Source organism: Cibotium barometz, chromosome 23, assembly GCF_041138505.1.
Source record: "Cibotium barometz isolate CiBa-2024 chromosome 23, ASM4113850v1, whole genome shotgun sequence".
NCBI classification, from domain to species: domain Eukaryota; kingdom Viridiplantae; phylum Streptophyta; class Polypodiopsida; order Cyatheales; family Cibotiaceae; genus Cibotium; species Cibotium barometz.
The window spans coordinates 17633603-17777781 of record NC_141068.1 but is presented as its reverse complement, the minus strand read 5'-3'; the positions used below and the strand labels follow the sequence as shown (position 1 = coordinate 17777781).

General features: G+C 40.1%; 2 protein-coding genes, 1 long non-coding RNA gene, 2 other non-coding genes and 2 pseudogenes across 7 annotated transcripts; 2 read left to right on the top strand and 5 right to left on the bottom strand.

Moving 5' to 3' along the window:
• Window positions 1-7250: 7250 nt before the first annotated feature.
• Window positions 7251-8391, top strand: LOC147625692 (germin-like protein 1-1 pseudogene; annotated as a pseudogene).
• Window positions 8392-22019: 13628 nt separating this feature from the next.
• On the bottom strand, window positions 22020-22463 carry LOC147625691 (ferredoxin-thioredoxin reductase, variable chain-like). The gene has a single exon (XM_086817719.1). It carries the CDS (start codon window positions 22461-22463, stop codon window positions 22020-22022), a length of 444 nt encoding a protein of 147 aa, XP_086673845.1.
• Window positions 22464-41170: 18707 nt separating this feature from the next.
• Window positions 41171-41273, bottom strand: LOC147625690 (small nucleolar RNA snR60/Z15/Z230/Z193/J17). The gene has a single exon (XR_015268832.1). It is a non-coding gene; the product is annotated as a small nucleolar RNA snR60/Z15/Z230/Z193/J17 (small nucleolar RNA).
• Window positions 41274-46239: 4966 nt separating this feature from the next.
• On the bottom strand, window positions 46240-47038 carry LOC147625688 (uncharacterized). The gene is made up of 2 exons (XR_015268713.1): window positions 46802-47038; window positions 46240-46590 (listed from the first exon to the last, which is right to left on the bottom strand). It is a non-coding gene; the product is annotated as an uncharacterized LOC147625688 (long non-coding RNA).
• LOC147625689 (small nucleolar RNA snR60/Z15/Z230/Z193/J17) lies at window positions 46457-46558 on the bottom strand. The gene has a single exon (XR_015268831.1). It is a non-coding gene; the product is annotated as a small nucleolar RNA snR60/Z15/Z230/Z193/J17 (small nucleolar RNA).
• Window positions 47039-81233: 34195 nt separating the features above from the next.
• Window positions 81234-87116, bottom strand: LOC147625687 (serine/arginine-rich SC35-like splicing factor SCL30A). 3 transcript variants are annotated; one of them, XM_086817198.1, is made up of 10 exons: window positions 86985-87113; window positions 84901-85041; window positions 84636-84713; window positions 83573-83737; window positions 83387-83430; window positions 83241-83304; window positions 82994-83052; window positions 82777-82909; window positions 82380-82652; window positions 81234-81588 (listed from the first exon to the last, which is right to left on the bottom strand). In XM_086817198.1, exons 2-10 carry the CDS (start codon window positions 85038-85040, stop codon window positions 81546-81548), a joined length of 999 nt encoding a protein of 332 aa, XP_086673324.1. In that variant the 5' UTR covers window position 85041; window positions 86985-87113; the 3' UTR covers window positions 81234-81545. The 3 variants fall into 3 exon arrangements, with proteins under 3 accessions (XP_086673324.1, XP_086673323.1, XP_086673325.1); XM_086817197.1 differs by having other exon boundaries at window positions 82777-83052; window positions 86985-87116; XM_086817199.1 differs by having other exon boundaries at window positions 82777-83052; window positions 83573-84265; window positions 86985-87092.
• A 48945-nt stretch (window positions 87117-136061) lies between these two features.
• Window positions 136062-136867, top strand: LOC147625686 (large ribosomal subunit protein eL8y pseudogene; annotated as a pseudogene).
• The last annotated feature ends 7312 nt before the right edge of the window (window positions 136868-144179 follow it).

Here is a 144179-nt window from a genome sequence, read left to right as displayed (position 1 = left end):
ATTATCCACTAATCAAATTAATTAATGACTAACTGTCACACTAGTTATGATTAATTACTTAATCAAACCTACCCACATAAGGGGTGTTCCCACACGGAAGAGAAAATATGAGAGAAAATTTCGATTTGCGAGATAGGAATTATGCCACTCACACGGGAGAGAACCCAATGCATCAATATGCTGCCCCCTACTGAATTTCAGTAGAAAACTAGCAGAAAATTGATAGAATGCCCGTAGCACCAAAAATACCTTTTTACCATAAAATGCTCTTTAAAATTCCTAAATAATTAGGGAAAAAATTTTAAAAATTGTAGAAATTTAGGGAATCCTTTTTGCCAAAAAATACCCACAATAGCATGTGTGATATTTTGGTTAAAAATCCATAAAATACTTATTTTAACTATAAAAATAGAGAAAAATAGCATTTTCACTCACGAAATTTTTCCGCAATGTCGATACGTCCATCCAAGTCAAGAAGCACTACATTGCACTGTGTTTCGACTGCCATTTTGATGTTCCCAATGCATAGACCACCAAAACAAACCAAAAAATATCATTTTTTTGCTTAGTAAATTTTAAATTTTACTTTAAAAATACTAAAAATTTAGAATAATGAGAGAAAAATAAGAGGATAAAAACATCAAAAATTAACTAGAGACTGCTCTGATACCATTGTGAAAACCCTAAAGATCTCTCTAGCTAATAACCATGCGTAACCATGCATGAACCGGGCATATACTCATCCACCCGCCGACCACCCCCAAGCCCAAGGATGCACACATAAATACAATGAATTACCACATACCTTACCTTAGTGTCCCATACCACCAAGAGATATGACTCCACTCTAGCAACACATAGCTCTAGCATGAAATGGCAAGAGAGTAGACACAATGCTCTACACAAGAGAGTATCCCTTGAGAGTGCCCCATGCCCCTATTTTATAGGAGAGCCCTCAAGTGACTCTTAACTCTCCATTTCCATGTGTGACCCTTGGTTGCTTGACCTTAACCTCAACCCAAGGTTATAGGAGAGCCCTCAAGTGACTCTTAACTCTCCATTTCCATGTGTGACCCTTGGTTGCTTGACCTTAACCTCAACCCAAGGTTAGACCTAACCCTTGCCCCACTAGAGCATGTTCCCATGCTCCCATGTTCACATGCCTAAGGTGGGTTAGCCTCCTAGTATATGCACATATAATGTGCATATAACAGCCTGGATAGATTTACCCTTGGGTAGAAACATGCAAAGAAAACATACCTTGTTGTCTCCCACAGCTAGCCATAATCTTTTGCCATGGGAAACATGGGTCTCTCTGGGGGGCAAACCATCTCTTAAAACTGCCCATGCCAAAATTCAATTGCCGGGTGGACTACATACAAAGCCTGGGGTCCTTTACACAAACTGTACATATTGTATCTAACCCATTGTATCTAACCCATTGGCTTGTAATTTTTATGTGATTCCCTCAGGTGAAACAAAAGAAGCAGTCATCCTTAGCGAAAGTTGGGTCCAGAACGCTACCAATATAATTAACTCTGCTGACAACACAACTACCCTCTAGCCTCCCCAGGGCAAGGTAATAATGATCCTCTGGGACGGGGAGTGCAACGACTCTAATCCTCTGTCCCTACCACAACTGCTTCCACAAAGGGTACACCCTCACCCCCCACAATAACTGGTAAGTCTTCCACTACCCCTCAACTACCACTAGAACTCAACCCACCAAGAATATGGATTGGAATCCCGACATGAATGGTCTACAACGGTGGCAAGCCCACATATATCCTATGGTCTGCACCAATCTCATATTCTTCCAGGCGTGGAAAGCTCTGGGAAAACCCACACTCACAAAAGAAGACACTTACATTCAAATTTCACATGAAATGTGTTTAATGATTGTTGGGTATTTCATTTCTAAAATATCTATTGGAAATAATCAGTTGGAGTGCAGATTTCATGTCATAGATGTAGGTGCAGGATTATCATTGGAAAAGAGTGGATTGATGCCACACTCACTACCAAATCAATTGGCGTGAAGAAACGGCCACTGTCCTCGTGTCCCCAAAAGGAAATCATCCACACACCCTCACCCTCGACTGCCCTTCCCCTACACGCCCCATCCTCATCATCGACAATCTCTTCTATTCCCATAGACCATGACTCACCAAAACCGGTCGATCGGCCACTGTCGACACCATCCACCAATGACAATCAAGCCTCGTCACATCGACATTGCCCCTCAACTCTACATTCTCAACCACCCACGCTGCAAGCAACCCAACCTCATATCTTTATCAATGACAATCAATGGTGGGTGCCCAAGAATCATTTAGCCGCCCAGGGATTCTACAATGGCTACACAGAACTATGGATCCCCAGACAGTGGCCATCTCTAAAACCCAAGCGCAAAAAGCCAACTAAGCCAACAAACACTAAGCCTAAGACAAAGCCTCAACGTTGGCTAGTCCCCAACCACCTGTTATGAGCATAAGGCTACTATGAAGGAAACACTCGCCTCTGGCTACCCAAGCATGTTACTTGTGCTCATCCACCACAACAACTCCCCACCAAGAAGCCGCGACAAAAGGTCCTACAACCATGGGTTCGGCAACCCCAAGCACAATGAAGCCAACAACATTGGGTGCCTACCAATGTGCTCAAAGCACAAGGCTTCCATTTAGGCAACACACACTTGTGGCTCCCCAAGCCATAATCAAGAGCTTCTCCTTTGCGTCGACAACCACCTCATAGCTCAAAGCCTCATTGACAAAAAAGCTGAAAGCCTCGCCAACCATGGACCTTCATCACTTTTCGGCACCGTTGGGTGCCCAAATGTCTCTTAGAATCTCAAGGCTTCCATGATGGCAATTCCATCATTTGGATCCCAAGGCCCCTTAGCAGTTTGCCCAAACCACACCCACCACACCAGTACACCTGTCCAATCGACAAAGATGGTTTGGTGACCAACGGGCAGCAGGCAAGTCCCCTCCTCCTCAACAAAATCCTCTAGAAACCCATGGGCACTCCAAATCTCAATTCTCCCAACCCTTTCAACCCATGGAGCCTCATCCACGAAGCTCCACCCCGCCCCTCGACTTAATCACCAAACCAAGGGTCAGTGGTGCTACACATGGCTGAGCTTATCCAACCACTCAAAGTTAAACTCAAAGGTAAGCTCACAACTCTAGCCATATGGGCCACTCAGTACAAAACCCTCTTTAGGGGTGCTGACCAATAAACACATGTCAAACAAAAAAACACAAAAAAAGAGTCTCTAGGTGATTAGGACCACAGGCATGCCTTTTTCCCTCGCCCATGCACAACACCTGCAAATCTCACAGGGCTCTATCCTATGCACACACACCGCATAAAGCTTCATCATCGTGGAAAGCCATCCAAGTACATCTTTGGATGGGGGGACCATGGTGGACGCAAGCTTGGTCCATGGTATCTCGCTAGGATCTTCTTAATCACCCCTGCTTCCCAGAATAATTGTGCTTCATGTCTAATCAATCCTACCCAAAACTTCTTCTTCGGCTCAACACCTATGGATCCTCAACATCAACTAGCACTCCTATCCACACAGAATCCCAGAGCTCCAATGACAAAAGTAGACAATGCATGAAAAGAAAAAGAGAGAACATCGTAACCTGATGACTCAACATCTACGAGAGCCAAGATACCTATCACGATGTCTTGACAAAGATGCTAGAGCTTCATAAACATCGCCATCGACATACAGCATCTCGGAGCGCAAGCAATCTCCATGTATGTTGCCTCCTTATCCCTCCGGAATTCCCTCCTCGCCAAATTAACCCCATTGTTTTACTAACTCCTCTTTAATCATACCACCTACCATTGGGATACTGGTCATTACTGTTCTAGTCTACTCATTCAAGTACTCTGACTCCTCTAATGAGGATGTCTCGCCCCGCAAAGGCGATTAAAAAAAACATCCTCTAATGAGGATGTCTTGCCCCGCAAAGGCGATTTAAAAAAAACATCCTCTAATGAGGCGAGACATCCTCTAATGAGGATGTCTCGCCCCGCAAAGGCGATTTTAAAAAAAACACCAAACACAGAATAAAGAGTACTATTGGGCACATACAAAAAAGCAAACTCATAAGAGCCCATCAGACTAGCTGGATACTTAATCACCATTACTTCGCTAACTTCTTTCCATCTTATTAACTCCCCCACCCCCTCTCATTTCCAGAGAGACAGAAGAACCAACCAAGTGCGATACTTCCCCGTGTGCCTCGACAATCCCTCATCGATCACGAGGACACGATTGAATTTAGGAAGGGAAGTATGTTAACCACATATTGGTTACACATTCCTATGACAACTATGTCTGCACACTTATGTAATGGCACCCGTGCTATATTGTAAATCACGTCATTTGATGAGGGAAACACCCTAAAGATGCTCCCAAGTATTGAGCTTCAAAGGACGGACAAGAGGATCTTGGTCAGTTGGCCAAACCATAGAAAAAAGCCTTATAACTATGTTTTGGGTACCCTGAGTCACTTACTCTCGGGCGGCGGCCTAGTGGGAAAAGGCTTGGAACTATAAAAGCCAATTTCTCTTGTTTGTAACCCATTCTCCCATTTGTGCAATAGAAGTGAAGTGTTCTCTCTCTCCCTCTCTCTTGCAACTCTAATCTAACATGTGTGGTGTGCTTAGAGCTAGGGTTTGGGAGTGATTTGTGCTAATCACTAGTTCCCGCTTGCTTCCCCTCTCTCTCTCTCTCTCTCTCTCTCTCTCTCTCTCTCTCTCTCTCTCTCTCTCTCTCTCGGGATTAGGGTAACCAACGCGATCCTCTTCCATGGAGATCCCACACGATCTTCGCGAGAGAGCTTGCATCACCCATTGGATTAAAACAACCGCCTCGGTGTGACGACGAGTGCGGGAGGACGGCGATGACGAGCGGCTATTATGATGGATCTCTTGAGCCATGCTCGAGCAGCTCAGTGGATAGGCAACTTCCCACGACATGGTTAGGGTAGGCTTTCCTTAACACTGACAAAAAATGCAAATATCCCAATAACCTGCAATACTATTAATGTCCACTAAATATAACCAAGATGCCTGCCACTAGATCAATGTGATGAAGAGACCTATAAAGTGAATCAAGAATGTTAGAGAGCGCAAAGTGTAGACTATAGATATGTTAATAGTAGGGATGCAAAAGTCGATGTTGATGAAGCTATTGATTGATGAGCTTGAAGACATGATGCAGATGATGATGGAGAAGCGGTGATGATGGCCTTGTAACACTTATAGCATGTAACGAAGTGTATTAGTGGTGCACATGCACATGGGGTTAGGGTCCATTTACACATGTGGGGCATATGGGGCCCTAGGGATATAAATAGGAGAGTACTATCATGTATTGGGACCTTTTGATCTTTTTACTCACTTTATGACATTTGGTCATCTTTTACATGTGCAAGGTGACACTCCCTCATGTATGAGTGTGCTTGGTGAGCTACACCCATGTGTGGACTCCATGTGATGAGTCTAATCCATGTGTGGACTCCATGTCAATGAGTCTAATCCATCATTAATCTTCCTTAATCTCCCTCCCCTCTTGCACAGCACATGCACATAATGTCTACACATCAAATTTATACTAATGTGCACTGCAAAAAACCTAAAATCGAATAAAGACAAATTGAACTCACACTTTATCCGGCTGTCTACGAAAATCTTACAACAAATGAACGGGCCTCGAAACATACCCAAAACGGCCCTAAAAGTTACAAAAACTATGTCAACGAAGTTAACAAAACACACTATAAAATATACCTTCTCCACCTAAGAGGATAGCTTCTAAATGATACAAAACGAATCCCCACACAAGAGAAAAAAATGGTCTAGTTGCCATGGATTGTGCACTGCTTTTGCAATTGTGCTAGGGTGATGCTCCACTTGTGGTGTTGATGGGATAATGTTGAGTAGCCTTACCATTTTTTTGGGCAAAGGTTCTTGTGTAGCTCCCAATTCACTTTTGTTTTCATATTGTGCTCTTTTTCGAGTGTGTTTTCTTATGTAACTTGTTGGCAAGAGATTGACAAGGATTAGCTAGTTCTTTTTTTTTCAGAGTAGGTGTTAGTTGCTGCTTATTTCTCTTTCTCTCTATTTGAGCAAGCAGGTTCTTGAGTAACTCTACCATTTTTGGGTATAGGTTCTTATGTGACTATTTGCTTGGGAGGTTTGTGTGGTTCAATCACTACCATTTTTCGGTGGTGTTTTTTTATGGGATGCCCAATTTAAGAAGGTTCTTATGTCACCGTCTCATTCCAATATAGAAAAGAGTAAATTAAAGAAGAACTTCATATGTTTCAAGATACCACATCATGTACATAATTTTTTTTCTTTCACCCTTGCTCAATGTTTATTGTCATTACAAAATCACTTTGTTTGGTGATTATTAATAGTGGATAAGGGTCTTATGTGGATCTTGGGCCTTGATTGTTGATTATTAAGTGGATAAGGGACCACCCCTCTTCATTTGAGGGTGTGAAGGGGTAGCTAGTTCAAAAGCTGACAAACTCTCAGCTTTTACCTGCTAAGTACTCATCTAGCTAGCATAGAGAGTTTTGAAACCCCCCTCTACACTCTCTATTTTCCCTCTGACCTACAATAGCAGGTTGAGGCCCCCCTGTACATTTGGAGGGGGGCTCAACCTATTATTGTAGGTTAGACGGAAAATAGAGAGTGTAAAGCCCCGGGGTTTCAAAACCCTCCACACTAGCTAGACGAGTACATTTGGAGGGGGGCTCAACCTATTATTGTAGGTTAGAGGGAAAATAGAGAGTGTAAAGCCCCGGGGTTTCAAAACCCTCCACACTAGCTAGATGAGTACTCAGCACGTAAAAGCTGACAGTTTGTCAGCTTTTCAATCGACTGCCTCTCTAATGTAAGGGCCCTTATGGAGAGCCTAGGCCTTGATTAATGAGAAAGACATCTTGTCCATTGTCTTAAGTGAAGTAAGAAATAGCCGTTGAAAGGTGAAACCTTTAGCATAAAGAGGGTCAAAGACTAAAGGGGGGCAACCAGCAGTGTGTGCTTGTGTGCAAAAGTTACTCTTGAGATGTGGCATTCAAGAAGAGAATCGAATCAATGGTGGTGCATGTGGAGGCCAGAGCGGTTTCTAGGGTAAAGACTAAAAAGTAAGTGTTGTCGTTCACACAAGGGGAGCATGGGGGGCTTTTGGGCGGGCGCGACTTTTGATGTACTGACTTCTGCGCGCGCACTGGCTCGAGTGCGCTTGAGCTTCATTATGTGCGTCCCAGACCGCTATGTAGAGAGACAGAGAGAGAAGCTCAGTAGCACGAGAGAGAGAGAGAGAGAGAGCGCCATATAGTGGAAACCAAGAGAGTTGAGAGGGAATGGGAGATGGTGGCAAGGCTTTGATGATCCGTGCATTGGCGGCCATGGTTGTGCTGGCTGCAGTCGCTTCCATGGGGGTGCTCAGCTGGGACGCAGACCCTTTGCAGGACCTGTGCGTCGGGGACGTGGCGTCCGCCCTGCACCCAAACGGGCTGCTATGTAAACCCTCCGCTCTGTTGCAGGCGGACGACTTCGTTTATCGGGGGCTGCGCCAGCCGGGCAACAGCAGCGCCGGCAGCACGGGCATAGCTCGGAAGGTGGCGTCCGCCCGGGAGTTTCCGGGCCTCAACACGCAGGGCATGTCCATCGTAAGGGTGGATTTTGAACCGGGAGGTGTGAACCCGCCGCACCTGCACCCGCGCGCCACCGAGATTGCTCTGGTGGGCGAGGGGATCTTCTACTCCGGTTTTGTGACGAGCGACGGGCAGCTGTACGCGCAGACGCTGCAGGCAGGAGATGTGATGGTGTTCCCGCGGGGGCTTGTCCACTTCCAGCTGCACGTCGGCAAGGGCCATGGCGTCCTCTTTGGCTCGCTCAACAGCCAGAACCCTGGTACCGTCCTCCTCCCCACCACCCTCTTCGGCTCCTACATCCCCGACGACATCCTCCGCAAGGCCTTCCAGCTCAGTGAAGCGGAGGTCCTCTCCCTCAAGGCCAAGCTCCGGAGCCCCAAACCCCGCTTGCCCCCCGCCCACCATTAGTTTCACATTACATACGAGCACCTTATGATGGATCAAGAATCTTACATATCTTTCACATTACCTCATCCACCTTATGTGATGGATTAAAAGTCTTACATATCCTTTACAAGTATCATGCATCTATCCTTCCTTGGCATACACCAATCTCTGGTTTCTTTTTCCACTCGCCTCTTTACATGGAGTGAGTGCTTCTCCACACGTCCACATCCCCTCCTTTCTGAAGCGCCTAATCAGCTATGGACCTGTCTGTCGTTTCACAATCTCTAATGCTCATTATGGCAGTGTCTTGCACCTCCGTTTTTGTATGCCTTAGTCCATGATTTGTATTGGTTTGCCTCTTTCTTTATCTTGTTATCATACATGTGATCACTTGTGATAAATACAACTACAATAGTAAATGTAACTCAAATTGCATATTCTCTTTCTCAATTAGGTGTATCCAATAAGGTGAAGTGAATTGCTTTTGAAATGTGCTTTAAACAATAAAGCCACATGTAAATTATTTTGATCCAAGTGACATGTTTGTGGATGGTAAGCGAGCAAATTCTTGTTGTATTTTAAATGAGATGACCAATGGGGTAATAAAGACAATTAAGGTAACCCTAGTATGCTCTTGACACCTACAAATGACCATTGAAATGTGAAACTCGCTCTCTCTCTCTCTCTCTCTCTCTCTCTCTCACACACACACACACACACACACACACACACACCCTCATGGAGAAAGGAAAGAAGAGAGAGAGTCACTTTTGCAAGCACCCTATCCTCACCAAAGAAAGCCCCCACTAGGATAAACGAGTGTATTACCTTCAATAGGTGGTGGTTAAATTGCTTTTCCAACTCAAACGCCATCTCCTTGTACCGAACACACACACACACACACACACATTAGCTACAATAGAGACACAAGCATAAGTAATCATGTCTAAAAATGGAGTAGGTGGAGAGCAATCTACAAATAGTCAATACCATGAAGTGGTAAGTTCCAATCTCTTACAAATAGTCAATACCATGATTTGTACGAGAGTAATATCCTACAAATACCATGAAGTGGGGTAAGCAATTTGTATTCTAGTTGAAATTGAAAGGGTTTTTTTAATTTTAAAAAATGAAAAGGATATGGTATCCTTAAAAGTCAAAGTAAGAGGGTCGTGAGTTGGGTGCTTCAAGCCACATGGTGACATTTAGCAAGATCTTCACTAGCTATCACATAAGACTTCAATGCTATTAATGCTATGAACTTTTAAGGGTCATGTGTTATCATCTTCAATATAAAAGCACATTGAAGTGTGACCCCTTATCATGTGTGATCATCTTGAATATAAAAGCACATTGAAGTGTGACCCCTTATCAAGGAATATAAGAAGGTCAAGCCTTTGAACCTTGCATCCCAAGATGACATATGTAAGCATACTATAAACTTCTCGGTTTTCTTTTCTTTTTCAATTTAAATTTGTAACCAAACATATTATAGACCTCCATGGTTTGTGTTTTTTTTTCATTTATAGCTTGACAAAGTAGGTTTGTGACCAAGAATGAGGTGGCCCGAGTTCAAATCCCTCCAGGCTTCCTTGTGGCCTTGAGGCAAATTCAATCGTAATTGTATAATTCATTCAAGAGGAAGACCAAACCACTTTCGGGTGGGCACTTAAGTTGCTACTACAATAGGATCTACTCACGAGAGGGGGAGGGGACAAAGGAAAAAAAAACAAGAAACTCCCCGTCGATAGCATCCATATTGATTGTGGTCGTAATTGTACCGCCTTCTAGTGGGAGAGACCAAGCCACCTTCAAGTGGGCACTTAAGTCGCTACTACAGAAGGATCTACTCGAGGAAACAAAAAAACAAAGAGGAAAAAAAAAGAAGAAAACCTTATCCTATTTAAGAGTGGGTTCACATGTAACATAGTTAACATGCTCCTTTGGGGGTGCTTTGGTGTCACCAAAAGGGCCCTTGATCATTTGATAAAATGAGTGGTATTGAACATATCAATAAACTCCACAAAGGGAACACTCCGTATAGGCTCCTCGATGGCATCTCTATTGATAAATTATGGTCGTAATTGTATCGCCTTTGGGTGGGCACCCAAGTTGCTGCTATAGAAGGATCTACTCAAGGAGAAAAAAAACAAGAAACTCCACAACATGTGTACAAATTGTGATCCTAATTGTACCACCTCCTTCTTCAAGCAAAAAACCAAGCTGCCTTTGGGTGGACACTTAAGTTGCTACTATAGAAGAATCTACTAGAGGGGGGGAGAGGGGAAGCAAACCTTATCCTGTATAAGAGTGGGCTCCATGTAACATAATTAGCATGCTCTTTGGGCATTTTGGTGTTACCAAGAAGGCCCTTGATCATTCGATAAAAAGAGTAACCTTGAACATATCAATAAACTCCAAGAAGAGAACACCACACTCAATGAGCTACATCATGAAGCGAAAGATTGCATCACAACCCTTGAAAGCAAACCAAGCTAGGAGAGACCCCATACAAAGAAGAAATTGATGCAAAGGTGAAAGGAGAGATGAAGCAAGACTTAAAACTTACATGAGATGGTTAGTGCCATCAAGATGGTGGTCAAAGAAGATTTAAGACCCCATACAAAGAAGAAATTGATGCAAACGTGAAAGGAGAGATGAAGCAAGACTTATGACTTACATGAGATAGTTAGAACATTAAAATGTTGATACAGAAGGATCTAATTAAGGAGAAAAAAAACAAGAAACTCCACAAGGACATGTGTACGAATTGTGATCCTAATTGTACCACCTCCTTCTTCATGTGCAAAAAAACCAAGCTGTCTTTGGGTGGACACTTAAGTTACTATAGAAGAATCTCATAGAGGGGGGGGGGGGGGGGGGAAGAAAACCTTGTCCTGTATAAGAGTGGGCTCCATGTAACATAATTAGCATGCTCTTTGGGCATTTTGGTGTTCCTACGAAGTCCCTTGATCATTCGATAAAAAGAGTGACCTTGAACATATCTATAAACTCCAAGAAGAGAACACCACACTCAACGAGCTACTTCATGAAGTGGAAGATTGCATCACAACCCTTGAAAGCAAACCAAGCTAGGAGAGACCCCATACAAAGAAGAAATTGATGCAAAGGTCAAAGGAGAGATGAAGCAAGACTTAAGACTTACATGAGATAGTTAGCGCCATCAAGATGGTGGTCAAAGAAGATTTAAGACCCATACAAAGAAGAAACTGATGCAAAGGTGAAAGGAGAGATGAAGCAAGACTTAAGACTTACATGAGATAGTTAGCAACATCAAGATGTTGTTACAGAAGGATCTACTCAAGGAGAGAAAAAAACAAGAAACTCCATAATGACATGTGTACGAATTGAGATCCTAATTGTACCACCTCCTTCTTCAGGAAAAAAAACCAAGCCGCCTTTGGGTGGACACTTAAGTTGCTACTTTAGAAAAATCTACTAAAAGGGGGGGAGGGGAAGAAACCTTATCATGTATAAGAGTGGGTTCCATGTAACATAATGAACATGCTGTTTGGGCATTTTGTGTCACCAAGAAGGCCCTTGATCATTCAATAAAAAGAGTGACCGTGAACATATCAATAAACTCCAAGAAGAGAACACCACACTCAACAAGCTACTTCATGAAGTGGAAGATTGCATCACAACCCTTGAAAGCAAACCAAGCTGGGAGAGACCCCATACAAAGAAGAAATTGATGCAAAAGTGAAAGGAGAGATGAAGCAAGACTTAAGACTTACATGAGATAGTTCGCAACATCAAGACGACGGTCAAAGAAGATTTGAGAGAACATTAAATTAAAAGTCATAGCTAAAGTTGAGGAGATACTAAATTGATGTAGTCAAAGGCCCTTCAAATTTGGATGGGTGGCTTACCCAAAGATTGTACATGGATTAACATAAGGAGGGATACTTATATGTTCCTATGCAAATGACCAATTGGGGCTTTAAAATAGTCAAACAAATCTAGAGGCAGAGAGATATAGATTACAAGGGAATTAACCCCAATGTAACTCAAGGAGAAGAATCCTTGAAAATAGCGAAGTCAAAGCAGCTTTGAAAGAAAGCAAGTGGATTACTATCATAGAAGGGAAGAGCTCTAATTGAAAGTCTGAAGGAGAACCAAAACCAAAATATACACAAAAACCACAACTCAACAAATATGATGTTTAGCATCGTAGATCTACTAGTTTATTAGTTTTTCTTTTCTTTTCCTAGACTACAAATCTAGCTCAAGACTGAGATGGTCTTCATGATATATATCCTGTCTCATAGGTTATTTGTCCTTTTACAATATTTTATATAATTTTTTTGCCTCTCTCTCTCTCTCTCTCTCTCTCTCTCTCTCTCCCCCCATGGAGTTTGATATTCAACATGTCATGTGGTCGAATCTCACTTCCCATCGGATAGAACAATTCAATCTCTTGGGATTGTTCCTACAATGTAAAAAGCTTCTCTCTCTCTCTCTCTCTCTCTCTCTCTCTCTCTCTCTCTCTCTCTCTCTCTCTCTCTCTCTCTCTCTCTCTCTCTCTCTCTCTCTCTCTCTCTCTCCCTAAAAAAGCTTAGCTTTGTAACTAGTTTGGCAACACAAAGAAAACCACAGACAACTTGCTTGAATGAGATGACCACATATATGCTAGAGAAGATCACATGATCGAGCCACAACTTTGAAAAACAAATCAAATTTGGCACTTAAGACCTAGGAAATTATCACTAAAGTACGAGAAGAGATGAAGGATGATCTACACAAGATAATTAGTTCAATCAAGATGGTGGTCAAGGAAGATTTGAAAGAACACATAAAATCAGAAGTCATAGTAGAAGTTAAAGAAAAAGAACTAAGGTAGTCAAAGGCCCTTCAGATTCGTGTGGGCAATTTACCTGAAGGATGCCATATAGATGGAGACATAGATGTAGAGAATGAGGTCTTTTTAGATTAGCAAGATGAAGCCATGCCAATGATAAAGTGGAATCACATCAATTGAGTTTCACAATAAGGATGTCATGTAGGCAATCATTCAATACTCACTTGCCATACTAAATATAAAGTGGAATCATATCTATTGAGTTTCACAATAAGGATATCATTTAGGCAATCATTCATTACTCACTTGTTATACTAAACATAAGAAGATTGAGATTCTCAAACAGTCAAAAGCACTTAAAGACACCATGGATTACTGAATAACCCCAATGTAACTCATCAAGAAAAAGCATGCAAAACTAGCCAAAGTTTGAGCAGCTCCTCGCAAAGAAGGAAAGGGGGTCGTCTACCAGTCTACCGCGAGGGTAGAGCCATCATTGAAGATTTTCCCAAGCACAAACCAAATCCAAACCTTAAAACTAGACTCAACTTTGAGTTGAGGTGAATCTGCTTGATGCCTAGCATCATATCTTTATTACATGCTGCCCAAATAATTGTTTTAAGACCTTCATGGTCTTTTTATCTTGTGTATTTAGCCTCATAGACCATTTTGGCCATCCATAGATGTTAGTATTCTCTCTCTCTCCTCTCTCTCTCTCTCTCTCTCTCCTCTCTCCTCTCTCTCTCTCTCTCTCTCTCTCTCTCTCTCTCTCTCTCTCTCTCTCTCTCTCTCTCTCTCTCTCTCTCTCGCTCTCGCTCTCGCTCTCTTTCTCTCTCCATGGGCGCCTACCAACGTAGCGCCACATATCTATGCACACACATTTTTTGTGGATTCTTGTCAAATATAATTATTTTTATCTAAAACAAATGTATAATGATTTTATTCCTCAAGAACAAAGTTAAAACTATTTCTTATAATAATCTTGTTTATAAAACCATGGCATTTACATGTGATAATGATTTTGAAATTTAAGAAAAACTTAATTATATTCTTGGTATTTCAATAAGAAACATTCCAAGTAAAAAAACCGAGTCCAAACCTTCTAATGGATATGTTCTCAACTACAAGGGAAAACATATTGTGTGTTCTCACTACAAGGAAAACATATTATATAGATTCTTCAAACTATATCAGTGCAACCAAGTTTTAGAATTTATGGGTGATGTTTGATACTAGGCACATTGCATCTCTTCTTTAGTATGGATTTGAAAGTGACACATTAAGATGCCACATTTATTCCGACTAGAAAAAGTAAAAGGTGCATTGAGACACATAGTGCAACCAAAGTTTTAGAATTAATGGGTGTCGTTTGGTACTAGGCACATTGCATCTCTTCTTTAGTATGAATGTGAAAGTGTCACATTAAGATGCCACATTTATTCCAACTAGAAAAAGTAAAAGTCGCATTGAGACACACATATAGTGCCCTTATTTTTTTGAAGAACATTAGAAGAAAACCCCCAATTCACCCATTATTTAGTTATTAAAGAAGAAGAAGAAGAAGAAGTACATAGTTCATCATAACATAAAACTTTATCATAAAAAAGAACCAAAGGCAAGTATAGAAATAGGCAATTTGGTTTTCATACACTAGAAGATTCATACACTAGAAGATTCATGTACCTAGAAAAATCACGTTGTCCATTAAACAAAGGAGACATGAGATTACGCCTATATATCTAATTTATAATATCTTATCCCTCCTAAACTTATCCTCTCCAACAGGCTTTACCACATTTATTTTCACATTTGCTAATGGAGAATAATATATGGTATACAAAATATACATGTCTTTTGAAGTCTTCAAATGAGATAGAGTCTACCTATCACATGTAGACATCATAATGGTAGTTGAAAGATCTTGTTTCTATGGTTATAAGAAAGATTATTCTATCTTTAAATCCTAAATGGACAAAGTGTTGGATGTATAGGATGCATAGGAGGTTGAAATCATAGTAACTATCTTAATAAATTTGTTGGTACCAATTCACCAATAAAATCTATGTACTTTCACACTTTGTTGGTAACAATTCACCAATATAATATATGTACTTTCACATTTCTTTGGTACCAATTCACCAATAAAGTGTATGTACTTCACAGTTTGGTTTCTCTGTAATGATAAAGAGTAGGAATTTTTTTTTGTAACAATCCATGAATAAAATCTTTGTACTTTCTCACTTGGCTTGCTCTATAATAATTTATTCCAAGAGCTTTGATGTGAACAAGAACCTAGAGCCTAGAGGTACATAGCTGATAGCTTTACTTCACAATCTTAGAGATCTTATAGATGAGGATTCTCCCATGTTAATGTGGCATACCCTAATGAATATATGAAAGATAAAGTAAGTAGGGTAGAAGGACCACGGTGTGCAAACCAATCATGATGCAAATGATTATGTGGAAGCCTCTAAGCTACTTTAAGGAGGTGGTTGTTTTACAAGAGACACAATCTTTTCCTTGGTTTGAAACCGCATGTCCCCAAAGAATGCCTAAGGATGCTCCAAAGATATATTTCTTAGTTTCAAGGGTGATCTTCTTATAGTCCCTACATTTTTCAAAGAACTTTTATGGACCTTCTAAGTGTTATAAAAGGTGGTCATCATCACACTTTGGAAGGTTTTTTCGCCATTGCAAAGACCAAACAGCATTTAGTATGCATAAGTACCCTAACCAATGGTAAATGTAGTCTTGGTCATATTCTATTCACATATGGGCCAAACACATCCACTAAGTAATACATTTCATGACCTAATAAGTACCCCAACAAATGGTAAATGTAGGCTTGGTCCTATTTTCTTCTTTTATGGGGAATCGGTTGTACCTGCCAAACCCATCCAAGAAGTAATACATCTCATGGTCTAATATTGTGTCCAATATTTTATTATTGAAAGTCATTGAAAAGTGGTTCTTCTATGTCTTGGAGAATAATCTTCAACTATTTTTCATTCTTATTTTGGCACTACCAAAATCCTTTATTGAAAGGGATTGGAAAGTGGTTCTTCTACGTCTTGGAGTTTAATATTCAACTATTTACATAGATCCTTAACTTTTCATTCTTATTTTGGCACTACCAAAATCTTTTATTATTGACTTCTAGATAAATGAATCTTGCATCTAGGATCTTGACAAGTTATGTTTTCACCTTTGTCTTATTACTTTAGTATTGAATTATGGATTATAATTTAATGTGCTATTAAAAAATAGATGAGTATATTCCTTGTAACTCCTTCTAAGACCAAGAAAATACATCTAGATCCTTCTCTACAAGCTCTTTGAACCTTTGGAGTTTTGTTTTAGTGCGTGATGCCCACTTTTAGCGTTTGTGGGGTTTTTTCTTTAGCCTTCAAAGTTGAATCCTTGTGGCCTTCCACTCCTTGGATGAAGGTTATTTATACTCTTTAGGAGAAGGAAATTCTTCTTCATTAATTAAGCCTTAAGTTTAACATGCTTCCCTTTGTATTTTTGTCTCATTTGACTTAGATTGAAGCATAGGCTTCTCCTTAGATCATTCATCTTGTGAAATTAGGACTTGTTCAATAAGAGTAAGATAGGAATCACAATTTATGGAAAATTTTGAAGGAAATTGACATTGATAATCCACTCTTCAATCTCTTGATCCACTTCTACATTATTGTTGCTACTAGTTGGTTGAAGATATTCTCCCAAGAAAGTAAAGTTCATTTTTATATCTAGGATATTGGAATTAACTAAGATATTCTCTTTGATGTCAAAACTTGTCCCTTGGAAGGATTTGCTAGGATCTTTATTTTCCCTCTAGAAAGTTTCATGCATAACTTCTAGTTTAAGATTAGATAAGTCTTCCACAATAGTGAAAACTCTTCCTTCATAAGTACTATATAGCTTCATAAATAATCTTAAAACTTATTTCCCATGGTGATTTTTTGCCAGTATAGATTAGTATAGAAATAATCGATAGAATGTACCAGAAGACATAGGCCTCACTACTAGGTCTGGAAACCAATAGTCCTTTCTTAATATGGTGGTCTACACACTTGGAAGACTTCAATGAACCCCTTTCTCCATTAATATGGTTAGTCCTTTCTTAATATGGTGGTCTTCACACTTGGAAGGCTCCAATGAACTTCACTCTCCATTTTTCATCCAGTTGGATTGTCCAATTAGTGGATTGAAGGTCTTGATGACCCAAGTCCTTCATTGTTTCACCTATTATGATGTTTATGGTTGGAGCTCCATTGACCAAGGCATCTTTCAATTCACACTCCAACGTAAGGATTATTAAGATTTGTAACAAAATCAACTACATTCACTCTCTTAGTGGCTTTGCTATATTTCGTATGAAAGATAACTCTTTGCTAGTAGAGAATGATTTAGAACTTCTTTCTACAACGTGGGCATAATATTGGATTGCTTGAAAGTAATGTTTGGTTGAAAGGTATCAAGTTCCTTCACAAGATTATATTCCTTAATTGGTTCTATGGATGTTATGGGGATATTCCAACCTTTATTATCTTTGAATGTTGTAAGGGTGGAACACTTATCAGGCTTCCTAGCTATGGAGGTGATTGTTTTAAGATTCTATTTATTCTTTTTTTTTTTAAAGTTTAGCTCTAGTTTGGTTGGTTCTTGTTTAGATATTCTCCTTAGCCTTCCATTAGACTAGTTACTTTGATAATTGCTTTGTAACTATTAGAAAGACGGGATAATATAAATAGTTTGGGATCTAGAAGTGTCCTTATTGGTGGTAGCTATTGTTGCTACCTCTTACTCAAGCAAGTTCATGGTTATTTCATGATTATAATTGTGTGAGTCCTTTAAAGATGATATAGGGCTAGGGTGGTTCTCGGTGGTGTGACCTTGTCCTTTTATCTTCCATGTGAGGGCTTGTGTCCTTGCTATGATGAAAATAATTTGGGGACAAATTCTTGTGAGGGACAAATGTCATGTGTTATGACAACTTGGATTCCAATACATTAAATTTCTAGACTTCATCTTTTTTCCTTCTTGTGTGCATCTTCTTCAAGAAGAATATTTTGAAATATGTTTTTTGGGAAGAAACAAGAGAAAAAGGATCCTAAACTTGTTATGCATTCAATGGCTAAGTGGCTAGCACTTTCCACAACAAGTGTTTGACCTATCTTCATGTTGAACATAAAAGCACAAGGTAACCTCAACACTTTCTTTAAGGGTATTATCATTTTTTTCATTTTATGAATTGAAGCTTAGAGATTATCCTTTACGCTTGACTTGTTTAGGGACTTGACGTTGTTATTGGTTCTACAAAGCTTGGTTCCATTGGGTTAAGGGGATCAAAACTAGCCTTATAACTAAGCCACAAAGGTGGATTAAGCCTGGTTTCTAAATTTTAAAGAAGCAAAAGGGCAAACCAACTTGAAATTCCATGAAACTATTTAAAGCTTACAGAATCAGGAGCTGAAAACTAGATACAATGAACAAGTGAGTTAAACACTCATAACTTAAGTTGTATATAAGTCAAAATCTCTACACTTTTTACTTGCCCATTTTAACTTTGGGAGCACTCTTGCCCTCTTTCTTTCTTGTGGATACTTCTCATTAACCTCCTTGTGGTATGTCTTTATTGGTTTTCCTGGTTACATGGTTCTTGTATGTGCTTGTGGGTGCTCTAGCTCTCTTGTGAGCTCTTGGTATTTCTTTATTGGTATTGCTTGTTCCATGGTACTTGTGAGTGCTCTATATCTCTCATATGAGCTCTTGTCATGTCAATTTTTGAAAATGCTTGTGGATTTTCTTGAGTTTGAGACTTTTGTGACTACGGGAAACTTGCACAAGGTTCTCTTGAGTGAAGGAGCAACTTCGGGACGAATACTTGAGTATTGGAGTAAAGCTCAGGGATGAATACTTGGGTAGTGGAGTAAAGATTGGGGATGAATTTACTAGAGTAGTGGAGTAAAGCTTGAGCATGTGAAGGGGTGAAGACATGAAGAGAAGAGAACCTTGTGCGGGAAACTCGCACAAGGTTCTCTTGAGTGAAGGAGCAAGCTTGGGGACGAATACTTGAGTATTGGAGTAAAGCTCAGGGATGAATATAGTGGAGTAAAGATTGGGGATGAATTTACTAGAGTAGTGGAGTAAAGCTTGAGCATGTTAAGGGGTGAAGACATGAAGAGAAGAGATAGAAAGGCTTATGTTGATAGCAAGAGGAAGTGTGGGAATGACGATTGGGATTGTAGAAAGGGATGTGAGACCCCAATGGTAGAGAGATCTCCATTGTATCTGTCTTTCTGTAGCTTGCGGTAGAGAAAGCACGAGAAACTCTCGAGAGTGAAGCAAAGAGGAGAATGAAAGAGGCTAGGTTTGCTCTCCACACAAACTTGGATCATACACATGCACACATCACTTAACATTGGGTGTAGCTTTCTATAGCTTGCAGTAGAGAAAGCATTGCAAGAAAGTCTCGAGAGTGAAGCAGAGAGGAGAATGAAAGAGGCTAGGTTTGCTCTCCACACAAACTTGGATCATACACATGCACACATCACTTAACATTGAGTGACATGTCGTGACACATGCATACCTCAATGTTGACGAGACCACATCATTACTCAACATTGAGTACCACATAATCACTTAATGTTGAGTGCCATATTATGTCATCATCATGTATGCACACCTCAATGTTGAGTGACACATCATCATGCATGTACACCTCAATGTTGAGTGCCACATTACCACTCAAATTTAAGTGACATCATCACACGCCCACTTCTCGCTAGAGTGCCACATCATCACACTCCATGTTGCGTGACAACTCCACACACACACACACACACACACACACACACACACACACCCCACCCAAATTACAACCAAAGAGTAAACATGTATATGGAACTCAATGCCTTCACCCAAAATTGTGAGCACACTTGTGCCTAATGAATCCAAGGATGAACTAGCCATTTGTAAGAGAAAACCATTGTGAAAGACCATCTCTTGCCTCCATCTAGGCATTGAGGCTCTCTCTTTACCCCTTTGGCAAGGAGCATTCTGGTGTGACAACGGAGCAAGGACAATGCAAAAAACTAACTAGCACACTCATAATAGAAATTTGCATTTGCGGGCTCGAAGGCAAGACCCAACAACACATGCTTCGGCAAGCCTAAGGTAAGCTTGACTTGAACATATGAAAACTCTTCTTGCCATTCATCAAACTAAATTCACAAATTAAAAGGCACCCTCCACCTCGTGTTGCTAAAATTCTAGCTACTCATATCCTTCAATTGGGCCCTTCACCTGTGTGATAGCTCTTGCAAATTGTTAAAATGACTTGCCATTACCAGCACATTGGAAAACTTATCAGCATTAAAAGCATCAGGTTGAAGTGATCACATCGAACAGACCTCTATCCATAGCCAAAACCTAGCCAGACCTCAATGACCCACACCAAAGGCCATGACAGCACATCTTAACTCACAGTACAAAATCTGGCTTTAAATCCATTAATGGGCTTGGGCAAGGAACCAATCTTCAAAGTGTGTACATCTAGTTCTGCATGGTTATTCCTGCACCAGTGACAAATTTCAGTGCTTACAGCATTTCTGCCCTTTTGAAAGACAGTTTTCCATCATCATCCCAGCCAGTCTCTTGCATGTAGAAGCATGAAACCCTTGAGCACATGGGATGTGATGTTCTAATGTGCCTGCGTATTACCAAACAGCAAGAATTTAGGTAGAAAGATAACTGACTGTAGGGAAGGCTCCTCCACTGCTGAGAATGGTGTTCTAATGAGCAAACTAGGAAGACATGGTGTGACTTAGCACATCATGAACACTAACAAGGGCTGGTAGCGGTACCTCTAGGTTGGTTGCTGTGAGTAATTCTGTTTGCAGAAGGTTGGGTGGAGATGGCTTATGCAGAACACTTTAAAAAAACCTACTTGCCACCATCCCCAATTTGGAGGTCTCTAAGCAATTAATTCTCATGACATTGCTGCAACACGTTGCAAGCGATATGGCCATCCAGATCTGCCCATGTAATGCCATAAGATTGCCAGTACCTGGCCCGTCCTCACACACAAGTGCACACAGAAGGTTGGGTGGAGATAGCTTATGCAGAAAAACTATTAAAAAAACTACTTGCCACCATCCCCAGTTTGGAGGTCTCCAAACAATTAATTCTCATACCATTGCTGCAGCACATTTCAAGCTATATGGCCATCCAGATCTGGCCATGCCATGCCATAAAATTGCCAGTATCTGGCCCCTCCTTCACACAAGCACACAATGCTGGGCCTCCACACTTAACCTAAGAGCCCACAAAAAGAGCATAGAAATTTGCAGACAGCCAACGATTGTGAGCGTTCTCTACAACCCTGGATATTCTAACTTAAGCAAATAATAAAAACTTATTTATCTCATCAATATTGGCATTCATAACTAACATCAAGAAAGAGAGTAGTCATTACAGAGAAGGGCTGCAGAACATACTTTCACTACAAAGTTCATAGCTACTTCTAAACAAAACACGTTTGTGCATAGTTCTCCCAAACGACAAAAACACCAAACATGATAATAGCATAATGAAATTCTGCACAGATGTGATAAATCCATTGCTTGCTTGTAGCCAAAAAAAAGGTTCCATTACAGTGTTCTTTATTTTCATACATCATCCATAGAGCTAAATGTGGAGGGCTCTAACACAAAAACATTTAAGTCCAAAAGAGAGACAACCTAGGTTAGCAGTTTACAATCATACAATTCCTCATATTCTGAATTTCCGGGTACTTTTGATAAATACAAACCCGAAATCTTCACTGATTCATAAACATACATGCAGACTTTCCAATGACCTAACCTCGTGATAACCTCATCACCGCCATTGCCATGCAGACTCTATCGATCATGGGCAAGGCTGCAGACCACCTAATCACCATACGGCCATGGACTCAACCCACATAGCCGCCACCGAGGCAATGGCTCCAGACTACATAAAATCATCATGGTCAAAACCACCACGGCCGCTACATACAACCTAAAAACCATTGTAGCCACGACCTCTTCAGATAACCACATCACGACCACGGCCATGGCGTAAGACCTTCAGATAACCTCGAATTCACCCTCCTTCAAATGAGCAAAGAATTTCACCTGCTTGCCCTCTATGTCTAGAACGAACTGAACCTTGTAAGGAAGGTTAGCAGAGATAGGCTTACCCTTCCAGCTCTTGAGCACATCCTTAATCTCCCCTTCGCAACCTGCGAGGTCAAATTCTGGCTTCTTCGGCACATGGAAAACCCTAAGCGGCTCGGAGACTCTGATTCTGGATCCAACGGCTGGGGTGCGATCTTTCTGGCCCTCGGTGGAAGGGATGCCGTCGAGCTCGACTGCGATCTCGCAGACAAATGCATAGTTGGGGCGGGCGGGGGGACCCTTTCGAAGAGAGAGGGGGGGTGGCCGCAGCCGACATGAAGGGCAGAAGCGGGATACTAGAGGGGAGGCAGCGGCAATGGTGGTGTGCCAGGGTAACGAGATAGCAGAGGGCATGGTGGGTAGATTGATGGAGCGGTCCTATGCAAAGAGTGGGGAGATTAGCTGAAATGCTGAAGAGTAGTCCTTGTGGATAGATGAGGCAGATGATGAGGTCCAGAAGACTTCCCTCCCTTTTAGTGGATTTTATATAAAAACTCCATTAAAACAAAAACCAGAAAATCCCTTCCAAGAAAAGTCAAATAACATAGAACATATCTTTTCTCAATAGATCATAAACCTTATCTTTGAAAATTTACATAACTAATATACTCCAAATCTTGATTTTTTTTAGAAAAATGAGAAAATATTTCTTATTAATAAAAGATAGAATTCTCATCATCCATTGCATGTAATTTGCAATTTACCTGTCGCGACAACAAGCTCATGTGTACACCAAAAGTGGCACACTTCCTTGCAAACAACCAATGGACCTATGAGAACATCCAGGGGGCACAACAATACTCAAATGCACATTAACTACTCCATGTTAGGTCATGGGAAAGTTGAGTTGTAGAGAAAAGGGGAGGGAGCAGAACGTTAATGGCACCTTATGCCATTATGCTCTATGTGCAATTAACACCTTTAAAGCTTGAACTTACTACCCATTAGGTGGGGTCCTATTAGCATTGGAAAAGAGACTGCCTAACAGAGCCCTTCAATGGGACTATGCGAACAAAAAATATGTAAATACCATTTAAGTTGTTTACACACTCACCTTGATTCCTCACGTAGTTAAAGAATTTAATATCAAGTGGAAGTTTACTCAGCATGAAACATCAATAAATCTTAATGATCTTATCGATAAATCAATATGAATTCTAAAAAAAATGTTAATGTAAACACAAACTTTTGCTCGATCGATTGAACTTTGCCAATCCCTAGGTTGGAGTGAACACGATAAAGAAGCTCTTAACATTGGTGTCGTAGTGTGAGGGGTGTTGGAGAATGCATAGGCAGAAGCATAAGTTGAACGAGAGAGAGAGAGTAGAGAGAGCTTGTGGACAAGATCACCTTTTATAATAGCAACCAGCTTTACAATGGCAATAGCCCCAGCAAGAGATGTTGAACAATGTGCAAGGAAATGGATGAGAAAGTGAATAATGGAGAAGCTCCTTATATGGTGAGGATGTGAACATGGCCGATTGCTCTGAAACAGGCCGCTCACAACTCATAAAACAAGGAGAAAATACATAAATGCCCAATAAATAGGCACAGTCCAAATACACTGAGATGCACTAATTCTAACACCCCCTCTGCAGCTCAGAATGTGCAAGAGTCTGAACAAGATAAGTTGATGAAGATGCAACCATGGATCCTTGAGCACCACGAATACTGGAATCACCTCGGAGAGAGCACCTGCCAGCTTGTTTCCTTGAAAAAAAATGCCACCACGAACAGCAAGGAACTTTTCTTGGCTACAAACTCCCATACAAGTGTGCAATGAACTCCAAGATAGATGATAAGCTACTGGACAAACCATGCCCATAATCCCCCAACAGTGGATGGAAAACACATCACGTCCCAAAAGCCTTGAATAATGAACTCGGAACAGATCCAGTTCATAATCTCTATTACATCAAAGATAACCATGTCCTGCCAGATGTCTAATGCTTGGAACTTCGAATCACGGTTCCCATGCACCTAAGTGGAGCTGCCATTAACCCCCTCTCTCCCGTCCACAAGCCTCCTCTGGCTGGAAGCACATGGAGGGAATTGCATGTATACTAGAGAAGTACACCATCTGGGTCCGCCTGAGCCAGAAGCGCCGTGGGAGCTCTAGATGTGTTACTAGAGGAATTTGTATCAATGTCGTTTTCCATGTCTTTTCCCTTTTTCTGAGATGAAGACTTGCCCTTGGTCTTGTCCTTCTTCTTGGACAAACAATCCCTGTTTTCAGATACATAAGTCTCACAAGATTTAACTTGTTTTTCATCTCTTAGAAATAAGTAGTCTAATGAGATACTAAAGGTATTTGGTATGGCTGAGTGTAAATTGATTAGCAAAGTTATATGTAAAAGATGTTTCTCCATTGGTGGATAAGTCACTATATTTCATTATATAGAAGTTTCATGGGGAGTTTAATCTTCTTACAAAGCATTGGTTTTGTAGTTAATGTGTTAACTTCTCTACTAATTTTTGATATATATCCTATTGTTCAAGGTATTTACTTGATAATTTTGATATCTATCCTCTTGTTTAAGGTAATTTCACTTGGAAATATGTTCTTAGGTATTTTTTTAAAAGAACGCTCTTGATGTTCATGATTTCAATGGATTTTCTTCTTGTTGGCTTTATCAATCTTTAGTTATTTTGTCAAGTTGAGTAGATGATGGAGAGTCAAATATACTTGTAAACTCCAATATTTAGTCTTGTTTGTTTGAAGTCACATACTTTTTTTTTCTTGGTCGCATTTTTCCTAATTTTTTATGAAGTCAAAAAAGACTTAAATTAGCCAAAACAAGCTTAAAATCACACAATTAAAGGAAAAAATAAGAAAATATCATTTCAAAAATAATAGAATAAAACACGATGTAAATTTGGGTAATTTTAATTTAGACTTATTTAGAAAAGCAAAAACTTCAAGGATCAATTAAAGTTTTTTTAAGACAAAATATTACAAAAAGAGGATTACTACACAAAAAAAGACGTCATGGAACTAGATCCGGATACATATAGTAATATTGCTAAGGGTGGAACATTGATTTCCACACCCCCTCTCTAATTCCCATGTGTAGGTGGTGTGAACTATTTCTCTAGCCCAATGTTGAGTGAACAAAGATGTTATTCCAAAAGACCTCACAAGAGTCATATTTTCATAAGTCACTATTTTTCAAGCAGTAGACTATTTCAACCTTGCCATCAATGATTAACTCACACACAAAGTGTTACTAAATCTCAATGTATTTTTTGCACACATAGAAAATGAGATTTTATTCACTACAACGTTTTTGTAGTCACTCTATGTAGTTATGAGTGTGACAATATAGCTCTGTTTTGGCTACTCCTATTTCACATCTTTGAAAATTTTATGCAGTTAGATTGCTACAACTGAAAGCATTTGTAATTTGTCTCATTATAGATGAAAGAGTCAGAAGAGCAAAAAAATAATTCTTATTTATAAGATAACTCCACATCCAAGAGAAAAATAGTAACCTCTTATTAATGTCTTACTAATATAATGTCCTACTACCTAGTTTAAGTTTTAATGTCTTACTCAAAGTATAGGTAATGCCATACTCTCATTTGTATCTCTCATTAATGTCCTACTAATACAATGTCATTTCAATGTCTTGCTCAAGGTATAGGTGATGCCATACTCTCATTTATATCTTTGATTTTTTTCAATAGTCACATGTCAATAGTCACATCTCCATATGGTTCTCAACAAGAAGATTACAATAAAGTAATACCTTAAACAAGAGAATTGATATCAAAAACACCATGAAAATACCTTGAATAAGAGAATTAATATTAAAAATATTAATTAAATACCTTGAAAAAAAAAGATTGATATAAAAAATATCAAGTAAATACCTTAAACTAGAGGATTAATATAAAAATTATCAAGTAAATACCTTGAACTAGAGGATTGATACCAAAAATATTAAGTAAATACCTTGAATAAGAGAATTGATATCAAAAATATCAAGTAAATATCTTAAACAAGATGATTGATATTGAAAATATCAAGTAAACTAAGAGAATTAATACCAAAATATTAACTAAATATTAGATCACACAGAATGAAGTGATGTACTCACACGCACACAATGCTCAAAGACAAGAACACAAGGATATAGAGTGTAAGATAGATTAGCAAGGTCAAAGGAAAGAGATGAAGCTCTTTACAAGGACAAAAAGAAAGTACAAATGAGAAAGCAACCCTAAGATGAAGATGAAGATGAGATTAATTATATATTAGCTAACCCTAAGATGCACATTCACACCTGGATGGCCATGAAAAAAAAAACCCTAAGCTAAAACTGAGATTGCTTATATACTAGCCAGCCTTAAGGTACCCATTCACACCTAGATGGCCATGGAAAAAAACCCAATGGGATAAAAAATCCCATCACATAAGCACATGAAAAAAAAAAACCCTAAGCTAAAACTGAGATTGCTTATATACTAGCCAGCCTTAAGGTACCCATTCACACCTAGATGGCCATGGAAAAAAACCCAATGGGATAAAAAATCCCATGACATAAGCACATGTCCTCATAATGTAGTACTACCATATATCTAATAAACCCTCCTATAGTACAAATGTGAGGTTTACAAAGATTGCATATCAATGATGAAATAGAAGAGACCCAAAGCTTTTCGAAAGGCCTTAAAGTCTTTCGTGATAAAGCTTTAGTGAAAAGACCTGCCACATGGTTATGTGTACTGTAATAGATCAAATTAATCTCTCTTGCATGGAGCCTCTCTCAGATATAGTGGTAATGCACTTTAATGTGCTTGGTCTTAGCATGAAAGACAAGATTCTTTGTCATTACACTCTCACGAGACCTTATGTACTTCTTGAAGAAATAATTAAAAACTCACAAATACATCAAAGATTAAAGCATAGACTTGAATCAAATTGGTATGATAGAGCATAGCATAGCATAAAACCAAAGAAATAGAGCAACATCACCATCCACACATTATTGGATGCAATCTTCCCCTCCATGCGTGTAGCTCCACTTCCATGACATGAGTATTTTGAGAATTGTATTCAATAAATAGTCCAAAGAGCTATTAATAGTTATGTGTACAAAATTAAGCTTACTTTTTCAATTTACAAAAATAGCTCAAACACTAGAGCTTGTTCACACACACTGTGTAAATAATCAAAACTCTTCTAACTTATATACTAGAGATATAGTAACACCATGCACAAGCGTATATAAATAATATGTACAATCATTTAACACATGACCAATAAAATAATATGTACAATCATTTAACATGTGACCAATAAAATAATACAAAATAATAATATTCCAAGAGATGATATAGACAAGATCCTCTATGTGTGACATGTATAGTGCTAATCACCTATCTCACAAATGTAAACACATTGGTTGTTTTAATTAATTACCCTTCTCTATAGTTAATCTCAATATGAAACGTTGATAGACATAAACACAACATACAGTTATCACTTGTTTCACTACGATGAGAGTATCATTATATGCATCATCTAGTATGGCATGTATTACCACTTGTTATACTTTCATTAGCATGGCATACCACTTGTTACACTTCAATTAACATGGCATATCAATTCCATAAACCACTTGTTACGCTTCAATCGTGTGCAATTGTCTTGAATAGTCCACTTGTTTCACTTTGACCACAATACAATTGTCAAGCACGGCACTCCCTGTTACACCTCAACAACATACACCCGTCAGGCATTATCTCAAGTTATACCAATAACACTAGGTAACTAGTATTTAATGCGAGGTCACCCTTGATACCAATTCACTAAGATGGCACACTAGTGTCCAAGCGTCCCCGTACAACTAAAGGGTATACATTTTGTAATAGCTCTGACTATCAATGAGAATAGGAGTTAGGGTGTCTAAGGAACACACAGATCCTCCATCAATCTTCTCAACTATATACATTCAACTATCACAATGAATTCTACTCTGTATCCATCTTCACAGGATGATTTTCCACTGTTGATTACTTCTCTACAATAGTTAGTTTTTGACAATTCTTGATATATTTTTAGGTTTTTTATGCTTTTCATCATTTCCAATGAAGCTAGTGATTGTATACTTGAGTGAGAAGAGCTATGTTACATATACACACATGGACTAGGATTCAAGGCTTATCGGCATACTCAATGGTTAAGGATGGAGAATCGTTTATCCATCCACGACAAAAGCCTGGATGCCACCGTAGTATGCTTGATCAATCAATGTCTTTTCAGTTCTTAGCTTACAAGTTGGTCTTGTAGTCTGGCACACATAAGTGTTATGAGATCATAGTGATCTTGTTTTAGATCTAGGGTCGTTTCTCGACGGTGCCACAAAATTATGTGTATAATTCTCTTTAGGATTTGGCACCATAGGTGGCTCTTCTACGATGGGAACAAGAATGGGTAGGGCCACTGCACATGGCTAAGTTGTTGAAACTCAAAGTCCACAAAGTCTTTACACTTTTTTGAAGGTGGTGTCTACACAAGAGTCGAGATGGAAGCCACTACTCTCCATTCCTACTTAAGCTTTGGAGTTGGCATCTTTGGGTCTCTACACACACTTAGATTTGAGATTTGAGGGTGGGTTATCTAGGATTCTGAGACCCAATTTTATGTGATTTTGTCACCCAAATGTGAGATTTTTTTGGTAGAATCCTTGTGCTTGTAGCAACTTGGTTGAAACCCAATGAACCGTTGATTTGTGGGTGGCATTAAGTACTAAGGCTGTCACGTTCCCTAGATCTTTTTAGCTTCCAAGGTCTATGAACGACCAAGTTTTTGGAACCCAAACAAATGAATTCCCTTTGTAGAAGCCCTAGGCTTCTAGTAGCTTGACAAGGATCCAACGGGGCTTGGGATTTTGGTAAAACTCTGCTAGGTCCTTACATACATGTCATACTCTATACCCATTCATTTTTGGTGATCTAGTTGTCGAGGTTAAGGTTTAGGGAGTGGTATTTATCATCATCGACGATGTTTAGGATCATAATAATGGTGTGAGGAGACGATCGCGATGCAGTGAGGCAAGACTGTTGTTTAGTGTTAAAGGTTACCAACAAGTACTGGTTTATAAGTGAAGGATGAAGCTTAGGATGTCGATAGGCTTGGGGTGTCCTCCTCCACGAAGGATACAACAACCATTCCAAAGGGCAGCTCAAGCATTACGGTCCTTCCTCTCCAATTGACGATGCAATATGTGGTTATGATCCATCCCCACCTGAGTATAATGCTCTCTTTCAATGTACCTTAGGAGGTTACATAAGCCAAGTGGAATTTATTAAGCCTCCTGATAATCCTTTGTGATTATACTTACACAAACACCGCCATCAAAGATTGCGGAGATCGTGGTGCCTTTATAATTGACAAGTAACATGACATTCATTTCATCAGTTTCAAGTAGTGTCCCAGCTTGTTCATGGACACTTTTGGTTGTCCTTTTATTTTGGGTATGAAAGGAGAGCGCTCACTATGACACAACTCATTCTCCTCTACAAGTGATGGGATTTCCTAGGCCTCCCAGCAATCCTTAGTGATTATGTTGACACCATCACCACTATCCAAGATTGCCAAAACCGTCATGCCTTTATAAATGACAACTAACACAGCATTCATTTCATCACTTTCAAAGTAGTGTCTCCCAACTTGTTCATGGACACTTTTGGTTATCCTTTTATCTTAGGTATAAAAGAAAAGCGCTCACTATGGCACAACTCATTCTCCTCCTCTTCAAGTTTCAGCTCAGTTGTGTGAACTCTTAAACTCCCATTCATCAAGTCACATAGGTCTCTCAAGTTGATAATGTCCTCGTAAAAGAGAACTTATCAAGACTCAAGATTTCCGAGGATAAGAAGATAGTGAAGCCTACTATGCCCCTCTTATACGATATTCATGCTTACTTAACTCATACTCATTCGAAGGTGAACTAGGACCTGGCAATGTGTAGGGAATGTGCACTGATCCTCCCTTTAGAGACATATCTCTGATGGGATCAAAATGAAGTCATCATCTACTATCACATCAAAGAAAATATTACGATGACTCTGATGACCCATGCACGGCAAACTTTCATCTCCCATTAAGTCCTTCACTGCATCTAGCAATGCAAAATCTTGTCAGATTGGTCTCAAAGATGGAGGCTCCAAAATTGGCTCTTTTTGCAACCTCTTTAGAAGGTTACAATTTTAATGAAGACCAATAACAAGCACGGAGATTCCCTCTTTAGAAGGTTACAATTTCAATGAAGACCAATATCTAAGATTCACTCTAGGATGGGATCATGGATCTCCTCAAGTAGAGTCAATGGTTCATATTCAACCACTTGCTTAAGTACTGGCTCTAGTTCATCCTACACCTTCCTTACAAAAGCTCTTGGGCTTGTTTTATTCACACTTTTTCCAACACAAAGTTGGGATACTCCTTGAGTTTCTTTGGACAGTTTTCATAGTCAATGGGTTTCTTCTCTTTGGAAAGAAATGGTTTAAATGAGAGATTACTCGTCGTCTCTGTGAGGGAGACAACTTAAGATCTAACATCTGAACCATATTCAATGGTCACAACATTATTTCCCTTGACAACTAATCATGTGTTGCACATTTATGTGGTCTTAGTGGTCTTCTTTTGAACCTCTGGCTTTGGTTCATTAGCCTTTTTAGGAACTACTCTAGTGTTTGGGGCTTGCACCTTTGGCTCTGCGACTCCTAGCTTCGAGGTCGAAGCTTGAGCTTTTTACTTCTTCATATTGACTAATAAAGTCAATATGAAGCTTGCACCTCTAGCTCTGGGACTCCTAGCTTCGAGGTCGAAGCTTGAGCTTTCTACTTCTTCATATTGGCTCTAGGACTCCTAGCTTCGAGGTCGAAGCTTGAGCTTTCTACTTCTTCATATTGACAATAAAGTCAATTGTAACACATCAAACCACACTTCCTTAAATCCACGAGAAATGACAAGCACTCAACAAAGTGCTCCCTAGATAAGAAATATAGACTTGTTTGGATTCTCCTTAAGCGAGCAACTTTGAAAGGAAATAAGCCAACGAAATACAGACATGAGTGGAGAGACAATTAAAATCCTCGAAACAAGAGGTACCACACAAATCTTCATGCTCTGGATTCACTTATCAGCTTTATTAACATCGATTTTAATTTTATGAAGAAGGCATTTAACCACCTTATCTTGGGCACAGCTCTAAAGAAGGACCAAAAGCATGACTTGTTGTTTGCTCCCATGAGAAGCGATCAAACCATGTTAGAACCATGTCAAACGTCACAATGTTTCAAAGATTTGGTATCGATCTTGAGTTGGGTTTAACAATGATCAAGAAGCAATCCAATAAATATAATTATGACAAACATGACATGTCTCTTTTATTGTACCACCATAAAAAATTATTCTACAATACATAATAGCAAGCGCACACAGTGTAAGCAAGAGTCTCACTCTTCACATGAGTCCATTATAGAAGTGGATTTACCATAGAACCAAGTTCTAGATTTTCTCTATTTAGATGAGAAACAAGGAACCTGGAGGAGGAGAAGGATAAAGAGACAATGTCTAAGACTACTTCATCACAATAAGATCCACGACACGAGCATTCACAAAACGTTTCATCAATCGTCTACAGACTCTCAAGACCAAGTTAGAGGATAAGTGCCATTGAAAACCGAGCAACCCACCTCCGTATGTTACACCGGCACATACATATGCATAGGACATGCTAAGGATAGCGTTTGAAATGAAAAGGAGAGTTGTAACAAACAAAGCACCTAGAGGCTCAAAGTTGGACAAAACCAAGCCAATTTACATCTCAAGGATAATGACCAAATTTGGTAGAACTGTAGATCCCATTCAGTACACCAAGAGAAGTTCGACCAAATTTGTGAGACCATGGGTTGGATTGATGATCCCACTAAGATATGCTCAATCAGACTTTGCCTTGAAGACAAAGGAAGCCGATAGTTAAGGTCACTAAACCCACTAGAAAAGGCTAGCTGTGAGATCTTGAGACACTTTCATAATGAGATTCTCACCCAATCTAGTCACATGAAGACCAATTATATAGATCTATAACCTTCAATAAAAGGAGGGAGAAACCATTATTTTTCTCAGTTCCTCTACTGCTACTAGACTCACATGTCCAAGTTTACATCAAGAGTCATACCTCTACATTCACACCTCCAAGCTCACGTCTCTTGGCTTACGTGTCTACACTCATGTCTATAAGCTCACATGTCTAGGCTTATGTATATTTAGAGTCATGTCTTTAGACTCAAGTGTGTTGATTCTTCATGTGTGCAAGCTCATACCTTTTCTAGATGAACTCGACTTACACGTACTTCTCTTATATAAAATAAGCCTACCTAAGATACAAAAATCAAATAAGTTAACTTATCACAAAGTTGATATACAATTATTGGTGGATAATAAATGTACTTAAGTTCTCAATGATTATAAAAGACAAGAATTTTCTTTGAAATTTGTAGCTAGTACAAATTGTATGAAGAAAATCTTCCAAGGACATGAGTATGACAAGAAATCTTCCAAGGACATGAGTAAACATGTCCATATACGAGTCTTGATAACAATACCAATTGGTTGTCCATAAGAGTCTTGATCACAATAACAATTGGTCCATACTATTTTAGGTATGCCTATCTCTAGACTCATGTCTCCAAGCTCACAATCACGCGTCCAAACTCACATCTCTAATGTCTTGTCAAGAAACTCACGCGTTGAAGCTCATTTCCTTTTGTATGGGATTATGAGATGATTAAAACTTCATTTTAGAAATTTTTTTTGACGTGATGAGATGAGATCAAGAATCTTAATTTATATTTATTATTATAATATAACTAATTAAATGTTTTTTAATTATATTTTAGTGGTCTACATGATTTTTCTTTAGAAATTTAAAAATACATTAACTAATTTTAATTTTAAAAATTATGAAATACATTAACAAAAATTAACAATCCCACTCTAATTCAACCCAATGGTACTAAAAATGATCATATTTTCAAAGTGGATTTCACTTCTAATAATGATAATTGCTAAGCTAATCCTTGCATCAAAGCAATGACATCTAAACCTCTTGGGCTCTAAGGAGAAGCTAATCAAAGAGAGATACCTACAATTAGACCTATTTAAGCATGCATATATCTAGTAAGTAAGAGTTCAAAAGCTTGCAAACAAGCAAAGAGAGAGAAGAGCTCACAAAAAAACCATTGTAAGGGAATAATGGTATTATCAAAAATGACTCATACAAATGACTAGTTCTCACACTTAGCCTCTATCACTAGTTTGAACCAACTATGTACACTATGTCTATAGATTTTCGTTATTTGGCATTAAGCATAGTATAAGGTCCCATTTCACCTTGTCTTACAAGAGATAGATACCTATTCATGAAGGCAAGATGTCCAAGCACCTTACAATAGGTTGGACAAGCAAAACAGTATTAACCTAAAGCATGGTTTACATCAAAACCAACAAAAAAAAAAGTGTATACTCTTCAAGCAAGTTTCAAGATCATCTTTATGCTAACAATAATAATGGCAACAAACCTTTCGTAGAGCTGCACAACTAGATAAATCAGTAGCCCCTTTCACATGGAGATGGTGATGTGTAGAGGAAAGGAAGATAAGCCCAGATATAGAGGGACACAAATACAGATCTAACTAGAAAAGGAAGCCTTAATCTCCTTGATAAGAACTACAAGGATCAATAGTTCGAAAAAGAAGGGATAAGAAGAGAAGAAAAGACCAATTGAGACTACCTAGGGTGGGTAAATGACTTGGAGTTGGAGCCAAATAGAGATGAAGGCTACTCTGAGAACCTATAGGAAACCACGAGGTTTTAAAGTAACTATAGACCTAGGTAAGGATTCTCTTAGTAGCTTTTGTTGGATTCTATTAGGCTCTCATCTCTCCAAGTACAAACAACTCTAACTTAGGGGTTTTAGAGCTAACGACTTCAGGCCACAAGAATACCATGCAAATGAGTTCCAATCAAAAGTAGCTAAATCAAAAAGACATGGCCTAAACTTCAGTTAGGCAGATGAAAGGCCATACAAAACTTGACAAAAGTGGTAGTACCTCCTACCTGTGGGAGCTGGATATAGATTCATTAGCATGGTAAACGTGCCTACAAGCACGTAATGCTCTAATTAAAAATCTGTTGAACCACAAATTAACCATTGGGCAAACCTTTCCGCTACATCCTTTTCATTGTTATCGTTCTCTTCATGCATTATTTCATCATCCTGATGTACACATACCAATTTGAGCTAAGGAGAAGACTTGATCACTTGTCATTACACTGGTGTTGTTATAAAATCATAATTCACATAGTAAAAAAGATATTCAAAATCGCTCAACATTAAAAACATTGCAGACACATTTATAAGCAATGTACTAGATACGAGAGGGAGTTCATAGTTGCATAGCCCAAAACCTCTCTCTCTCTCTCTCTCTCTCTCTCTCTCTCTCTCTCTCTCTCTCTCTCTCTCTCTCTCTCTCTCTCTCTCTCTCTCTCTCTCAATGGAGATTATCCCAAAGATCCCTTGAACTCTCACCTAAGGGACAAATCAAGGCCCTAGAATAGAGTAGGAGCATAGAAAGAAGTGAAACAACATTTTTTTTAAGTAATCAGAGTCATGCTTGTGACTCATATGAATTACGCACAAATTTGCATCATCACTTGCCATTGTAGCATGCTTGATTGATCAATGTCTTTTCAGTTCCCAGCTTGCAAGTTGGTGTCACAGTCTGGCACACATAAGTGTTGTGGGATCATAGTGATCTTGTTTTAGTTCTAGGGTCGTTGCTCGACGGCACCACAAAAGTGTGTGAACATTTCTCTTTAGGGTTTGGCACCATAGGATGCCTCTTGAAACTTGAAGTTCACAAACTCTTTCCACTTTTTTGAAGGTGGTGTCTGCACAAGAGTCGAGATGGAAGCCACTACTCCATTCCTGCTTAAGCTTTGGAGTTAGCATCTTTGGGTCTCTACACCCACTTAGATTTGATATTTGAGGGTGGCTTATCTAGGATTCTAAGACATAATTTTCTGTGATTGACACCAAAATGTGAGAATTTTTTTGTAGAATCCTTGTGCTTGTAGTAGCTTGGTTGAAATCCAATGAACTGTTTATTTGTGAGGTGGTATTAAGTACTAAGGCTATCACGTTTTCTAGATCTTTTTGGCTTCTAAGGTCTACGGACGACAAGGTTTTTGAGACCCAAACAAATGAATTCCCTTTGTAGAAGCCCTAGGCTTCTAGTAGATTGAAAGGGATCCAATGGGACTTGGGGTTTTGGTAAAACTCTATTGCTAGATCCTTGCATGGGTGTCATACTCTATACCCATTCGTTTCTTGTGACCTGTGTTACGGTTAAGGTTTAGGGAATGGCATGTATCTTCATCGACAAGGTTTAGGATCATAATAATGGTTTGAGGAGACGATCGCAATGCGGTGAGGCGAGATGATTATTTAGTGTTATAAGGTTACTAAGTACTGGTTTATAAGTGAAGGATGAAGCTTGGGATGTTGATAGGTGTGGGGTGGTCCTCCTCCACCAAGGATACAACAACCATTCCAAAGGGCAACTCGAGCATTGTGGTCCTTCCTCCCCAATTGATGATGCAATCTGTGGCTGTGATCCATTCCCACCTGAGTATAATGCTCTCTTTTAACGTACCTAAGGGGGTTACAAAAGCCAAGTGGGATTTCTTAAGCCTCCCAATAATCCTTGCTGATTATACTTACACCAACACCACAATCAAAGATTGTGGAGATTGTCGTGCCTTAATAATTAACAAGTAACATGACATTCATTTCATCGGTTCAAGTAGTGTCCCAGCCTGTTCATGGACACTTTTGGTTTTCCTTTTTTCTTGGATATGGAAGCAGAGCACTCACTATGATACAACTCATTCTCCTCTACAAGTGGTCAAATTTCCTAAGCCTCCTAGCAATCCTTGGGTGATTATATTGACACCATGACCACTATCCAAGATTACCAAAACCATCATGCCTTTATAAACGACAACTAACACAAGGTTCATTTCGTCACTTTTAAAGTAGTGCCCCAACTTGTTCATGGACACTTTTGGTTATCCTTTTGTCTTGGGTATAGAAGAAAAGCACTTACTATGACACAGCTCATTCTCCTCCTCTTCAAGTTTCGGCTCAGTTGTGTGAACTCTGAAACTCACATTCATCAAGTCACACAAGTCTCTCCAAAGCTGAGAATGTCCTCGTAAAGAGAGAACTTATCAAGACTCAAGACTTTCGAGGATAAGAAGATAGTGAAGCCTACTATGCCCCTCATGCGATATTCATGCTTACTTAACTCATACTCATTCGAAGGTGGACTAGGACTTGGCAATGTGTAGGGAATGTGCATTGATCCTCCCCTAAGAGACATATCTCTGATGGGATCAAAATGAAGTCATCATCTATCACATCAAAGAAAATATTATGGTGACTCTGTTGACACATGCACGGTAAACTTTCACCTCCCATTGAGTCATCCTTCACTACATCTAGTAATGCAAAATATTGTCTAATTAGTCTCAAAGGTGGAGGCGCCAAAACTAGCTCTTTTTGCAACCTCTTTAGAAGATTACAATTTCAATGAAGACCACTAGTAAGCACGGAGATTCCCTCATTAGTTCTATGATTGGCTCTGGGATGGGATCAAGAATCTCCTCAAGTAGAGTTAGTGGTTTGTATTCGACCACTTGCTTAAGTACTAGCTCTAGTTCAACCTACACCTTCCTTACAGGCCTTAGTTAAGTATTGATTGTAGTTCAACCTACACCTCCCTTACAAGCACTTGGACTTGTTTTATTCACCCTTTTTCCAACACAAAGTTGGGATACTCCCTGAGTTTCTTTGGACGGTTTTCATAGTCAATGGGTTTCTTCTCTTTGGAAAGAAACGATTTAAATGAGAGATCACTCGTCGTCTCGCTGATGGAGGCAACTTAAGAGCTGATGGAGGCAACTCGTCGTCTCGCTGATGGAGGCAACTTAAGAGCTAACATCTGAACCATATTCAATGGTCGCAACATCATTGCCCTTGACATTGATCATGTGTCGCACGTTTACGTGACTCTTAGTGGTCTTCTTTGGAACCTCTGCTTTTGGTTCATTAGCCTTTTTAGGGACAACTCTAATGTTTAGGACCTGGGACTCCTAGGTTGCTTGAGCTTTCGTTGACTAATTAGAAATGACAATAAAGTCAATTGTGACACATCAAACCACACTCCCTTAAATCCACGATAAATTACAAGCACTCAACAAAGTGCTCCCTAGATAAGAAATTTAGACTTGTTTGGATTCTCCTTAAGCGAATAACTTTGGAAGGAAATGAGCCAACAAAATACAGACATGAGTGAAGAAACAATAAAACTCCTCGAAACAAGAGGTACCACGGATCTTCATGCTCTAAATTCACATATCGACTTTATTGACATCACTTTTAATTTTATGAAGAAGACATTTAATCGCCTTATCTTTGGGCACAGCTCTAAAGAAGGAACAAAAGCATGCCTTGATGTTTGCTCCCACAAGAAGCGATCAAACCATGTTAGAACCCTTTCAAACGTCACAATGTTTCAAAGATTTAGCATTGATATCGAGTTGGGTTTATCCCAAGCTAACCATGATTGAGAAGCAATCCAATAATTATAGTTATGACAAACGTGACATGTCTCTTTTGTTCTACCACCATAAAAAAATTGTTCCACAATACATAATAGTAAGCACACACAGTGTAAACAAAAGTCACGCTCTTCACATGAATCCATTATAGAAGTGACTTTACCACAAAACCAAGTTCTAGATTTTCTTTGTTTAGATGAGGAACAAGGAACCTGGAGAAGGATAAAGAACCCATGTCACACAAAAAAAAATCCACGACACGAGGATTCGCAAAACATTTTCTCAATCATAGTACAAGCCTACAGACTCTCAAGACCATGTTGATGATGGAGTATGAGTGCCATTGGAAACTATGCAACCCAACCATAGAACAAGAGATTCATACCTTAAAACAAGTCTCGCACAATCCCCTCCTTATGTTACACCGACACATACATACGCATAAGACATGCTAAGGATGGCGTTTGAAATGAAAATGACAGTTGCAATCAACATAGCACCAAGAGACTCAAAGTTGGACAAAACCAAGCCAATTCACATCTCAAGGATGATTACCAAATTAGATAGAACTGGAGATCCCATTCAGTATCAAGAGAAGTTCGACCAAATTTGTGAGACCATGGGTTGGATTGATGATTCCACTAAGATATGCTCATTGAGACTTTGCCTTGAAGGCAAAGGAAGCCGATAGTTAAGATCACTAAACGCACTAAAAAAGGCTAGTTATGAGATCTTGAGACACTTTCATAATGAGATTCTTGACAAATTGAGGCACAAGAAGACAAATCATATAGATCTATAACCTTAAGTAAAAGAAGGAAGAAACTATTTTTTATCGTTGTAGTTCTACTGTTACTAGTTTTGCATGTCCAAGTTTACACCGAAAGAGTCATACCTCTACATTCACGCCTCTCAAGTTCTTGTATCCAAGCTCACGTCTCTTGGCTTACATGTTTAGACTCATGTCTATAAGCTTACATGTCTGGCCTTATGTATATTTAGAGTATTGTCTTTAGACTCAAGTGTGTTGATTCATGTGTGCAAGCTCACACCTTTTTTTAGCTAAACTTGACTTATGTACTTCTCTAATATAAAATGAGCCTAATAATTTAATAAGTGGACTTATCACAAAGCTAATATACAATTATTAAACAATAAATATACTTAAGTTCTCAATGATTACAAAAGACTAGAATTTTTTTGGAATTTGTAACTATGTATGACAAGAAAATCTTCCAAGGACATGTGCATGATAACAAAATCTTCCCAAGACACGATTAAGCATGTCCATATGAGTTTCTATAACAATACCAATCGGTTGTCTATAACAATACCAATCGGTTGTCCATAGGAGTTTTGATGAAAATAACAATTCGTCCGTACTATTTTAGGTATGCCTATCTCTAGACTCACGTCTCCAAGCTCACAATCATGCGTCCATACTCACATCTCTAATGTCATATCAACAAACTCATGTATCCAAGCTCATTTCCTTTTATGTGGGATTACGAGATATTTAAAATTTGATTTTAGAAATTTTTTTGCCTCGATGAGGTGAGATCAAGAATCTTAATTTATATTTATGATTATATTTTAGTGGCTTTAAAAACATATTAGCTCATTTTAATTCAAAAAATATGAAATACATTAACAAAAATTAACAATCACACTCTAATTCAACCCAAAGTATTAAAAATGATCATATTTTTAAAGCATATTTCACTTCTAATCATAACTGCTAAGCTAATCCTTGCATCAAAGTAATGCCATCTAAACCTCTTGGGCTCTAAGGAGAAGCTAACCGTAGAGAGATACCTATAATTAAACCTATTTAAGCATGCATCTTTCTAATAAGAGTTCCAAAGCTTGCAAACAAGCAAAAAGAAAGAAGAGCTCACAAAAAAACTATTGCAAGGGAATAATGGTGTCTAACTTATTATCGAAAATGACTCATACAAATGACTAGTTCTCACACTAAGCCTCTCACTAGTTTGAACCAACTATGTACGCTATGTCTATAGAGTTTCGTTATTTGGCATTAAGCACAATATAAGGTCCCATTTCACCTTGTCTTACAAGAGATAGATACCTATTCGTGAAGGCAAGATGTCAAAGCACCTTACAATAGGTTGGACGAGCAAAACAGTATTAACCTAAAACATAGTTTACATCAAAACCAACCAAAAAAAAAAGTGTATACTCTTCAAGCAAATTTCAAAATCATCTTTATGACATTAGCCTTGAATTTTGTCCCAAAACCCATTCATGTTGTTCATGTTAGGAACCGGAACATTACTTCAATACAACCCCACTTTAAAACAAATATATTATGCTAATAATAATAATGGGAGAAAACCTTCCGCAAAGCTACACAACTAGATAAATCAATAGCACCTTTCACAGAGAGATGGTTATGTGTAGAGGAAAGGAAGATAAGCCCAAATATAGAGGGAAACAAATACAGATCTAACTAGAAAAGGAAGCCTTAACACCTTGATAAGAACTACAAGGATCAACAATCCGAAAAAGGAGGGATAAGAATAGAAGAAAGACGAATTGACACTACCTAGGGGGGGTAAATGACTTGGAGTTGAAGCCAAAAAGAGATAAAGCTACTGGGAGAACCTACACCAATAGGAAACCACGAGACTTGAAAGTAACCATTAATCTCAGTAAGGATTTTCTTAGTAGCTTTTGTTGGATTCTGTTAGGCTCTCATCTCTAAGTACAAATAAGTCTAACTTAGGGGTTTTAGAGCTAACAACTTCAAGCCACAAAAATACCATGCAAATGGGTTCCAATCAAAAGTAGCTAAATCAAAAAGACCTGGCTAGAACTTTAGTTGGCCAGATGACAAGCCATACAAAACTTGACAAAAGTGGTAGTACCTTGGACCTCTGGGAGCTCGATATAGATTCACTAGCATGGTAAACATGCCTACAAGCACGTAATGCTCTAATTAAAAATGTGCTGAACCACAAATAAACCATTGGGCAAACCTTTCCACTACATCCTTCTCTATGTTTTTTCACTCTTATCGTTCTCTTCATGCATTGTTTCATCTTGCTGTACACATAACAACTTGAGCTAAGGAGAAGACTTAATCACTTGTCATTGCACTGGTATTGTTTTAGAATCATAGTTCACATTGTAAAAAAGATATTCAAAATCACCACATTAAAAACATTACAAACAAAATTACAAGCAATGTACTAGATACTGGAGGGAATTTATAGTTGTATAGCCCAAAACCTCTCTCTCTCTCTCTCTCTCTCTCTCTCTCTCTCACACAGCTTAATGGAGATTATCCCAAAGAGCCCTTGAACTCACATGAGGGACATATCAAGGCTGTAGAACATAGTAGCGACATTAGATAAAAGCGAAAGAACATTTTTTTAAGTAATCAAAGTCATACTTGTGACTCACATGAACTATGCACAAATATGCATCATCACTTGCCACCGTAGCACACTTGATTAATCAATGTCTGCTTGATTCCCAACTTACAAGTTGGAGTTGGAGCCTGGCACACATACATGTTGTGCGATCGTAGTGTTCTTGTTTTAGCTCAACAGTGCCACAAAAGTGTGTGAACAGTTCTCTTTAGGGTTTGGCACCATAGGTGGCTCTTCTTCGTAGGAACAAGAATGGGCATGACCAATACACATGGCTAAGGTGTTGCCTCTTGAAACTCGAAGTCCACAAACTCTTGACTTTTTGGAAGGTGCTATATGCACAAGAGTCGAGATGGATGCCACTATTCTCCATTCTTCCTTAAGCTTTGGAGTTAGCATCTTTGGGTCTCTATACCCACTTAAATTAGAGATTTAAGTGTTGATCATCTGGGTTTCTTAGATTTGAGATTTAAGGGTTGATCATCTAGGATTGTAATAGCATGACATATATTTCATACTTGCAACCACACCACTTTCAAAGATTGTGGAGATCGTCATGCCTTAATAATTGACAAGTCACATGCCAATCATTTCATCGATTTCAAGGAGTGTTCCAGCTTGTTCGTGGACACTTTTGGTTGCGCTTTTATCTTGAATATGGAAGGAGAGCACTCGCTATGACAGCTCATTCTCCTTTCTGTCGCAACTTGTTCGTGGACACTTTTGGTTGTCCTTTTATCTTGGATATGGAAGAAGAGCGCTCACTATGACAACCATCCCAACAATTCTTGGTGATTATAATGACACCATCAACGGTATCCAAGATTACCAAAACCATCATGCCTTTATAAACGACAACTAACACAGTGTTCATTTCATCACTTTCAAAGTAGTGTCCCAACTTGTTCATGGCCACTTTGGTTATCCTTTTATCTTGGGTATAAGAGAAAAGTGCTCACTATGACAACTCGATCGACTCCTCTTCAAGTTTCAACTCAATCGTGTGAGCTCTTAAACTCCCCTTCAACAAGTCACACAAAGTCTCTACAAAGCTGAAAATGTTCTCATAAGAGAACTTGTCAAGACTCAAGACTTCCGACGATAAGATGATAATAGAAGCCTGCTATGTCCCTCATGCAATATTCATGCGCCTACTATGTCCCTCACGCGATATTTATGCTCCCTCATGCGATATTTATGCTTACTTAACTTACTCATTCGAAGGTGGACTAAGACTCGACAATGTGTAGGGAATGTGCATTGACCCTTCCCTAAGAGACATATCTCTAATAGGATCAAAATGAAGTCATTATCCATCACATCAAAGAAAATACAATGGTGACTCTAATGACCCATGCACGGTAAACTTTCACCTCCCATTACGTTCTCCTTCAATACATCTAGCAATGCAAAACCGTCTAATTGGTCTTAAAGGTGCAAGCGCCAAAATTGCCTCTTTTTGCAACCTCGTCAGAAGGTTACAGACGCAATGAAGACCACTAGAAAGCACAAAGATCCCCTCATTAGTTTTATGATTGACTCTATGATGGGATCAAGGACCTCCTCAAGCAGAGTTAGGTTCATATTCGATCACTTGCTTAAGTACTAGCTCTAGTTCAACCTACACCTTCCCTACAAGCTTTAGTTGAGTATTGATTGTAGATTAACCTACACCTTTCTTACAAGCTCTTCAACTTGTTTTATTGATGCTTTTTCCAACACAAGCTTGGCATACTCCCTAAGCGTCTTTGGACAATTTTCATAGCCAATGGGTTTCTTCTCTTTGGAAAGAAACGGTTTAAAAGAGAGATCACTCATCATCTCTGTGAGGGAGACAACTTAAGAGCTAACATTTGAATAACATTTAATGGCCAAAACATCTTTGACCTTGACAATTGATCATGTGACACATGTTTACATGACTCTTAGTAGTCTTCTTTTGAACCTCTAGTTTTGGTTCTTAGCCTTTTTAGGGCCAACACTACCGTTTGAGTCTTGGGTCTACTAGAGCTTGCTTTAGCTTTCTACTTCTTCGTTCACTAATTAGATATGACAATAAAGTCAAATGTGTCACATCAAAACACACATCCTTATATCCACGATAAATGACAAGTACTCAACAAAATGCTCTCTAGACAAGAAATTTGGACTTGCCTCGATTCTCCCCAAGCAAACAACTTTGGAAGAAATTGAGCCGACATGAGTTAAGAAACAATAAAATTCCTAGAGACAAGAAGCACCACAAATCTCCATGCTCTAGATTCACATAGACCTTATTGACATGACTTTTAATTTCATGTAAAATCCATTTAATCGCCTTATCTTTGGACACAACTCTAAAAAAGGAGTAAAAGCATGCCTTGATGTTTGATCCCACGAGAAGCGATCAAACCATGTTAGAACCCTATCAAACATCACAATGTTTCAAAGATCTAGTGTCAATCTTGAGTTGGGTTTATCCCAAGGTAACCATGATCAAAAAACAATCCAATAATACTCATTCTGACAAACGTGGCGTGTCTTTTTTGTTCTACCATCACAAAAATTTGTTTCGCAACACATAATAGCAAGCGCACACAATCTACGCAAGAATCACGCTCTTCACATGAGTCCATTACAGAAGTGGCTTTACCTCAAAACCAAGTTCTAGATTTTCTTTCTTTAGATGACAAGCAAGGAACCTAAAGAAGGGTAAACAACCAATGTCTAAGACTGTCTCATCACAAAAAGATCCACGAACGAGCATTCACATAACATTTTTTGAATTGTAGTGAAAGCCTACAAACTCTTAAGACCAAGTTGATGAGGGATAAGTGTCATTGAAAACAATGCAAACCAACCATAGAACAAGAGATTCATAACTTAAATCAAGTCTCGCACGACACAATCACCTCCTTATGTTACACCAACATGTACATACGCATGAGACATGCTAAGGTTGGCATTTGAAATCAAAAAGAGAGTTGTAACCAACAAAGCACCTACAAGCTCAAAGTTGGACAAAACCAAGCCAATTCATATCTCAAGGATGATGACCAAATTAGATAGATATAGAGATCCCTTTGACTACCCAAGAGAAGTTTGTTCAAATTTGTAAGGCCATTGGTTGGATTGATGATCCCACTTAGATATGCTTATTCAAACTTTGCCTTGAAGGCAAAGTAAGCAATTAGTTAAGATCACTAAACCTACTAGAAAAGACTAGCTATAAGATCTTGAAACACTTTCATGACGAGATTGTCGCCCAATGGAGTCACATGAAAACTAATTATGTAGATGTATAATTTTAAGTAAAAGGAGGAAAAAACCTTTTTTTTTTCTTTTCTCCTATTACTAGTCTCGCATGTCCAAGTTTACATCAAAAGAGTTATACCTCTACATTCACTACATATCTAAGCTCTTGAATCCAAGCTCACGTATCTAAGCTCTTGAATCCACGCTCAAGTCTCTTAGCTTACATGTTTAGACTCACGTCTATAAGCTTACATGTCTACACTTAGGTATATTCAAAGTCATGTCTTTAGAGTCAAATGTGTTGATTCATGTGTGCAAGCGCACTCCTTTTTTAGATTAACTCGACTTACATACTTCTCATATATAAAACAGGCCTACTTGAGATACAAAAATCTAATAAGTAGACTTATGACAAGGTTAATATACAGTTAATTGATAATAAATACTTAGGTTCTCAATGATTACTAAAGACTACAATTTTCTTTGAAATTTGTAGCTACAACAAATTGTATGACTAGAAATTCCAAGGACATGTGCATGACAAGAAAATCTTCCAAGGACTTGAGTAAAAGTGTCCATATGAGTTTCTATAACTATACCAATTAATTGTCCATAGGAGTCTTGATGACTAACAATTGGTCTGTACTATTTTAGATATACTATACAATGACTCATACAAATGACTGGCTCTCACACTAAGCCTCTATCACTAGTTTGAACCAGCTACGTACACACTGTCTATAGATTTTCGTTATTTAGCATTAAGCACAATATAAGGTCCCATTTCACCTTGTCTTACAAGAGATAGATACCCATTTGTGAAGGCAAGATGTCAAGCACCTTATAGTAGGTGGGACGAGCAAAACAGTATCAACCTAAAGCATGGTTTACATCAAAACCAACACAAAAAATATATTTACTCTTCAAGAAAGTTTCAAAATCACCTTTATGATATTAGTCTTGAATTTTGTCCCAAAATCCATTCATGATAGGAACCGGAACATTACTTCAATACACCCCCCCTTTAAAACCAATTTATAATGCTAATAATATTAATGGCAGCAACCTTCCGTAGAGCTGCACAACTAGATAAATCAGTAGAGCCCCTTTCAAATGTGTAGAGGAAAGGAAGATAAGACCAGATTTAGAGGGAGACAAATACAGATCTAACTAGAAAAGGAAGCCTTAAACCCCATATAAGAACTACAAGGATCAACGGTCCGAAAGAGGAGCGTTAAGAAGAGAAGAAAAGACCAATCCAGACCACCCAGGGTGGGTAAATGACTTGGAGTTGGAGCCAAATAGAGATGAAGGCTACTCTGAGAACCTATACCAATAGGAAACCACGAGATTTTAAAGTAACCATAGACCTGAGTAAGGATTCTCTTAGTAGCTTTTGTTGGATTCTGTTAGGCTCTCATCTCCAAGTACAGACAAGTCTAACTTAGGGGTTTTAGAGCTGACAACTTCAGGCCACAGGAATACCATGCAAATGGGTTCCAATCAAAAGCAGCTGAATCAAAAAAGGCCTGGCCAGAACTTCAGTTGGCCAGATGACAGGCCATACAAAACTTGACAAAAGCAGTAGTACCTCCTACCTGTGGGAGCTGGATACAGATTCAGTAGCATGGTAAACGTGCCTACAAGCACATAATGCTCTAATTAAAAAGCTGTTGAACCACAAATTAACCATTGGGCAGACCTTTCCACTACATCCATCCTTTTCCATGTTTTTCACTCTTATCGTTCTCTTCATGCATTGTTTCATCCTGATGTACACATACCAACTTGAGCCAAGGAGAAGACTTAATCACTTGTCATTGCACTGGTTTTGTTTTAAAAACATAATACACATAGTGAAAAAGATATCCAAAGACATCTCCATGTATTTGGCTTATAATTGAAATGAGATTAACTGGGTGCAAAACCTCTCTCTCTCTCTGCTTACTCAATGGAGATTACCCCAAAGAGCCCTTGAACTCTCACCTGAGGGGCTAAATCAAGGCCCTACAATAGAGTGGCGGCATCAGATAGGAGCGGAAGAACAATTTTGAAGTAATCAGAGTCATACTTGTGACTCATATGAACTATGCACAAATTTGCATCATCACTTGCCACCATGCGACACCAGACTACCACTAAATCTAGATCTCTGACACGAAAGAAAACGACATCAAATGTCTCAGAAGGAAGGCAGTAATTAAAGGTTTACGGTCATCACTGAGATTTCCTCAACAGAACCTTCATCATCATTGACACAAACACACACACACTCACTCTCTCACACACACACACACACACACACACACGAACACACAGGAAACGTGCTACTTCAAAAGGAGAAAACAGTATCTAAGACTTACATGGCGCCAAAGGCCTCAGAGTAAAAGCTTCATCCAGCCTCCACTAGCGAAGTGGGCTATCAGATATATGCTTGTCTTCGTTTGATCTACATCACAGGCCATTTCTGGGACGCCTCATAGCTTCGCACGCTGCGTTGCCTTATAAGTTCTAGGGTTAGGGCTTTCTTTCTCTCTTTTGGAACATTATATTTATAAGTTAAGTACACACCCCTATTCAAAAGACCTCTTTTTACAATTGTCACCCCCATCCTACTTCCAATCACTATTACTCATATTACAAATTTGATCCCACCTCTCAACAAAAGATGAGTGTTCTCAAGATATATGATAACGCCAACTCCATACATGCCACAAGCAGAAATTCAGTAACACAACCCTTAGGAGTCTGCTCCTCCATATAGTCCTCCTTAGTCCATACCTTCACATCAAGTCTCATGCTAATAGGGTTCTCGATCAAGGCCAGAAATGTATAAAACAGTTGCTTCTCCTTCAAATACCATCTTCTAGTTTTAGGTCCAAACTTTGAGCACCTTATCCTCAAGTCTTTCCCTGTGTAGCCCTACCACGTGCCACAATTTGTTAGGTTGCCCTAGTATGTATCATCTCAGCAGCCTGAAAGCAACTCAACCAATCCCAACCTGTAAGGCCTGCCTCAACAAAAGAATTATCATTCATTTTATTTACATAAATGTACATACCAACATTGATGCACACATCTATACATCAGCTCTACCACATCTAGCCCCTGTCTTTACCCTTTTTGAAACACCAGCCAGTTCTTAGAGTTCCAAATATCCAAGCGACAGCAATATCTAATAAGACTAAAGACTAAATTAATAGCCCCTTCAGCTTCAGTCAATCTCCCTAACAGCCAATTCCCTGAAGTCCCCTTTACCCCTGTGCAAGATAATACCCATTTGTCAATCCTACCCCTTTACCCCTGTGCAAGATAATACCCATTTGTCAATCCTACCCCACAGCCACCTAATAGCAAGGCAACCCTAGAAGGCATGTCTACCATCTTCAATAGCTATTCTACATCTAAGACAGTCTCTAGATGTGAAGTTCCTCTGTAATAATTTGTATCCAATAGGAAGAGCCCACATACAAACCTCCACAGAAAAGTCTGAGCCTTCACAGGAATATCCAACTCCCAGAGCAGTCTCCATCTCTTCATCCAGGTATTAGAGCTCCACCTTACTCTCCAAATTTTGTTGTTGTACAACACATTTACCTCACTCTTGCTCATCTCCTCATACACAAACCTGGTAGTCACCTTATCCAACTTAGCCCCATTGAGCCAAGACTAGTCCTTCACCCAACAAGCCTCATTAAAACCAGTGGAGACCCAGCCCTTCTCAATTTCCTCCAGGACATGCCTTACCACCTGTGAATCCCTCTATTGTAGCCCAATCTCCTCCCTTATTTGTCCCAAGTCTTTCCACCCAACTTAAGAATAATCCAAGCAGTCTCCCAACCTTCTCAACCCTCTGTTATTTAGCTTCCTAGCTATTCTTGCATCAAGCTGAGCCAAGGGGGGATAAATTTGTGAGTCCAACATAAGCCTAGACTGAACAAAGAGTTTCCTGAGGCCCTGGTACATCTATCCCATTTCATCAAGCCCATCACTTCCTTCCAATTCAGACATAAAAACTTACAAAAGGGGGAGCTCATAATTCTCAAAGGGGCATGAGACAGCAGCTTAGCTTTCCAATTCAATCCCAACCACCTACCTTTGAACTAAACACTGGACTCTTCAATAACCATTCTGGCCTAGATTGCCTCTTGCTAAAGACATTTAGGAAAACTAGTTGCTGCCCTTGCTTTGGCATGAACAGGAAGGTGCAAGATCCCAAGTCCTCCCAACCTTTTAGCTTTCTCCCAAGCCAACCAAGCTGAAACCTTTTTGTCATCTTTACAGTTTTTCCAATATAAACTTCTTGACTGGAGCCATGATTCTCCTCCAATGACACTTTCTGAAATCTACCATAGGAGGACGAAGAAACATAATATATGCATTTAATAATGTGTTAGCAATTATCACCCTATCATGAAAGGGCACCCTAATCCCTTCCCATTTCTTAATCCTATCAAGAAACCTCTCAATTGCCCAATTAGTTACATCCTTTTACTGGTCACCTCAACTCCAAAAGGGACCCCCAAATGTCTAATAATCTATCTCTTCCTTATATCCTCACACCCCTATCTTCCCATATCAAAGTCATTGTCCTTTGAAGCTAATAGTCGTGGATTTGTGAATGTTGCATCTAGATCCCAAAAGCATCTACAAAAAGTTAGACTATCTGCAAAGCATTCCTTAGATTATCATTATCAGCCTTCAGGAATAAAAGTGAATCATTAGCAAAGCATTGAATCACCAACTGCTCCCCATCCTTCAACCTCAATCTAGTCACCAACCTTGTTCCACAAGCATCTTCCAGAGCCACAATCAAGGGGTGAGAAGCAATGGCAAATAGCAAGGAGGCCAGAGGACTCATATATCTTTTAATTTCAAATCCCCCCACTAACCTACCATTCAGCAACAACTTGGAGTGACCTCCAGCAACAATGAGCAGGTGGCCATCTTGCTTCCAAATCCCAATTTTTCCATGACCCTAGCTGAAAACGGAATCGTTCTCTAGGCTAGCTTGTGGAACACTTGAGAAATTCAACACATAAATTCAACCATGAAAACACATGCTTTGCAGGTTTAAACAAAATCAAATAAATTGAACAAAAGCATAGCAAACATAATACTTAGCTCCAAGACAAACATGCTGGGTGCAATCTTCCCCCCCCCTTGTGCGTGGCCTTCCCCACACAAGAGTATTTTTATTAGCTTTCAACCAAAAATAGGCCATAGCCCCCAAAAATATACAAAGTGTGCTTTTAGAGAGCACGACACACTTCCACAACAAAAATAGAGTGTCCCAAAAATTCGGGCTAGGGTAAAGCCTTTAGGCTTTAGTTAATTCAACATTATAAATGTATTTTTTTCAATGTATCAAAATGGAAAAATCAACTACTAAGGTTACAAGCTATGCTTGTAAAAATAAATATGATGTGCAAAAGAAACATTCTCCTCTACATTATTCATCAATCCTCATAATCTTCTTCACCTGAAAATATAAGCCCAATAATTAAATTAATCCCACAAATATTAAACAGGCACAAACCATCACCAACTCATGACTACCAGGCGGCGTAAGTACCCCAGGAATCACCCTGCCATACAAACCTAACTGAAATAATCATAGACGGCCCCAAGCATACATCATATACCGTATGTATTAATATTTATAGTGGTGTCACCCACGATATTAACCTAGCCGGCCACAAGACTATATAACTATCAACTTCTTTATGCATAGTACGGACTAATGTCAAGAGTAACCTAGGCGTCCCTAAATTACTCAAGAGGAAAAAATAATATTCTTAAAGAGGACTTAAAATATATTCTTAAAGAGGACTTAAAATAATATTCTTAAAGAGGACTTAAAATATATTCTCATGACATCCCTCTTGCTTGAGTTTGCAATTGCCCTCAATTGCAGGTTTGTTGGGTTTGAAAAGAATAAAGGATCTCAAGATAAGCTCGGAAAAATTTCTCAAGCATCCATTTTGCATCTTCTTGAGGATGGTTTTTGAATGTCAAAAGATATTTGATGTATGTTTCTAGTTCTTGTTGTTGTCGTCTCTTGATCAATAATAGTATCAAGAACTAAGACTTCTTCCTCTCCTTCAACAAGAGGTGGTTCCTCATAAATTGGGTGAGAAGGAATTGTTCCTCGAAAGGGTTTCAAGAGATGAATATGGAAAGAGTTGTGGATATTCCAATTAGATGGCAACTCTAGTCTATAGGCCACATCGTTAATCTTTTCAATAATTTTAAATGGTCCATAGTATCTAGGTGCAAGTTTAACTGCAGGGAATTTTTTCACACTCTTCAATCGTCTCTTCTCAATTCTCAAAAGTACATAGTCACCTTCTTGGAATGAAAAATCTTTACGCTTCCTATTTGCTTGAAATGTATACTTCTCTTCAGCTCTTGCAATACAATCACGCACTTCAGATAAAATACGATCAAAGTCTCGAGTATATTGGTCAGCAGCTTCAATGTTATGGGAGAGTCTAGTAGTCGGAATAGCCAAAGCTCTACCATAGATAATCTCAAATGGTGCTCGACCAGTAGCAGAATGAGGAGTATTATTATAAGCAAATTGGAGTAGATGTATGTACTTATCCCATGAACTAGGTTGCTGGGAAACATAGGCTCTAAGCATATCCAAGATAGTGCTATTCGTGACTTCGGTCTGTCCATTTGATTCAGGATGAAAAGCCGTAGAAAAATCTAACTTAGTGCCTAAGTTTGAGAAAAGAGCAATCCAAAAGTGACTACAAAATTTGGAATCTCTATCAGAAACAAATTCCGAACGCAAAAATGGTTTTCTTAAAGAGGCCAAGTCATTTGAGAGTAAGTCATTTGAGAGTAACCACTCTAAACCTTTTTCTAAACCTTTTCATGCTTCAAGAAATTTTCATAAGCCAGGGTTTGAGAAAGGCAAGGAGATAGTGAAAAGTGAATCAAATTTAAAGAAAGTCAATGGTGGCAAGCCCAAAGGTCCTTCAATCAAATGTTTTCGATGTCATAAAGAAGGACATATAGCACCAAATTGCCTAGAACGTGCAAAGAATCTGACACCTGCGGCACGAGTCAATATGCTTAAAGGAGACGACAATGAAGATGAATCGCTCAAGCAAGAGGGTAACTCTGACCCCGACTATTCAGAAGCAGAAGATAAGCCTCAAGCTCATTCGCTACTCAAAATAAAAGGAAAAATTAATGAGCATGAAGTTATTGTTTTGCATGATGATGGTAGCACTCATGACTTTATTTCTGAAAAGGCAATTAAAGCTTTAAACATTCAACCTTCACCTACACATTATAGAGTTAAAGCTGCATTTACTGGAACCAAGTATAATTACATGCAAGAGGTGAAAGGTTTAACTTTAAGCATCAATTCCTTAATAGAAAAAAGGGACTTCTAAGTTGCACCTTTACAAGGCGTAGATGTAATAATGGGTATGCCTTGGAGACATATGTACAACCCTATTATAGACTATGATACACATAGCATTTGTGTAAGAAAGGACAATGAAAATATTTTCCTCCAATGTCTAATCAAAGGAGAGACGAGCCCTTTATTGAGTCATATTCAAGTAAAGCGAGCTCTTAGGAAAAGGGAGAAGACTTATATGGTTTGGGTTAACCAGCTTAGCGCTAAGTCTAACACATCCAAAAGTCCAAAACTTATATGGTTTGGGTTAACCAGCTTAGCGCTGAGTCTAACACATCCATAAGTCCAAAACTTGATCCTTATATCTCCAAATTCAGGGATTGTTTTATGGAAGATTTACCTCCAGGATTACCTAAGTCTAGGCTTGAAGACCATAGTATTGACTTATTGCCAGGCAACTCTCCACCTTGTAAAGCTCCTTATAGAGTCAACAATTTAGAGCAAAAAGAAATCCAAAAACAAATCGAGGATTTGTTAGAAAGAGGCCTTATTAGACCTAGTAGTTCACCCTTTGGAGCTCCAGTCCTTCTTGTTAAGAAGAAGAATGGAACTTTCCGAACGTGTGTTGACTACCGAGCATTGAACAAAATCACTGTCAAGAATAGATACCCTATCCCTAGGGTAGATGACTTACTTGATAAGCTTAGAGGTTCAAAGGTCTTTAGCAAGATTAACTTAAAGTCTGGCTATCATTAAGTACGCATGACTGAGTCAGACATATTCAAGACTGCATTTAGAACCCAGACTGGCCATTATGAGTTTTTGGTTATGCCATTTGGTTTGACCAATGCTCCAGCTACATTCAATCATATGATGAATCGCATTTTCCTAAAGTTTCAAAGCTTTGTTGTGGTGTTCTTTGATGATATTCTTGTTTTCAGCGAGAATCGTCAACAGCATGAGCAACACTTAGAGCAAGTGTTTTAACTTTTTGAGAGAAAATTAATTGTATGTCAATCCTGAAAAGAGTTCTTTCTTTCAAAAAGAGATTGAATACTTAGGCCATATAGTGTCAGCTGAAGGAATCCGTGTGGATCCTAAGAAGATTAAGTGTATAGCCTCTTGACCTACACCTCGAGACATTCATGACCTTAGATCTTTTCTAGGTCTATATAGTTACTATAGGAAGTTTGTCAAGAATTTTGCTTATATTGCACATCCTTTGACGAAACTTCTCAAGAAAACTACATTTTTCCATTGGACCGAAAGTCGAGATAAATCTTTTCTAGTACTCAAGGATGCATTAACTCATGCACCAGTTCTTACACTACCTGACTTTCAAAGACCATTCTTTGTGGTAGTAACTGATGCTAGTGGCAAAGGTTTTGGTGCTGTGCTTATGCAAGACAACCATCCTATTGCCTATGAAAGTCAAAAGCTAAAACCTGCTAAAACAAATTATAGTACATATGACAAGGAATTAGCAGTAGTTGTACACGTCTTGAAGATTTGGAAGCATTACCTAAAGGATTCAGAATTTCTTATCAAGACTGATCAACAAAGCATTAGGCATTTGCTTTCGCAACCCCTTATTTCAGATAGGCACATCAAATGGGCATCTTTCATACAAAGTTTCCAACCCATGATTCAATACCAACCTGGAAAGGAAAATGTTGTTGCCGATGCTTTAAGTAGAAGACCTCATATCAACAACATTTCCGCTATTGAAAGTGAACCAATTTTACTTATGAAAGAAACTTATGAAGTAGATCCAGATTTTTCTGAGATATGGATCAAATTGCGTGAAAACAATTGGACTCCTCAAGGAAATTATTCTCATAATGATGGCTAACTTTTCTTTGAGAAAAGATTATGTATTACTCAACCCTATAGACAACTTGTCTTGGAAGAGATGCACCAACCACCATTCATGGGACAAAGAGGAGTTTCCGCAACACTTCAAGTAGTTTCTCGAGAATTCTTTTGGCCTCATTTGAAAAATGATGTAGCAAAATTTGTATAGCTGAGTGTAACGTTTGTCAAGCAATTAAAAGCTACAAAGGTAAAGCTTTGGGATTGCTTATGCCTTTACCCATTCTAGACCGACCATGGGAACAAGTGTCTATGGACTTCATTACAGGCTTTCCTACTACTTCCAGTCATCATGACATGATCTGGACAATAGTGGATAGGTTTAGTAAGCAAGCCTATTTCATTCCATGTAAAAAGACACTGACTTCTCAGCAAGCTGCGACCATATTTGTCAAGTAAATCTTTGTTCATCATGGTCTACCCAAAGTGATAGTTTCTGTAAGAGATTCCAAATTTTGTAGTCACTTTTGGATTGCTCTTTTCTCAAACTTAGGCACTAAGTTAGATTTTTCTACGGCTTTTCATCTTGAATCAAATGGACAGAGTGAAGTCACGAATAGCACTATCTTGGATATGCTTAGAGCCTATGTTTCCAAGCAACCTAGTTCATGGGATAAGTACATACATCTACTCCAATTTGCTTATAATAATACTCCTCATTCTGCTCTACTGGTCGAGCACCATTTGAGATTATCTATGGTAGAGCTTTGCCTATTCCGGCTACTAGACTCTCCCATAAGATTGAAGCTATTGACCAATATACTCGAGACTTTGATCGCATTTTATCTGAAGTGCGTGATTGTATTGCAAGAGCTCAAGAGAAGTATACATTTCAAGCAAATAGGAAGCGTAAAGATTTCTCATTCCAAGAAGGTGATTATGTACTTTTGAGAATTGAGAAGAGACGATTGAAGAGTGTGAAAAAATTCCCTGCAGTTAAACTTGCACCTAGATACTATGGACCATTTAAAATTATTGAAAAGATTAACGATGTGGCATATAGACTAGAGTTGCCATCTAATTGGAATATCCACAACTCTTTCCATATTCATCTCTTGAAACCCTTTCGAGGAACAATTCCTTCTCACCCAATTTATGAGGAACCACCTCTTGTTGAAGGAGAGGAAGAAGTCTTAGTTCCTGATGCTATTATTGATCAAGAGACGACAACAACAAGAACTGGGAACCAATACATCAAATATCTTTTGACATTCAAAAACGATCCTCAAGAAGATGCAAAATGGATGCCCGAGAAATTTTTCCGAGCTTATCCTGAGATCCTTCGTTCTTTTCAAACCCAGCAAACCTGCAAATTGAGGGCAATTGCAAACTCAAGCAAGAGGGATGTCACGAGAATATATTTTAAGTCCTCTTTAAGAATATTATTTTTCCCTCTTGAGTAATTTGGGGATGCTTAGGTTACTCTTGTGTCATGCCGGCTAGGTTAATATCGTGGGTGACACCACTATAAATATTAATACGTGTGGTATATGACGTATGCTTGGGGCCGTCTATGATTATTTCAGTTAGTTTTGTATGGCAGGGTGATTCCTGGGGTACTTACGCCTGGTAGTCATGAGTTGGTGATGTTTTGTGTCTATTTAATGTTTGTGGGATTAATTAAATTATTAATTTGGCTTATATTTTCAGGTGAAGAAGATTACGACGAATAATGTCAAGGAGAATGTTTCTTATGCGTATCATATTTATTTTTACAAGCGTAGCTTGTAACCTTAGTAGTTGATTTTTTCATTTTGATACATTGGGAAAAATACATTTATAATGTTGAATTTATTAAAGCCTAAAGGCTTTACCCTAGCCCCAATTTTTGGGACACTCTATTTTTGTTGTGGAAGAGTGTCGTGCTCTCTAAAAGCACACTTTGTATATTTTTGGGGGCTATGCCCTATTTTTGGTGGAAAGCTAATAAAAATACTCTTGTGTGGGGGAAGGCCACGCGCAAGGAGGGGGGGAAGATTGCACCCAGCATGTTTGTCTTGGAGCTAAGTATTATGTTTTCTATGCTTTTGTTCAATTTATTTGATTTTGTTGAAACCTGCAAAGCATGTGTTTTCATGGTTGAATTTATGTGTTGAATTTCTCAAGTGTTCCACAAGCTATCCATCCTAGAGAACGATTCCGTTTTCAGTGGTATCAGAGCATCGTTCTCTTGAGAAATTCAACACATAAATTCAACCATGAAAACACATGCTTTGCAGGTTTCAATAAAATCAAATAAATTGAACAAAAGCATAGCAAACATAATACTTAGCTCCAAGACAAACATGCTGGGTGCAAACTTCCCCCCCCCCTTGTGCGTGGCCTTCCTCCACACAAGAGTATTTTTATTAGCTTTCCACCAAAAATAGAGCATAGCCCTCAAAAATATACAAAGTGTGCTTTTAGAGAGCATGACACTCTCCCACAACAAAAATAGAGTGTCCCAAAAATTGGGGCTAGGGTAAAGCCTTTAGGCTTTAATAAATTCAACATTATAAATGTATTTTTTTCAATGTATCAAAATGGAAAAATCAACTACTAAGGTTACAAGCTACGCTTATTTTTACAAGCTACGCTTGTAAAAATAAATATGATGCGCATAAGAAACATTCTCCTTGACATTATTCATCAATCCTCGTAATCTTCTTCACCTGAAAATATAAGCCCAATTAATAATTAAATTAATCCCACAAATATTAAACAGGCACAAACCATCACCAACTCATGACTACCAGGCGTAAGTACCCCAGGAATCACCCTGCCATACAAACCTAACTGAAATAATCATAGACGGCCCCAAGCATACGTCATATACCGCACGTATTAATATTTATAATGGTGTCACCCACGATATTAACCTAGCCGGTATGACGCAAGAGTAACCTAGGCGTCCCCAAATTACTCAAGAGGGGAAAATAATATTCTTAAAGAGGACTTAAAATATATTCTCATGACATCCCTCTTGCTTGAGTTTGCAATTGCCCTCAATTGCAGGTTTGCTGGGTTTGAAAAGAACGAAGGATCTCAGGATAAGCTCGGAAAAATTTCTCGGGCATCCATTTTGCATCTTCTTGAGGATGGTTTTTGAATGTCAAAAGATATTTGATGTATTGGTTCCCAGTTCTTGTTGTTGTCTTCTCTTGATCAATAATAGTATCAAGAACTAAGACTTCTTCCTCTCCTTCAACAAGAGGTGGTTCCTCATAAATTGGGTGAGAAGGAAGTGTTCCTCGAAAGGGTTTCAAGAGATGAATATGGAAAGAGTTGTGGATATTCCAATTAGATGGCAACTCTAGTCTATAGGCCACATCGTTAATCTTTTCAATAATTTTAAATGGTCCATAGTATCTAGGTGCAAGTTTAACTGCAGGGAATTTTTTCACACTCTTCAATCGTCTCTTCTCAATTCTCAAAAGTACATAATCACCTTCTTGGAATGAGAAGTCTTTACGCTTCCTATTTGCTTGAAATGTATACTTCTCTTGAGCTCTTGCAATACAATCACGCACTTCAGATAAAATGCGATCAAAGTCTCGAGTATATTGGTCAGCAGCTTCAATCTTATGGGAGAGTCTAGTAGCCGGAATAGGCAAAGCTCTATCATAGATAATCTCAAATGGTGCTCGACCAGTAGCAGAATGAGGAGTATTATTATAAGCAAATTGGAGTAGATGTATCTACTTATCCCATGAACTAGGTTGCTGGGAAACATAGGCTCTAAGCATATCCAAGATAGTGCTATTCACAAAACCCCCTTCCTAGCCTAGCTTCCGTCCTTGGAAGCGGTTAGTGAAAAGTGACCATAGGACAAGTTGCAAATGGCCTCTAATCAAAGAAGAGGGTTAATGGAGAATGCCTAGAAGATTGGTGACATGCTAGCTTAGATAAATGCTCCTCCAGCAGGGCTATTTTTTACATGCCAACTTGTTAGAAGAGGGTTAATGGAGAATGGCTGGAAGATTAGTAACATGCTAGCTTAGATAGATGCTCCTCTATAAGGGCTATCTTTTTGGAAGATTGGTGACATGTCAACTTGTTAGACTTAGATAGATGCTTCTCTAACAGGGCTATCTTTTGCTTGTGTTTGGATGACACTTTATCTTTGGCTGCCAGCTCTACCTTTAATTGCTGCACCTCAACCTCAAGCACTATCCTCTTGATACGAAGGACCTAGGCCACTTGTGCACATCTCTGCTTTGCACTTTGTGCATCTTTTGAATTTCATATATTTGCACTCAATTTGCTGCATGAGACTGTAAAAGTTGCAAGGTATTATATACTATAAATTTGGCACACCCCTTCCCTAGCCTTGGACTTGGCATGGCTCCATAGTCAATGTTAATAATGTCTCTTCTGCTTGGCATTTTTTGAAAAGGTTGGTAAACTTCCCGGCTAAATACATTGACGTGAATATTGCTGAGGGGGTGGCTCATTGTTGTGGTGGTGCTTATGTTATGCATTTAGGGGGTGGTTGTGGGGCCAGTTGCATTGGGGGGCTATAGTGGGGCTAGTGTGCTTTGCTATTTATTCTCAACCTTAGGGTGGGCACTACCAACCATTGAATAGCATGCGAAGGTTAAAGGGTCTTTGAATTAAAACTTGAGGACTGCATCACCCATGCCCTTAAGGCTACTTGCCTCTCTAGATAGCTCTCCTTGGCATTAAAGAGCTCTAGGGGTACGTATGGCTTTGGCAAGGGTCCTTGGCTTTTATATGCTAATTTATGGGAATACTAACTGTCATTTTGTCCAAGCCTTTCAAGGCACAGAGGTGACTATAATGTCTAGAATGCACCTAGCTTTACTGAGCTTTTATTGATATATCAAGTGGGCATTCACAATTTGTTACCCCTTTTTACTGAAAGGCATACACACGGTTACTATTTACGCATTCTACTAAGTCTTTGTCTCTGTGTAAACATTCATTGTTGGCATGTATCAACTTATTAGCATCAATTAATTTGTTATGCGATTTAGTCCTTTGCATTCATTTTAGGCATCAACTTACTCCCTTTGTGCAAGTACCATTCGCAAATGATTACCAAACCTAGCTCAATCAAAGTTTTGTTTCCTAGAATCATTGGGGTGACTGCGTCCTTTCATCCAAGGTGGCAATGATTTTGGTTCTAAGCAATGCCACTCATGGGCGATCCTTGTAACCTAGCAATCCTACTCATTACCGATCCTGCTCATCGTTGATCCTTGATGTGAGCAATCCCACTGTGTATGGGCATACACCCACATGACCGGTGATCAAAAATAGGGTTTGCCTTGCCCTACCTTACTACCTTCTCTAGATGTATTTGATGTGAACAAGGATGTGCAGCCTTCCAATAATCCACATACCTTATGGATATGAAAACATAAGCCGAGTAGCTGTGGACGAGAAGGAACATGCCAGGTTTTCCTATAATCTACATTTTCAAATAAGTAGAATTGTCCCCAAATGCTAAGGGCAAAAAAATGTGGGGTTGGCTCATGGCATAAGTTGCTACTTATACCCCTTGATAATGTGGTGATCACATATCGGTGATCCTATAAGTTCGATCAGGCGATCACACAAGTTGGGTCGTCAGATTGGTGGTCTATGAGAAATCCCAACTCCCAGAAATCCTAGGTGTCATTGATCTAAGAAGTTAGCAATTCCAGAAGTACGATTGGTGATCCCAAAATTCAATGATCCTAGAAGTCAGTGATTCTAGAAGTAGGATCAACAATCCCAAAATTCAACGATCCTAGAAGTGAGCGATTCATGAAGTCGGATCATTTTGTGAGTTGGATTGTTGACTTGATGATCCCAAAATTCAATGATCTGAGAAGCTCGATCAATGATTCATGAAGTCGGATTATTTTGTGAGTTGGTTCATTTTGATCCAGGAATTTTTATTTCTAATTTTTGTGTGTGTTCTTCAATGCTGTGGCCCCGACAACTTTTTGTGCCTAATGCGGCACCATGTAATGTCAATGCCCTATACATGCTTATTAATGCAAGTGTCATGTTGTGCAAGACACTCAGTGAGGGTCCATGGGCTATGTCAAGTTTTTTAGCCTAAGTGTTTGGTGTGAGTGATGTGACATCATGCAAGTGCTCGGGAGATCAAAATATAGAAGAGTGTTTAATGCTTGTGTCAGTTAGGTCCCTTTTCTGATGCAGCTGCCTCCTCTGACTGTCCTCCCAAGTCAGCACTGACCACAAAAGCTCTAATCTTTAACCTAATAGCCTCTCCTAACCTCAGCTGACATCTAGCTAAGAAAATTCCCTCCCAACTGACAAAAAGGGCTGAATCCAATTTCAACTGGCTTCATGCCACAACTCCAAAAGCTCTCTGTTCTCTTTGCTTACCCTCCTCTAACCACTTGCTAACTACAACAAGTTGAATATTACCTCAAAAGTCTAACACAGAATCGGCTGCTTCAGAAGCCTTCAACAAAATTAGCAACTTTCCTCAGGTGTTCTTTGACCTTCCTTAATCCTCAGACTACCCCAAACTGATCAAGATATCACATTTATGGCTCTCTGCTAGCTACAGCTAATACATAGTTGCCTCAAAACTGATTGTACCCAACCATCCAACTAATCTAATAGTTGATGTAGGTATCATTTTCTCTGTGTCAGTAGACTCTTCTGGACTCTCAAAACACACTATCCATACATGGATCCAACCTTTTGGACTCCTGGCTTACAAAAGTTGATTCACAGTGGCCACAATCACTCTCAGATCACAAACCAATCTAACAACTGATTGTGCCGACTTCTGAAAGATCACAGACCAATCTGACATCTGATTGTTGACTTTTGATATATCTCTCTCTATCAGCTGGGACTCACAATCACTTATCCTAAACACAAACAAACTAGGGTAAGCTCTTTACACCATCAGCTAATCATACCGAAGCTCATCACATAGAATAGACTCTGTACCTTCACTTCTCAACTGACACAAATAAAGTCAATACTAACTCAGAACTAGCTCACCAATCTTCAGATCGACACAAATGGATTCACCATCATATGAGCTCACTCGATCATTTCAACCAAAATATCAAAGCAAAAGATAAGACCCAAACTAAATCTGCTTTCAAATAGATAAAACACAACAATGTCTCAAAAGCCCTGAGACTTGGGCATAAACATGAGAAGGAAACATAAAGAACTCAAACATCTCCCTCAGGAAGACCCTGGCAACATCATCTTCAAAATATAGGTTTCAACAGCTACATTGGAGGACGAATAAAAATTGACCAAGTCTCTAACGAAGGCGCTTCTCTCATAAGTCCCAGGGGACACACCACCTTGGCCGACTCTGCTCTCCAGCTCTTCCTTTGCTCTAATCCAAGCAACCCCCCTCACACTGTGTTGTCTTCTCCTCTTTTGACTTGAAAATACTTCAGGTATTCTAGCCTACAACCCTCTGAAAGAAAATGAAACTATAGGAGCCCACTCCACATCACTTTTCCTCTTACACTCCTCCCTCTTGTGGGATCTCTAGCCACCTCTCCTGTCTATATCCCAAAATAACACAATTGTTCTTCTTGAACCCGCGTCACCATTCTCCCTCCTTCCAAAAACTTACGTCGCCTATCTTCCTTGGATCCACCACATTGTTTCTTTTTCCATTTTGCGTATCTGCGCCTATTCACCCGGCTACCACACACCTCTTGCCACGTTGGATTCTCACAAGGCATATGGTTCACTAGGTCTAAACCCGATATGGGCCTTGTGGTTGATATTTTAACATGTAACACTACTCCGACTCGGTCAAAGCTTGCCTAGGAAAACAACTACCATGGAAGAACTTAAAAGCACATCGAGTCTTCTAATATAGGATATTGGACGTTACAGCTTGCACTGTACTGTTGATTATAGAGCACGTACCATCCTCCTGAATCTACAAGAGAATTGGACAACATAACAATTTATGTAAAATTATGTTGAGGAGCACAGTCAAGAAATTAAAATCAATATGGAGTTAAAATTACATGTGACATTGAATTAGGGGATGTGTGTGTTCCAATAATAGTGACAACTCCATGTTGCTATTATTTGATCCATCCTTCGTATGCTTTCTATAAAAACTGCATCCAGTATAAGTTATTTGGTGATACCCATTTGTATCTTCCTTGGACCACTTATAGCCACCTTTGAAACCACTTCTTGCATAAGTTCTGTTATCATTTGCAATGCTTGTATCATCAATCTGTTCATATGTGGGTCATCAGGCATACTATAGAATATTGTAGCACCACACATGCTTCTACATACAGGTCACAATAGTACATTGTAGCACCACACCTTCTTCTACATACAGGTCTAATCTTGTAGTAGAAACAAAATAGAGAGCCATATCCATCTGATGTTAAGCCAAGCGAGGGAAGCTTCTGTGAGCTTAACTATTTTTTTAAACAATACAAAGTCCCAATAAATACTCTTATCAATCAATATTTATTGAAATTGAGTTAAGATAATTGTTAAAATGCAAGCAAAGTGATGAGCTATGGTGGATCAAATGCAAGAATCAACATCATTAGCAAAGTGATTAGATGATGATTAAGATAAGATTAGTAAGCAATTAACTAATAGCTTAATGTAGGCATGGATACTCAAAAACCAACAAATTACTCATTAGGCCAATGCCTCAATTTATACAAGTTTGTCCATGATCTGCTTCACTGATTTGTTCCTTGATTTGTGTCACCTCCCCTACATCTGGGGGGACACCTCGTCCTTAATTCACTCCACCTCTTTTGCTAGAATATCTCCACACATCCTAGAACTTCTCATTCTACCCTTTATTCTCTCCCAGTAGATACCTCTCACCTTTTCACTGCTACTCACTCATTTTTACAGACTCTCTTTTACAGCCTCTTGCTAAGGGCTTGTTCTCGCACACACCCATTCACTTGTATATTTCAACAATAATAAGCTTACCAATCCGTGATGTTGTATTCAGTGCGTCGTTCATAGTCCTGCTTCCACACAAGGCATAAGTGCACTTAAACAATCATCTACAATAAATATTTTGGACTACTCTAGGAAACTTTACATGACTCTCCATAGGTTTCACCCAACAATGGCCATCATATGCTTGCTCCATTCCTTGCATTGGTGAGGCTTAAGGATCATGTACCTTCGGTAACTTAAAAGCCACATTGTCATTGTAAATTTGAGGAATCTCTTCCACTTTCTCAATATGCGTACATGCTAATAGCATTCTATGAAGAACACTTGCATCATGAGATTCCTCAGATAATAAGCATTTGACCACACTCTTCTGATACGGTGTGTCTGCAAGAGAATCTTCTATGGTAAGATCAATAATGACTTGTGTTGGTGTGCTTGTTGTAGTGTTGCTTGACTCCCCTATTATTGGAACCACAAGGTATTCTATTGTTATATCTTTATCAAAGATATAACATGGTTTCTCTCCAGTGGTCTCACTGTTTGGATAGATATAAGATGATCTATACCATCATCTTGTTGTTTGATTGCAAAAAACTTCAACCCAAAATGAGTAGATAACATTCCAATATAATCATCACATTTAGAAATATAAAAACGTCCTTGCATAGTCCTAATAATAGGATCACTCTCTAAACCTCCTACAAAAATGTGAAATGTTGTGTTCTCCATCTTAATAAACAAGAACACAAACTAAAAGAAGATAGGAGAGAAAGATATCTCTATTTTTAAAGTACTATATGTCTCAGAAAACACAACTCAAAATAAACCACAAATGCACAACGAACTATACAAAATGGATTTGAGTTACAGCCCTAATAATAGGATCACTCTCTAAACATCCTACCAAAATGTGAAATGTTGTGTTCTCCATCTCAATAAACAAGAACACAAACTAAAAGAATATAGGAGAGAAAGAGATCTCTATTTGTAAAGTATTATATGTCTCAGAAAGCATAACTCAAAATAAACCACAAATGCATAATGAACTATAAAAAATAGATTTTGGTTTTAAACACTAGATCCTTACATGTTTTTTAAAAAAATAACACACACACACACACACACACACTCATATATATATATATATAATTTTTGACAATTGTAAAAACATTCTTCAATCATTATAAGTAGTGTCATCAAAATATAAAATCCAAAATTTTATTTTAATGAGAATATTTGATTTTAAATATTTACATTACTAACTCTCATATATATATATTATTTTAATTATAAATATATATTATTTTATTCATTCATATTTTATGTAAATAGTTTTAAATACCTAAAATTAAATTAAAGAAATTAAACAAAAAAAAAGTCATCGATTGCCCTTAAGGGAGACCTTAATAGGATTAAGGTTACCCTACTAGCGGTCGCCCTTAGTGAGGGTGACCTTAGTAGATTGCCCTTAGTGATGGTGACCTTAGTAAGGTCTCCCTTACTAAGTAAGGGCCTTGCAACACCCTTAGTAAGTAAGGATATCACTCACTAAGGGTGACCTTAGTAAGTAAGGATATCACTCACTAAGGGTGACCTTAGTAAGGGTTACCCATGTGGGTTGCCCTTAGTAAGGCCTGCCCCCGTCTCTTCATCCTTCTTCTCTCACTCCCTCCTTGTTTTTGCCTCTTTCTCGCCCTTCCTCTCTCGCCCCTCCTCCTTGCCTTCCCCTCCCCTCTTCTGTGCCCTCAAAAGCCCTTCCCTGCTTTCTTCTCTCTCTCTCTCTCTCTCTCTCTCTCTTTCTCTCTCTCTCTCTCTCTATGGCCAATGCTCCCCTTCTCTTTTTCTCTCTTTCTTGTTTTTTTCTCTCCTCTCTTATCTTCCTCTTTCTTTTCTCTCTCCTTTTTTTTTCTTTTGTCTATATAAGTAACTTATTCTTCTCTCACTTTTCTCTCTTTTTTTTTCTAAACCCTGAAAGTTTCTCTTGCTTTCTTTCTTTAGAACTTTCTTTATTCTTCCTTTATAATTTTCCTTTATCTCTCTCTTTCTTTCTTTATATCTTTCCTTTGCCTCTCTCTTCTTAATCTCCATATTATTGTTCACTTTCTCTACCTGTCCTCTTTCCTTTCTCTTTCAATCTCATTCTCCCTTCTATTTTACTTATCTTTCTCTTACTCTTCTCCCTCTTGTTTCTCATCTCTTACATTTTTCCCTTTCTGTTCTCCTCAATATGGCGCCAACATCATGTTGCATATAAACTCTAATGTCAATATCGTGCATGGAGTTCCTTTACCATCTAGGTATGTTGGCGTGTTGATTGAAGATGTCAAAAGTAGGAGAAGTACCGCTTCCTTTTTCTCTCGAAGATGGTGATGTCTCCACACTAAATCAAACCAAAGGATACATCATTTTATGGCTAGCAAGAGATTGTATAAGTATTTTTATATTTATTGTTTCATTATTAGTTATGTTTATTTTTATTGTTTTACTTAAATTAATTTATCTTATATATGTCGTTGTGTTTAGATTAACCTACACACAATGGAAACACAACATATAATTAAATCTCCAAAGCATGGACAACGCTTAAAGAACATTGCTACTACCAAACAAGCAAGGCAAGAAGTAACAAGCACGAAGAAGAGGAGGAAAACAATGCAAGAAGAAGAAGATAACAATTGGGTACCTCCACGAAGAAATCCAAGTCGATCTTCTAAGTCTACAAAAAAAGGTGCATCTTTGAAATCCATGAAATAAGCAAAGGAAGTAGAAGATGTGGAAGAGGGAAGTGAAAAAGACGGCGAGAATGAAGACCACTACATAGTCACACATGCACCTCGTCTACAGCTTGAACTCCAACGTCAAAGTAAAGGTAAGTGCTATTCACTTTTTAAGTAATCTTGCAAAGGTCTTATTTTTAGTAGCAACAAGCACAACCTATGTGTGTACATTATAGTAGGTGAAGAGATCCACTCATTTGCCACCTATTCCCTTGTGCAAACTTATGCCTAACCCCTCTATAAGAAAAGAGTGCAATTTAGGTACAAGAAGCTAGCAAGGGAATTCTACACATATGGCTATGTTGCCGATCAATATTATAGGCTCATTTTCTCTATCTCCTCATCCCACAATCCTATTAGAGAAGTATTGCAGGATGATGTTAGTAGATGAGATGACATATTCCGAATGAAAAATGAGGAGTTTGAGAATGTGATTAAAGACACAAAGTGGGCATTCTTGTCTAAGAAGATGTTTTATGTGTAGGACAGCAATCATCGCATTGTGGCATGGATGGAGGAGAAATGTGAGTCATCTTAACATGCTTACTCTTTGAATGCGGTGTTAAGTTTTTTAAAATAGCAATGGACTAATTAGGTTCACAATAAATGTAGCATTCAAGAACGATGTATCAAGACATCCATGTAGTATTGACGCTATCCTTATTAAATTTAATGAGGATAGCGAGGGGGAGGTCCTCACCATCATAGCTTGCTTAAATAGGTAAGGAAATGTAAACATTATGAGAATATTTATTTTAAATCTCTTTGACTTAGGATGGTAATATGTTTTTTTCTTTTGCCATAACTCATATTTTATTTGTCATAGGATGAATAAAGTGAGCTATGTTTCATCGTCTGTCATGGACAAAGTTTGTCTCATTAGGGCGCTCATATTAGCAAATAAAGAAAAAATTATAAAGCACACAAGAGCGATGAACAAGGAATGGATGGAGAAGCATGCCACGATGCAAAAAAGGGTCGCCCATCTTGGTACAACAGTGAACTTTCAGAATTATCCCAAATAGTATTCAAGGTACAATCTTTATATGGCTTGGTAAAGAAATAAATAATTATAGCATTTGCAATATATGATTAACATCTATATATTCTCATACTAATGTAGTAACCTAAGAAATATAGGATGAGTACCTCGCATGCCACTAGAGAGATTGACCCCCTTGTAGATACCTTGCTTGCAAAAGAGTTTGAAGACAAATGGATAACTGCATTTTATAAAGATGAGAGAAAGTGGAGGCATGCTACTAGACGGTTAGATGTGATTGCAAACCTCGCACAAGGAGATGGTTTCTTTGAGTAAGAAAACCTATGCTCTTCCCTCTTAGTCTTTTTGGTAGGTAGAAACGATGTATTTTGGTTTTAATGTTGCAGTTCGATTTTGGTGTTGTGTGTGTGTTGTAGTTCGATTTTGGTGTTGTGTGTGTTGTAGTCGACGAGTGCAAGTAAATTGGGATGACAAACTAGATTGTTTGATGGAGGATGGGTTGTATAGCTTGGCATCTAGCACATTGCCAAATGACCAGAAATCTATGATTTTAGATATCTTGATTGATGGATATTCTATGCAAATCCCAAAGAGTAAGTAATAATTATTTTCTCTATTTTCTCCATATATACAAAGCATTGTATCTTGTATTAATAACAATTTCAATAGCAACGTAGAAAATGCAAATTTATTTAGAGATTAGCTAACATGATAAGTGATATGGCACGAGATTGGAGCACAAGGTGTGGTAGTCCTTCTAGAAATTACAGATAAGTACCAAATACAATTTCCAAATACATTCCAGGATTGGTAACAATACCATCAGCAGCCATTTTAACCATAACATCTGAGACTTCAAGCTTGGGTTTAGCCATTTTTTCCTAGCACTTTTTGGTGATTATTCTGACTTCTGCACCACCATCAAGGACTCCCATTATTGTGATGCCCTTGGTGGTGATGACTAGTAGTAATGTGTTGGATTCATCACATTCAAAGTATTGACCCAATTTATTCAATGAAATTTTGACCATTGATTTGGTATACTCATCCTCTACTTGGGTTCTTGGAACTTCTATGACTTGAGTCAATGAAATCCCACAGTAGGGTTGAGTCTTGTGGGTTTCTACAAATGGTGGTAGTCCTATGTTGAGTTCTCCATTTAAAAGAGCTTTCAATGCTCTAAAGGGTTCAGGATATCCACACAAGCATATAGTCATCGTGATCTTTGTTTCAAAAGCCATAAACTCCAACAATTTAGGGATGTTGAAAGGAGTTCATGACAACTCTCTATGATATGAAGGCGCTAGGGAGACTGGAATCTCCCCTTCTTCTATGAGGTCATGGTTTTTAAACTCAAACATTCTCCTAAATAGTTCGGGGTGCATACTTGGAACCAGTGAGTTTTCTTTTTCCTCCAAGATGACACTAGGAATATCTAATGGTTTGTGTGCCTCCATAGGCCAGAAATTATCTAGGTGTACCGTGTTTGATATTCTTACATGTCTCAATTTTGTCTCTAGCTCCTATTTAGTCTTAACAACCAAATCTCTAAGTTCATGCATGTGCTCAACTTCTTTTACCGGGTTAGGGTAAGAGCTAGGTTTTCCCTTAATTGTTGCTTCCTCTGATGATACATGTTTTGGAATCTCTTTTTGGGTCTCATTAGACTTTAGAGGAATCTCTTTATGCTATTTGGAATCAGCTCGCATGCCAATTGAATCAAAGACTTGATCTGCTTCATTCATATAAACTAGTTCTTCAGTTGTTCCCAAGTTTTCTCTTTTTGTCTTGCGAGACTTATCCTCCTGCACAAATTTATTGACTTGTCACTTACACCAATCATATTGAGTGGTGTGATGGTTGGACCACTTTGCGGATTAGTTACCACAAGTTTCATGGGGCAATACCTGATCATATGATCTATTTTGCCACAACAACTACAAGTGGCATGTGGTGGAGTAAAAGATGCACCTTGAGTGGTTTGTGGCTATGGATAGTTAAGAGGACATTAAGAGATTCTGTGCGGTCCTTAGCAGTGATAACATTGAAGAGGCATTCTTCTAGTAGTAGCGTTAATATGACAACCTCTTCTTGTAGCAGCAAGTTGGTATACAGGTTTGATCCCCCTTGGGCATCAACTACATAATACTTAGGAGAGAATTCTATGGAGTCTTCTGCAAAATATGAGGTAGCATCCAAGTCCACCTCATAACTTGGGTAATCTATAGGTTCCTCCAAACCTATCTGATGAAGTGGTGTGATCTTGGGAGGGGATGGTTGGGGTCCTAGTATGGGTGCTAGCAGAGGTACATTTGCAGCATTGTAAATTCCCTTTGAGATTGGTTTGCTATGTCGGCTGGTCGCGGCAGTGTGTTGAGTTGTTGTGGCCGGCATGATAGCTTTGTTGTTGTGTAAAGCTAGTTGTGCTTTGGGATCATTAGCAATGTCTTGCAAGTACGTTCAACATTGTGAGACGACATGACCATAATGACCGCAAAAACTATAGTTTCCTTGGTATCATGCTCTCAAGATTGGACACTCACTTGTTGTATGAGATTGTCAGCATATAGAACACCAATGTAGCTCTCTCCTTGGGTACATATGTACATTCTCAGGAGCTCTGTTGGTCCTCATTTCTTCTTGTAATGCTTTCATGAAGTCTATGAAATTCATTTATGCTAAAGTGTTACCTTTAGCCAAGGGTTTAGTCGTTACACTTATGAATCAACCAATTTTGCATCCGGTGCTTTGGCTCCCTTAATCATTAGATTATCCTCTAGCTGGGATGGCATTAGTTGTGACTTCATCCCATGTGGTGATACCTCTAATGACTAAGCCATAATAGATCTCCTCATGTTTAAGCCCATGGATGAATCTATTAATAAGAAATTGGTTATTGGAATGTTCATGCAAAGCACAATGAGAGTTCAAATGCTTGAGTTGTCTAGTGAACTCCCTAACTAAATCTCCTCTTCTCTCTCTGCCTTATGCAGTTGTGAGGCTACACTCCGCATTGCTCCCTCACGCACAAATTGCTTCAAGAACAATCTCCTAATGTGCTTCAAAGTTTAAGTGTTTATCAATCCTAAGAGTTCTAAACCAATCCCCTACCTTCCCATCTAGGGTTAGGCTGAAAGCATTAGTTATAGCTTTATACTCGACAAGGTTAATTTTTGGTTGTTTCTCATTGCTCCAACTCATAGCACTCCTAAAAGAAAACATAAAGTCGTTTGTAGATCTCCTAATACTAGCCCAATCAGTATTTTGTGTACCCATTTAGTTATATATCTATGCCAGCCTCATAGAAAAGTCCATAATCAACTGTGGACTTTATGCACCTGAGAATTCATCTAGCTAAATCCAAGTGTGGCTTCTTGGGGGCCTATTTAAACAAACTCACAAGTCCAGCAACATAGCTCAAGTCTGGCCTAGTAATGGTCATGTAAATCATGCTTCCCGCTATGCATCTATACATAGTGGGGTCCTCTAAAATCTTACATGTATCTATGGAAAGCCACTATGCATCTATACATAGTGGGGTCCTCCAAAAGCTTACCTGTATCAGTGAAAAGCTTTGTGTTATGCTCCAATGGCACTGAAATAGGCTTATAGCCTTTGTTATATCATACTTGGATAACATGCCCAAGCCATAAGCCATAGTACCTCTATAAAACCTCTATACCCAAGAAATATTGTAGCTCACCTAAATCCTTCATCTCAAACTTATGCCTGACATCACATACGTTAGCATCACTATCACCAATGATAATCAAGTCATCCACATAAATGACTTATAGCATGATCCCTATGTCTATATTTTTCACATTAGATATCTGAAATCCAATGGAAACAATATACTCCCCAATCTTATTTGATCATGATCTAGGTCTGTGCTTCAAGCTATACAAGGCTTTGCATAACCTGTACATAAAATCTAGGTGTGCATCACTCTTATATCCCAATGGCTGCATCATGTATAATTTTTCTTGTGAATAACCATGAAAGAAATCATTCTTTACATCCATTTGATATAAAGACCAATGCTTCACCATAGCCATAATAACAATGATAGCTCTCATATTTTTCATTCTCGTAAATCAGACTGAATGTCTTCTCATAGTCAATGTTGTAGGTCTACGCATAACCCTTGGTAACCAATCTTGCCTTATACCTACTCACTAATCCATTCAAGAATATGCTCGATGTTATATACCCACTTATATCCAATTACCTTATTTTCCTTAGGCAATGACACTAACTCCCATGTTACCTCATCCATGGCATCTTCCCATTTTTTATTTTCAAGTGTCCTCTTAAAACAAGTGGGCTCCAACTCCTATATTACTTTAACCATGTAAGCATAATGATGGGTTATATATCCATCGTATCTCAACCTATTAATAGAGTATCTCACCCTTGTAGAACTACGTACACCTAGATCACTACCAAATGTCCTCAAAACCACCCTAGTTCTCCTTGCACCATGAGTAACAGAATGCCAAGTTTCTCATCAAGGCTCTATTCGGAGCCACTAGAGTCACTATTTGTTCAAGCGGCATGCCATGAACAACTGTAGTGGAGGTCCTACTCATTATAAAAATTAGAGTTGCTATTGCTTCATAGCCCAAAATAATTTGGCATGTTTTGCAATGTGCCTATTTTTTCTTTCTACAACACCATTCTGCAGAGTGTACTTACATGTAAGCTATCCCCTTGATTCCTTTCTAACTCAAGAAATCACTGAACTCATTGCAAAAATACTCTCCCCCACCATGTGATCTCACAGATATTTTCTTTTCTTTTCTTTTTCCTTCTCAACCAAGGCTTTAAATCTTTAAAAGTGAGCAAACACCTCACTTTTCTCCTTCACATAAAATAAACCCCCACTTTCGTTAGTGATTATCAATGAATATAGCATAATACTTGTAACCTTGATTGTTGCAGTCTTGGTTAGTCTCCCCATACATCAGAATGTATAACATCCAATGGCCTTGTACTAATGTGATTTTCATATGCGAGAAATCATGTTTGGCATTCTTACCAAGCTAGGATCAATGTCTTGGTTAGTCTCCCCATACATCAGAATGTATAACATCCAATGGCCTTGTACTAATGTGATTTTCATATGCGAGAAATCATGTTTGGCATTCTTACCAAGCTAGGATCAATGTGCTTGTGCCATATGTCAATATTTGCAATGACAGATGTCCCATGCACAAACATGGTTTTTGCCTTCACCTCATGCATATCTAAAGTAAACATCCTACCATTTTTGTTACCCTTTGTAACCAACTGGCAATGATTTTTGAAGTCTTCCACAAATTATCCTTGAGGATTAAACCTCACTTGCAGACCTTGCTCAACCATGTGTCCAATAGAAACTAAGTTCTTCGTAATATATGGAACATGTACACATGCCAGGTAGTTTATTTTACCAGAATATAAACAATGGCACTTTACCAACAACCACAATGGTTTGGTACGTAGTATCATCACATGTTTGGTTTTTTCATTTTTTTAAAGCATAGTTTTTCCATTTTCTGCATATATCTAAACCACTCACCACATAACTAGTCATGTGGTTAGAGGCACCAGAATCCACATACCAAATTTCTCTTAATCATGTCGATATCCTGACACGTCTCCTCCTATTGTGAGCATGTACTGTATCACAAATAGCTACTCGCTTTTGTCACTCATCATCCTGCTTACTTGATGATGCATAGCTACCTTGCTACTATAACTTTCCACTTTTGATATTATTTGACTTTTTATACCAATCCTTTGTCATGTGCCATGGTTTGCCATAGTAATAGCACTCTACGTTATAGCACTTTGATTTCTTTGCAAACCATCTTGGCCTCTATGGGTTCCCCTACCTCTAGAGTGGCCTCTTCCACTTGTTTATACAGTAGATTCCTATTGTTGTTTCTACTACCCATGATTTCCATGTTTTCTATTTCCAAAATGGCTTGTACCTCGGCCTTTGGATGATGATCTGCCTCTGCCTCTACTTATATTTGAGTAGAAGGGCTCCTCATGTGAATTTCCAAAGGATGGACCTTCCCCAATATTCATCTCCTCATCATCACAGATCTTAAAAACCAGGAAAGTTCTCTCAAATGCCAATGGAGATCTGAAACTGATTGTATTCCTTGCTGCCAAGACCATTCGAGGTCGCCAACACCATATCATCGATGATCCAATAATACTTAGCTTCCCTCTTGTCACATCATGTAGATCCTACTTTAGCTGCATCTTTCAAGCTTGAGTGTTTGTATTTGTGTTTTACATCTTCATCATTGTGTCCCTAGTCTCCTTAAGTGTTTGTGCATCCTATATATGCACAATCGTAGAGTCCATTGCATTCACAGATAACCAATATAGCACCTTTCTGGCTCTTTCATGCCATGATTTATTTGCCTACACCTGCTTTGGGGTTTTCTTCACCAATATTTGGCTCCTTTTCATCACCTATGATGAATTCACAATATCCTTTTCCTATAAGGAAAAGGATATTTGGCTCCTTTTCATCACCTATGATGAATTCACAATATCCTTTTCCTATAAGGAAATTGGTCATCAATGAACTTCCATGCTTTGAAGTTATTCTTGTCTAGCTTTCTCGCTCAAATCAATATCTGGGATAGATTGTCAAACGTGATCACCTACAAATAACTTACTAGATAGTACTTACAAAAACTTATGTAATAAACCTATCTAAGGAGAACTTGCAAAGCCAAAATGGGGCCCTGAATGCGCCCGAATCGCATCAAAACGCACAAAATTTCAATTAGCATGTAACATGGTCTCCTTCCTACACCAATGAGGATGCCTCAATTTTACACAATGACTTTCATGTCTACGTGTATCTCTCACAGGTACCAAAGGTGTTGCTCCAAAATCAAAGTGGGAAAGAGATGGAAATACCGACAAACAAACAAACGAGATGGAACTCTTTGAGCAAGAACTCTACACTTTATTTATAAATTGTGTACTGTGTTGCTCACTATTTCTAGTAGGAAACTGAACGAGTAACCACATTTTCATTAAGGAATTTGATGGTGGATCTTGCATCAGCATTATGTGTAGCTTTAGCCTCATCCCACCACTTCCTAATCTATGGGGGTGACTATAATAAAGCACACCTAGGTTCCTTAAGTGACTCGGCTAAATGGGAACCCCACAAATTCTAAATCCTATTTTTCAAATGTTTGTTTACAAGTACAAGGGTTAGGGACATTTGGTCCTTCTCTTAGACTATGACAAACCTTTGGCATTTATCGTCTCGCAGTTAATACATTCAACTACGTCTCCAAACCAAAGAGTGTAGGCCACCATAATATGGAACTTGGAGGACCTTGTGTGTAGTAGTTTCCAGCAAAGTGTCCTGCTCCACCTATGCCAGAATATGGGATTACTCAAGAACAATAACCAAGTCATCTTCATAAATGCATTTCTTCATGATGCTGTCTTGATCCTTCGTGTAAAGCATTCTCGATGTTCCTTTGTACACGATAGGTAACATGGTGTTCATTTCATTGTTTTTCGAAGTAGTGCACTAACTTGTTCATGGGCACTTTTGGCAGTCCTTTGGTTTTTGGATATAGAGGGAGGTTGCTCAATGTTGCATGGCTCCTCCTCCTCTGAGGTTTTCAATTACGTGGGCTCTTAGGTTCCCATTCATCCAATCAAACAAGCCTTTCCAAAGTTGAAAATTTGTATACAAAAGAGAACTTCTTGAAACTCCGACTACCAAGGATAAGAAGGTTGTGAAGCCTGCTATGTCATCCACCAGAGGTGATATTCATACTTGTTAGGTTCATAATCACTCTAAGATTGACTAGGGCCTACCAATATGTAAGGGATGTGCATTGATCCTTCCCTAGGCGGCAGAGCCTTTGAAGGGGACGAAATGTACTCATTTGTTGCCAATCACCTCACAGAAAATGTTACACAGACTATGATCTCCCATGGAAGGCCAACCTTCAACTCCTATTGAGTCCTCCTTCATTGCATCTACAATGTGAGACTTGGGTAAATTGGTTCCGGAGGAGGAAAAGGCTCTAGAACTAGTTCTTTTGGTGGCCACTTGAGAATGGTTATGGGTTTGTTTAAGACCTTCGGCAAGCTCTCAAGTTCCCTTTTTATTGATTCTATGATTGGTCATGGGATAGGGTTAGGAATGTTAGGGATACACTCAAGTGGGATCAATGGTTTGTACTCAATCACTTTCTCCAGTATTGGCTCTAGTCTAGCTTGCACCCTCCTCACACGCTCTTGGGCTTGCTTCATTCTCTCTTTCTCCAACACGGGGTTGGGATACTCCTTGAGTTTATTTGGAAAGTTTTTGTAATCTATTGTCTTCTTTCCCTTGGGAAGAGTGGGTTTGTGTGGGAGATCACACAGCTTTGAAACTGAAGCATTTTCGATAGTTACAATGTCGTCGAAACCTTAAACAGTGATCATGCAATACATTTTTGCATGCTCTTCAAAGTCTTCTTATTTTGGTTCATAATCCTTTTAGGGGCTATTGTAGCCTTTGGGGCTTGTCCCTCGAGATATCTTGCTCCTTACTTTCAAAGTCAAAGCCTGGCCTTTCCACTTATTACAACCTTTGAGTGACTACTACCCTGACTTTGAGCCTTGTGATGGGAATATATGAATAAGTCCTTTTGCACACTAAGTTACGGCTTGTCAAAGTGTTAACAAATGTTTATCCATGGGGCAGATTGTTATTCTATTGGGATAATCCTTGGAAGCATGAATAAATCAGCACTTGTAACATACGCCTTTGTAAGGAATTATGTTTTGGGTGATTGTTACTCTGTTGGGATAATCCTTGTTAAAATAGTTGAATCCACACTTTTAACATGTTCCTCCATAAGGAATTATGTTAGGATTTGGCAGGGGATTTAGAGCATTTGGAGCACTTGAGGGGTGTGTAGAGTCCTTGTGAGGACACTCGATATAATACACTATGGGCCTTTGTATGGAAGCATTGAATTGGTGGCCTACATACCATATTATTGAGGTCTCTCTCTCTTTGTTACACCATGGCTTCAAATAGACAGGCATAGTCTATGTGTGAAGCTTGGTCAAGATGTATCCATAGGGATTTTTACTCGTATATAGATCCTGTTGTTTATAAAATTCATAGCTTTCTTGTTCGTGGGTTTCTATCTCTATAGGCAATTCACAAAGTATTGTTGTACAGTGGCACAGTTCTTGGAGGAACCGGTTGATGTGGTAGCACCAAAGGGAGTATATGGCACAAATGTGGTTGTTTTAGATATACCTCTCGGTAAGGGGTTTAAATACGTAGGCACTAGGCCTTGTGCATGTTGAGGAGTGACAGGTGAGGCGGGCAAGGCCAATGGTTACCTTGGCGATGGGAGCATCTAATGTGGTGTTGAAATCCACCCTATTGGGAGTCCTTGTTGTTGGTAACAAGAAATGAGATGTGTCATGGTTCTTGTGGCACTGGAAATGAGCATAAAATTGTTGTTGTCTAGGCATTAGCATCATCAAACACTCCGTACTTGTATGCTTCGGCATCAAATTACACACCAAACCATATCTCTTCATGGAAATAGGTGTGGGTGTCTTGCTTGACGAATAGGCTGGGGGGGGCTAGAGGTTACCCTTGGGGCTGGTCATGCCATGCTGGCCTACGCAGTTGAGCATGTTTTTAACTAACTCATCCATGCTCATGTCCTTGACCATGTTGGCCTAAGCAGTTAAGCAAGTTTTCTACTGACTCATCCATGCTCATGTCATTGACTAGGACACTAGTTGGTGCAGATGGGACACCCTTAGCCATTGTTGAGGCTTTGGATGATGTGTCCCCTATCGCTTAGTTGAGTTGGATGACTTCTACATCCTTATCTTGTAGATTGTCAATTAGGTATACTAGGTCTATTGACTCGTCAACACTCATCGACGAAGATGTAGTGTCAAGACATGTAGAGATGGTCATGAAGTCTCTTGCTCTTGAGGCTAATCATAAATCAATCAATGAGCAATAAACCATCTAGTCTCGCGCAGGGGCTGCATCACACGTAGAGATGGTCATGAAGTCTCCTGTTCTTGAGACCGATCATAAATAGATCAATGAGCAATAAATCATCCAGTCTCGCAGGGGCTGCAATACATGTAGAGATTCTTGGTTTAGTAATGTAATCTCACATTGTTTCTCCCTCCTCTTTCTTGAGGTTATAGATCTATGCAATGGGGCTCCATCTGGCTCCACTAAAGGTGTGTTGCGCAAGACCTTGTAGGCTGGACTTTGCAAGTGGGTTTAGAGACCTAAACCATTGGCATGCTTTACGTTCAAGATGAACAGATCTTGGTGGGATCATTTATCCTTCCTAGGGCCTCACAAATTTGATTTAACTTCTCTAGGTATTGAATGGGATCTCCAATTCTATCAAATTTGGTCATTATCCTTGAGATGTGGATTGGCTTAATTTTGCCCAACTATAAGCCTCTAGGTGCTATGTTTGTGGTAATTCCCCCTCCCATTTCAAACATCATCCTAAGCATGTATTCACGTGGCGGTGGAACGTCAGGTAATGGTTGCACAAAGCCCTTTGTTTTGGTGTTTGGGATTTCTTGCTCCCCATGGGGTTGGATTGTGCCGTTTCTAATGGCACTAATCCTATGTCGGCCTGGCTTTGAGGTGGTAGGACTTGCTATCCGACTGAGGACACTAATGCCCTTGCGGATCCCTTTGGTTTAAGGTAGTCCTAGACATTGGCTCTTTACCCTTCCTTATGTTCCATGTCCCTCTTGGAGCTTGGTTACGTGGTGAAGAAGCTTCTATAATTAGCTCGTTTTGAGAAGGTGACTTGTCCCTAATGTATAACAAAAGAGACGTGTCTAGATTGTCGTAGTTGTGTTGCTTGTTGGACGTGGTCAGCTTGGGATAAACACAACTCAAAATCAACACCAAATACTTGAAACATTGTGGCGGCTGACATGATTTGACCACTTCCAGAGGGAGCAAACCTTGAGGTTCCTGGTCCTACTCATGCTCCTTCACTAGAGCTTCCCCCAAATATAAGGCAGTTTAATGCCATGTTCACGAAGTTTATGGCGTTGTTGATAGAGCCAATCCGCAACAAATTTAGAGCTCTGAGGATTGTGACTACTCATGTTTCCAAGTGTTCAGATGTTCCTCCATTCATGTTAGTGTTTAATTGGCTCATTTCTTCTCAAAGCTCGCTTGAGGTGAATCCAAAAGAGTTTTGGCATCTTAATAGGGGAATGTTTGAAGAGGTGTGGTTTGATGCGCTACTATCTAATGGATTGTTATTTTCAACTATTAGTCTCGATAGGGTTGCCATAAAGGGTCTCTAATGCTTCTTAAGCAAGTCTGAAACTGATTCTAGACACGACTATTCTTCTACAGCAATTAAAAATGAGTTTTTTTAGTTTTTTTATTTTTTGAACTTTTTTTGCTTGACTCACGCTTCTTGACTCATCTCCAGGCTCACATATGCAGGTTCACGTACGTAAGTTCACATCTACAAGCTCGTGCTTTTGTATGAACTAAGCTCATGGATTTTATTATTATAAAATAGGCCTATCTCAACATGAACTTTTATAAAATATACTTATGGATAGGGTTGGTGTGTAATTATTGGGCATACTTTAATACCCCAATAATTACACGTCAAGAGTTTTCCTTTGAATTTGTAGGTGGTACAAATTGAATGAGAAGAAAATCCTTAAAGAACATAAGTAGATATGTCTTTACAAGTCTTCAAGGTAGTAATAATTGGTTATTACAATATTAGGTATTCCTACCCCTAGGCTCATGTCTAGTTAACTCAGGCCTCGAGACTCATAGCTCACATGTTTTGACTTAAGTCTTTTTTCATGAGACTATGGGCTCATGTCTTCTAACCCAAGAGCTGGTTTGGTCTAGTTTTTGGAGATTTCTGAGGTTTTTTGTGGGGTGATTAAGGTTTTATTATCCAAGTCAATAGTGATTATGTAAGTAATTAAGTTTTTTTATTTGATTTTGCATGCTTCTGAGCTAGCAATTCTAACAACGCATGGAAAAATATGAAATACATAAACAAACATTAACTATCCCACTCTAATCCACATCTAATGGAGCACAATGCTTATGTTCTTAGGACGGATTCCACTCCTAATCAGAATGAGCAGTGGAATCTGAGTAAAGCCAATATATGACATTAATCCAAATACAAATAAACTACAAAACAAAGCCAAAACCAACAAAACTCACACATCCAAGGCTCCAAATCTACATGTTTTTCAAAGTGTGACCTCCTAATAAACATCGAGCAATATTGGGTGATCCCAATAGCTTTGAATGGACGGATGAATGGAGCTTATCCCTAGACTAGTCACCATCGTTGATAGTGCCAAATATGTTCAAGTCAAGAGCTTATTTTAGCCTTAATCAAATCAAGTGTCATTAGATCTTACCTCCGAGCAGTAATTGAAACTTCCCAATATGGGTGCGCTAGCTCGTCCATCGTGTCCTCACGCTGTTGTCACATCGGAATACTCCTTGCTAAGGGAGTGAAGGAAAAGCTCTCTTTGCCTAGATAGAGGCAAATAGAGATGGGGGCATTCCCGCATGGCAAACACAGGGAAAGAAGAAGAAGCTAACTCAAGAGGGAAACCTACAAACAAGCCTATCTAGCAAGCATGCAAGATTTAATCAAGCACAAGCAAGCAAGAACGGAAGAAGGGGAGCCCATGATTGCAAGCGAATGTTGGTGTATTGCTTAGTGTCAAAAACGACTTATTTCACACTATACCGACCAAACATAAAAAATGGTTCGTGCTCTATTACTAGACTTTAGCAAGCATGTACACGAACGCCTTAGACTTTCCCTATTATGGCAAAGCGCCTTACAATAGGTCGCGCAATCACAAGTATGTTAACCTACAAAGTGGCTAACAAGGACACAAGGTATTTGAAAATTTTATCAAACAATATATATATATATATATATATATATATATATATACATACATATAACTAACTAGTTGCTACAATTTTGTCACTCTTGTGTTAAGAAAAATATTTGTAAAAGACAACCACACCATACTTCTACATGAAGATTTACATGCACCATTTTGTTATGAAACCAAAGTTTGGTTGGCAATGCCTCACTTACACTATGAAGTTTTATACTATCTCAATGAAACTAACTTTACTATATCTATTCTATTGTGTTAACAATAGTCACTTTTTTTTCAAGTATTGCATGCATGGAGGGGTAGGTAGGAGCTTTGTCTAAGAGATGAAATGTTTGCAACAATACAAAATCATGCCTCTGATCTCGTGTTGTTAAAGCTTATTTATAATCTCTCTCTCTCTCTCTCTCTCTCTCTCTCTCTCTCTCAAATGGAGGAAATCTCTCTCAAATGGAGGAAACCTCAATCCTCTAAGTCCATGTTGGGGGTAAATCCCTCAATCTTCTCTTGTGTTAGGGTTTAAAAGAACTATCCTTTCTTGCCCTTCTTAGAGATTCAAGTAAGGCATACCCTTTTTTTAGGGTGTAGGAGTTTAGATTTTATAAGCAAAATGTAGAAAGATCAAGTTGTTGAGTATGGCACCCATATCCACATCCTTCATACCTTATTCAAGAGCATGTTGATTTTTACTAGGTCTTTTCAAAAAACTTGGGCTGCAACTACTAATGTTGTAGAGCAATGGATATTGCTTTCAAATATCCTAGCCAAGGCCTAGGTTCAATTCCCTCACTACACTTGTGAGTTGTAATAACACGGGGGCAGGTAAGGCATGTATAACAATACCAAAGAAAACAAAACAAGACAAAAAAACAATCCCCCCCCGTGTCTAGTTGTGCACTCTAAATAAAAGCATACAACGTGATGCTGCATGAGAATAAAACCAGCTTTCCTTTGAGTTGCATAACCTCACATTCTAGATTCTATTTAAGAAACCACCTTACATGCAATACAAGATGATTTTTCTTTTTTGTTTAGATTCTTTGATCATAAAATGAACGCATATGACTCAGATGATGTTCAAGATGGCCATTTAGAGTATACGGTGTAGCCGATGTTCTTTGAGACAAGGATGGTACATCCCCACAACAATAATGCTCTTTGAGATGAGGGTGAGGCATCCTGATGACATCAAAAAGCATGCTGATTTTTACTAATTCATTTCAAAAACTTGGGCTGCAAATACTAATGTTGTAGAGTAATGGATATGGCTTCCATATATCCTAGCCAAGGCCTAGGTTCAATTCGCTCACTACACTTGTGAGTTGTAAGAACACGAGGGCAGGTAAGACATGTATAACAATCCCCAAAGAAAACAAAACAAGACAAACAATTCCCCCGTATCTAGTTGTGCACTCTAAATAAAAGCATACAACGTGATGTTGCATGAGAATAAAACAAACTTTCCTTTGAGCTGCATAACCTCCCATAAGGCAGTTTCGTGAGTCATAGTAAGAAGCTCTGACTAACGACTGTTGGCCAAGCTAGAAAGAGATAGAGAAGCAATAATGATGCGGACCATTCAATGTCTTCAAGAACTCACTTTCATAAACATACGGACCATTCAATGTCTTCAAGAACTCACTTTCATAAACATACAAGGCCATTTCATAAACCTGATTGACACTAGGTCTTGGTGGTTGAGTAAAAGCCAAATCACTAGAGAACTATTTTGGGTGTATAAATAGCTGATTGACTAATGCACGTATCTATGAACTTTACAGAATTGAACTACTTTCCACTACTTTCATTAGCTCAACTTGTTGAAAAAGAATAGCAATGCTGAACTTCATCAATAAGAATCATGAAAGTATTGCTTTGACAGAATTGAGTAGAGGAAATTTGGTATCTAAATTAGAAAAGAACGTTAATTAAGAAAACAGCCTCATACACCATTGAGAATGGATGTGCATACTGTAAAGTAAACAAGCATTAGAGAGAATCATACAAATACTTGGACGCTCCATCATACAGCCCAAAAAAGAAGCAGCCACATGTTGTATTTGCTAATAACGCCACACAAAAAAACCTGCCCTAAATCAACAGGTAATCCATCATGTACTTCAAAACAAATCCAAAAAGATTGAAAATAACTTCATACAGCCCCAACACAGATGTGCCTTTTAAAACACAGTAAGCTCAATTCTTGTACTTCAATGTGATGGTCCAGGCGACTGTGATTCTCCACGTGGAGACCTACAACAATTAAGGAAAGAATCAGTGTCCAAGCAAAAGTAGTTCACCCCTCCAGTCATGTCAGCTACTACACCTAACCTTACAATCACAAACTCACACACATTTAGACTTAAGAAACATTGCCTGATTTATTGACTACCATCCCAAGAGAGTCAAGATTACTGAAAGCAACAGAGGGCTAAGGGTGACATCCATACGAGAGAACCCTAACCTGCCATAGCCTACACTAAAAAGACTTGATTGTGCCATCCAAGCCTTCCTTATGAAGTCTTTCTCTAATCATTGCACTTCCTCCATTACAGCCTAACACTGACAACATTGAGGGAAAATACTGCCTTCTCACACTCCTGTTCTATCCTACATGGATGTCACAGCCCTTTCTTGTAGAGTAATTCTAACCCTCTTGGGATGGTTGTCAGCTAATCAGGAAAACAATGCCCTATCTTTATTTTTTTTCGTAGTTTTCAACCTTTAACCTGCCAAAACCAGCCCCATGGGGGGAGGAGGGATAGAGGCATCTGAGCCTCTCACAAATAGACAATCTTTTCTTCTAACAACAACCTGATACTAAGCCTTGAAAGCAGCCTACGTAAGGTCGTCCTAGACACATTTGGCAAAGCTAGCAGCTGACAAGGACATTAGAGCACTTTCAGGGCAGCAATGGGAGGCCCATAGGAAGAGGCAAGGAAATTGGGAAGAAGTAATGCACAGTAGCCTAAGAACAGGCTGAAACAATTCCAAAGGAGTAACATCCAGCAGAGAAAGCTTGGCATCATGTAGTCATTCGATACCTTTCTTCAGGCGTGAGACTTGAGTATGTCTTCTGTGATGGCTCTGGCAGACTCCTGGAGTTAGAGTGCATTGATGAGGGAGCATGCCTTTGCCGCCTGGGAGGTGGTGAACGAGAACGAGGGGACCTTGAGGAAGAAGCATGCCTTTGCCGCCTGGGAGGAGGCGAGCGCGAACTCGGGGATCTTGATTCCCTCCAAGATTTTGACCGTGACCTTGAATCCCGTCCAGGAGACCTGGAATATGTTTGAGATGGAGGTGGGAGAGATGGAGATCTGCAAAGCCAATCCTAAAAGTCAATCATTGCACATGAGTCATGAACAAAGAATCTTTTAAGAAAAAAAACAAACAAATACTAAAGGCATAATTGTACTCTAGTCTCAACCAACAAAGACCCACCGGAACTTGGTTTGTTGTTTGCCAGGAGACTTAGCTTGGCCATCCTTTGGTCGTGGAGAATATGACTTCTCAGCAGAAGCAGAGCGCCTTCCACGCTTTTTGTGACCATCCACCTTTATTTGCCCATCCTTCCCTGGCAAAGAATCTAACACATCAGCAGGAGAATGATCTCTCCCCTTCCTATGTGTATCTGGGGACCTCGACACACGGCTTCTACCTCTGGCCGGAGGAGAGATTGACTCGTACCTCTCCCGTCTGGATGACCCATCATTAGATCTGCATGAAATGCAACAAAATTAACTCCAAGAAACTGCACAAAGACACAGTGGAGCTTAATGGACCTTCTTGGTAGAACGCAGCAGGAAGAACAGGAACAACAAAATCTGCATATATCCCTTGACCCCGGCCTATCCATCTGGCTCAACAACACCCTAAGTTCCTAAGCCAGGATGAGCAAGCTATACCTTGAGTAACGACCTTCCCTTGGAGATGGGGACCGATAGCGAGGAGAACGAGATGGTGAGTAGCCTGCAACAAAAACAAAGCCCGTAAGAACTCAACTAAGTGAATGATTATAAAAGCATAGCAGTGGAGGATTAAAGTAAATCACCATGATATGGTGACCTCCTGCCACCCCCGTAACTCATGCGCCCCCTAGAACCCAAAAGAAGATGTGAGCCAAAAATAAATAAAAATGAGTCGTGCATACAAAACTTGAATGAGAAAACTGTCCTCTTGGCAAAATGTTGCTCCAGCCCACCTAGCCTATTAAGAGTTGACAAGAGAACACACACACCTTCCCCTTTCTTTCACCCTCATTTCATCAGGCCTCTTTCTGTTTTCTTCCGCAAACACAACAGTAATTTCCCGACCATTGAGAATTTGTCGGTCCATGTATCTTTTGGCTTCAGCAGCATCAAGAGGATCCAAGTACTGCACAAAACCAAAACCTCGGGGCTCCCTGTATTTTTTAAACAAAAAGAAACTCACTTCAATAAGGTAGAATAGAGTGAGCATACAAACAAGTCTCCAGTCTTTACACTAGACAAGAAGCCAAGGGATCATCAGGTAGTGATGGGAAGCATTTGTGGGCCCCTCTTAAATCAAATCACTTTGCACCAGTCATACTACCCTCCTATAATCTAGCCCAGAAAGAAAGACTGGCATGTACATACCAGACAACACTTCCAATCACAAGATATGTGTATGCTTCACACATACAGAAGAAACCAAGCCCTTGGGCTGCTGACCTTGCTGTGAAGTCACAATTTGCGCCTCTTCAATTAAATGTAAAGGACTTCATAATCTTCACTTCAATAGAGACAATAACCCAGTTGAACTAAACTTTGCTCCACTTTACACATCTTCACTTTAAGCATCCATCCACACTTCAGTTGTCAACGGATGTATCTTCACCTTAACTTCTCTTCAAGTCTTTATCTCTTGAGGCCTCCTGAAGAGTTTTTCTTTGTACACACTCATCTACAGCCTAAAAGAAGCCACAAAGTTAGGCGACAGTGTGACAGAGAGAGTGTTGTGAAAGGTTCTAGTCAGGGCCCATGCCAATCTACCTCTCATGACAAAAAATGTTGTAAAGTGCATGCAGTTGGAGGACAAAAACCAATAACTTGACGCACAAAACTTACTAGCAGCGCCCACAAGCTAAAGCAAAATTGTCTTGATGCTTTGGTACAGAAACTAGGGAAAGCTTCCAATCTTTCACATATGAAGATACACACACACAAACACACACATGTATATATAACATAATTTCATGTAAAAGGTGCTCCTCTAACCACTATTTCATACTCCAAGTGGTCCTAGAACCTTGGTTGCATGTAACATGCATGTTTGCTTACCCCGTGTAATAATCTCTTGGAAGATAGACGTCCCTCACACGCCCAAAGCGCTCAAATGGCAAGCGTAGATCTTCAGGTCTGCAAGTAAACAGAAAAATATCCCTTCAAAAACAACATTTTATCATTGATCTTAACATATATGGCTAACAATGAGAGTCGGATGCATTTCTAACAATAAGACATGGCCTTACTGCCCTCACTTTTAATACTTCCCTCTTCATCATGCATCCCAAAATAGCTACTGCTCATGTCACAAGAGATAAACCTGCTGCCTTTGGAAATGTTGCGGACAAGGAGACCACAGGGAGCATCTCTGTGTGCACCATATCGTCCCCGCGGAGGGCTTCTACCGCGTCCACCATAGCCCCTCCTAGGAGGACTATAACTAGGACTGCGTCTCCTCATGCTTCAAAGGATAACACATAAATCAAATTTAGCTTTGCATAAGATCCCGTCTTTGCAACTAAAAATATTTGAACAGCAACAGAAAAAGATGTTACTAGAATGCTCAACATAAACATAGGAGAAGCCTTTAGTTACGCTACAATTGCATGTGGGGAGCAAGCTCCATAATAATCTGCTAGCTGCTTTATATAGACCCCAAGTCTATGTATGTCCCTAACAGAAGTGAATGCAGTGGCATTGAGATGGAGCTAGGCAAAAGTGCAAACCAAGGGGAGGCAGGCTTAGGGACCCTTCAAGTAATAACTGATGGGTCATTTATTGGTGTGGAATACTTGAGCACGCTCAATTATTGATAAGTGCACTTTCTCTGCCCAATGCCTCTTATATTAAGTACTCTACCATCTAAGGTTAGTGCATAGATGTTTGACATTCAGTGACATTCATACGTACGTATGTATGTATGTATACATATATATGAAAATCATGATGCTAGCCAATGCTAAAGTGCTAGCAAATGAATGGCCTATGCTTCAATAGGTAGGCAGAAAACTGTAATGCATGCTAGGAAGGATAGTTTCTTAACACATTTCTGACCCCTACTAGCATTCAATACATACTTTTCCCAGCACTATTGTTCATAATCCATTATCATGATGTACAAATCACCTTCTCTTTACTTGAGATCTCTCCATTCAAAATTTCTCACCTCTTCTGAGGTTTCTTATGCTCATACTCCTTAAAACCCCTCCAAGCAAAGTTTGTCAGCCCTTCCTCCTAAAGATGCAATCTTACAATTGCGTAAGCATACACCCTCTCTCGTGAGGATAGAAAGTTGAAACCTTTGAAACGCATTCAAAACCCATGCAAATTAGAAGAATTGTACAACCTTGGTGACAACAATTCCTAGCCAATCTTTGGGATGACAACCAGTATTGACTTGCTAGAAAAAACCTACACAAGAAAGATTGGTTACAATGTTTACTGGTATACCAGCACTAATGCCTTCAAATCCCTGTCCAAGAGCAAGCACTCTCCGATCAATACATAACAGCTTCCAAATAGTAAAATGTCTGCTTGAAACAGTACGCAAGCAAGTCTCTTATTTACTAGCGGTGAAGGAGAGGGCAAGCCTAATACAAAGGCATCCGTTCTAGTTACTTGGAATGTCTGCTTGAAGGCTCTCTAAGGACGGGCTTTGGATTGATCCAAGAACTGTCATCTTGATTGAGTACAACAATCTTGCCTATTAGAGGCTTTACATGAGATGACACCTTGCAAATGATTGATCCAGAAAGATTAAACTGCTAAAATGCCAAAGTTGCAAATGATTGCTCCAAATTCATAATCTTGTGCTAGCTGACAGGGTACTACTTTTGCTTACGAATTTTTTAACGAGATTCATAGCCCTCCTGACTACATGCCATATCTTTAAAAGGTCAAGGAAACACAGTCACTACACAGTTGTGAGCCCAAACACGGGCACGCTGCTGTTTGCAGTGCCTACAAACCTGAGGTAAGGACATTATGTGAGGGAAAAATGGCCATTCAAGCATGTACTAAGAGCACTACTGCGATTCTCATAATACAATCGTGAGGGAATCTCTACAAGCTTGTTGCCTTACAACAAAGAAAGCAAACGTCATGTAAACCAAGCTCGCATGTCACAAAGGCGTACAGAGTTGGTACAAGGCGAGATGCCGGACGCTACTCGTGCAAGGCGAGATGCTGGACGCTACTCGTGCAAGGCGAGAGTGGACGCTGCTCGTACAAGCCAGGTGTCCTACAGCGTTGTGTGGCCGTACGCGGCGAGATGTCGAACCATAATTGTCGTACGAAGCCGAGTGCTCGTACGATGGCCGCGGTCGTACGAAGTCAGATGCCATGAGCAAACCCACGAGCTTCTAGGGTATAAACACGAGAAGAGGACGAAGGAAGCAGACTTACCTGCGAGGGCCTGCTGATGGCGGGTGATCTCTCAACACAACGCTGACTGAACCGAGACCGCCTCACAGCCTACCCTTCTGCTGTGTTTAAATGTACCTCGCTTCTCAAACAAGAGGGAAATCTTTAACCTAATAACCAAAAGATATCTCCTTTTAAAGTGTGGGTTCGTTCACATGGTCACATCCGGACACATCCACACTTGATTTTTGACGGGCACCCTTGCCTTTCGTGTTTGGCGAAATATAGCAAGTTTTTTTTTATGTAATTTTTTATCGACATTTTATATTTTTGGAAGTATTTTATAGCCAAAATGCTCAAAAACGAGCGTGATGCCCATCAAAAAGCAACTGTGGGACTCACATACCATGTTTCCATATGTGTGTGCCAAAGGAGCCTCTCCAAAAGGCACCCGTCGTACATCTTCCCCTCTCCTTCATAAAGCACTCTCTTGGATTCTAGGCTCAATCATTTGTCCTAGAAGAAACTACAAAGATCATTATTATTTTGTGAACTAGATATGGTATGGGTAGTGACTATAACACCCAAGAATGAGAAGGTTTGAAGCATATGGACTTCTTGCTAGTGCAGCATGCATCATGCAAAGAGGTCGACATAAACAATATGCATCTGATAATCACTTCAAACTTGTTGATTATGATCCCAGCCCAACCAACAAAATCATATCTATCCTTACAGGAAAAAATATAAGGTCAACTGCATTCAGGGAGCTGACCTTGGTTAGTGGTAGTTTTAATAAGCTATTAACATTGGAAGCTATTATTCACCAGATTTTAGCCATGTCAAAGGGTGTATCAAGGCTGTTATGGAAGTTTCCTTGTAATGTGACATCCCGCACATTGGGCGGGCCCATGAGTTGTTAATGGACATGCAAGAACACCCCTCAGTCCTTCTCATCATCTTCACTGGCTTCTTGATGGTGGCTTCTCACTGAGATTTGGCCCCTTATAGAATGATTCACTGATTGGTGAGGGCTCATGGATGTAGTTGATGAGGTGGTTAAGCTGGGGGAGAAGCTCTAGGATCAGGGGCATTAAACTATGGATGAAGTAGGTAATTATGTGAAGGATGATGTAGATGGATATGTAGAGAAAAAGCAAAGGAAAAGGTGGTTTGATGCGAATGTCAAAACTAGTGGGTTCAAGGAAGGGGACCTAGTCCTACTCTACAACCTTAAGAAAAATAAAAGAAAACTAAAATTGAGAGGGATGGTTCCTTTCACGATCTATGGACTTGCGACTAGAGGAGCAACACACCTGGAAAGCCTTGATGGACTCCAAATGGAAGGGTTTCTCATTAGGAGCAAACTTAGGAAATACTATGGGTTGTTGTCCTATAAAAAGCTTCAAGCCATTCACAAGAAGGCTAAAGAAAATAGAAAACAAGAGGCCGAGGTGAAGAGATAAGCCTAATGGGATGCTAAAGCCCGAGCTAAAAAAGAAAAGCCAAGGAGAGGTATTTTACCTATCCACATGGCAGAGATGCATAGTGACCATGAGGAGAGGTATTTTACCTATCCACATGGCAGAGATGCATAGTGACCATGAGGAGAAAGGGGTTAAGCCCACAAAGGAGAGGTATTATACCTATCCACATGGTAGAGATGCATAATGACTATGAGGAGAAAGAGGTTAATCCCGCAATGCTTTCCTTAAACTTCCTTGTAAACAATCAAATTTGCTTTACTAGACATAGGAGAAGGTGGAAATTTGATGTCACATGAGACTTGGGTCATATTAGGCCTACACCTACCCTTGATTTGACAAAAGCCTACCCTTGATCTGACAAAAGCTCTAGAACAAACGATTCGGGGATTATAATGAATGTGCAGGGTTAATTAAACTCAAGTTTCACATAAATTCTTATCCTATGGTGGAAGGTAACTTTTATGTTATGACTATAGGAACTATGCCAAAAAGAGATCATCCTCCTTGGAAGGGGATGGATTGCCAAACACAACTATAACATACATTGGACCACGAGGACAGCCACTATAAAGCTAGCACAAGAGACGATGAATGTTCTTCTCACCAAAGGAGAGCCGAGACACATTTGTACTAAGATCTAAAAGTTATTGACACTATTACAAGTAGGTCCCATCGAGCCAATAAGTGCCATCATCCACAAATTCAAGACCTCGTCTAATCAACCTTCACCAAACCCCTCAAAACCAAAATCCAAACAAGCAAAAGCCACACTAAATGTGGAGAAACCTAGCCAGAAGCCAAGGAGAAATTGCAAGGAAAACCAAAGGCCAGCACCCTACATTTCAAACCTAATACCTCCGCTTCTTAGAAATCCCCAAGGAACCAACTAAGGTAAGTGTAGGTACCAAAGGCACCAAATGAACCTACCTACTATAAGCCTAGGAATAGAAGACCTAAACATGTGACCTGAGATTAGGGTTTTGGAGATGAATGCATGTGCAAAGAGAAGGCTATGGTGGATGGAATATGAGGATAGCCATGGTTTAGGGCATGAGGGAGAGATGATTAGTACACTAATGATACTACAAGTATGTAATGAGGTGATCACAACTTGGTGGACCAAAAAAAGAGATATCTTCTTCATTCCAAAGTGGCTCTAATATAGCCAAAGGATTACAAATCAAGTGGACACTAGTGATGCCATCTAAACTCCACAATATCTCAAATATCTCCTCTCTACTAGAGGCTGTTCACACACATTCACACCCCCCCTTGATACATACTCCTTGTGCATCTAGGCACCACATTTTCAACACCCCCCCTTGGTGCCATCTAGGACACATCTAGGTGTGAGGTACACACATCATTGGCATCTTGACCTAACATACAACTAGGCATCTCGGCCTTTACATCATTCTACCATGGCTACATCATCAGTGCCACAATACAACAAGATACAAGGGGTAGGTGAAAACTCCATAGCTTCAAAAAAGCACTTCAATATCCTCCTTTGGAAAGAAGGCCTCCATCACATTCGCTTGTTGAGGTTGATTCTTTGACCAGCAGTTGCTTTCCGTGTGTCGGAGTTTCCCACACACTGTACATTCAAGCTTTGGTTTATCTTTGAATTTGCATGTGTTGAATGTGTGGCCTAACTTGCCACAATGATTGTATCTTGGATTCAATTCCCTTTTACCAGCATAAAGTGCCAAGTTTTTTGATGAGGACGTTGTATTTTCATATTTGCTTTTCATCTTTTGCTCATGTTCAAGCAATGAGGCTTGTACATCATTCAAGGTTAGAGTAGAGTTGTTAGACAAGATTTCAACTATGTTACCATATTCTTCTTTCCTTTCATAGCTAGCAAGCAAGATAGCCTTAGCTTCATCATCATCAAGTGTCTTGCTAATGGTGGCAAGCTGTTGCTTAATGCTTTTATACTTGTTGATATGACTTGTTAGGTCATGGCTAGTACCTAGGTTGAGTTGATACAATTGCATGAGTAAATGAAGTTTAGAATGCTTTGCCTGTGTACCAAACAATTTGTTCTCCCATGCATCCTTGGCCTTCTCAATCCCAGTGATATGATGAATTACCTCATCATCTAATGCAAGTGCTATGAGTCCCAAGGCCCTCTCATTCTTCTCATTCCATGCAATTCCTAAGCTTGCTTGAGTGTCCCTCCCTTGGATTATCCCCCCCCCACAGATTTTTCTTCATGAGCGCATACATGATTTTTGACTGCCATGTGTGGAATCCAATACCACCAAACTTGATGATTTCATCATGTGACATGATGAGTAGGGGGTCTTACCAAGTCCCCATCTATGCGGTGGTACTATGGTAGTGTCTACCCTTTACAATGATTAGCAAACGAAGGACTTATGACCACTTGCCTTGATGTGGAAGATGCTTGCATACATGCCATGTTTATTACTGATTTGCAGGAAGATTCAACTTGGTAGCATACATATCAATGATGAGATGTATAGCACACATCAAAGACGGAATCCACTAGTGAAATATATGCATTACAAGGCAACCTAAACCATGATTTCTCATGGGTTCATGGATGCAAATGGGTATTTGAGCAAGCCTTCTACAAAAAAAATGCTTCAAAAAACTCAGACCACTTGCACTTAGTCTTGGGTTAATCCTTAAACCAAAGTGGTTAAGCTTTTAATTAATTATAGCCAATACCTCCAAAGGTTGGCTATGGCAGTAGGATAAGCTTCTGATCTTTTACTTGGTGTGGCCAACACATGTAGGAGACTTAAGGGAGACCCTCCATGTAGGAGGAATTAGATCCACACGCCTTGTATAGTCCGCAAAGAGACGAACTAGTCCAGACAAGGTAGCGACGGACTATTCAGCTGAATATGCCAGCTGAGCTTCGTAATACTGGCCCAGAGCTTAGGGCAAATTTGTGCCCTTTAGTGTGGAAGAGAATGAGCTAGATTTCACTGAAAAATGGTTGCCTATAGGTGGAGCTGCCATGGGAGCTTGGAGGAGATAAGATTTTGATTAAGGGTAGATTAGTGATGGATTAGGGTACGGCTTTAGAGAAGGAGATATGGTGAGGTCCTAGGACCTTGTTAGCTCTAATACCAACTTGAGATTAGGGTTTTGGAGATGAGTGTATGTGCAAGGCTATGGTGGATGGAATATGAGGATAGCCATGGTTTAGGGCATGAGGGAGAGGTGATTAGTACACTAATGATACTACAAGTATGTAATGAGGTGATCACGACTTGGTGGACCAAAAAAAGAGATATCTTCTTCATTCCAAAGTGGTTCTAATATAGCCAACGGGTTACAAATCAAGTGGACACTAGTGATGCCACCTAAACTCCACAATATCTCAAATATCTCCTCTCTACTAGAGGCTGTTCACACACATTCACACACCCCCCCTTGATACATACTCCTTGTGCATCTAGGCACCACATTTTCAACAATGTGTGGATCTCGAAAGAGAGTATCCCTTAAAGGTTGATCAAAGCTAAAGACAAGCTTTCGTGTGGATCTCCAAGACAAGAAGCCATACATTGATCAGCCACACTAAGATGGGTGACCACAACAAGGTCACTAATAGCCCAGGGGCACTACTAAGGAAGGAGTCATATCTAGGTATACCAAAGACGTAGTCCACACAAAGAGCTAGAGCGAGAAGAGAACACTTAACAAAATCTCAAGGAGCTGGCATCGACAAGTTGTATCAAACTAGTGTGGAGGCCCAAAAATCAAGACAAAGGGAAAGCGTTAGCAAAATCCAAGCTTCACTACTCACTAAAACCTAAGATGAGCATGGCATCAAACTATTCCATTAAGGAAGGTCCAAGGACAATCAAAGCCTTATTCTTAACCTGGGCAGAATCTAAGCTCATCGAGATAATGTAGACCCCCCTATCACAAGTTACAAAGCTAGAGATGTTGTTGCTTAAAACATAGCAAACAAGAAAGAAAGAAGGAATGAGATCAGGTATGCAATTAACTCAAAAGTCATAGCAAACAAGAAAGAAAGAAGGAATGAGATCAGGTATGCAATTAACTCAAAAGTCATAGCCAGGGTTTAAAATTCACCAATGGCATAAGAGTTCAAAATTCAAGTCACCAAGGGCCAAAACAAGCCTAAGGCATAATAGTCAAGAGAGTCGAGTTGTTATAAAAGCGCCCTAGCGTAATTCCTAGAAGGTTCACATCACTCGTACATAAGAGTACAGTTTACCTTTCAAAAGTCGAGACGCTTTTTGTGCTTGTGATGCTCCAGTCACTACAAACTCTTGGCACACACACCCTGGCTACGTGGAATGAGAGAGGAATGGCTCATGTTCACCTCCTAGCTGTAGAGCAAGAAAGAGTATGCACCCGTCCTGCTGGGCTATATGTAGTGGCATGTTGCCTACACTAGCCCGACCGCCCATGGTACTCCGACCTGAATGACTCACCCCTAAACCCTGGACTTACTCACCACCCACACTCCGATGTGTGTACTCAAAGCCTGGTCGACCCTCACGTGCATTACATGCTACATGACATTATCTCCTTCGTAAGAAGAGTTTCGTCTGCAAAAACAAACTTTGGATAGTTCTTGGTTAGCGTACTTAAACATTCCCATGTAGATGCTTCTTGTTCCCTATCTTTCCATTTAAAAGGTGCCTCTCAGTACACAGTATGCCTCATGTTCTGATTCCTAAATTCAAGAATCTTTTTAGGTTTGTGCATAATAGTCAGTGGTTCAAGAAGTTCTACCACAACATTACGAGTAACTACGTTCTCCTTGTGGTCAACAATTTTTTGGATACTACTGACATGAAAAACAAGATGTACTCGACAGCTTTTCGACAACGCAAGTTTGTATGCTATGCTACCAATCTTCTAAAGGATTTTAAACGGACCGTAATATCTATGAGAGAGCTTTCAACACTTTCCCGTCTTGAGAGTCTCCTACTTTGCATGGGATTTTCAAACAAGAAAACAAAGTCACCCTCTTCAACGGTCACTTCTCTATTTGCAACTCTTGTCAGCATACGTTTTGCATGTCCTTGTGCACTACAAATGCTATCTCTTGCTAATTTTAGTATATCTTGCATGTCTTCAAGGAAATCCTTGACAAACTGAATCTTTTCCTTTTGTGGCCCTATGACCACAAGAGATCTCGGATGGAAACCATACATTAACATGAATAGACTAAATCCAATCGCTAAATGTTTTGAACTATTATAAGAAAACTCCAAATGTGATAGGTACTCCTCCCAATTGCATTGCGTTTTACTGACATAAACTCAAATCATATCCTAAAACACTTGGTTGACTCTGTCGGTTTGACCATCAGACTACGGATGATCAGCCATACTCATACTCAGAGTAGTGTCTAACTTTTTGAAGGCTTCCCTCTAAAAGTGAATATTGAACTTTCTATCCCTATCCTAAACTATATCTTCCAGGTAGGCCATAACCACTACCCAAACCGAATCATTTCCTTGATTTGTTTTAGGTAAACTAGTTATAAAATCCATGGAAATACTCTTCCATTTCCCTTTGGGAATATCCAATGGATGTAGCAAACCTCCAACCTTGAGGTGTTCATGTTTATTTACTTGACACTTCTTGCATTTTAGCACAAAGTCCTGGACGTCCTTAAATAAACTAGGCCAATAAAATTGTCTTTTAACTAGTGCATAGGTCTTCTGTATCTTTGGATTACCAACACTTGGGCTATCATGACTTTCAATAAGAATTTGGTGCCGAAAGTCACCAATAGTTGGTACACAAACTCTACCCTTGTAGAGTAGGTACTCATTGTTGTCAATGGAATAGTACTATCTATACTTTTCTCCCCTAATGAACTCTACCATCCCCAAATGAACCAATGTAGAGTAGGTACTCATTGTCAATGGAATATTGTCTCTACTTTTCTCCCCAGATGAACTCTATTATTCCCAAATGAACCAATGTCAATCCCAAATGAACCAATGTCAAGTGGTTGTGAAGGGTCCACCCCCGAGCTCTCCATCTCGGTACATAACTTAAGAGACTTGCCAACGAGGAAGGTGTAGAGTAGGTACTCATTGTCAATGGAATATTGTCTATACTTTTCTCCCCTTATGAACTCTATTATTCCCAAATGAACCAATGTCAAGTGGTTGTGAAGGGTCCACCCTCGAGCTCTCCATCTCGGTACATAACTTAAGAGACTTGCTTAGTCGATTCGGATTAGCACTCCTTGCCAACGAGGAAGGTGTAGGCTGTTGAAAAGTGTGGCCTCATTTAGCAAGCCATACCTCTAAAAAATTGGATCATAATCGCACACACCACATAGTGAATCGAAGAATTTACTCTTAATTGTGGTGAAACTCAACTCGTTCACTATCGGCATGTAACTCAACACATCTCCTACTACGTCAAATTTACCTCTCTGGCAACGGAGTTGTAAGTTAAACTCTTTTAGGATCTCCACCCATTGAGGTTTTCTACCTTTCAACTCATTTTAACTAGAAAGCCATTTTAGACTTTCATGGTCCGTGTGGACTTCAAAGGTAGCACCACACAAATAATGTTGCCATTTTTTTAGAGCATGAATTATAGCTAGTAACTCTCACTTATAGGCCGAGTAGTTATGTTGGGCATGATCAAGCTTCTCACTTTCAAATGCAATAGGGCGTCCCCTTTATATTAAAACCACCCTTAAGGCCTCCCCACTACTGTCTATTTATAATACAAATAGTATTTTGGGATCCACAATATTCAAAATAGGTGTCGATGCAATGGCCACTTTGAGTTTTTCAAAACTTATTTGTTGAGAATCCCCCCAAGGAATAGTCTTGTCCTTTGTCCTTAACTGATTCGTTAAGGGGACTACAATCTTTGCGTAGTCTTTTACATATTATTGGTAAAACCCCAACAAACCTAGAAAAAATTACAATTGTTCTAGGTTTTTTGGTTCATGACAAAACCTCAAAGTGTTTGCACATTTGGAACTGGCATAGGCATCATAGGAGAGAGTACATGGAGTAGCATCATAGGAGAGAGTACATAGAGTAGCATCATGCCTTGATGCACCTGTAACGCACACAATAGATAACCCATCATCATGATTTGGCTGCTTCATGCATGATCCACCCGGATCAAATGGAAACGCACACTTAAGTTCAAGATCTTCCTCTTCCTCCATCATCTCATAGCAATCATCATAAAGTTTAGATTCTTCACCCACATCCTCATGGTTTGATATCGTAAGAATCATGCTCTCAATGACAACTTCTTTGCTTTATAAGGCTTGAAGTGGTCTTTGTTTTTCTTCCCCCTGCATTTATAAAATAGACCTTTTCTTTTCATGTCATTAATTCTATCTTCATTTATAACCATGCTCTTGTTAGTACCATTTGCGGGCGCACCCTTTTGTGGATTGGTTCCAAATTTGAAATTTGACATTTCACCCTTTCCATATACCACAGGGTACTTTGGGATGGTATAAGTCAATGAAGCTTCTTGTGTATACTTTACCATGGAAGAGTATACTTTCCCATGGAAGAAACATTCACTTTTGGCCTTCCAAAGGACATTGTCTTGTATTTCTCTTCATAGATCTCTGTCAACAACATAGCCTCTTTAAGAGTTGCAGGGTTTTTGGGCTTTGATATCACCCCCAATGTACCTCTTGAGCCCCTTGATTTACTCTAAGACCTTGAAATACTCGCTTGAAGAATCCACATGTAGCAACAGCTTCAAGAATTTATGCAAATACTCCACACTCTAAATTTTCTCGAAGTCATCCCATTCACAAACTAAGTGATCATTCTAAGTAATCCGAACACCAAGTGTAAATGTTTTAAGTGTTCCTTTCTCAGCCTACTATAAACAAGTATGTCGTCTAGGAAAACTATTACAAATTTTCCTAAATATAGGTGTAACACATTGTCCACCATCAGTGTCATAAATGTTTTAAGTGTTCCTTTCTCAGCCTACTATAAACAAGTATGTCGTCTAGGAAAACTATTACAAATTTTCCTAAACATAGGTGTAACACATTGTCCACCATCAGTGTCATAAATGTCGCTAGAGCATTCATCAAACCAAACAATATGACTAGGAACTCATAATGTCCAAAATAGTATGACTAGGAACTCATAATGTCCAAAACGAGTCCTAAATGTAGTCTTCGAAATAACCTCTTCCCTTATCTTGACCTGATGATACCCCAATCTAAGATCAACTTTAGAAAAATGCCTTGCACCAGTAAGTTGATCAAACAACTCATCAATGCATGGCATTGGGTATTTGTTCTTAACTGTAATTTGATTAAGCGCACGGTAGTCTACCCACATCCGCATAGACCCATCTTTCTTTTTTACCAAAAAGAATGGGCGATGCCCATGGTGAAGAACTTGGTCTTATAAACCCTTTCTTCACATATTCGGCTAGTTGCCATTCCACCTCTTGTGCTTCGAAGTGGCTAATTTGTAAGCAGACTTGCTTACTAGTTTCAAGCTAAGAAGCGCCTCAATGCTATGGTCAATATCTTTAGGTGGTGGAACATCATCTGGAAAATCGTCGAGAAAAGCATCTCTAAACTCTCGCAATAAAGAAGTCAATATCTATGTACTTGTTCGTTTTTATTATCTTGGTTTCTGTCTTGGGTTCTAGGTTTTGTTCACACGAAGACAAAATAGATTTCAACAAGTAGGGGTCTCTCCCAAGGCCATTTAAGATTTCACTACTTAAATCAGTTTCATCTATGGAAACATTGACATGAACCTTTGTTTCATCTATGGAAACAACATTATCAACATATTTTTCATCTACGAAAATAAAATTATGTAAGAGGGTACAAAGATATACCTCATGAATATCATCGGCCTCAGTGGTGGTGGGCAGGGCACAACTCTAAGGATGTAATAAGGGGTGTAGCCAATACCTCAAGCTCACCCTGTAAGCCTCACTAATCTCCCCTCATGCATGAACTCTAGGGTATTATCCTAGTAGCTATGATGCAAGGTAGGGCCTAGGTTACATAACCACTCCTTGCGTAGGTAAATATCAGCTCTAGCTAAATGCATGACCTGAAAATCTAATGTAGTCTCATAATCCTACATAGCCAGCATCACTTCTAAGACCACCGTATCCAAAACGATGCTATCGTGACCATTAGCTAATGAGATCGTATACGTATGGTCACTTTTGGTCTTAGGTAAACATAACTTCTTAACCACAACGAGTAGTTAAGGAAGTTGTAAGTGGCACCATCGTCAATCATGACAGTGAGTCTATGGCCACTATCCTGTCATATAATTGAACGAAATCATGTGGTCCAAATGATGGCTGCCACATAGACTGTGTCATGCAACAAGCACATGCAATATCCGTACAAAGACCATCACCTCTCTGAACTCTACAAAACTGAAACCTTTGGATAGTATGTACCTGCCTAGAGGATTTACCATCCTTCTTGGCATCACTGGAAGTCCCTCTAGTACCTAGCTTAGGACAAGCTACCTTGTTAGTCCCACCTCGAAGGCAGTTAAAGCATAGATTTTTTTTTCTAGCTTTTTCATACTGATGTTGTTTCAAGAGTTTGGCTTGGTTTAAATTCTCTTTAGAATTGCGAGGTTTCTTTTCTAGCTTTTTCATATTGATGTTGTTTCAGGAGTTTAGTTTGGTTTTTCTCTTTAGAATTGTGTGGTTTCTTCGCATTAGCATTAGAATTGCGTGGTTTCTTCGCCCAACACCCACCTTGTCCCCTATGATCACCCTGGTTCCCTTGCCCCTTGTCATTCCAAAACAACTTTCATTTAAAACTACCACCCTTCTTGTTAACTGTCTTACTAAGATTGGATTTGGATCGACATAAAATGTCGTCATAAATCTAGGTATATTTAATTGCTTCATCAAAATCTTTGGGTTGCTTAGGCTCAATATAAGCCTCGTAATTAGGGAGAGCAAGCCTCTCATGAAATCATGTAAAGTTTGGAATTCATCGATTTCCTTTAGCTTCAAGATAATCTCGTGGTAGTTAGAGATGTATTGGGTGAGTGATATGCCCTGCATTGAGCATTTATCCCACTCATGCCAAGACCTCTACAACTCATTTACTGGCAGGAATTTCTTTTGAAATAGCATTTCAAACTCTACTCAAGTACGAGGGTGCATGGCACTGTCAACAAAGCTCATCCACCACTTCCTTGCTTGTTAATGACAAGCTGGCCTCTATAGGCCTCACCTCGTCTGGTAATTGTCTGAGGTTATGCACATTCGACCACTTCTGTAGGAAAATATTCACTCCGTCCTTGTTGTGTTCTTTTTCCTTCCCCCTAAAGGTTAGTGCCTTGAGGTCTTTGAGGAAATTAGTAGATGCTACGAACTATTTAGCAAGCACTACGGCTTGCTTACCCACATGAGGCCCTACGTCCTCTTGAGGGGGAAATCATACCGGATCTCTGTGCAACATTACTTCTTGTGTGGGAGTGGCGGCCAAGCAAGAATGAATGCTCCTAAGCATGGCCAAAATTTCATTTTGGTTTTTCTCTAAAGCCCAAGTCCTAGTAAACAGCTGGACAATGGACTCATCCAAAATTTCCATCTCGGAGTCATCTACATCCATACGCATATGAAGATCATTGTCTCCATACTTCTCCTCATCGAGAAGATCATCTCGGGAGTGATCTACATCAGCTTTGCCAGCCTCCATGGACTGGTCGTATCTAACACTATGTTGTCCATCACTCTGCGGATGAACCCACATGGTCATCAACAAACAAAGGACATGGAAGGGGATCCATGAGTTCACGCAAGACTGACGGAGGATGAACCGCATCGGTTTGGCCAGCTACCACGGCTTGGAGCATATGCCCAAGCTCACCTCTACGAGAGGTTGGAAATAGGAGACAAGATACCAGAAAAACCCCTCGAAGTCCCGCGTACTGACAAACTACCCCCGCTAGAGGCCATTTTCAAGATTTAAAAAAAAAAGAAATTTGAATATATGAAACTAAATATTCAAAGAAAAGAAAATAGAATAAATAAAGAATGCAACGCGAGAAAATAGGAACTAGCCACCCGTCCCGAGGTAGGTGTGCCATGCAATGTTGACGTATGCACTGTGGCAACACGAACCCGACGATGACGTCTCCGACGCGACTGCACGTGCATGTGTTCTTCGGCGCGGTGTCAAAGGAGCGGTGGCCAGAGAGTTGGAGATGGTGGGGAGGCTGAGAGATAGAGACTGTTCTCCTCTCCTCTCCGCCACAGATTCTCAGTTGACCCTCAAATGTTAGCCAAGAACTGCGAGTTGGAGGTGATCCACGTTATGTTGGGAGCCTCGGGATTCAAACTCCGGAGCTGTTGGCCAACTACTTGATAGGCGAGTTCCCTGGAGACTCTGCGTGAAAGAAACAAGCGGCCAACTTGGTGCTGCTATTGTACACGGGCGTTACTGCTGTGTAGGCGGCCAACTTGCACGAGTAAAGCTCTTTGGCATGAGCTACGAGCTGCTGTTGTGCACAGGTTGTGCATTATTGCGGTCATCATCGCTGCCACTGTGCTAGAGTTGCCACCATGTTGGGATCCGTAGCATGCACTGTTGTGTTGCCTAATGCATTGCTGTGCTCTGTTGGATAGCTCCCTCATGTGGCGTGCTCTATTGAGAGTAATGGAGCTGGACGCTTGGCGCTGCTATGGAGTGTGGGTTGTACATGGCTGCATCTATGGATGAGAGGGAAAGAGAGAGTTCCCTTCATGCGTGAGATAAGCAAGCGAGAGAGAGATGCTGAGTTGTTTGATCAACTTAACAACTCATCAATGCGTGGCTTAAGACAGAGATAGAGAGAGAGAGATATAGATAGCAGACACAGCTTGGTTATGGTGACCTTCTCCCTACCACTCCTTTCCTGATAAGGTGAAGCCCCCTACCCCCAAAAAAAAGAAAAGTTTTTAACCTTAGTGGGCCCTGCTCCTAGTCACGGAACGAGGGAGTGTAACCTCTGCTCTGATACCGATGTGATGCTCTAGTCACTACTACAGACTCCTGTGGACACACTCTGGCTATGCAGAATGAGAGAGGAAAGGCTCGTGTTCACGTCCCAGCCGTAGAGCAAGAATGAGCATGCACCCATCCCAGCGGGCTATATATAGTGGCATGCCCGCCCACACTACGACCGCCAATGGTACTCCAACCCGGATGACTCACCCTTGAACCCCGGAATTACTCACCACCCGCACTTCGACTTGTGCATTCAAAGCTTGGTCGATCCTCTCACGTGCATACACGCTACATGACAGTGCTAGATAGACAAACTTAAGAGTTCAATTGAGTCACCTATGTAGTATGCAATAGGCATAAGTGTCAAGTCCAACTGAGTTAGGAGGCGTGATGGTGGAATTAAGTCCTTAAAGGAACAAGCGGCACCATATAGGAACACTTTGAGTGAACCTCTTCATCAAAATCCCAAGACTCTCTACTCACAATTTTGCTTGCATTGCATACTTATTCAGAACATTCTTTTCAAAGCATTTAGGTGTCACACGGACAATCAGAGGAGACAGCTGCATCAGAAAGGGAGGATAGTTAGAGGAGGCAGCTACATTAGAAAGGGAGGACAGTCAGAGGAGACAACTGCATCTGAAAGGGAGGTTGGTAGGGTTTTGACATGCCCCTTTAAGTCAACTAGAGGGTTGGGGACAATTATTGAGTTGGTTGGTGCCCTTGGAGCTGGGATTTTAGTGTCCCCCATTTCTGATCCCATTGTGTCTTCTTCTTATATACCCGGTGGTGTATAGAGGCCATCACCCGATCGCCACACAACATCAAACAGGATATAGTGACTTGAGAAGGGCTTGGGTTTTCTTTGATCACGTCAGGCATGTGTAGGGATAGACAACAATGGTTGCACATGCATATGATCCAAGGGTACAGTATGGTCTTGTAATTTTTAAAAAAAAATTTGGACGTCTTTATAGCTATTTTACAACTGTTATATGATGGCATGCAACTTACAAGAGCCTATGGCAATTGCTTCTTATTACGAAATGAAAGAAGAAGACACAGTGGCACAAGTTCTATTGTAGGAGATGATTAACAATGTTGTGGTGCACAAAGACTTTCCCAAACTAGATTTTTATGGCTTTATGGCCAATGAGGTGGGAGCTAATTGGAGGGTAGTAAAAGTGAAGTCTATAACAATGGACCAGAGAATATATTGGAAGGTCGTGAGTGGTCGTGTCTTTTTCATTGGGAACAAAGCTTGAACATCCATACAGTTCAATATGTAGTCATGAATTTTCAAGAAGAGCAAAAGCGACTTTATCATTAGTGGCATTGTGCATTGAGTGAAGAAGAGGTATTTTGAAAAATAGACACATTAGATCATGGTGGATGAATGGTAAAGTCACTGATACAAGCTTACAGCCATGGATTACTGGCTTAGTTGGTGGCATACTGGTGGTGGCATATTGGATATCCCCATTAGAGGAAGCGCCTTGTAAGGGTAAGTATTACTTCCTGGGTTTTGAAAACGCATAGCTTGCACTTTGGATTCTCAATTATTAAGTTAATCTTTTGTTATGGGTTGTGGTTGGAGCTTACAACGTGGATTCTCATATGTTAATCTCTTGTTATAAGATGTGGACGATGCCACTTTGTCACACATGCCAACCATCAATCTAGCTAAAACAAAACATGTAAGTTGGTTGGCAGGAGTTGGTTGGCAGGAGATGGTTTCAAGGGAACCATCAATTTATATGATGCTGATGTTTCAGATCTTGCTAATGCCCTCTTGTAATCCACAAAGAAGCATGCATTCATGTAAGGCAAATATCACAGAGCAAAGCTCTACAATAACAGCGTTGATGGAGAAGGCTAGATCATCAAGCACTCTAAGCCCATCAACCACTAGCAGATTGGTAGGGAAAATAGTGACTAACACACCAATACATGTGCAACCAAACTATATTGGTGATAACATTACAGTTAGTCGACGTTGAAAACCCACAATTATAAATCTTAAGGATGACAACTCATTACATCGTCCGAAGTATGCCATAGAAAACCAGCCACATAAGAAATAGGGTAGGAGGTTAAACTTTCCACCTGCATGACTCAATGTGGAGAATGACATACATGACTCAATGTGGACTATACGTCAAACACCTCTACATAGCAAGGTCACATGCCAAGGATGGTTAGGTGGCCAAGATGGCAAGTGTAAGAAGAGCATCAAAACCTGTGGGCAAGGTGTAAGAAGAGCATCAAGTCCTGTGGGCAAGGTGTTCTAGCTCCGTCCTTCTATGGTATGAGAGAGTGGTCAGGGGGATAGAGGCATTAGTTCATGTGGTTTTGTAACAACAGTGTGGATCATACATGGAGATTATGTAATACTATTTGTCAATCACGTGCTAGAGCCCCATGTGTATGGCCAGTTAGATGAGGTACAAACCTTACTGTGGATGAGATCCGAGCATTAGAGGCTGGTGGGTTTGTGTTGCAAAAGGGACTACACCAAGAAGGAAATAATGTAGCCCATCGGTCCAACAATAAGGCATATCAGATATGGCGGCAAAGAGAATAGATTTGGCAATTTCAAATATAGCTACGGTATTTGGTGAGATTAAGGCCGGGAGATGGAAGTGTTTGTAATTGAGATCGAGAAATCACTATTGCATAGTGAAAAATACAGGGTGACTATGGGAAAGAATCCATCATGCACATGTCCCGATTTTCAAGGACTCGTAGACTATATTACACGCATGCAAGCACCTTTACGCATGCAAGCACCTTTATTTTGTATATTTGTGTATTTTTGGGTTAGATGTGAACCATAATATGTTTATACATCAACCCACTCTAAAAAAGGAGGACCCAATGAGAATGTTTAACAGTAGGAGAACAATCTAAAAAGGACCTCTAGGATGATGACAATTGACTATTGTTTTAAAAATGTCCTTGATTTTGCTAGAATAAAATGTTCTTTAGATCATGGTTCTATCAACTCTCTATGAAGGTCTATTTACTTTTTGTTTTATTTAATGTCTCAACAGGTTGTTTGTTGATGGTTGAAATATCTTCGTTTATTATTTTAAGTTCTTTTTAATGTTGATGTCAACATCACTTTATATATTATTAATTATTAGAATTAATTTTATTAAATATAGCATTTATTCATGCAAATAATTTTCCTACACAAAGCACTTATCCATGCAATTACTTTTCCATGCAATTACTTTTCTAAATTACTTTTCCATGCAATTACTTTTCTAAATTTAGAAAATTCATGCAACCCACTTTTTGCTTTTAGTATGTTCTATCTATATATGACACCCTGGCTCTTACTCCAACCTTCACTCCCATATTTCATTCTCTCTCTCTCTCTCTCTCTCCTTCCTTATTTATCCTTCTTTCCTTCACTCTCTCTCACCATCATTCTCTACCTCACCTACCCTCATTCTCACCCTCACCTTCTCCGTCATTCTCTATCTTTGCTTGACTCATCATGTCTTTATCAAATGCCCCCAACTCTACTCTCACAGATACCCTTGAAGCAGTCAAAAAGGATTTGTGCAAGAAGTCAAGTGGAGATGTGCAAGAACATCTCAAGATTACAATAGAGGCCCGTAATCTTTGGAGAAAGGTTCTAGCGGATGAGCCCATTGATTCCAGAGATCTATATCTATGGAATATGAAGATTGGAACTACCACCATCGGCACTTGGCAAAGCTACAACTACATTGGTGAAGAAAAGGAGGAGTCCCTTTGAGAGGATTTGAAGAATAGAGTAGCCCATAAAAGCACATAGGTGTAGGAACCCTTATGTAGTTATGTCATGTTGTCTTTAGTAAACAATATTTAAGGTTGTAGCCTTACAAGTACTTAGTTGTAGCCTTACAAGTACTTAGTTGTAGGAACCCTTATGTAGTTATGTGAGGGTGTCATGTCTTTAGTAAACAATATTTAAGGTTGTAGCCTTATAAGTACTTAGTTGTAGGAACCCTTATGTAGTTATGTGAGGGTGTCATGTTGTCTTTAGTAAACAATATTTAAGGTTGTAGCCTTACAAGTACTTAGTTGTAGGAACCCTTATGTAGTTATGTGAGGGTGTCATGTTGTCTTTAGTAAACAGTGTCGAAATATACAAGTGAATAGGGTGTGTGTGGGAACAAGCCCTTAGCAAGAGGCTGTAAAAGAGAATCTGTAAATGTGAGAGAGCGTGTGAAAAGGTGAGAAATATCTTCTGGGAGAGAATAAAAGGTAGCATGAGGAGATTTAGGAGGTGGAGATATTCTGGGAGAGGTGGAAAAAATCAAGCAAAAGAGGTGGAGTGAATTAAGGAGAAATTAGTGGGATTGGATGCTTGGATGTAAACTCTATAAATTGAGGCCTTAGCCTAATGAGAATTTGCTGGTTTTTGATTATCCATGCATACATTAAGCTATCAGTTAATTGCTCACTAATCACGTCTTAATTATCATCTAATCTCTTTTCTTATGATGTTGATTCTAGCATTTGATCCACCATAGCTCATCACATTGCTGCAAATTTAACATGGTATCAGAGCCTAGCCTAGAATCCATCAAGTTTATGAGCCCATTATCTTGCTAATCACTTAGCTAATTAGGATTAGTAGATAATTAAGTTTTTACCTCTTTTTCAAAGAGCTCTCTGTACCCCCAGCTAGTGGAGGGGCTTGATCTCCCTCCAGGCTTAACAATAGCCTCCAAGCTTTTAGCCACACATAGCCACAAGCCACATGCTCTAGCCCATTCAAGAAATTCATCAAACCACCTACTGGAGCTGCCGATTTTTGCTAAAACGCTGGCGTCTTTTTTCTGAGGAGAATTGGAGATATTGTCTACACCAGATGGAATGGCTCTAATTCCTCTTAGCTCTAGGGGTTTTCAAGAGTGCTCTACAAGCTGGTGATGAAGACAGTTTTTGATTTGATCAAGTCTACAGTGAGATCCAAGCTCTTCATCAAATCTGCAGCACAGCAGGTGACTGGTAAAACAGAGATTAAGCATTTAATGTTTGGTCAAATCTTGTGTTTCTTGGCTTAATCCTCTACTAGACTAATTGCTATTGATGGCCTTGAAAGAATTCGAGCTCATTTGAACTCTAAGGCCCCAGATCTGGACTCCCCGCATACTTTGATTTTTGCACACAAAATAGAGGATTAATTTGCTAATCAGTGTGATTAATCAATACTAATCACTATATTTTGGTGCAATTGAGGGTTCAAATTAACCATTAGTATCTGATATAGATCCTTATAACTTCAAATTGCAATTCAGAGATGGTTTGATACTCCAACCATTCCGTACAGATTTGTTACCCTTGGTTTAATGTAATTTCTGGTGAATTTATGCTGATAAATCTGTTGTAATCATCACCTAAACACCAGATTGAGTTGTAAAAGGGTAGACACTGCCCTTGAATCTTGAAATTGGATCAAGAGCTAAGACCCCCTTCACATCATCATGAGTACGACGGTACAAGAGATAGCCAAATTTAATGGAGCAGTTTTACACATGGTAGACAAAAACCATGTATCTGCTCATGAGGAAAAATCTATGGGGGCTAGTTGAGGGAAGAGATGAATGCCCAGAGGTCATCACATCACAGGGATACAATGGGCAAAAGATACATGGGATGAACTCAATAAATTATTTGGCACTCAAGCAAAAAATTCAAAGATAAATCTGTTAATGCAATTCTACAAACTGGATATGAAGGAAAGTGAACCTTTAATCACACACTTGAACAAATATAAAAGCATTAAGCAACAACTGTCAGCCACCATTGGCCAAAAGGTAGAAGATGATGAGGCACTAGCTGTGCTTCTGAAGAGTGTGGACAAAGGTGAATATGAAAACATTGCAGCAACATTAAAGAATGTACCTGAATTGAAGTTGCACGAGGTAGAAGGAGCTCTACTAGAGCAAGAGACCAGAGTCAAAGAGAAGAAATGGCTGGACTCAATGACTGGAGAAGAAAAAGCATTCTTCACCCGAGGAGGATTCTCTCAACGAGGACGAGGAAGAGGCAGAGTAAGAGGAAGGACCTTCACGTGCCACAACTGTGGGAAGCTAGGACACATGGCAAGAGACTGCTACAACAAACCCAGTGGAGAAGGAACGACATCGCAAACTTCATGGAGGCTCCTAAGGAAGTGGAGTCATATCATCTTTTCAGAGAGAGAGAGAGAGAGAGAGAGAGAGAGAGAGAGAGAGAGAGAGAGAGAGAGAGAGAGAGAGAGAGACCCCACAACCCAATGTAACCTGACCCAACAGAGTAAAACCACCTCTGAGCCACCGATGATGTAGGCCATGTGGTAGATGTATGTGTGAGCACTTTAGTCAAGGTCACGGACACTTGTAATAGCCTTGGACACATAAGAGAGAGAGTATCGAGGACTATGTTTAGTGACTTGAGGCATTGGTCACACGGACTATCACGTAAGAGGGAAACTTGGTATAGGGTCCAAGTGTGCTAGGAGTATTCACTTGAGGGGAGGTGTTGAAATATACAAGTGAATAGGGTGTGTGTGGGAACAAGCCCTTAGCAAGAGGTTGTAAAAGAGAATCTGTAAATGTGAGAGAACCTGTGAAAAGGTGAGAAGTATATACAGGGAGAGAATAAAGGGTAGCATGAGGAGATTCAGGAGGTGTGGAGATATTCTGGGAGAGGTGTGGAGATATTCTGGGAGTGGAGAGAATAAAGGGTAGCATGAGGAGATTTAGGAGGTGTGGAGATATTCTGGGAGAGGTGTGGAGATATTCTGGGAGCGGTGGAGAGAATCAAGCAAAAGAGATGGAGTGAATCAAGGAGAAATCAATGGGATTGGATGCTTGGATATAAACTCTATAAATTGAGGCATTGGCCTAATGAGAACTTGCTGGTTTTTGATTATCCATGCCTACATTAAGCTATCAGTTAATTGCTCACTAATCATGTCTTAATTATCATCTAATCTCTTTTCTAATGATGTTGATTCTAGCATTTGATCCATCATAGCTCATCACATTGCTGCAAATTTAACAAACAGTATGTAAGGATGATGTAACAACCTTTCTAGAATAAAGTCTTCTTTTAACTATAATTCACTTTGTCAATTTTATTATTTACCTTGTGTTAAATTTTATAGTTTGTTGTTTTTAGGAAACAGTATGTGATCCCGATGTGATTTCTTTTAGGGAATAAAATTATTTTTTAACCACAATTGGCTGCAATATTATCATTTTCAATTTTTCATTTTTCATTGTTTTTTATGACATGGCACAGGCATGCAATGACGTGCAATACTTCCTTAAGTGTATGCAATGACATGAAATCACATTATAAAGTAGTACCATGCAATGATATGCATATGTAATAACATCCCAATGTTGTGCCATGCCATGCAATGCAATGTATTGTAATGGCTCATACATGCATTAAGATGCGGGATAGAGTAAGTAGGGAGAGAGATAAGAGAGAGAAACTAAGACGAGGAGAAAGAGAGAGGGAGGATGGGAGAGTGAAAGAAGTGAGTGGGAGAGTGACAGGGAGAGGGAAAGGAAGGAGAGAAAGAGGAAAGAGGGTGGGAGAGGGAGAAAAAAATGTCAAGAGATAAGGAGAGAGAGGGAAGGACACAGAGTGAGAGGGAGGGTGGGACGGGGAGAAAGAGTGAGAGATAGGGAAGGAGAGATTATGCATAGGGAGGGTGCGAGAGGGAGAGGGCAAGGAAGGAGTGAGGGAAGAGGGTGGGAGATGAAGGAGAGGGAGAGGGAGAGAGGGAAGAGGGTGGGAGATGAAGGAGAGGGAGAGGGAGAGAGGGAGAGGGTGGGAGAGGGAGAGAGAGAGAGAGAGAGAGAGAGGGAGGGTGGGAAAGGGAGAAAGAGTGAGAGAGAGGGAAGGAGAGACTATGCATAGGGAGGGTGAGAGAGGGAGAGGGCAAGGGCAAGGAAAGAAAGATGAAAGAGGGTTGGAGAGGGAGAGGGAAAAAGAAAGAACGAGGTTGGGAGAGAGAGGGAATGAGAGATTATGCATAGGGAGGGAGAGGGAGGGAGAGATTATGCATAGGGAGGGTGGGAGAGGGAAGAGGAGAGAGTTTCAACACAAATCAAATTGCGAGAGAATTGAGATAAGTACAATCATTTGCTTTATTTACATACATTAAATAATATCAATTTTACTTATTTACATTGTTTGCATGAGCACTATGGCAAATTTTCCTATTTCACCTTCAATTCAAGAGCAACTCCAATCTCTACAACAACAAATTGTAGAAGAGAGAGAGATGCGAATTGAATTGGAGCGACAGCTCATGAGTTGAAGGCGTAAGCGTGACTCTTTGCCATCTTATGAGATGATGAAGACGACACCATCCAAAGAGCTGTCAATGCTACACTTCAAGCACAAAATTCATGGAAAGATTCTAAAATCAGTCGTAAAGCTTTTTCATTTCAGAATTATGATGGCAAGAAAGATACCCGAGTCCTTTTGGCATGGCTTAGTCAATTGGATGATTACTTTTCGGGGGAGCAATTTTTCGAGAAGGACAAGATCAAATGTGCGGCTAATCACATGGTGGATAGCGCAACTTTATGGTGGAGCGTCATCAAGCAAGGACGTGACAAACCGGATTCATGAAAAAAGTTTCAAAGGCTAGTGAAAAAGCATTTCTTACCTTCACAATTTAAATCTAAAGCTAGGCATCAATGGGATACATTGCATCAACTTGAAAAGAAAGCATGTTTCAGTATGTGGAGAAGTTTTGGATTACATTATTACAGGTACAGGTAGTGGAGAAAGTCAATGAGAAGGACCAAAAGAGGAAATTCATTTCGGGCCTTAAGTCTACAATTAGGGCCGATGTGAATATGTTTAGACCTCATTCACTTTCTACAGCTATATCTTTAGCAACAAATTCCGAACGCAAAAATGGTTTTCTTAGAGGCCAAGTCATTTGAGAGTAACCACTCTAAACCTTTTTCTAAACCTTTTCATGCTTCAAGAAATTTTCATAAGCCAGGGTTTGACAAAGGCAAGGAGATGGTGAAAGGCGAATCTGTTGCCATATATATAGGCAGTGATGTGTGTGAACACACTTAGGACCACCAGGGCACTTTTTCCCTCTTTAGGAGGTTTTTTCCCCTGGCTTGTATATACGCCCATCATTCTAAGGCTAACTTATCTTTTGTACATTGACACAATCTAATACACTTTGTGTTGTGTGCATTCTTGCTTCTTCTTCTCCAAGCTTTGTGTGCTTTCCTGCAACCCTAATTCCAACAATTGGTATCAGAGCAGGCATCGGCTCCCAGGGCTACGCTGCCAGCACCCTCCGACTCACGTTCTCCGATTGAGGTGAGCTTTCACGAGCACTTGTTGCAAGCCCCTATACTTCGCAAATAAGCCCGTAGGGTTTTGCATTCTCGAAATTTGCATCTGAGGTCGTTTCGGGCTCCGTTTTTGCATTTCAAGTTCTGCACAGGTGTTTTCATCATTTTCTGCTGAAATTTTGACAGTGCAGTTTTCTGCAAAACAGGCATACGTATTCTATTGTGGACCATGCTACATAGCACGAGTTGTTTTCTGTTCAATCTTTGCTTCATTATTACAGGTAGCTTTTGCATCAGTTTCAGTCAGTGGGTGGCCATGGCTGATAACAGCAATGATGTATTTCGCATGTTGTCTGTTGAAGACAAACTGGATGGAGACAGCAACTACCCACTTTGGGCATACATGATGCAGCATGTTTTGGTTGCGAAAGGAGTGTGGAGCATTGTGCAGGGTATGGATGTACATCCAGGTTCTGTGGATATAGGATCTGTTGAGGATGTTGCAGGTTTGTTCTAGCAGCTCTACTGTTGCTGCTGTTTTACCCACTGCTGAACAAGCTCGTTGGGATGGTAAAGATGCGCAGGCTCATGCCTTGATTGCACTTTCTGTCAAACGTAACATCACCCCACATATTCGTTTAGCTAAAACAGCAAAACAGGCTTGGGATATTCTAGCTGGTTTGTATGCAGGTCATAAAACGAGGCAAAAATCGCTTACCTGCGTAAAGAGCTAGAATTGAAGATTATGCAGGAAGATGATGACATGAATGTTTTTCTTGCTGAGATTAAAGATCTCAAAGAACAGTTGATTTCTGCAGGTGAGATTATTCCTGATCATTCTCTTGTGCAGACTGTTCTTGATGCTTTACCTGAGACATATCAGACTTTTGCTTCCATGTGGAGACTTCTTAATGAGGACAGACCTGATGCTGTCAAGTATGATACTTTAGTCAACAAGCTCTTGCAAGAAGCGCAGTCCAGGCAAAACAAGGCTAGGCAGCGTGCAGTTGATCAAGCATTTAATGCTGCCCAGTAGTAGCAGAGAAGAAGTGGTAAGGCAGCCCCTTCCACTGTTTCTTCTCCTATTAGTAGGTATGCAACTTCTTCTCCTTCCATAGGTAGCAACAATAAGTCTGAGAAAGAAGGCTCTTGATAAAGGCAAGAAAAAGACCAGGTGCAACTATTGTAATGATCATGTCATTAAGAATTACCCTAAGCTAAAGGCTAAAGAGGCAAAGAAGAAAGAGTCAAATGCAGCCACAATAGCGGATGCTTCTACAAATGCAGATTCTGCAAATGTTGTGCAGGATACAGAATGGACGTTTAGCGTGTATTGCCAGTATGACCCATCTGTACATGATGCATGTTTGGCAGTTTCTGTTAACTCTCATGTTTGGTATTTTGACAGTGGTGCTACAAAGCACATTACCTCGCATCGTGATATGTTCACTTCTCTTGAGGTTGTCCCTAATGGGAATACTGTCACATGTGCCAATAATGCTTCTTACCCACCAGTGAAGGGCGTTGGTAAAATTATGCTTACTGGCTGCAAATGGTAGCACTTTCACACTTTCAGATGCTTTGTATGTGCCAGGGATAAAGAAGAATCTATTGTCTGTCTCTGCGCTTACTAGACTTGGATTTGTAGTCAAATTTGTGGATGACAGATGTACTGTTCATGATTTGACTTCTGGTGATACGATTATTGCATCTGGCACCTTGTTTCGTGGGCTGTATAGGCTCAATTCTTATGACAAGTGTGTGGAAGATTCAGCAAATGTAGTTTCTGATGAAAAGGCAGTTTCAGATGCAAAACTATGGCATGCTCATTTTGGTCATCTGAACTTTGCTAGTTTGCTGCGTTTGCAGAAATTTGATATGGTTGCTTCATTGCCCCCTCTTGAGGCACCATTGAAACATGTTTGTGAAGGCTATATTTTGGGCAAAATGCAGCGTTCTGCATTTCCAAAGGATGGTTCTGTGCGGGCCACTCGCAAATTGCAACTTGTACATAGTGATGTATGTGGGCCTATGCAAACTCCGTCATTTGGTAAACACTTGTACTTCGTGACTTTCATTGATGATTACTCAAGGCATGCATGGGTATATCCACTGAAGGCAAAGTCCGAAGTGTTTTTGTGCTTCAAACAGTTTTTGCTTATGGTTGAAAATGTATCCAATTGTAATGTGGGCACCCTCCGTTCTGATCGAGGGGGGGAGTACATGTCTAAAGAGTTTGATGCATTTCTGGCTAGTTGTGGGATAAAACACCAATGTACAGTGCCGTATACCCCTCAGCAAAATGGTGTTGCTGAGAGAAAAAACAGGTCACTTATGGAGATGGCACGATGTATGGTCAAGAGCCAAGCTTTGCCACATGCCTTTTGGCTTGAGGCTGTCATGTGTGCTGCATATGTACTCAATAGGTGTCCCACTAAGGCCTTGCAGTCTATTACTCCATACGAAGCTTGGCATGGCAGGAAGCCTTCTATTGGTCACTTGCGTGTCTTTGGTTGCTTGGCCTATGCTTGAGTCCCTGTGCAACAACGCATAAAATTGGATGATAAGGCTGTCAAGTGCATTTTTGTTGGTTACAGTGCTGAGAGCAAGGGTTACAGATTGTATCATCCGCAGTCAAAGCGTATCTTGATTAGTCGAGATGTTGTTTTTGTGGAAGATGCTGTGCAGCCTTTGTTATCATGTACCAAAGAGACAGGTGTGAGCTCACGGGATGTATTTGATACGCTGTTGCCTCTATTTACAGGTGGGAATTCAAATGTAAGTCCTACTAAGGCAAATATTCAGCCTATGCAGATTTCAAACGACAACATAGATCAGCCTATTTTTGATGCAGATTTATATGATGTAATTCATGAGGATAGGGCTGAAAATAAGCAGGCTAGAGGTATGCCTAAATGGCTGGTGCAAACCTTGCGTGATAGTAAGATTGATGCACCTATGACTAGTCGTACTCGTTCAGGTTTTCAGCATGCCTCTTATACATCAGATTGTTATGCTTTGGCTGTGTCTAGTATGTGTGAAGAGGAAGAACCTCTTTCATTTGATGAGGCACAAAATTCAGAAAATTGGTTGGCTGCAATGCAAAGTGAATATGATGCTATAATGAAGAATGGTACATGGTCTTTGTGTGATTTGCCTATTGGTAAAAAGGCCATTGGATGTAAGTGGGTTTTTAAGTTGAAACAAAAGCCAGATGGTAGTGTTGATCGCTATAAGGCTAGACTTGTTGCAAAGGGTTATGCTCAAGAAAAGGGCATTGATTTTGATGAGACCTTTGCTCCCACTTGTCGTATGAGTACCATTCGTAGCATTTGTGCATTGGCAGCTCATAATGGTTGGAATGTACATCAGTTGGACATAAAGGCTGCGTTCTTGAATGGTGATTTGCATGAGGAGGTGTATGTATCGCAGCCTCGTGGTTTTATTCAAAGAGGGCAGGAAAACAAAGTGTGCAGGTTGAAAAAGGCTTTATATGGTTTAAAGCAAGCTCTACGAGCTTGGTATGAAAAGATACATGCATATTTGACTGCACATGGTTTTCAGAATAGTCCAACAGAAAGCACCTTGTATGTTAAATGTGCAGTCTCACAGGTGAGCAGGTTTATGCATAGCCCAGGGTCTCAGCATTGGAAGGCAGTTAAACGCATCTTTCGCTACTTGAGTGGCACCATACATCTTGGGTTGTTTTATCCCAAGGGGGGATCGTTGTCGCTAGATTTGCATGCTTTTTCGGACTCAGATTGGGCTGGTTGCTATGACACAAGAGTGTCCACAAGTGGTTTTTGTTTCATGCTCGGTAGCTCATGCATATCTTGGTTGAGCAAGAAGCAACCTACTGTGGCCACTTCTAGTTGTGAAGCTGAGTACAGGGCAGCTTTCACAGCTACGGTTGAGTGTGTGTGGCTCAGACGGCTTATGGTGGCTGACTTGGGTGTTGGACAGGAGTCTGCTACCTCTATCTTCACTGACAGTTAGAGTGCATTGGCAGTTGTAAGAAACCCAGTTTTTCATGCTCGCACAAAGCACATTGAGGTGCATTATCACTATGTCAGGGAGAGACTCTCAGCAGGAGAGATCAGCTTGGCCTATGTGCCAACACAGGACAACCTCGCCGATCTTTTCACAAAGGCGCTTCCTCGTGAGAAGTTCGAAGCTTTCTGCAAAGCTTTGGGCTTGCTCCCCTTTGTGGATTGATCTACTTTGGGCATGGCACTCCCCTATACATGAGTCTCGTTCACACCATCACTCCCCTATACATGAGTGCGTTCACACCATCACTCCCGGGGGGATTTGTTGCCATATATATAGGCAGTGATGGGTGTGAACACACTTAGGACCGTCGGGGTACTTTTTCCCTCTTTAGGAGGTTTTTTCCCCCGGCTTGTATATACGCCCATCATTCTAGGGCTAACTTATCTTTTGTACATTGACACAATCTAATACACTTTGTGTTGTGTGCATTCTTGCTTCTTCTTCTCCAAGCTTTGTGTGCTTTCCTGCAACCCTAATTCCAATAGAATCAAATTCAAAGAAAGTCAACGGTGGCAAGCCCAAAGGTCCTCCAATCAAATGTTTTCGATGTCATAAAGGACATATAGCACCAAATTGCCCAGAACGTGCAAAGAATCCGACACCTGCGACACGAGTCAATATGCTTGAAGGGGACGACAATGAAGATGAATCGCTCAAGCAAGAGGGTAACTCTGACCCCGACTATTCAAAAGCAGAAGGTTAGCCTCAAGCTCATTCGCTACTCAAAATAAAAGGAAAAATTAATGAGCATGAAGTTATTGTTTTGCATGACGATGGTAGCACTCATGACTTTATTTCTAAAAAGGCAATTAGAGCTTTAAACATTCAACCTTCACCTACACATTATAGAGTTAAAGCTACATGTACTGGAACCAAGTATAATTGCATGCAAGAGGTGAAAGGTTTAACTTTAAGCTTCAATTCCTTAACAGAAAAAAGAGATTTCTTAGTTGCACCTTTACAAGGCATAGATGTAATATTGGGTATGCCTTGGAGACACATGTACAACCCTATTATAGACTATGATACACATAGCATTTGTGTAAGAAAGGACAATGAAAATATTTTCCTCCAATGTCTAGTCAAAGGAGAGACGAGTCCTTTATTGAGTCATACTCAAGCAAAGCGAGCTCTTAGGAAAAGGGAGAAGACTTATATGGTTTGGGTTAACCAGCTTAGCGCTAAGTCTAACACATCCAAAAGTCCAAAACTTGATCCTTATATCTCCAAATTCAGGGATTGTTTTATGGAAGATTTACCTCCAGGATTACCTAAGTCTAGGCCTGAAGACCATAGTATTGACTTATTGCCAGGCAACTCTCCACCTTGTAAAGCTCCTTATAGAGAGTCAACAATTTAGAGCAAAAAGAAACCCAAAAACAAATCGAGGATTTGTTAGAAAGAGGCCTTATTAGACCTAGTAGTTCACCCTTTGGAGCTCCAGTCCTTCTTGTTAAGAAGAAGAATGGAACTTTCCGAACGTGTGTTGACTACCGAGCATTGAACAAAATCACTGTCAAGAACAGATACCCTATCCCTAGGGTAGATGACTTACTTGATAAGCTTAGAGGTTCAAAGGTCTTTAGTAAGATTGACTTAAAGTCTGGTTATCATCAAGTACGCATGATTGAGTCAGACATATTCAAGACTGCATTTAGAACCCAGACTGGCCATTATGAGTTTTTGGTTATGCCATTTGGTTTGACCAATGCTCCAGCTACATTCAGTCGTATGATGAATCGCATTTTCCTAAAGTTTCAAAGATTTGTTGTGGTGTTCTTTGATGATATTCTTGTTTTCAGCGAGAATCGTCAACAGCATGAGCAACACTTGGAGCAAGTGTTTAACCTTTTGAGAGAAAATGAATTGTATGTCAATCCTGAAAAGAGTTCTTTCTTTCAAAAAGAGATTGAATACTTAGGCCATATAGTGTCAGCTGAAGGAATCCGTGTGGATCCTAAGAAGATTTAGTGTATAGCCTCTTGGCCTATACCTCGAGACATTCATGACCTTAGATCTTTTCTAGGTCTATGTAGTTACTATAGGAAGTTTGTCAAGAATTTTGCTTATATTGCACATCCTTTGACGGAACTTCTCAAGAAAACTACATTTTTTCATTGGACCGAAAGTCAAGATAAATCTTTTCTAGTACTCAAGGATGCATTAACTCATGCACCAGTTCTTACACTACACCTCGAGACATTCATGACCTTAGATCTTTTCTAGGTCTATGTAGTTACTATAGGAAGTTTGTCAAGAATTTTGCTTATATTGCACAAAACTAAATTTTTTCATTGGACGGAAAGTCAAGATAAATCTTTTCTAGTACTCAAGGATGCATTAACTCATGCACCAGTTCTTACACTACCTGACTTTCAAAGACCATTCTTTGTGGTAGTAACTGATGCTAGTGGCAAAGGTTTTGGTGCTGTGCTTATGCAAGACAACCATCCTATTGCCTATGAAAGTCAAAAGCTAAAACCTGCTGAAACAAATTATAGTACATATGACAAGGAATTAGCAGTAGTTGTACACGTCTTGAAGATTTGGAAGCATTACCTAAAGGGTTCAGAATTTTTTATCAAGACTGATCAACAAAGCATTAGGCATTTGCTTTCGCAACCCCTTATTTCAGATAGGCACATCAATTGGGCATCTTTCATACAAAGTTTCCAACCCATGATTTAATACCAACCTGGAAAGGAAAATGTTGTTGCCAATGCTTTAAGTAGAAGACCTCATATCAACAACATTTTTGCTATTGAAAGTGAACCATTTGTACTTATGAAAGAAACTTATGAAGTAGATCCAGATTTTTCTGAGATATGGATCAAATTGCATGAAAACAATTGGACTTCTCAAGGAAATTATTCTCATAATGATGGCTATCTTTTCTTTGAGAAAAGATTATGTGTTACTCAACCCTATAGACAACTTGTCTTGGAAGAGATGCACCAACCACCATTCATGGGACATAGAGGAGTTTCCGCAACACTTCAAGTAGTTTCTCGAGAATTCTTTTGGTCTCATTTGAAAAATGATGTGGTAAAATTTGTAGCTGAGTGTAACATTTGTCAAGCAATTAAAAGCTACAAAGGCAAAGCTTTGGGATTGCTTATGCCTTTACCCATTCCAGACCGACCATGGGAACAAGTGTCTATGGACTTCATTACAGGCTTTCCTACTACTTCCAGTCATCATGACATGATTTGGACAATAGTGGACAGGTTTAGTAAGCAAGCCTATTTCATTCCATGTAAAAAGACACTGACTTCTCAGCAAGCTGCGACCATATTTGTTAAGCAAATCTTTGTTCATCATGGTCTACCCAAAGTGATAGTTTCTGATAGAGATTCCAAATTTTGTAGTCACTTTTGGATTACTCTTTTCTCAAACTTAGGCACTAAGTTAGATTTCTCTACGGCTTTTCATCTTGAATCAAATGGATAGTCCCCACCCTAGCTTAGGTAATTCACACATGTGGCAAGGGGCCCACTTTTCTAATGGAAGCCACCCATATATAAGGCTTGTATACAAGATGAGAAGAGGTTAAGGGCACCCCGTAAGTGTGGGTGGTTGGGCAAAGCCCATATGTATATGATTTATAAGGATGTGGAAAGACACTTTTTGCAACACAATCTACATTTGAGGTTAAACTTTTTAGAGATCCTCTACTCTTGCTTTGTCTTATTCATTTCTTGACTCTTTTTTGCTTCCATGTCTTTGTGTGTTCATGGCTATGGAGTCTTGTGAGCATGCTTGCATGCTTGTATGAGTGCTTGTGTGCATGCTAAGAGCCTGCTTGCATGCTCTATGCTTGAGAATAGCTAGGTGTGGAGAGTGAGTGATGTATTCTTGTTTGCTTCTGTCTTTGTGTATTCCTCACAGCCTTCTTGTCCTTGGAGGTCTGAGTTACCCAATAAGTCCTCTTTTATAAGGATATTCTCAACTTTGGATAGACTTATCAGACTAGATGAATGGGAATTTAAGAGCCCACACAACTAAACCTAAGCTAGAGGATAAAGAAGATGAACCATGCCCCATTAAGCATCCTCTTCCATAGCCAAAACCAAAGGACAACCCAAAGTGCCCTTGAACAAGCTAAGATACTAAATGAATGTTGTGTTACCTATGATATACCACAATCTTGGATGGTGGTGATGGTGTCATCATAATCACCAAGGGTTGCTTGGGAGGCTTGGGGAATCCCACCACTCGTAGGCACAAGCCTCATGGTCAATAGCAACATAGCCAAACCATGGTCAACATCCAGCAGGATGCAAAGATTAAGACATTCAAGCTAATATTCCACCACACATTTATGATAATGGATTTTCAGAGAAGAGGGTCATACACCATGATTCTCGGAAGGCCTTATATGAGAAAAGAAAGGCTGTTCATGATTGGAAAACCAATCACATTTACATATGCAAAGGTAACCAATCCTTGAAAATAAACTTGAAAAAAAGGAAGACTTATTGTATGGGTGTTAATCTTAGTTAGGATTAACAATTATGCTCCTCCATTTGAGGACATTAATAAGTGTCATGCAAAGGCACTATAAAAGTTGTAACATTATGAGAGATTGGCCACCCAAGGTCTCAGTTAATAAAGTTTTGGACGCCCAAGTGTGAATAAGGGCCAACTGTATATAAGGTATTTTCTTATAAATGAAGAGATACAATCCCTCTTTGTGCTATGAGAGTTCTTGATTTGTCTTGAGAGAGAGTGTGTTAGAGAGTACTCTAGCACATATGCCTTCTCTATACTTGTATGCTTGCATGCTTGTGTGGAGAAGTGTGTGAGAGAGATTGCCTTGTGTGGTGGTGTGAGCGACTCTACGGTGACAGCGTGGAGGTGAAGCTTGGAGGATTGGAGCTTCTCAAGTGAGCTTGAGACCATAGCCTAAGCCTCCAAGCCCCAAGCCTCCCTTGAGTGTGCCCCATGCCCCTATTATATAGGAGGGCCCTCAAGTGACTCTTGACTTTCTATTTCCCATGTGTGACCCTTGGATGCCTGATCCTAACCTTAACCCTTAAGGTTAGTCCTAACCCATGCTCCACTAGAGCTTGTTCCCATGCTCCCATGCTCACAAGCCTAATGTGGGTTAGTCTCCTAGTATATGCACACATAATGTGCATATAACATACTTCCCCTCTCTCAAAACATTGCACTCTTGCAATGAAAAGAAGAAGAACTGCACTGAACAATATCAATCGAATGCCAAGTCGAATCTTTCCACCTAAATTTAACCTCAGGGATTAGTGAACTACAAAGTTTCCTTTCCCTGAATTCAAGTACCTTATCAGGTTCATGTGGAACATAGGATAAATCTTTGACTTCAACGAGTTCTTGAGGAGTAACTGTGTTATCCTTCACCTCCCAGTTTCCCTTTCAATCCATTGATATGAAAGACTGGATGAACTCTAACATGTGAAGGTAGTTTTAAGTTCAAACACAACCGTGCCAATCCGATGTCTAACTCGAAAATGGACCACAATATCTAGGAGATAAATTCGAGCATTTTTCTATTGACAAAGTCTGAGAATCTTTAGGAATATTAAAATAAACCAACACTCGTGGTTCAAAAGACAGAGATGAGCGTCCCCTATCAGTATAAAATTGTACTCTATCCTGAGCACTCCTGATAGAATCCCGAGCTTCGATCAGCATTTCTTGCATATCTCACAAGAAATCCCTTGATGTATCAAGCTCGATGTCCTTAAGAGACCGACATTAATAGGTGCCGTGGGTTGATACCCATACATAAGTATGCACGGACTAAAACCAATAGCCGTATATTTAAAACTGTTGTAGGCAAATTCCATTATTGGAAGATATTTTTTCCAATATGATGATTTTCTAGAGACATATGCATGAAGCATATACTCTACAATCTGATTCATACACTGTGTTTGCCCATTAGACTACTACGGATGATCAGCGCAATTCACATTCAAAGTAACTTCCTCTCATTGTAAACCATTCAGAATAAAGTAGGAAAACATGGCATTATAACAGTAGAAACCAAGGATTCATCGGCGCCCCGACATACCCACATCTGCACATGGAATAATCGACGTCCCGAGTTACCCATATCAACATAGAGAGACATCAGTGTCTCGATGAGTCACATATGTCCATCCGTAAACCATCAGGTTGATTGTATAAATCACCTAAAGTACGGAACTAGAGAAAGAAATGCCAACAAAGGAAAAATCCAAATTTCCTTAATCCGAACACAACAAGATAAACTCGTTGAACTCTAAAGAAAGAGATTTCAATAAGTGAAAATGTCGACGAGATTACACTTATCAAAACATGCAGGTTATAGATAAAAGAAGTTTATCTAGAGAATGCCTACACTATAACTTCTAGTGAATTTAGAAAATGAGATTGTCTTTGAATGTTGAGGTCAACATGCTAAGTGATGTAAGCAAGGCAACAATCCTGAGCCCAAATTATCCCATAAGATAATATATGCGAGGGATCACTAGCGTCCCATACCACCATGATACCACCCATACATACCTTAACAATTTGAAACTCCCTAGTATGCCGTCCAGGAAAAATGAATAAAATCCTATAGTATAAAAGGAATAAGATGGCCTTATCCTAGACTTTCACATACTAAAACCTGTCTCTATATTCCTGAGACTACATCAAGGAATAACTCTTTCCGAGTACATCATTAGAAAAGAATTTGAATTATTGGCGCCTTTCTAATGATAACTACCCAAAACACAATAAAGTTAGGGTAGAAAAATAACTCACCTAGATATATAAGCAACTATGTATCCAAGTTGGATATGTACAACAGTACAAGCAATATACTCCAAAATTATGTGCAAAAAATAAAGGCAAATGCTACCTTCAAAGCACATAAAATTATTCAAAAGATCAAAAGATCTTTGTAAAACCATGGATAAAAGCATAGAAGCTTCTTGAATCCATGAAAATCATAGTTGATCATAAAAATCAATGCATACCATCTAATGGACATTAATCATGCCGAAAGAACCATTAAAATTGGTGGCTAACTCATCAATCCGGAGTATATGAACGTGTTGTTGTTTAAGTAAAACTCCAAAGTAAGCAAGTGAAACACGTGTGTAGCACTCATTAAAAAACCCCTAGACACAAGTGATCTAGGCAGAACCTGATGAGTCCAATAAAATCCACCAAAACAAACCGATCAACTAACCCATGATAGAATTTGTCTTAGGCTTAAGAAATTAAGCACAAACCACACTTAAATAAGTGTAAAATAAATTAAAAGTGTCAAAGGTGAAACACACTTTGAAAGCAGATTATAGCCATCAAAAGAAATTAAGGAACATGTCCAAAAAGAATGACTAAACAATGGCAAAAAATCATGAAAACATCATTTAGAAATAATCCAAATAGAAATAACTACTAATACGAGGTACAATCGTATTAATAATATGTGAATAACCCGCATCTGTCTGATGTCAGCACGAGAAAACGTACTATTTTGAATTCCACCAAACCTATCTTCTGGCATTCCAAACCTATATTTTTTCAGAAAATTTTTAGCAATTAATTTTGCCAAAATACCATTGATAGTTTGAAAATTTCAATTTTTAAGATTTCTAAAAATAATTTCTAGAATAATCCTAATTTTTCCTGAGAATCCCATCGTTCATGAAATTTCCAATTGCGCTCGACAATTCTCAAATCCAATGAAAATTTATAATTTTAATGGATTTTTAAATTTTTGGGTCAAAAAATATATTTTTAAAAGAATTTGAATGGTCACGAGCGCCCAAATGGACACACCACATGCCAAACACCAACCCCACATTTTCTCGAAATTAAAAATAACCTCTCTAATTTTTCACTAATTTTTAAGAATTTTTTTAAAATTTTTAATTCACCCCGAACGCATTAGAATACGAAAGGTCAAAAAATTTCGGAATCCCAACGGTTTTCCCGGAATACGGAAAGCCAAAAGTTTCGAGAAAATGAAAAGACAATAAAAATCGGAATGTGAAAGGTCAAAAGTTTCCGGAATACGGAAGGTCAAAAGTTTTTCCGGAATTCGGAAAGCCAAAAGGTTTGAGGAAAGCAGAAAGCCAAAGGTTTTCCGGAAGATGAAAAGCCAAAAGTCACCAAGAAAAATTTCCTGAAATTTTTTGAGAATTTTCTTTTCTCAAATTTTAGGCTTTTTTAAGCTTTTTTTAAATTAAAAAAACTTAATTTTTTAAATAAAAAACTTATTTTTAAAAAATATTAAAAGCTTATTTGATTTTTGATTTCTTAGGGGGGGTTCCGCCGGCGGCTGCTGCTGCACAGCCCCCCAGCCCCCACCCCCCCTTCCTGTGTGCAAAAGAGTGGGAGAGGGAGAGAGTGAAAAAAAACTCCCTCTCTCTTCTCCCCTCTTTCCTCTCCTTCTCCCTTTCATTCTCTCTCTGTTAACAGAGAGGTTAACCTTAATTAATATTTTGATTAAGGTTTTTAATTCTCTCTGTTAACAGAGAGGTTAACCTTAATTAATCTTTTGATTAAGGTTTTTAATTAAACTTTTACTTAATCATGATTAATATTAATTACGATTAATGTTTAATTAAAAAATTCCTTTTTTAGAGAAATCCACATGGGAAAATCAGAATTGAGAGGCGAAGAGGATCCCACGCACACGGGAGAGCATTTCATGCATCAACATGCTGTCCTCTACTGCATTTTAGCAGAAAATCAACTGAAATTTGATCGCATACCCCCGGAAAAACTCGCAAAAATGTATAAAAAATACCTTTTTAATCATAAAAATGCTCAAAAAATTTCTAAAAAATTAGGAAAAAAATTTCTAGAAATTTAGGGAATCCATTCTATCAAAAATATCCACAGTAAAATATGTGGTATTTTTGTAAAAATTTTTATTAATGCTTATTTTAAACCATAAAAAATAGAGAAAAATAGCATTAAACTCACGGAATTCCCCCGCAACGTCGATTCATCCATTGAATAGTAATAACATGCATTCCAATCACCATATGAACAATCCACGAGCAAATCATCAACACAAATCAACAAAATAACATTTTTATTAGTAAATATTAAAATTTACTTTAAAAAATACCAAAACTTATAATAAAAGAAAAATCAACAACAATTAACTAGAGATTACTCTGATACCACTGTTAAAACCCTGAGATCTCTCTAGATAATTATTATGCATAAACATGCATAAATCAGGCATAAACTCATCCACCCAACCATCCCCGAGCCCAAGGAATGCACACATGAATTATAAATGAAATACATCATACCTCTACCTTGACGTCCCATACCATCAAGAGGTATAACTCCAATCCAATAGCATGTAGCTATAGTGTGAAATGGTAGGTGAGTAGATATGGACCTCTACACAAGAGACCATAGCCTAAGCCTTCAAGCCTCCAAGCCTCCCTTGAGTGTGCCCCATGCCGCTATTATATAGGAGGGCTCTCAAGTGACTCTTGACTTTCCATTTCCCATGTGTGACCCTTGGATGCCTGATCCTAACCTTAACCCTTAAGGTTAGTCCTAACCCATGCTCCACTAGAGCTTGTTCCCATGCTCCCATGCTCACAAGCCTAATGTGGGTTAACCTCCTAGTATATGCACACATAATGTGCATATACCAAGTAGTGTTCCAAACCACGATACAATGGAAAGGCAAGGACATAAATGTTTTCGTTTGCGGTGGACCTCATTGAATAGCAGAATGTCTTAACAAGAATGTGGTTCATACGCATCAAACTCAGCAAATGATTGCACCACCTAATGACATGCCAGTACTAACTTGTACTAAATGTGGGGTTGATCATTTGATCAAAGACTGCCCATACCGCGCAAGTGGTTTTGCTTCCACTTTTAACCAGGCCACTATCAGAACCATAAGTGTGAAGCCTAGAAACATCACGCCACTGAATGTCTTGACATGAGCCCAAGCCCAACTAGGGGACAAAGGGAAGAATCGAGCAGATGCCACCACTTCTAGAACTGGCAGGAGAAGGAGGGTGAAAAAAGTGGGTAAAGGTGACACGAGGGTCACAATTTAGGATGGATCTAAAGAAGATACTATCAACACACCAAATCCACTCAATCAAGAGAAGAGAGTGATCAAGCGCTAAAATCAGATGAGCCTGACTAGGAGGCGTAAGGAGAAAAACTAGCAAACCCTAAGGGAATTGGTGAATACCCAAATGCTGAAGAAGAGATAAGAAAGCTTAAAGAAGCTAGGGCCCTATTAGAAGAGTCTTAACGACTTCACGAAGCCAAATTACAAGCTAACTGGGATAGGGATACAATGTATCCAAGAAACAAACCAAGAAGGGAAAGAGAATTGAACGTACCTGCTCCAATTCCAGAAGAGTCGGAAGAGGGATCTCAAGGAAACCTTATGTCAAGAATGTTTGAAGAGGTTGAGCAGGATGAGTCCATTCATTAATTCCCTAGGGATGGATATGAGACGCAAACATAGAAGGAACCCTCACTTACCAGAGATCCCAAAGACATAGGCAGTCTCGCAGTTGTACTGTCTACTTCCGTACAAATGCCATTGGGACAACTGCTACACAATTCACCAATATTGTGGGTAGACATAAAAGAATAGGTAGATGGTAGATATAAAAAAATGGGTAGAGGGCAGACTAAAGCCAATAGCCACTGCAGAGGAGATTCAGTCACCTCTAGTAGAAAGGAACTTAAAACATGCAAGGGAAAGAACGCCTAGATTCGTCAAAATATTGGTTAATCAATTGGGGCGTTATTACGAAAGTGATGACACTTATGCTACAATTCCAATTCATAATGAATACCAAGCATTGGCTATCTTGGATGGTGGGGTGGGATTCAGCATCATCACAAAACGATGTCGTGAAAATTGGGGAAAACCCGATCTGGAAAGAGCGGATCTTATCATTAAAATGGCATACGGAACATCTTCAAGACCCATGGGGCTTTTTGGAGAATGTGCAACTTAAACTCTTTATGTTCTGCTACCATCATACATTTGTGGTAATGGATTTTCTGCGCCAACAAGACTTATATGACATAATCTTGGGGAGACCCTTCAACATGATGAGGGAATCCAAGTTGGTGCGCGATTGGGCATTATATCATGTATGTTTGAAGGGACTCACAAATCCTAAAGATAGATCTGCGAACATGGAAAGCACACCCCATGAAAGAGTAACTGTTTGGTAATGATTCGGTCACAACCAAGTGAACCACATCCGTATAAGTATGCCAACCTATGGTGGAATTTTCAAAGGAAGAAGAGGAAGCGAAAATGTATGCATCACTACCTCCTCAAGATTTCAGTGTAAACTGAATGCATGTGCTAGCCACCATAGATGTTATGCAACCCCGAGGAACCCAATATGTTGAATCTGGGAATGTTCCCTTTAGCTTTGTCTATATGGTCAATTAGCAACCCATTGAAGAGGAATCGGAGGAGGAAGCTTCAAGCAGCATAGAAGGGACTGGATCACAAGGTTGTACCAGTGCCCAACGCCTTAGAAGATGGCAAAAATGGTATTTCTCTCGATGAAATGCCTTGTTATGAAGAAAACCTATGGATGCCTAGTGGTGGCTGAGATACCTCGAAGCTACTAAGGTACACGATGAGTTTTCTAAGGATTGGGGTGAGGAGTTAAGCAAGATATCCCTTAAAGGGAAACATAGGGAGGAAGTCACCCTTCAAGAACTGAAAACACCTAAGCTTACAAAAGCTGGGTGCCAAAAACGAAACAAGGCTTTGGTGGAAGCCGAGCGCAAGGCTAAGAAGGTGATGGCTAAAACAAAAAGAGAGGGTGAGGATAAACTAGACCTACGTTCAGTACCAGACCATTTCAAGACATACACAATTGACGAACGAAAAGTGGTCCAATTGAAGACCAAAAGGGTTAAGGAAGATGGTTTATCCACATCATACGATGGCCCAGATGAGGTCAAGGAAATTGATATTGCAGAGCCAGGGGAGGAAACCAAACTTGTTTATATCACTAAGGACTTGACTCCAGGTGAAGAAAAGGAGCTCGTTGCTCTCTGTGGAGTTTAAGGATTGTTTCGCCTGGAATTACAAGGAGATGAAGGGTGTACCACTTGAAGTGGTGTAACACATGATCCCAGTTATGGACGGATCAAGACTAACCAGGCAAAAACCATACCAGATGAATCCTAAATATGCAGTAATTGTAAAGGAAGAAATTGATAAAACATACAAAGTGGCTATCACCAATTGTGATAGTGCCAAAGAAGAATGGGAAACTTAGGGTCTGTGTCGATCTCAAAAAGGTTAATGTAGCTACTAGGAAGGACCATTACCCATTGCCTTATACGGAACACATTTTGGAGAGAGTAGCTCTGGCGATGAAGCTTATAACTTCTTAGACGGATTTTCAAGCTATAATCAGGTGTCTATAGCACCCGAGTGCCTAAGGATCAACTCCAAAACCAGCTATACAGTGATGCAAAAGGAGTAATTAAGGAATTAGGAAAAAAAGTTCAAATTACAAACAAGGAACATAGATGGCCTTCAAATGTTAGCCACTAGCAATGTTCCAAATGAAGCCGCAATCCACAAGCAATGGATTCAAAGGGATTTGCTAGCTGCACAAGGCTATTACCAGTGCAATACAACAATATGGGTGTCAAAATCCCACCCAAAGTTCATTGCGACAAATACCTTCAAAAACACAGGAAGGGACAATAAGAGCAACCAAAGCCAATTCCCAGCTTAAACAAATGCTAGGAAAGCACAAACATTGGTGTGGAGAAAGAAGCCAATTCAAAAAACAAGGAACTGAAGATAGCACTCCTGCTAACTACACCTACCAAAATAGAAGAGCTGGGCAATGTCATTTTGAAGGAAAAAGAAAAGGTGCAACCAATGGAGACAGAGACAAATCCCAATCAACAAGATTCAGTAGAGGCACTCTTCAGTTGGAAGGAAGGAAAGACCAAGCACTCTCACATGGAGTTAAAATGATTGCAACAATAAATGCCCAGAAGTGCTTAAGTACCACCTTGGTTTCCATGGCAATAAACAAAAAGGAAGTACAAAGGTATCCATTACTCAAAAGTGGATACAAGGTAAAATGGTTTAAAATGAAACATAATCACACTTCATTCAACCAACTTTTGACTGCATAATCAAGTGTTTGAGCACGAAAGGAATATAGGGTATCAACCTTGCACGCACTCTATACAAAATAGTTCACGCCGTGAACTGGTTTAAATACAGTTTATGCCGTGAAATAGTCTAAAATAATTCACGCCGTGAACCGCCTTACTACTTCATGGTGTGAAACGATCACCTTTTCTTTGACTAATCATGGAATTCCACGTGGTATACTTCATTAAGATAGCCGCCCAATCCGACGGCCGCACCATAAAATCAAAATTTTTTCCTTTTTTGTGCATTTTGCATTTGCGATTCTTCATCGTCGTGTGTCATCACCAGGCATTGCATCTCCCCGCTCTCGATTTCCAAGTGATCATCTACCTTTGAGTAATTGGCATCTTCGAGCTAAGGTGGGAGCTTGTGCCTTGCCTTTGTGTCTTTTTTGTTTTTTCATTTCTTTCCTTCTTTTACATAATCAAATTGCATGTTATGATTAATTATTGCAAAAAACCCAAACTGTGATTACTGCTTGCGTGTGTTTGATCCGCTGCTCTACACTCAAGACATAAACCTACACTCACCATTTAACTCTCAAAAAGTGATAAAAAAGTACAACAAAATTGGGTGCATGCACCTACTATCTCACGGGTTTTGTGCCCTACTATCTTACGGTTCTAACCATTTCACGATTTCAACTCATCTCAGGGATTAATTATTTCACGGTTTTAACCCATCTCATGGATTAACTGCCTCACGGTTCTAATCGTTTCATGGTTTCAACCCATCTCATGGATCAACTGTTTCATAGTTACAACCCATCTCATGGATTAACTGCCTCTCACGATTCTAACCGTTTCACGATTTCAACCCATCTCACGGATTAACTGTTTCACGGTTTCAACCCATCTCACGGATTAACCATTTCATAGTTTCAACCCATCTCACAAATTAACTGCTTCACGGTTTTAACTATTTCACGGTTTCAACCCATCTCACATATTAACTCCTTCACGGTTTCAACCCATCTCACGAGATGGGTTTCGTACCCTGCCATTTTACGATGCAAAAAACTGCACTCTCACGGTGTGCACCTTCTCGCCTGTAAACTCATACCTTGTTATTGCTCACACCACTAACACTCTTCTCATCAAATATAACACTTACACACTCTCCCAAAAAAGAAGAAGAAGACAAAAAAAAAACAACAGGTATATGCTCTCACCAGTTTTAGGATTGACCTTCTTATCATTATTACAAACGTCAACCTTAACTACTTCTGAACCGGACGTCGAGGAGACTCCGGTAGGAACACAGTATGCACAAGCATTCCATGCATCAATCATAAGCAAGGATGTCCATACTAAGCATGGGAAGATAGCTCTGTAGTACCATAGCCCAGAGTGCTTGTAGATCTTGGATGAATCGAAAGTCAAAGAAAAACTCAAAAAAGTTAGCCTAGGACGAATGACAGAATGTCTCCCCCATACAATCACTCCATAATTGTGTGTAGAGTACCTAAAGTCCTCTGACAAGGCCACTAAGAGAGGAAGTGTGACCAAAGCAGATGGAACAATAGAACAGGTCCTACTCTCAGAGGACTTGATGCGAGAAGCTCTATAGTTACCGCCACCTATCAAAATCCACTCTCATAACTTCAAGAAGATGCCCCTGGTGGACACCATGCTGAAGAAAAGCTCTTACAACTCCAACGGGGCTGAATATGACAATATCAAAGATGAGGTGACTAAGAAATCTTGCAGAGCCATGTCCCTCATAATGCAGGTGAAACCTGTGGATCGCCTACAAACAGGGTTCCCCTTCATAGAATCGCCAAAGTGCGTGAAAAAAAAAAGATGATTGGGCATGGTCCATTCATAGGGAGATGGAAAACTATCTAAAGCCGCACTAGTCAACGGTCTGCAATTTATACTTATTAACAAAGGTGTTGAATCATGTACCACAACTGCCTCTTCCAGATCTAGTACACAAAGAACAGATGCAGTAAGCAGCACAGCTAGAACCACCATCACTTACCTCTGGAACATGCATTCTTGAAAGACACCAAGGAAATCATGAAAGAGCTCAGAAGATTATAAAGAAGAAAACCAACAAGAAGATGTGGGGAATAATGCGTAGTGTCATGGAGGAATCACAACGACTAGAAGTAGAACTAGCCCAGGAGATAGCATCTTATCAAGATGTACTGGAGCAATGGGAAGTAAAAAGCTTAAGTTTATTAGAAACTCTAGTTAGCACAACAATAGAAATACTTCAACAAACCCCACCTCGTAGCCCATCACAAATTATTTTCAAAAACCTTTCCCCTTTTCGGAGTTCCATCATATCAGATACACCTGCATCCGTTGAATTGGGTATAGAGAAAGCCACAAAACAAGAGAAGTCGCAAGAATAAGGGCACCAAAGCCACGAAGAGGCAGCCTTAATACAGGTAGAAGTCCTCGAAGAAAGACTGGATACAGGAAAGAGAAAGAGAGTAAAGAAGCAACCAGTCCCAACAAAAACGACAACGACTAGATGATGCAAAAAGAATTCCATAAAAATATTTCTTACATAATCTGGATTACAAGAAGTTCCTCGACGAAATTGTAGAGGGCATGGACAACCGATTACAATTATCACACTTTGAATTGGAAGGAGCGGCTACAACCAGTGCGTCTATTTGGGAACAAGAGTAGCGAGTGTGGCGCTACCATCTATTGACCACTCACATGCTTGAAGATAGACATGCAACACTATGGAAACAAGAGTAGCGAGTGTGGCGCTACATCTATTGACCACTCACATGCTTGAAGACAGACATGCAACACTATGGAAACAGGTCCAGGATGCCACAAACCAAGTTCGGACGCTCCAGGAGCACCTACAAGCAACAGAAGCAATCCATCGAGATGTGATCTTAAAAATCTTAAAGGCTGCCAAAGAGCAAGAAGTAAGGTATCAAACACTAGAAAGCAATAATCTCATTCTCAGCCACACACTTGTACTACAAAGAATTAAAGAAAATATAGACCTAAAGGCACAAATGGAGCAAGCCAAAGAACAGATGCAAAGAGAAGTTGCACATAATAAGGAACAAGCCAGCATCCATGCTCAACAGCTTCAAGAGGTCCACAATACATTCTAGGCCAAGGAAGAGGAATTATAAAATACCTTGACATCAATATCCGCAACTCTCAAGGATGTTGATCACAAAGTGCTCCGACTTTAGACACAAAGGGAACAAATAAATAAAGCCAATGCAGAGAAAGTACGGGCTCTGAATGAGACCATCAATGCCAAATCCTTGGAGATGGAGAAACTGATGAAAACCCACAAACAAGAAATGTTGTAGATTACCCACAACAACTCCAAGCCAGCCAAACATTGGCAGAAGAAAGGCTTCAGAAGATTGCAGAGACTCGAGAGTTGGAAGCCTCAGCCAGACGAGCACAAGAAGCTGCTACCAGAAGGTTTGAGGAATTAGATGCAGCAAGGATAGTCGGATAAACGGCCATTTCAGAACTTCTAACCACCAAAGATTCAAGGACACAAGAAGTGGAGCAACAATTAGTGATCCGGGAATGAAGTGAAAGACAGGAGCCTACCGACAAGTTGCACTTACTTCTTGAGCAAGCTTCGGAAATAGGTTTGTTTGCCAGTGACTCCTCGGTCCCCTCCTCAAACTTCTACACTAACACTCTCTTTACTTCAATATGAAATAAATCTGTCTGAAGATTTAAGCCTAGGAGTTTTGACACTAATTAAATAAAATACAAAACGTGACGTTGACTCTACCATTATTATGGGTATTTTTTGGGGGGACCTAGTACTAACTGATCCCAAGTAGGTATTCTTTTATCCATTACACCCTATTGTGCTCAACCTACGTAGTTGGTGTCGGGTGCTATAAAATTCGGACATCTTAGACAACAGTGTCGATAAACTTGACCTGTTTGTACCAGATGATATTCCTGCTACACCAATGGATAATCAGTCATCTCACAGGTGGCTAGAAGTATATAATATGCATCAACATTTAAACCTTTGTGAATCTACCCTCTACCATCCCTATGGCATTCTTAAAGTGTATCGCTATATACATAAACATCTAGAAGCCATGCTGACCATAGTTGTCTATAACTTTGATAAAATACATATTAAATATCTTGATATATTTCCTGTGGAAGTCATAGACCTCCAGGAGTTTATGAGGCTCAACAAATCCACCCACTGACCCCCTAGTTCTAGAGAGGGTCAAGAGGAGACACCAAGCTCATCTAATCTTCCAACTTATCTGGTGTTTTCATCTGTAGAGCGAATAGATTACGAAATCCATACCCTAGTATTCCTCCTGTTGATGAATCTCAGGTAGATTGTATTTTCTCGTGTCTTCTTTCTCTTCCATTAGAATTTCCCACTAACACTCTTGCCCCCGCCGAGGAGTTGTCCGGCACCCCACCTATCTCCACCATGGCCAACTCAAGAGGTTAGTCAAACTCTACCATAAGATACTCTTGAGTCTTTTACTAATGAAACTGTTCTTAAGTCTTTGTCTGTTGTTGCAGAATATGAAGGATTCATTAGAGCAGGGAATCCATTGTTGAAGCCAAAGTTAATGTTCAAGGTGTTAATGTAAATAACACCTTTTGAACATACAAGGCGGATCTTACTAGAAGCATACTCTGAGGCTACTTACATCTACAAAGTAGCCTTATGTATCATACCCTCTCCGAGCACCAAAACCAGAGTTAGAAGAATTATTGCCCTTAGCTGGAGAAGGCACCTTATAGTCAAATGTCGCAAGGCATACAAAGTTGGCTAACCCACACTTGGCAGATTTACTTGAAATCAGGATTGTAACATTCATGATTAGCTACTGCTCCCGCAGAGGTGGAGAAAGGCCCATCCAATCCATACACGAGGAGGCTATACGACAATTTTCACAGAGAATGCAAACCCCAGGCTTGAAGATTTTGGTATATAGCTAGCATGGCGAAAGGAGTACTTGACTATTCCAGAGTATAATCACCAGTACATGTGTGCTCCGCCCACACAGAGAGTGGACCCATTATGTATGCCACTGAAACGAAGATGGACACCATTGGAATTCCATGATGCCAAGCAGCGAGATTCACATATCTGCTATAACTTTCCTATATTTTTGCCAACAACATTTCAGATATAGGACAGAAAAGGAAGCAATTGCTGACTTGGATACATGCATGGCGTCGCATCCCGGATCCTACTATTGTGGCCAGTGTCCGATTTCTGAAGTTGATCGTGGTCCTTATTGACCAACCCATAGAGAGATATGATGGATATGATGCAGATAAACTCTTATTCGACATGAACCAAGGTCCCACTGATAGAGGCATGATATTATACTATCATCGCCTCAGGTATTTACCAGCATATATGCATGTCACATTTGAAGATATAGTAGACACTGGGTTCTAGAGATCACACTTTACATTCAGAATAACCCTGAAAAAGCTTCAATCATGCCATAACTTCTATTGTCATGAGTTCGGCGACTAGGTCTTTAGGCCTTAGTAATAGGTTTTACGAACAGATACTACATCAGGTAGGGGGGGATGTTAATCCCCAGTTAGGATTAACAATTATGCTACTCCATTTAAGGACATTAATAAGTGTCATCCCCCCCTACATCAGGTAGGGGGGGGATGTTAATCCCCAGTTAGGATTAACAATTATGCTACTCCATTTAAGGACATTAATAAGTGTCATGTAAAGGAACTATAAAAGTTGTAACATTATGAGAGATTGGCCACCCAAGGCCTTAGTTAGTAAAGTTTTGGGCACCCAAGTGTGAATAAGGGCCAATTGTATATGAGGTATTTTCTCATAATGAAGAGATACAATCCCCCTTTGTGCTATGAGAGTTCTTGCTTTGTCGAGAGAGAGAGAGAGAGAGTACTCTAGTACATGTGCCTTCTCTATAATTTTATCCTTGCATGCTTGTGTGGAGAAGTGTGAGAGAGAGATTGCCTTGTGTGGTGGTGTGAGAAACTCTACGGTGACAACATGGAGGTGACATTTGGAGAATTAGAGCTTCTCAAGTGAGCTTGAAGACCTCAAGGGACACAAGCTCGAAGCATTGGTAAGTTCCCTATGAGACAGTTGTGTTCTATCGCTTTTTCTGAAGGTGAATGCATAGAGTTCCTTCTTGGAGGTGTGGTATCTCATAACAATGGGGCAAGGTGTTCTCACTAATGAGTCAGAAATAATTTCTCGGACTACTTCAGTCAATATTTGCATAGCATGCAATGTTGAAGCTCACACCATGTCGATTGACATATGTAGAGCTTGTAATAAGATAATAGATGGTGAAGATAAGGACCAAGAATATGAGCCCCTCCTAGAGCCTACTAGCTCCAAGGACTGGATTCATGTTCTTGCGACAATGAACACTCTTCCACATAATCTTGGGACAAGGTTTGCACAGTTGGATGGTGCCAAAATCACATCCATAATCATGCTCTATGCATTCGAGATAGAACCAGTGGGGTGGAACCAATTTGCCTCAAGTTAGAGTTCCCCCAAAAAGATCACCTAGCTACTTGGCTTGCGTTGGCTGTCAAGGCTAACCACAATGTTTTGTCCTGGGAGACATCGACCTTGCTAGGCCACCCACCCAAGTCCCTCACACCTTTTGCTTGTGACCGTTACACCATGGTAAATAATTCCTAATCCATGACTATCAATTGTTTTAAAGCTCAGTTTCTTATTGGATTTAAACATGCATGTGCAAGTTTTATGTGACCCTTGCATGTTTGTTGAAAGAGAGCATCATCCTTGGAGAAAATGGATTGGCCATGGATTACATTGTTAGTAGCAGTAGTTGACACCTAAATGGATTGGCCATGGATTACATTGTACCCTTGGTGGATGAGGGCACCCCCAACCTATCAACATCCCAAGCCTCGTCCTCCACTTACAAACACTAGTAGTAGCCGATGCTTGAGCTCCCCTTCAAAATGGTTATCGTACCCTTGGTGGATGAGGGCACCAAGAATATATCAACATCCCAAGCCTTGTCCTCCACTTACAAACCACCACCTTAAGTAACCTCTAACACTAAATGACCCTCTTGCCTCATCGGCTTGATGTCCACCCCCTTAAACCATTATGGAGATCCAAAACCTCGTCTCAATGAAGACAAAGACAAAAATCATCTCCTAAACCTCAACCTCCAGGGAGGTCACCAAGAAAGAATGCATACCCAAGAGTACCCTGGCTAGCCAAGGAAAGTACAATGTCCATACAAGGACCTGGTAGAGCTTTGATTTGGCCCAAAGTCCAACCATGGGTAAAGATCTACCAAGCAAGAACCCCAAGAAATAGAGTTTTTCCCAAACCCTGACATCCTTGTCACTCTACTAGAAGCCTAGGGCTTCTATGAAGGGATCCATCTAGGTGCCCAAAACCTCGCCATTCACATAATTATGGAAGCCCAAAAGATCAACGAAATGGCCTTAGTACCCCAGTACCACCGTAGAAAGAAGTCTATGCTTTGTTAGATCTCGATCAAATTACTAGATGCATAGGGATTCTACAAAGGAAACAAACCATGCACCTCCCCACCACAAAACATCAGCTCACCAGTAGTGGTGGAAGGCCAAAGTTTAAACAAGCACACTAGCCAAGCTAACTAAGACGGTGTTCAAGCTTTTGTCATGGTTGGGTAAGCGACTCTCCACCCTCACCCAACCCTAAATCACGTGTACATGTGTAACGTTACCCTCCCCACTCAAGTCTACGATTACTACCTTCACCGAGAATTATAAAAAACCCAAAAACCCAAAAATAATAATAATCATAATTTTAAAAAATACACACATTTGCACGTGCTAATGTGGCACTTCAGTTGAATTGGTGATCTCACAAGTTTTATCGCCCATTTTTTGTTGTCCTAAAGTCAGATTGACATGGGTCAAATCATGACAATTTGAGGTACCTAGTGCTTTGTAAAGTTGAATTGATGATTTGAACGTAACGATTGGAGCAATTTTGAGAAGTAGAATCAACAATCAAAGAGGTTGAATTGTCTAGAAAGTGGGATCATCTAAGAGTCATATCACCACGATCCAAGATCAAACAATTAAAGATGTTGAATCATCCAGGGGTTGGATTGCCATGATCCATGTATCGAGACGATTAAAGATGTTAGATCGATGAGGTCAAACTATAATCGTAGAAATGAGATCGATGATTGAAGATGCAGAGTCATCATGGAAGTGCAATTGTATGATCAGGTTTCTTGGATCATGATTCATGATGTGGCACCTGGATTGCTCGTATATGTAGAGAGAGAATCACCTACGTCTAGAGAGAGGATCGCTTGCATGTAGAAAGAGAATCATTTGCATGTAGAGAGGAGAAGCTCTGGCTCTACGAGGCCTACATGAAAAGAGGGAACGGCGAGTAGCCACCATTGGTTGCATGCAGATCGAGCGAGTGAGAGAAAGGGGCCTTGTGGCCCTAGCTCTACCTGCTGTGCAGAAGCAAGGATTGTTGCCTTGGTCACCTATGCAGAATCAAGCAAGGAAGGGGATAAGTAGAAAGAGTCATGCGCTCGGCCATGCCTTTAGAGCATGTAGGAAAAAATGAAGAAGGGCTTGGACCTTGCGCCTTGGTAATCGTCAATGAAGAGAGAAGAAGACGGGCTTCGTGTCGGTGCAGATAGGCTCCTACCCTTGGTCATCAGTGCAAGGAGAGCAACGCGAAGAGAGGCACAAACGAGGGGCAGAGCAAGCACAGAGAGAGAGAGAGAGAGAGAGAGAGAGAGAGAGAGAGAGAGAGAGAGAGAGAGAGAGAGAGAGAGAGAGAGAGAGAGAGAGAGAGAGAGAGAGAGAGAGAATGTCATCGCCTTTTGGTTGCCCAAAGTAGAGAGAGGAGAGAGAGAACATCCCATATCTAGTAGCAAGGCATGGTCACCATTTTGACTGCCCAAAACAAGAGACTAGAGAGAGAATATCATCATCTTCTAGCTACCCATAGTAGAGAGTGGAGAGAGAGAATATCATCATCTTCTAGCTACCCATAGTAGAGAGTGGAGAGAGAGAACATCCCATACCTACAAGGCATTGGCCGTCTTCTGATTGCCCAGAGCACAGAATGGAGAGAAAGAATGTTGTCATCTTTTGGCTGCCGAACTTAAAGAGAGGAGAGAACAACCATCATGCCATCTTCCAAGTGGAGATAGAGGAGTGTTTTGAACTAGCACAACTAAAAGTCCCCCCTGCATATTGAAAAATTTCACCAAAACCCTAGACAAGAATTTGGTTTTGAGCTTGTTCAAGATGCTTCTTAAATAGACAATGAGTCAGGTGTGGAGAGAGAGGAGGGTTTTGAACTAGCACAAATGAAAGTCCGCTCTTGCATATTGAATCAATTCACTAAAACCCTAGATAAGAATTTGGCCTCGAGCTTATTTAAGATGCTTCTTAAATATTGACAGAGAGGCTCTCGAAGAGGGTTCAAGTGGAAGAAGCTAAAGGAAAGGCAATTAAAAGCAAGAAAAGCCAATTGTTGTGAAATATGGAATTAACCATGGGGTGACCATGTGACCTACCTTATTAATATCCAGGGAAAGCTAAATTGTTTGTCATAGCCCATGATGTTGATCCGATTGAGTTGGTCCGTTGGCTCCCAACTTTGTGCAGGAAAATGGGCATCCCATATGCTATTGTGAAAGGGAAAGTATTTATTGGTCAAGTTGTACACTCTAAAATAACGTCAATAAAAAATGAGGATAGGTTGGAGTTCAACAAAATTGTGGAGGCAGTGAAGGAAAATTTTAATGACCGGCTTGATGATCTCTATAGACAATGGGGTGGAGGCATTATGGGAGTAAAGTCACATGCAACGACCAAGGCTAAAGAGAAAGCCTTGCAAGGGAGGTGGCTCAGAGAAGGGCTTAAAGGATGTCATAGAAGTTGAATTTTGATTGGTGAGGAAGGTGGAGAAGCCAAGATTGAATCTTCACAAAGCAGGAGCCCTGGGAGGCTGTGGATAGACCTTGAGACCTAGTTAAGGGCTTATTGATTATATTAAGACTCCCCGTGGTCTATGAACCTCCTCTTTGCTCTTAGCAGTTGCATGATGAACTTAAAAGACACTTCTATACGAGTTGGTAGGCTTCTAAGTAGATGGTGCATTGTTAAACTCAGGGTCCAAGGGAGGAATGATGAAGAGCTATTGAAGATGAAGAAGTATTCATGTGTCATTCATGTGCTCACCCCCACTCACATCACAGAGCTACATAATCAAGCAAACAAAAGCCCATGTCCTGGAGGTGCAGGTCAATGGTGGGTCAATGTTGGTATGGTGGCTTAACAAGTTGACCTTGGGTATAAGATTTTTTAGACGATGGTGGTTCCCATTGACAATGTCTTTGCAATAATTGAGACAATGGTGGTTGATTAGGGGACTGAGCGAGAGAAAGTTTGAGGGAAAGAGAGATTGATTCTCAACCTTGAGAGAGAGAGAGGGAGAGAAGAGAAGAGATTGTTCATCACCATCCCAACTCCAAGGTTTTGGCCTTTTTTTTTGCCACTCAGGGTATACCATCCTAAGCGTATGCCCGTACCAACCTTAGCTGCGGGCGTACCAACCTTAGCATATGGATGTACCATCCCAAAAAAAGTTTATTTTAAAAAAAAAAATTTACCCCACAAGCGTACCATCCTAAGTGTACGCCCGTACTAGCCTTAGGCAAGGCGTACTATCCTAAGCGTATGCATGTACCAACCTTAGCCACGGGTGTACCAACCTAAGCGTATGGGCGTACCAACCTAAGTGTACGATCGTACTACCAACCCAAGCGTATGGACGTACCATCCCAAAAATATTGAAATAATAATAAATGTTTTTTTAATCAAAAATTTTTAAATTTCCAAATCTTTAGTGGTACTTATGGTCTACCTTTCCGACTCACTAGGGTCATTTTTACACACATAAAACCACTCAAAAGACCAATTTTTTTCCTTAAGGATGCATTTACGTGCAAGGCAAAAGTGAGCTAAAACTCCTATTTTGGGCCCACATGTGCACTATTGAAGCTTTTCTAAGCTTCCTCGCACACCATGGACACCTTTCGGTCATGGTTGCATGCCCCTAATGCCTCCATTCCATTCGGCAGCACCGCGGCTCCCATTGCACACACATGTGGTCACCACGCCACACACGTTTGGCCGTGTGAGGGCGAAACGATTTTTGAAGAGCCCTCATCTAGTGGAGCCCCTCCATACCTACACCCCAACGTGTGTACATGCCCCGAGCACATTCACGTACCTTCTTCTCTATCCACCACAGATCTATTTCCACCCCCACCCTTGCCCAACCTCTCCTTGTGCCATAACTTGACATTTCGAGCTTAGCACAAGCTCAAGGGGAGTCTGCACCCACAAACATCACATACAAAACCTATGTGGGTGAAAATTTTCAAACTTTAGCCAAAATCTCACAGAGTTGGAGACTCCGTATACCACATCGAGGTCTTTAACAAAATTTGTCAGGCATTGAAATTTTTGACGATGCCACCAAAGTCCATCTCCTTGAAGGCAAGGTGGTGCAATGGCTCCAATCCTTGAAACCTCGACGCAAAGGCGCTTTGAGAGAGGCCTTCATACTTAGCTTTGTACCCTACCTGCCCTAATGGAGCCCCATCATCCAAGTGTTCCAATTGGAACAAAAACCCGAGGAAACATTACGCGACTACATCGTACACATTAAGTACTTAATGTTTGCGACTACATCGCACACATTAAGTACCTTGATTCGTGTTGCAAAGAGAGGGAAAAATTAAGTGACAAGCACACTTCCTCGTGGGCTTACACAATCCAAGGTTACACGACCACATGTTGGTCAAGGACTCCTCCACCTTTGATCAGGCCTGCTCAAATGGGTGAATTTTCTTGATGACAACATGCAAGAAAGCTATTCCACGCAATTGGCCACCGCACCAATGACAACCGAAAGCTCATTTATAACATTACGTCCCTCTCCTCCCGAGCCCCAAGTGTTACTGGTAGCACTACCCCAAACTAACTACTCACACAAAGTGCCACCACAACCTTCTCCAGTGTAAATCTTTCCATTCCAACCATTGCCTTTCCAGGCAAACTCTATTGCTCAAGAAAAGCTCCCCACTAGGTTCATTGCTAAACTTGTGAATCCCATATGCTCCACCATCACTGAGGCACCCCTCACACATCATCTCCCTTTGACAGTGCCTCACATGGACCCTAAACCACTTGTGCATACTATAGGTGCACCCGCAGGGAAATCACCTCTTCTGTATTTCCTCTACCAAGGACCCCATAGAGTGCCTGAGTGTCCTCAAAAGAAATGCCCGCCAGTGACACCACAACGTCATGGGGCTGTGGAATCGACCATTACTTCAAAGACTGCCCTTTGCAATCAATTTATCATTCCATAATCAAAGGCATGCAATCCCTTGATGTGTTGAGTGTTCAACATGGGAAGATTTTGACTGTCGCATTGAATGTCGTCACATGGTTGCATGCCAAGCTAAAGAAGGCCGCATCCCAAAAGAAACAACACTCTAAGTACATTGGCCTAGGGGACAATCGGGTTAGCATCCGCACTGGCTCAACAAAGACCACATCATCCTCCTCCGCCGGGAGCGATGATCATGCTGAATTGCCACTCCCCCATGCAGCCCACCAAAAACTCACCAAACAAGAAAAACGGTTGGCCACATATCCCAATGCCATCCTTGAGGAGCAACATCTTCAGGAGGCCCAATGACTGGTATAAAAATACAAGGATCAACTTTAACTGCCACCCGTTTTGTAACCTTTAACCTAATGCCTTAGTGCATGCCATCCCCCATAGAACTTGAACTTTCGCACTAGGTAAGACCGGATCCCCTACCTACACTCAAGGCTGAGGAAGATCCATTCACCAACATGATATTGACAAACGAAGCTTTTGCCCCATATGAGCCTCCTAATCCTCTACTAGTGCCTATTCCACAATCGACCAAACCCAAATCCCATGTTGACATCGAACAACTTGATGAGAACAGTGACACAGAGTCCAATAGAGACTCACATGGTGCCCACACAAGGTTTGCTAAGATCTTTTACCCTGCTCTACGGCACCCAAATCTCGACCTCCACACCTGTCAACTAAGGACCAAATTGAACTTCCATATACCATTGCTGGTCCACCTTATGATCAAGGCTCTACACCACAGGAAGCTTCTACTCATCAATGCAACCTACTCGGCCTCTCAGCCTTCCTCTCCTCCCAAATCCAAATGCCCATTGGAACCGTGTTAAAAGGTAGTCCAAATTTATGGAATGACCTTCCGAATTGGATGGAAAGAAAAATACTAGCTTCCATGGAGGAGGGAGCTAACTCGGATTCCTCGAATGAATCTGAGCCCCATCATCCATACTCACTTCATCACCACAACCCACAACCCAAAGGCGCACCAACAATTCACATTAATGCGCTGGGCCACTACTTTGAAGGTGATGACACCAATGCCACCTTGCCCATTTTCTATAATGGACATGTGTGGGCAAAGGCATCTTGGATGGAGGTGCTAGCATAAGCATCCTCGTATGAACCTGCTAAACTGGGGCCAACCACGCGTTGATCATACCACATTAGTGATCAAGCTTGCGGATGGAAAATCTGCAAAACCCTCGGTATAGTGCATGACCTCAAGGTAAAAGTCTGTGACATGACATTCCACCTCACATTTGTAGTCATGGACTTTCGTAATGACGCATATGACATCATCTTGGGTAGACCCTTCATGCGACAAACACAACTGATCCATGATTGGGGCACGTATCATGTCTACCTTCGCAAAGGGTCTCAAATGCTACAAGTCAATTTATATACTTGGCACTCCCACATCCCATGGCCAAAGCTCCCTTTGCCAAAGACTTTGTGACTACCATGCCAGGAGCAACAAGCTCTTTGTTTTTGCAATGCTTGTCACATCAACCCTTCATGCAACAAACACAACTGATCCATGAGGACTAGGACACGTATCATATCTATCTCCGTAGAGGGTCTCAAATGCTACAGGTCAATTTATATACTTGGCACTCCCACATCCCATGGCCAAAGCTCCCTTTGCCAAAGACTTTGTGACTACCGCCAAGAGCAACAAGCTCTTTGTTTGCAATGCTTGTCACATCAAGCCCTTGATGACACGCAGGTGCCATGCACAATCACTTTTGTTAATAGTGACAAAGTGGACCATGATTGGCTGAAAATCCTTGCTACACTTGGCACCCTCTCCAATCGCAAACTTGGCACGCAATTCGTGCTCCCAAACAACCAGACACTTCATGAACCCTATAAGGCCATTGCCTCCCTTTTAACACCCTGAGTGTAAGTGAAGCTCCACAACCTGAAACAACCACCCTTAGGGTCTAGATAGATTTCCCCTTTGGCCAAAACATGCAAAGAGAACGTGCCTTGCTGTCTCCCACAGCTAGCCACAATCTTTTGCCATGGGAAACATGGGTCTCTTTGGGTAAACCATCTCTTAAAACTGCCTATACCAAAATTCAATTGCCTAATGGAAACTGTATACAATGCCTTGGGTCCTTTACACAAATTGTACATACTATATCTAACCCCTTGGCTTGTACGTTTTATGTGGTTCCCACAGGTGAGACAAAAGTAGTCATCCTTGGAGAAAGCTGGGTCCAGAACACTACAAGTATAATCAACCCAGCTACCCTCAAGCTTCCCCAGGGCAAGGTAACAATGATCCTCTAGGACGAGGAGTGCCTCGAATATGATTCTCTACCCCCACCAACTGCTTCCACAAAGGGTATTCTCACATCCCCACAAACACTGGTAAGTCTTCCATTGCCCCTGAACTACCACCAACAATTAATCCCCCAACAATCTGGTTTGGACTCCCAATCGAGAATGGTCTACAATGGTGGCAAGCCCACATACATCCTATGGTCCACACCAATCTCATATTTTTGGAGGCGTGGAAAACTCTTGGAAAACCACACTAATAAAAGACGTCACTTACATTCAAATCTCACATGAAATGCTTCTAATGAGTGTTGGGTATTTCATTCCTAAAATTTATATAGGAAATAACCATTTGGACACCCTCACCCTTGACTGCCCTTTCCCCTTATGCCCCATCACTGACAGTCTCCCTTGTCACCGCACCCCATGCCTCACCAAAGTCGACACCCTCCAAAAATGATAATCAAGCTTCGTCATTGACAATCCCCCTACACTCTACATCCTCGACCACCCACACACCAAGCACTCTGACCTCTTACCTTTATCATGACAATCAATGGTGGGTGCTCAAGAATCTTCTTGTTGCTAGGGATTTTACGATGGCTGCACATAAATATGGATCCCAAACGGCCATCTCCCACCACCCAAGCGCAAGAGCCAACTAAGCCAACAAAAACCAACCCTAAGCCAAAGCTTCAACATTGGCTCGTCCCTGATCGCCTATTATGAGCACAAGGCTACTATAAAGGCAACACTCGCCTCTGGCTACCCAAGCATGCCGCCTGTGCTCATCCCCCCCACAGCAACTCCCCAGGAAGCCGCGAGCAAAAGGCCCCACGGCCACTGGTTAGGTAACCCCAAGCATAATGAAGCCAACAATGTTGGATGCCTACCAACGTGCTTTAAGCTCAAGGCTTCCATGAAGGCAACACACACTTATGGATCTCAAAGCCATGATACGAAGCCCCTCCTCCACATCGACAACCACATCATAGCTCAAAGCCTCGTCGACAAAAGACCCAAAAGCCTTGACAACCACGGATCTTCATCACTCGCAGCATTGGGTGCTTAAATGTCTATTAGAAGCCCAAAGCTTCCACAATGGCAACTCCATCATTTGGCTCCCATAGCAAAAGCCTCACAATAGTTTGCCCAACCCACACCAACCAAGCCAAAACCTGTCCACTCGTCGATGCATATGGTTTGGCAACCAATGGACAAGCAAGTCCTCTCTTCCTCAAATATATCCTACGGACTTGCCCACCAACCCATGGGCACTCAAAAGCTCGATTCGCCCAACCCTTTTCCCCAACGGTGCCTCCTTCACGACACTCCACCCCGCCCCTCTCGACTTCTCACTAAACCAAGGGGAATTGCTACAAATGGCTGAGCTTATCCAACCACTCAAAGATAAACTCAAAGGTAAGCTCATAAATCTCCACAGCTGGGCCACTCAGTACAAAACCCTCTTTAGGGGTGCTAACCAATAAACACATGTTTTTTTTAAGAAAGAGAAAGAGGAGTCTATAGGTGATTAGGACCACAGAGCAGGCACACCTTTTGCCCTCGCCCATGCACAACTCCTACAAATCTCACTGGGCTCTATCCTATGTACACACACCGCACAAAGCTTCATCGCAATAGCCATCCAGGTACATCTCTAGATGGGAAGACCATGGTGGGTGCGCAAGCTTGGTCAATGGTACGACCCATCACCTAGATCTTCTTAATCATCCCCACTTCACCCAAATAATTATGCTTCATGCCTAATCAATCCTATCCTTAACTTCTTCTTCGGCTCCACATGTTTGGATCCTCACCATCGACTACCACTCCTAACACCACAGGATCCCCGAGCTCCAATGATAGAAGAAGACAAAACACCAGAAAAAGAGAGAACATCGCAAACCGATACCTCCATGGGAGACAAGATACCCATCGTGGTGTCTTGACAAAGATGTTAGAGCTTCATGAACATTGCCATCGCCATACATCTCAGAGTGCAAGAAGTTTCAATGTGCATTGCCTCCTTGTCCCTTCGGAATTCCCCCCTCCCTTGCTTACTAACACCATTATTTTACTAACCCCTCCTTAATAATACCGCCTACCAATGGGATACTGGTCATTAAGTATTCCATGCTAGTCTACTCATTCAAGTACTCTGACTCCTCTAATGAGGATGTCTTGTCGCAAAGGAAACAAAAAAGAAAAACACCAAAAACAAAATAGAGTACTACTGGGTACATACAAAAAATAGAGTACTACTGGGTACTGACAGCGGAAGTAGCACCCTCATGCGCGAGGCAGGGTTTCTCACTCGGGGCCTTACCCACCAATGTCTGGGCACGAGACTAGGCTGGTGGTCACTCCGAAAACCGAAAGCGAGAAAATTTCCCATACCGAAAAGCGGGGACGATTCCACCTTTTTGAATTTTTCCTAACGAGTTTTCTAACGAGATCAAAATCTAA

Excerpts from the sequence above, each read along its gene's own strand:
- LOC147625687 (XM_086817197.1), bottom strand. The coding sequence starts at position 85,040 with ATGAGGAGACGCAGTCCTAGTTATAGTCCTCCTAGGAGGGGCTATGGT. Across the intron at positions 83,305-83,386 it reads CAGGAGGTCACCATATCATG|GCTACTCACCATCTCGTTCT; the intron begins GTGATTTACTTT and ends TTTTTGTTGCAG. Across the intron at positions 81,589-82,379 it reads AGTCTCACGCCTGAAGAAAG|GTCTCCACGTGGAGAATCAC; the intron begins GTATCGAATGAC and ends TAATTGTTGTAG.
- LOC147625691 (XM_086817719.1), bottom strand. The coding sequence starts at position 22,463 with ATGCCCTCTGCTATCTCGTTACCCTGGCACACCACCATTGCCGCTGCC.